This window comes from Molothrus ater, chromosome 13, assembly GCF_012460135.2.
Source record: "Molothrus ater isolate BHLD 08-10-18 breed brown headed cowbird chromosome 13, BPBGC_Mater_1.1, whole genome shotgun sequence".
NCBI lineage: Eukaryota > Metazoa > Chordata > Aves > Passeriformes > Icteridae > Molothrus > Molothrus ater.
This window is the reverse complement of record NC_050490.2, coordinates 14,544,758-14,688,027: the sequence shown is the minus strand read 5'-3', so window position 1 is coordinate 14,688,027 and position 143,270 is coordinate 14,544,758. Positions and strand designations below refer to the sequence as shown.

Sequence of the window (143,270 nt, the reverse complement as noted above, 5' to 3'; positions counted from 1 at the left end):
GTAAATCCAGGCTGGTTCATTACCACCACGTTTTTAGAGTCAACACATGAGGTTTAATTTATTAGTGCCCATAAAAGCTCTTGCATTCCAGGGTGGGAGCTCTCTGCAGCACAGACCTTGCTGCTGCCAGAGCACGCCTTCGCTTCTTGGTGCTCACCAGACCACAGCACGGCTCTTCAGGGCTAGCACCAAATCAGGATATTCCACCAGGGTGTAGTTCACTTTTCCTTCCTTTCACATGGCTTCTAGGCCTCATAAAACACACCTCAGGGAAGCCCCTCTCCCCTCCATGCAACCACAGCGACAAGACTTGGCACTGGGCAGATCCAGCCCAAATTGCGGCACCTCTGCTGCGAGCGGGAACAAGAGCAGTCCCCAGTGCTGAGGGGCTCCTGCTCATCCCAGGGCTGCTGGAGATCACTGGGAATGGGATGGAAGCTGCTGATAATTCACAGTGCTGGGCCATCAGATGGGAACTCCTTTCTGTTTTGCTGCTCACCCAGCCTAGATCCCATCCCAGCCCAGCCAGGAGCCCAGGGACACCAAAAGGAGCCTGGCCAGAGAGAAGCTGAGAGACACCAGACAGGCACTCCCTGCCTGCTCTGCTAAGGTGGAGCTGTTCAGGAATACTTTCAGGTTTGGCTAATCCCCTTTCAGAAATAACATTTCAAGCTCTGTTTCTGAAGGTCCTCGAGGCAAGACAGCTCCAGCCCTCAACCTCTGGCTACAGAGTGAAACTTAACCACGCTCAATTTACCTCCCCACCCGAGGGCATGTCAGTCTTAGACTGCCTTCTGGAGTTTCAGGTTTGTGGCTCAGCAGCACAAAGGACAGGAAAATGGATGATCTTGCATCTTGGCTGAAAGACCCAAGGTCAGAGGGGGTTTCCCACTCTACATCAGGAAGAGGGATTGTAGATGGTGTTATGGGAAAGGGTAATTCCATTTGTTTGCAGCACCAGAGATGCTGGGAATTTGCTTTCCAGTACATCCCACCAGTCACTGTCACCACATGGGGAGATACAGGGGACCAGAGCAGGGTAAAGATGCATGAGGATCACATGGAGATGAAAGGAATCAGATGCAGCCTTGTGCTCTTCAACTGGATGCCAGTTACAGGTCTTCTGCTCCTGAACACACCCAACTCTGCCCCAGCAAACACATTTCCACTAGATGCAGTGCCCTGAAAGCCATGTCTGGAGGCTCAAACAACCCAAAGCATCCCAGGATTTGCACAACTCACCCCCAGCCAGGCTCACCACAGGCCACAGCAGAGGGGTGAAAAGGCTCCACATATGGCTCTCATTGCTCTTCCTTTTATCCTGGTCATGCCCAGCAGGCAGAGGGATGGAGGAGGTGGGGAGAAGGAAGAGGGTGGGAGAGGGTTAAACCTGAGGGAGGCAGGGAACAGCTTGGCCATGGGGTTTTAGCACAGCCAGGAAGAAAACTGGGGGACTATTAGGGGACTGGGGTGACTTTCAGCTCCAGGTCAGTAGTTCAAATCTGGCCCACAGCAGGGACAGCAAAGGTATGATGTGAAATTAATTGCTGCTCTCACATCCAATTCCTCGTACATGTGTGTCCACTTGCACCAGCTAAAGGCCACTGGAGCACAAGGGCAGAGAAGGGAGGGGTGGGAAGCTCCTGCCTCATTCCCAGATGGAAACCCCCCTTTGGTGAAGGTCAGGGTGACCAAACAGGGCTTGTCTGCTCTCTGCACGCCCAGAGCTGTTGTTCTCACACCACACGTGCTTGTGCAGAGAAATAACTTTGAGATTTCTCAGATTCACATTTATCAAGTCAATAATTCAGAGTCATGAGCATGCCTATCGTGATGCTGCTATCTTTCTTTTCTGAGGAAAACTGCCTGAGATAGCAGGATGGAGTTAGACATGGAGATTTATAGGGCAGGGACAGACTTTTTGCTCCAATTTTTCACTGCCATTAGCACAAAATTCCCTCCCTCATGAGCACAGGACTAAGAACCCATCACTGCTCTGAAGCATGGCCAGGCAGCACCACTGTGCTCCCAGTGAGAACCAGTGCCCACCTTCAAAGAAAGCAAATTAAAACTTCTGAGGGAGAGCCACTCACTAAGATGTTTAAAACAGAAAGTGAAATATCAAAATACTTGAAAAACAAAAATCACATTCATGGAAAAAATGACTCAGCTGTTTTGACAGAGCAGGAAACTATCGGACACAAATGAAAACAAATTGTCCATGTTTGGCAAACCAGCAGTTCACAGCAATTGTGTTCTAGATGGTTCCTCCATCTCCATCTACCACTTGGGACTAGGAGAAAACACACCAAAACCTGCCTTGGCTGTTTCTGGAGTGTCTTTAGGGTTGCCAGAACCAGCTGTACATTAAAAAAAAAATTAAAAAAATTACATTTTTGTTTTCAATGGCTGAGCAATGACTTCAAGCATTCCCAGCATTTGTTTTCCACCTTTAGACTGGACAGCTCAGAGCTCTGCCCACCTCCCACACCAGGGCAGGGCTGCCCTCAGCCCCCAGGACAGCGTCACCCGCAGCTAAAGCCCCCTATGACACACTCCTCATGCCATCCAGAGCCCTCACCATCGCTAATTCCTCTGTCCAAAATGACAGCAGAGGTCTCAGCTGGGAAATGTTCCCTGTCCCTGGAGTTCCAGCTGTTCCTCTCCTGGCTGCTGCCTCTCCCAATTAGGGGCAAATCTGCCTCCTGTCAGCAGCAGCTCATTCTGCCCCTGCAGCCCACCCCGTACCGCTCCCATTTAAAAATAAAAGATTGCCTTTTCTGAGCTGCTCATGGCTGCCTGCACTGACAATAACTCTGTGGAAATTGGTCATTGCCACCGCTGATGGCCATTAGCATGCTGACCTGCTTTGACTTCGCCATCAGCTTTGAATATCAAATCCGTGATTAACGACTTCCAGTAATGACCCTGCCAGGAGCATCCCTGTGTTCCTCCAAGAAGGTACCCTCTGAACTAGATCGTTACAGGAGCTTGTCATTTGTCAGCAATTTAAAAGCTGATAAGTCAGCAGCAGGCACTGGGGGATGAGGCTATGCTGCTTTCCTTAATGTCTGTTGTGCTTTTCCTTTTTCACCAGCAGAGACAGATAAAATTCATATGGTTATGGCCAGCGTTGTTTGCTTAACAGCACCTGAGAGAATAAAATGAGGAGAATCACTCCTTGCTTGCTCCCTTCTGACCCTCTCTGCAAAAGCCTCTAATACTGATCATCTAAGGCTGGGATTCAAAAGAGCCACCTCAAGCCCAAAATTTGTTGTGCAGGTATAGCTCAAAGACACAATAAGAACAAATTAGTGTCATGCATTATTTCAACAAAAATGCATTTTTCCAGCTCCAAAAATATTGGCAGGATAATTCTGAGAGCTTAGGTGTCTATGTTGTGTTAAATATGTTAAATAGCATCCAGCTCCTCTGTGCCTGCTTCCCCCAGCACACAAGGGTAAAACCAGTGCAAGTCCTGCACTTGGCAAAGATGATGCAGCTCAGGTGCCCCACTGACCAGTGCAATGCACAAAGCCAGAACTAATGAGTACAAAACACAGCCTCAGACACAGACACACACCTTTGGTCTGCCCAGGTACCTTGGCTGATCACAGGAAAACAAAACTTTCACAAAACCTGGGCCAGAAAACCCTATCCAAGGGTTTTAAAACATCCACTCATCCCTTTGAAACTTTTACAGGGCTTTCTAAAGAGCTCCCTGGAGCTGCATCAAGCCCAAGCACTGCAAAGAGCAGGTGAGCCATGCTTGGAAGCTGCCTTCACATCTGCAAGTGCTTTATGGTCCTAGAGAGGAAGAAAGATGAAGAGGGGATCTTCTAATGAGGTTATTACCAGTGTCTGGCACTGCAGCAAGGCTGTGCAATGCCTGCTGCACTCCTTCCTCCTGCAGGAAAGGAAAACCCTTTGTGGGAAGGATTTAAAGGGCTCTGACTGAGACACCAAAGGTTCCACCTCTCAGAAGAGAGCCAGGGCTATGGAGCAGTTTGGCAGGCAAAGGAAAAGTTTCAGGTATTCTCAGCAAACCAGCAGCAAAATAAACAGCAGAGAGTGCTTGTGTGATTACAGGCTGAATTTACCTGGCACAGTGGAGCTAATTTAGGTTTGTTGGACTGCACTTGGTGCAGGGCCTCTCCATGCCTCAGTTTCCTTCTCATTTACAAAGGGTTAACTCTGACTCCAAGACAGCCAGAAGTTCCTATTTCCTCCTATTCCCATCTATTCCAAGGGTAATAAGCAGGTCCCAGGAGGAAGGAAACCATCAGGCAAAAGCCATCACTCACATCAGCATTGCCAGCAGACACACAACAAAAAGCTGCTCTCCCTGACCCCTTTTCCCCACACAACACTGACACAGAATCTGATGCAGCAGCGAGTACAGAGCCATCCCAAGCTCCAAGAGGCACCCTCACCTAGCACAGGGATGAGCCAGATCCTCCTGCAGGCCCCCAGAGTCCCACCTTCCATCAGAGCAGCCCCTCAGTCCCTGCACACAGCTCTGCATCTCACAGCTGCCACAGCAAGGGGGGACCAGAGCCACAGAACCATCTCCTGACAGCCTGAGCTTCCACACACTCCTCTCCCAGCCCCACTCCCTTGTTGGGAAAGTGTGGGAATCCACAAAATCAGAGGGTTTTGGGGAAGCTGCAAAAGGCAGGCCTCAGATACAGCAGAACTGTGATTAGAGCTAAGCAGCAGCCATGAGATTGGTCAGCAGAAAAATTATTTAAAAAGTAGAAAAGCAAAGACAAATAGAACAATGGTCTGTGTATTAATGCTTGTCTAGAATAACTCCCTAAGCTACAGAAAGGTTTATCTAGCAAGATATTAGGAGGTTTGAACCTTCATAATGGAGCTCTGTGCATTGTGTTTTAAGGCTTACAAGCAGGTATTGTATTTGAAATAAGCAAGCATTGTTTAACCAAAGGTACCTGTGCTTACAGTGGTTGGATAGAACTACTGTCAATGTGCTTTTGCTTTGTGTGATTGGTCAAAAAACTTATAAAGTGAGTTGTAACATTAAGTTCTTAGTCTGCTGCCTGAGATGTGAGCTGGTGGCATCTTCCCATTGTCATAACCATGTAATGAGACTGATGCTGGAAAATCAAACAGCTCAAGGCACGTCCCACAGCAGCCCCGTCCCGTTTGTGATTTGTGCATAGACCCCCAGCCGGTGATAGGAAAGAATCAGAGCAGAAGAAGAAAGATGCAGCTCTGGTTTTTCCTTACAAGTAGCTGAACAAGCAGACACCCATCAGGATGCCCTGCCAAGGCTCCCTTCTCTTACCTGCTTTTGGGAAACCTTCTTCTGGGTATCTTTGCTTGTTTCACTGCAACCTCAACCCACAACACAGCTCTCTTGGTTCTGTTTTTCAATTCTTCCACTTGCCTAATAGCGCAATTCCAAATCACGACCAAAAAACCCAAAACAAACAACACCAAGAAAACAACAACAGAAAAAAAGGAAATCAATAACCAAAGCCTTCCCCCTTTCCAACAGCAGCTATTTCCTTTTCCAGCCTCCCTTTAGTAAGTTCGGTGAGGAGCCAGCTTCCTCCAAGGCTCCCATCAGAGCTTCTTATCAATTAGGGTAATTGGCACCCAGCTGAGCCTATCTCCCAGCTGGGACCCATTAACACTCAATCAAGCCCAGCCCAGGCCCTGCTCTCCTCTCTGTCAGCGCCCAGCTCTGTGCACAAAGCCCTCTCGAGGCACTGGGGCTTTGCATCCATCCGTCCATCCATCCATCCATCCCTCTGGAAGGGCAGGATGATGGTAATGAGTGTGATGAGCAGGCAGTGCTCTCGGGGAGCTCTGCTCGTGGCTGCTCTCAGCACCAGGGCCATGCAATTAGCCTTGCCCCCCGTGTCACAGGCAGGACAGCACCAGCTTTGTGAGGGGAAGGTGGAGATCTGGGAATTGTGGGGTGCCCCAGGCAGGGCTGCCTTGCTCTTGGTGGCATTAGGTGGGGGATTAGTCCCTGGTGCCCTCTGCTAAGCTCTAGGTCCAGTATCTCGTGCTTGTCAGAACAGCAGCTCTAATTTCCATGGCCCTGAGTACACCTAAGTCACCTTTTCAAGGGCTTTTTTCCTTTTATCTAATCACAAGGGTCAGAAAGCAAATAGCGGCTACCCGACAGGAAACAAAAGAGCTCCATAATCTTCTTTAACTTGTGCTTTCTTTAAAGTCTGGATTTACTTTGCTTGGCTGTTTGGAACTGATGTCCTGGGACACTTTCAAGTGGTTGTAGGAGGCAGAGGGCTGGCCCAGGTGTTTTCTGTGTCCTCTCCTCTACCACTTCCATAGAGTCCCCCAAGGCTACAGCCACTCTTAAACCTTGTAGCCATGAAAACCAGAGAAACCAGCTTTCTTCTCCCCTCTCCTTGCCATGAACCCTCTCCCCACCTGAAGCTGTCAGCATTGTGCTGACCCCCCCCCAGCTACTCCCCGAACACCCTTTGAATCTCCTCTCAAACCCACAGGCTCACACGGTTTGATCTGCTGTAGGAATGTGCTTTTTGTTGAAGGAGTGACAAAACCATCTTTTGCCTTTCAAGAATTATTTTTAGTGATTTGTGTGCTCTTTCTACAATAGATTGACTTGTGGAAGAACGTAGAATACTTGCACTGTGTTTGATACTTTAGGTTTTTAAAAACTCTTGTGGTTTGTTAGAAACGCAAGCTAGTCTATTGTCTGGTTTAACTTCTTAAAGAATGCCTAGAGATGCAAATGCTTGTAAAAAATGTTTAATTACATCTATCTGCATCCACCTGCCTCTTCCAGAGCCTTGTCTTGAGCAAACCCAAGCTGCCAGGCAGCAGCACATGTTCCTCCCTTGCTCTCCTCTGTGATTTATTCCCGTGTCACACATCTCCAAGCAGCACACCAAGGTCTGGTCTACTTTGAGTACATATAGTCAAAATATCCATGTGTGTACAAAAGCAGGGGGGACAGGGAAAGGGAAATTTGTCACATGGCCTTGCAGCTCAGAGCCAGCCAGAAAGCATTTCTGCTCCCTTGTTTCTGAAAATAACCGGCGCACATTTGACTTCAAAGCAATAAACAGTACAGACATTTCCCAGCCATATTTTTATCACTCTAGGAGAACGCAGCAGGAGACTGGGTTAGTGAACCAGTTTTTCTCTCAGCTGCTCATGTTCTGGATGAATTGAAGCAGTACTTGCAGAAAAATTATCTGTTCCCAGGCAAAAATTGCTTTTCTTTACCCCTTCTCTGCTTTCCAGGAGGCTCAGGGAATTCACATCAAGCAATAGTCCCATCTCCCTGCTGCTCTCCAGCCCACAGGAGAGGGAGGGACTGGCACTGCTCTGGGAGATGGGCTCTCTGCCTGGTGTGTGGATACCATCTGTCTGGAGTGTCTGAAGTAATTTACTTCCCATTTTGAGGTGTTTGAGCTAATGATACTAATTTATGTCCAGCATATTAGACTCCTAGGGATTCTTGTTGGGACTGACCTTCTGATCACTCTGCTATTTAAGCCTGACTGTATTCTGCTCATGTTTTGAGACCAGCCCTGTGATGCCTGAAGCCCTTAATGACTGTACTGCTGCTCTTGTGAGCAATCTCCTGACTGGTCAGTCACACACAACCCTCCTGTGTGCATCATGCCTGGCATTCCTGGGAGTGCTGTGAAGGGGATGTGGGTATGCTCAGGGTGTCCCAGACCTCCCCAGCACACACAGCAGTCAATCCTTACATCAGGGAGTTCATTCACAGGGAACAGACTCCCCCCTGTAAGAGCTCTCTGAGGAATTCTGCACCAAACCGTGGGTCAGGGAGTGCTAACTCAGCCAAGGAGAAATGCACAACAGATCTGGGACCTCATCTGGGCTGTGTGGGCTCCATTATTTCCATCCCATACAGATAATAACAAGAAAAGATGACTAAAGGTATGGCCACACTGGCCTGGAAGTTAGAATCTCTGGAGATCTATGGCCATCCTCAACACTCATTCTTTCAGCAGCCTCAGGAAAGATATTTAACCAAGCCTCTCTGGTTTCCCTCCTGCAGCACAGCTCATCTATCACACAAAAAAATTGTGGCAGCTAGGTTGTCCCTCGGATGACTGTAAGCAATGCACCCCACTTTGCTCCCTCTGAGTTGCCCTCCATCAGCCTGGGAGCCTGAATCTCCCCACAGGGCACATAAACCACGATTTATGGCAAGGCAGCAGCGTTTTCTAAGAGTTGTGCCCTAAAATTGAGCCAAATAGTCATCTGTCCCATCCATAAAAACACAGGTTCTACATAAGGTTTCCTTTTAAATGAGTATGGACCAGGGAGGAGCAAGTCTACACTTTTGGATGAAAGTAAAAAAATTATTTCTATTCTTCTCATTAGATAATTTTGGTATTTTAAAAAATAAATCATAGCCTCATCTATTGCTGAACTGCAGCGATCTTAAGGAAGAACTTGGCCAAAAAGGCAGGCAAAAATATCTCACCCAGGGGAGGAACATCTCTTCCCAAGGGAAGGAACAGGTGAAGGGGCCATCCAGCACCACATCAAAGCAGAGCTCCCCGCTTTGTAGTGCCATGAATGAGACCCATTTTGTGCTCCTCACAAGTGGGTCCCGTGTGCAAGAGGCTCACACTGATTCTCCAGCCCACTTTTAAGGCTGCGGCAAAACCAATCAACTTGATGTCATCCACGGCTTTTGAGAGGCTGAGCGAGGATCTCCGGAGGGAACAATACAACCTGGAAAGCCCTCTTCCTTTCAGCCTGCCCTGCACTTCCCCTCTCGCCTTGTTCTCCCTCTCCTCTTTATTAAACCGCTTTTGTGGGGCTTTCACCCATTCTCTCCAATAGTGAAAAAGTCCAAGCGAGCGAATCTCCTCCTCCTTTTTTTTTTTCCTTTTTTTTTTTTCTTTTTTTCCCCTCCCTTTTCTCTTATCCTTTTTCTAAGTGGGCTTTCAGAGCCCTGGGGTCCCTGCCTCGCTGCTTTGTTGGCATTGTGCTGGCCGGGGCTGTGCAGGTGCAGGGGTTTTGTCCGGCTGTTAAACACGGGATAATTAGCAGGAGGGAGGGGAAGGGGCATTGCAGCGGTGCCATTCATTACACTGAGACATTCAGGTTCTGCAGGATCCGGGATCTGCCCCATCCTGGCTGATTTCTGCCCCTGCTGTAAAACGGGAGAGGTTTTGGGAGGCAGCATCGCACCCGGTGTGGTTCCATCGCCTCCTCTGCTTGTGTTTGCCACAATCGGGGAACACATCTCTGGTGGGAAGGATAAATTGCCATCAGCTCTCCCACACCCTGGGAATGGTGAAATGACATATTGGCTCAGGAAAGTCCTGTAAAAGAAACCCTGGCATCGAGGGTTAATGAGTGAGGGTCTGTCCTGACTCTCTGATTGCAGTTTTTCTTTGCAAGCTCTCGTGAAAATAAATCTATAATGCACACCATATGCAGTTGACATGGCATTCGGTATGGATATTTATTTGAAAGACAAGAGTCTTCACTTGGTTTCATTTGTCACTATAAAGAGAAAGAAGAGGCATAAAACAAGCAAAAACGGGAAAACTTTGACCCAAGCCCAGGAGAGGTTTAGCAGCAATTCCAGAAAGCAGCAGATATAGATTTCATCCCAGGTATTGCTGTGTGCTTGCTGCGAGGTGTTTGGCACCAGCTGCCTCCAGAGCAGCCCTGGAACACTCATGGAGCAAACCCCAGCGATGGCCCGAGCCCAGGAGAGGGGCACAAACCCCCGGGAGCTGCTGGAAACAAAAAGGGAGCTTGTTGGGAGTTGAGGACTCTACATCCCCTCGGGTCCTCCGACCTCATTTCCAGGGTGTGAGCTCCTCCTTATCCACACCTCCCATCTGTAAGCCCAGCCAGGTCAGAGCAAATCCCGTGTTGATTTAGCAGCATTTTACATTTACTTTGGACTCACATTGTGCTGGTGTGAATAACTGCATAAGTGTCAGGCAATCAGGGGAGCAAAGATGTGCAAGTAAAGCAAAATAAACCGTACAAAAATCTGGAAAGGAACAGTTCCAAGAAGTCACTCAAATATTTTTGATCTGAAGAAATTAAGCATCTACATTAGGTCTGTGTCTATGTGACAGCTGCAGATATTTCTCCCGCAGCCCAGGTCAAAATTTAAAATCTCATCTTTTATTTCCCCCATCAAGCAAAGGATAGTTCAGCAGAGTCCATGTTTGTGGAACTTTTCCACAAAGGGTTTCAGGCAACATAAAATGTTCCTGGCACCATTTTCAGCCGTGTGTCCCAGAGACACTTAACTCTGTACTTAATTCAGGTTTAATAGGCTGCGATTATATTAAATAAATACCAGCTGAACTGATTATTTAATACCCGGTTATAGCTGTTTTAACAGCCATGCAATTGACTGTTACATCTCAATAAACGTATGTTTTTCATCGATCGCCTAGTATTTTATTTCACATCCCATAATTTTCCTGTATAACTCTATGACTTTGAAAGCATCGCCGGGAGTTGCCCCCAGCTCTCCACGCTGGTCCCGTTGGCAGCAGGAGTGAGACCAAGAGCTGCTGCATTTCCAGGGCCTCACTGCAGCTTCGGTGACTCCTTCCCAGCTCCTCCCTGCGTGTTCAGGTGATGTAAAATCCCTCCTTGCATCCCTCCCAGCCTTGTCCAGCTGCTCCAGGCCGGTAACACAGCTGCATCCCTCCACCCCTGCGCTGGCCTCCCCGCAGGAAGTCAGAGATCATTCTGCTCTCAACAGGCTGTAAAGAGTTTAAACCTTCAAGAGCCTCTAGAAACGTATAATCCGGATTTCATCCTTTAAAATTCATAGTTCCTCGCCCACTGATGCTTCCCAACTGATATCTGTGCTCTCCCCTCCTTGCCTGCAGCTCTTCCCAAGGTGTTTACTCAGCTGAGTGGCGTCTCCATCCCGTTGCTGTCAGGCTTTTGGAATGATCATAAGATACATAAATAAGAAATTGTTTCTAAAAACTGCATCTCTTTGCAGCCCAGGGAGGGGAGTAACAAGCACATTTTATAAAAGCACATTTGCTGAGGTCTTACAACTGCACCACAAAATACACACAGGTTGTGTGCAGGGCTGGTTTACCCCAAGTAATCCCTGCACTTCTCCAAAGACGGTGTCAAAATAAAAATTATATATGTGCACATTTAATTACCTGCTGGTGTTGCTATAAACGAAATGGGTTTTTTAAGGGATACATTTCACAAAGGCTTTTAGCCGAGCATCCACAGAAACTGCAGGCAAAGCCATTTCCATGTATTATAGCAGTGGAATTTCCATGTTCCAACAGAAATTTCAGGGGGACACAGCAAATAGCAGGTTGTTTGTCTGATTTGTGTGTGTCACTGTAAGGTCAGCGAGCCTGAAAATACAAATGTGATTCAAAAAGTGTCAAGGAAAAGAATAAAAAGATGTTTAGCACTGCCTGCTCTTTCAGCATAAAAAAGACAAACCCCTCTACATTCCTGGCTGTCACAAGCTGCACTTTCCTATTCAGATCCCAGCCCACCAAAGCCAGTAGTTATAAATGCTCAAGAGCCAATAAACACTCCTCAGGATTTAGCCCTGGAGAAGCACATGATAAGGAATAGACAATTCTTTGTTATTACCATACGTAGCCCCCTCCTTAAAATGCCCTGACACGATTTCTCAGGCAATAAATCAGCTTTCTTCTGCTGATGTGCTAAAGCCCATCTACATACCATAAAAGCTTCTTTTTGCCCTCCACATTCAATATCCCTACGATGGCTTTAATCAAAAGCAAGAGCACGTGCATGAGAAGAGAAAATGCAGATCTTGCATTTCTGAGAAATAATTTTTTTTGCAACTTAATACTCCTCTGAGCAAGTGGAAAAGTCCCATCCTCACCCAGCCAACATGATCTTTATTTGCTTTATATTTTCCTGACACAGTCACAGCTCTGCACCGTTCCATCATATGGTAGAGGTATTAATTCACTATTTCCTGCATTATACAATCCCCACTTCCTTTCCAGTTTTCTCACTATAACGATGCTATAATAAAAAACAGAGGTAATAATGAAGTTGGAAAATAGTGTAATTTCTAGCTGGCTGGAATGGAGCAGAGCTCTGGAAGCTGCCTTGCTACTAACTTATTACATGAGGTTTTGAACAGGGTCTGAATGACTACACGTGAACTGCCTGGAGAATCTGCCAACACAGCATTACTGGATCTGCAGAGCAGCACCAAGGACTGACTCACTGATGGACAGAGCCAGGTAGACCAAAGATTCAGCAGCTGGGGGTTGTGTTCAATTCTGACAGCAAAATTCCCCCAAATGGGGCAGATTTTGGGGTGGGTTATAGCTGCTGTGTGCTCCAACACAGTGAGGAGTCCCAGGGGCGGGGACTGCCTCTGCTCCCAAATTCCTCCTGCTGCACCACCTGGGTACTGCCACATCCCTGGCATGAGCTGTGCTCCTCCTGATTGCACTGGAATAAACAGGATCTGAATCAGGACATTAAAATGAGGTTTTTAATGAGCAATTTGGAGATAACATTTCCTTTCAGCACACCCAGAGACACACCTTTCCCCGTAAGCTCTGCCCCTCATCTGATTTTCAACACTTCATTCATGCATCCATGACAATTCCTTATGCAGTTGCCTTTTCCCAAAAGAAGTCCTCATGATATAAAGATGCTGATCTTCTGGCTGCCTGCAGCTTCCAGAGCTCCTAACAGCAGGGGAAAATGGCATTTCACAAGCTGGATGCTCCTGGGAAATGCAGAAATACCAAGGAGACAGCTTGGATGCTTTTCTCAACCAAGCAGAAGAAATACCCTCGTGCTCCCACTGCACAGCCACAGGAGCAAATGTGAGGAAGGAAATGCCATCTCCAGAAATCGTGGCAATGACAGCTTCTTGTAATCAGCTGAATCAGGAATGGAGAATTGGCAGGTATCAATGGAGAGCAGGCCATGGAGAAGGCTGTCCTCAGTGCCAAGGATGCAGTTTTCAAGGTCTCTGCTCCGTGGGCCCCTCAAGCTGCACCTCTGGGGTCACTCCCATCTTCCATCATCCCCTTCCAAATGCCTCATTTTATGCCTCACCTTCCACCATGGGAGAGCAGAGTCAATCAGGACAGGCCTGGCCTTACCCTTCCCTAGCAGAACAGTGGGTTTGCAGAGGAAAATTTACCTCTTCAGCTCTGCAGAGAACAGGACAGAAACACAAAATGTGGGATCTCTTTTATGGACACCAGCTGGAGCCTCCCTCCAACACAAGGGTTACCCCTTCACTACCCATGAGGAAAGGCTGGGCAGAGATGAAGAGGGGCCAGGGGCTCTTGCCAAGCTCTGTGAGCTCACACTGAGCAGCCAGACCTGGATCTCATGCAGAGACACAAAATCCTCGTGTGGAAGAAAGCATGAGAGCAAAACTGCTGCTCTCATCTGCCTGCCATGAAACAGGAGCCTGCAGCCCAGCCCTGCCCTGCTCCTGCAATTACAGAGAGCTTTGGGGGCAATAAACAGCACCCAGCTGGTTGCAGCACAGCCCAGAGCACTTGGGTTTCCGTGTCTGGAGTCTCTGCAAGCTTTGCAAGCAGGGATTTAATGGGAAAACACATTTGCACAGGTGAAGTTGAGCTGCAGCTGGGAGGAAGTGGTGGATGGCTGATGGACAGAGTGGGATGGATCCAGGGACACTGAATCTCTCACTGATCAAAATGCTGCTAACCCTGACTGCTAGCGCAGCTGGAACTGAGCTCCTGGGGAGCAGGAGGGCTACAGTGCAAAGAAAAGTGGCATCCTGCACCCCCTCCCCACAATAAAGGGGTGCTGAGTGTCCTGCACGGTCAGAACTCAGCACATCCCTCCAGGAGTCTCGGAGACCTTGGCATGCTGCCCAGAGCACCTGGGGATTTGATTTTGACCCCAGTTGCAAGTTGCCAACTTTGTATGAGGACCTGAAAGTCACACAGGTTTGAATAGTGTAATACCAAAATGATCACAGGGTGAAAATGTAGATTTTAGGATTTTTGGTATGGGGGTTATGGGGACAAGATGGAGGAATTTGGGCATGTCCAGCCTTTCTCCTTCTTCTTGTTCTCCATTTTCTGCAGTGATGGTGGCACTTTGGGATTGGTTTAGAGTAGAAGTGCACTGTCTGACATAGGTGATAGGTACTGGGAATTAAATGTAAATATGTTCTATGTAGTTTGTAGTATAAAAGGACAACACCGCCTCAGGGGCGGTCAGAGTGCCTGTGGCTGCCCTGCTGAGCAGACCTCAGCTGAGCAGAAAGAAAATTTTATAGATAAGAATTAATAAACAACCTCAAGACCGAAAAGTGAAGAGTCCAGACTCGTTCTTCAGCCGCGCAGGCCGAAGCAGAGACAGCCTGCACATCTTGGGGCAGCAAATATCAACAGCAACCCGAGACTGCACCCCTCACCTGGCTGCCAACACTCTCCACAGGACTGTGCACCTGCAGAGACAGTTCCCCACAGCAGGAGCAGGTCCCAGAGTGCATCAGCTACTCCATGCACTGAACAGAAATGCACACCATCCATCTTCCCTCGGAGGGGGATTTCATGCCACCACTTCTGCTTTTTGATCCAGTGGCTGTCACCTGAAGCAGCCAGTGCTGCCAAACACAGCCACAAAGAGAGAGACACCTGCTTGATGCAGCACTATTCAAAATATGCCCAAACACATGATGGATACAGTGTCTGAGTGTTTTGACCTTCAAACCTCTCCCTCAGCTTTTCCACAGTCTGCAGTCAGATGTGATGGTTGTTTCATTAATTTGGGGTGTGTGGGCAGAGATAGGTGTCTGTTGACTGATGGTATCAGGCTGCATAATTTGCTTTTAATTTATATCTGTCCTCCCCAAGTGTCTAGTGGGGAGAATAAAATAGATCTGAGGATAAAAACAATGGCTTTGGGGCGGGAGGGATGCACAGAACACACAGTCCTCCTCTCCCCACACACACCAGCCTCTGCTGAACACCTGAACAGACATTAACAGCTCCTGTGGGCTTCAAACTATCATGTGAGCTAGAAAATTATGCCTAAGTGGGTAGAGCCCAACTAGAACTGGTTTTGGAGCAGATGTCAGAACACAATAATCTGGGATTGCACTAAGCTGCAAGCCCATGCTAAAGAGATGCTCAGGTAAGCCCAGAGCCAAAGAGGTAGAGAGAGAGCAGTGTAGCCAAGCAAGAGAGGTCAGAGACAAGCTCAGCCACACCACCTGTGAACTCCTTGGCTTTTGGGAGGCAATGCCAGCCCCTGAGCAATGTCCTGGCCTGGGACAGTGGCTTGGCTGGGAGTAGGGACACGTGGGGAAGCAGAAACTGGCCATGGGGCAAAAGGAGCAGGAACAGGACCCAGCACAGGGCACCTTGGAAAGGTGGGAGCAGCTGCTGGGATTGCCCAGCATCCATGCCAGCCACAGGGACTGGCAGGATTGGTCTGGAACTCATTCTCCAGACAATCTTTTTGAGACTTTGATTAAGACAACAATCTCTTCGTTTGTTGTTTCATTTACAGCCCCTTCTACTCTGCAAACACGAGAGCAGCTTGTGTTTGCAGGGACTGGCAGAACGTGTTAATTAATCCTGAGATGCTGAGAATTCTCTCAGCCTTTGTAGTCACACCTGACCTCTGCATCTGCAGAAAAGCATTTTAATGCACTTTTCACCAGATTCCATTGCAGTCATACTCAGCCATGCTGGCTGTGGCTTGGCCCTCTGGAAGCAGGCAGATGCCATCTCTGCCCTCCTAACCTACCCACACCCATCAGCAGCTCACTTTTCTCCACATGGGGAGGAGGATACAGGCACTGCCTGCCACCTTCACTGGGTGGCCACCTGTTTGCACTGGCATATGGGTAATGCTAAATGCAAGCACAAGGGCAAAGGATCCCTGTTGGTCCCTGCCAGCATCCCTGCCTGCTCACAGGAAAAGTATCCATGTCTTTTGCAGCCCAAGACACTTTTATATGACAGTGGTGATTGGCTGACTCTTTACTTTCTCTATAAAACATGTACCCAGATTTAAATTGTCCCTGTGCACAAAGCAGCACTGGTGCATTTAACCCCCCTGGATTCCCCTCTTTGACATTCGAGGTTTCCCTGGACTCAGGACTCAGTTTATGACAGGCAAGAGCCCTTAATCATTCACACACTGAATTAACTTGTCTGAATCCAGTGAAGATGAGGAGCCAGTATGTAAAAATGCTCCATGGAAGCCAAATGTTCATCCAGTTTGATTTGTTTTTAATGCCTCAGCTCACATCAAGTCTCAGCTGGGATCTGACTGCTTATTTCCACTGACTGGGGTAAACCCAAATATCTCAAAGAGTCAGGGAGAAACATTCAACATCATTTTAATAAGAGCGCTGGTCACTCCCAGCTCCATTGCTCACACTGGAAGGAAGGAACTCTTTTTCTTATCTCCCACTGTTTGCAACCTGGTCCTGCAAGAAAAGCATAGCCAGCAAGGAAAAAATATCCATCCCAGCATCTGAACCTCTCCATGCCTTTGATAACTGACTTGACTCACTGCCTCATTACAAAACACAGCAAGACTGTGAGCAAAACTGAAGGGGAGCCTGAGATCAGCAGAGAATTTGAGCTCCAAAAAGTAACAGCTGCTTAGAAAGAAAGCAATTTGGAAGTAAAATAAAATAATTTAGCAGTCAAACCACATAAAGAAAGAAACAGTAAGATCCAGAGTGGGATCAGAACCTTTTGAATGTCCATCAGAATTTGAATCCTGATCCAGCAGGTGAATGAGCCATCCAAGGACGAGGCTCTGTGAGAGGGTGAGCAGTCCCAGGAGCCAGGACAATGCTCAGACAGAGAACAAAGCTGTAATTTCAGCAGAGCTAGACAGAAAGTCACATTTGATCATATAAAAATGATCTCTTTTGCACTTGGTGAGTGTTGGATCCCAGCAGAGGGTGAAGGGCCTCCAGGCTTTCAGGTTTGCTCCCTACACAAGTGAGTCTCAGGAGAGCTGGGATGGGGTGAGCCAAGCTCTGTCCCAAATTCACTTGATAGCCAGCATTTGGTTATTCAAAGCTGGCAACTGTGGGAAGCCCTTAGAGACTTCTCCCTGGGCTATCTGCTCTAGTTACCTAGAAACCCAGGCTGAGTTTTACAGGCAGAAAATATGTTGGGAGGCATGTTTGCCTCATCTGCTCTAAAAAAGAGCTCTTTTCCCCTTTTCCCTACCCAGCAATTTCATTAGTTGAGAACTATTTATGGGCTTTAACTACCCCTGGATTTCCCAGCCTTAAGAACACCCCATCCCCTTCCACTTCCAGCATTGTGGCCTCACCCAGAAGCAATCTGAGCAAGCTTCCATGGCATCCACAGGACTCTGTGTGAATAACAAACCCTTTATGAGGCTAATACCCCTGCCTGCTGTGCTGAGACCTCAGAGAGAACTCGTGAGACTGCTGGGGAGGGGTGGGTGGCAGTGGTTAGGGCTGAGGGCCGCCAGCCCATGGTTGAACCAGCGAGTTTTCCAGTTGATTATCCTCTCCCTTTGTCCAGGGCGGAGCTGAGATTTCCTTGCGGGCTGTTTGCTGACCATCAGAGAGCAAAGAGCCCGCAGCCAGCGCTGGTTCTCCCCGCGCACCGAGCCATGGGCTGCGCCTCGCAGGAGCGATTTCCCAAAGGCAGAGCATCGCTTTAACAAAGCACAAGGCGGGCTCGGCGGCTGGGAGGGAAGCCGGAGCATTAGCCTTTCACCTCTGGAGGCCGTGGCTCACACCCTGGCTCAGGTTACCAAAGGAAGCGGCCCCGATGCGCTGCTCCCTCCGCAGCGGATGCGCTGCACGCCGCGCTCAGCATCCCGCATCCCTGCAGAGCATCCCCATCCTGGGGCTCCATTCCCGGGAAACCCGGCCAGGCTGGCAGGTCCACGGCTACAAACTGCCACTGCAAAGCCAGCAGCACCCAAGGATGTGAAGGTGAAGGCAGGCTGGGAAATAGTTCCCCATTTATTTTCCTTGGTTTTGCTGATCTTTCTTCTCCAGTCCAACTGGACCAGCTAAAAAATTGCTGACCTTTTCTCTCTTTGGCATTCTAAAACTTTCTGTGGGTAAAAATACAGAAAAAAAAATAGTTTAACTACAAACGAGCGAGGATCACCACTTTTCTGTGTGGAACTCTGCTTTACATGAGCTGAGCTGCTGGGGGATTCATTTCTTTAATTACATTAGAAAGAAGCAAAAAGAATTGATTCTGGAAAAAAAACCCCAAACCCTGAACTCAAAAAATCATCTCAAGCTCCTCAGACTGTTCCTGGAGATAAGGCTGAGCTTGGCACTCAGAAATGTACTTTCAGAGAGGAAATTTTTTTGCTATTCTTCCTTATATTTAACCATAGCCACCAGCTGTGAATTTTTGCAGCAGCCTTCTGGGAACAGTATCAAGGACAAAAATACAGCTTTGGAGATGGAGGTAGAGCAGTTTAATGAACGTTTAAGAAGTGACTACCAACAAGAGAGATGGGGTTTTAGTTTTATCTGAGATGGGGTCTGACATAAGTTTAAATTATTTGCATCTAGGAAGTGCTCTGGTTTGGTTCAGGAAGAAGTGAAGTTGAGGTGTTCTTCCAAACCAGCTATCTCCTGGCAAAGAGGACATTTTACAGGGACAGTAGACTTCTCAGCACTTCTACATTTCCTGCTTCCTGCCTTCAAGAAAAGTGGGATTGCTGAGGTTTGATTCATGGTGAGGTAAACATCCAGATGCTTTCAACACCAGGTTGGATGGGACATTAACCTGGCTGGTCCAGTGGGAGGTATCCCTGCCCATGTCAGGACACTGGAAATAGGGGAATTTTAAGGTCCCTTCCAACTGAAACCATGCTGTGATTCTCTGTGCAAGTGCCAGTGAAGGATGGGGCAGGAGGACAGCTGGAAGTGAGCTGCAAATTGAGTTACCAGAGAGTTCACCCATTTTCAAGGCCAGACTCATTGACCATGCCCAAGATCAGTCCCCACACTTGTGTTCCAGGAGAAGACAATTAATCTCAGGTAGATCAAGCATACCAGAGGCTCATCCCTCCACCAGCACAAACCTCCAGGGGCTTAGTGACCACTGCCTTGATGTCCTGGGCCAGCTCAGACCTTACACAGCCCACTGTGGGTGCTCCCAGCAGACCTGCACGCTGGATACAGACAGCCTAGAGCCAACCAGTGTGAGCACAGATCTGAATTTGGAGCTCTGGGCTTTTGAACCCACCCATGTGTCCATGCAGGCACCCCACAGGGGCTCAGTGAGTTTTCCCTGCTCACAGGAAGCAGGGACCACCATGGCTGTCCAGCAGACACGACCCACTGGTGCTATTTTAACTTTAAGTATTTCTTTTCCCTTCAGGGAAGGAAAAAAAACAAATACAAGACCTTTTGCACCTGGTGAGGAAGGGCTGTTTGTTTAGAGAGCCAAATGAAGTCATCGCTGAGACACGATGCCCTCACACCCCCTTCAATACTCACTTGCCAGAAACCATAATGGAGTGAAATGACCCATCACCATCCACAGCTGTCTGATACAGCCAGGAATGTTTCTGCCTCCTCCTCAGTCTCCTCCAGCCACACAAAAGCCAAACTTATCATTGCCACTAAGCACAAACAAAAAAGTCATCTCCCTAGAATGAAAAGGAGGTGGAAATTACTGCACAACCAATTTTTCCTGCAGATTGCCCTGTGAACCTTCTAATGAAGGCAGCAGCACCCGAACCTGCCCTGCTCTGGGGTCTGGCCAAAGCATTACACTAACCCCCAGCCCAAGCAAAATTACCCTAAAGAAGCTCCACTCTCCTCAAGACAAATGGAAAACGAAGCATTTTTAATTTGCATTTTCAAACAAAGGCTGCTAATATCCAGACCATTAACTTGGCTGTGAGGCTTTCACAGCAAAACTTGTTACCCGGTGTGTGCTTTGTTGTCACTAAGGTGTATTAAACACTATTAATTGTGCTGCCTTGCTATTATGCTGTTTGGAGACTTGCCACAAGCCCTCATCCGCCCAACCTGTATTATGCTGTGAACCTTGGAGGCATTTTAAACATCTCCTGCAAAATTCATGAATGTGAAAAGGAGCCTGTCGATGCTTCCAACATCTTGAGGGGCTGGGGAGCCTTCCTGAAACACAGCTCACTTCAGGGCTCGTCCTTAGCAGCCACTACATCTCAATCCCAGCAGCCCAGCCCCATCTCAAGCCCTGATTGTTACCAAGGTCCATATGCACCTTCCTTCTAATGAATCTAGGCTTAGGGACATCTCATGCATTATTTACCAAGGGGTGCTTATTATGATTGCAGTGATTTAAGGCAGTTTGTTAGAGGCACAGCTCTGAGTGATTGCGATCAATAGAAGAAACAAGAAGGAGCCAATCTGCATAGAACAACAGCCCCGTCCTCAGGGGCTGTGCCTCCCTGTTAACCCTTCCCAACCTGGCACCAAAGACAGACACAAAGAGTTGCTTCCCTCTCTCTTGCACTCCGTTCAGGGGTTCTGCAGCTCCTCCAGCTGTTTTTTAGGCAGGATCCCACGTGCTGGCACAACATTCCATTGGTATTTGAGGTGCACCGTGGATGTGGCTGTACTCCACTCATTAGCAGAGATCATGCCCCCTCCTTGAGGCTCCACATACAAAACCTCAATCTCTTTTCCCAGACACCAATTCAGAAAGAGTGGCTTTTGCTGCCTGCTGGGGAGATCCCAGGTTCAAGCCCTGAGGATGGCTAAGGCAGCAGGTATGAAGCAATTACTGCAGACAGGTAGCTGGACACTGATGCTGCCTGCCTGAAAGGTGGTGGGGGGAGCTTCCTCAGCCAGAATGTAGAGTAGTTTTGTGACTTTCCAAGTTTACAGACTGAGAGGTCAAAACTCTTTGCACCTGATACCTCCTAATGTACAGAATTATGGTTCAGCCTTTGCTCTGTGCACCCTGGGAGATGGAGCAGATCTCTGGGCCAGCCAGGATGCCCCAGTGATGTTGCTGCAATGTCCCAGCACAGCAGCATGAGGTCCCAAATGCCAGAAGCTCCTTCCCTGTAGCACAGGGAACAGGTAACTGTGACCTCTGGGCAGGGCTGGAGTGTGGTTTAAGGCCAACCAATAAACACTGCTGTATGTTCACCCAAAGCTGCTCACATGAGGTGACTCTGGAGGTGTCCTTCCCCAATGAGGACAGGACTGGACCCAGCTCCCTTTGCTTCTCCATCGGAGCTTTGGATCGGACCTGGCACAGGGGAAATATATTCATTACTTCCAAGGGGAAGCAAACAGGATGTCTGGACAAAGCACCAAATAAAAGGCTAATGACACAAATGGATATTTAATACAATGACTTCCTCTGATTATCCTATAAGGAAACACTTCAAATGCTGTCCATTTTCTACATCCTGCATCATTGCAACGTGCTTCAGAGGCTGGGAGGGAGTTTTCCACACCACACACTGGTCAGGTGCCCTTACCTGCCTGCTGCAGACAGTTTGGTACATCATGTACAGCCTGCACAAGCAGCTCAGGGCCCTGGGGTGCTCTGCCAAGCAGCAGGATGGGAGCATTTTCCCCCCTCACCATCAGTGCTTGGCATCCCCAGCACAGTGAGCAGGGTGACAAGGCACTGCTTTGGTGGCTGATCACCTCACAAAGACATTCTCAGTGATGCAGAGGAGACCAGAGTTACCTCTCCCCCTGCTCTCCATCCCTGGGATAGCCAGCAGAGCACCAGGAGCTGGGGATAACGCTGCCCTGCCTGGGTTCAGCCCCCAGCCTGGCTCTCCAAAGGTCTGTGCCACAGCCTGAGCCATCCCCAGGGCACCTCTGTGCTGGGGAGTCACTGAACAAACAGAGTTTATCCCAAATCCCTGCTTAGATTAAACCAAGGCAGGATTTCATTAGCACAGCACTTGTTCTGCTGCTGCTGAAATCTCTGGAGAACAGACAATTGAAGCCTTTTGCTTCATAGCAACTGGAAGGAAGAGACAAGAACAAAGTAGTTCAGTTAAAAAAAAAATTGTTTCCAGAGTCACCATGACCTGATGATTACTTTGGGTTAAACTAAATCCAACCCAATTGGCCAAGAGGCCAGAGACATCAATATGTAGGATTAAGCTTAGATTTCTTTTTGCTGGCGAAAGAAGCCTGAAAAACTTCTCTGTAGAAATTACCTTTCATTTCTCTGTAATTTTTGATGTGAAAAATTCAAGTGAGAGTTGAGCTTTATATGGTTACTAAATAGCAAAATAATGACACCATTAGGAACACAAAGCTGAATGCAGAAAGTTCCTTTCTAGTTTAAACTCATAGGTTTTGTTAACAGTTATTTCATTCCAGTGTCTGGCCAGCACTTTGTTTAAAAGAGGTCTTTGTTAATATTTTGATTAAGTTAATAAACATTATTAGGCAAACTTGCCTCTACACAGCTAAGGAAGACCTAGCAAAACCAGAAGAGAACATTTGACAGTCCTAGAAATTCTAAGATAAGGAAATACACAGGAAAAAAAAAAGGAAATTCCCTCAACATCAGTAGTCTTTAACCATCCCAGCAAAATTAAATACATAAATTAAATGAAGTCTAATTAAACAGCAAATTTTATTACAGGCTATTTTCAAGGCACTGTTCTTCCAATAAAGGAAATCTATCGTCTGGGGAGGAAGAGGAATACTTTCTAATGTCTTTTGAAGTCTGACTTTCTTCCAGCAATTTATACACTGTTTGCTGGGATAATTCCACTGGGAAAAAAATGAAAAGGAAAAACCAAACAAAACTAAAACCCCTTTTTCATTTCTCAGCAACATCCTTGGGATGTAACTTGCTTTCCTGATGCAATGAAGAGACTTGTGACCAATACAGCCATTGCTGGTAGTAATCAGACTCTGGTATCTTTGTACATGGTGTGAATTATAGTTATTTCTGTACCAGTGATGCAATAGCAGCTTTCTACCCATCTGAGTTGTTCCTAAGCTCAAGGGAAAGAGGTTCATTCAATCCCATCTTTGCTGTACAGCTGCTTTGGGAAAGAAGCAAGTTAATGTTCCATCCCAGGCCAAGAAAAATAATTTTTAAGGATGAGATAAGACAGAATTTGATCCTGTATTTACAGCCCCCATTGCAACAAAGGCCAAGCCAGCAGACCTGTGGGAAAGCCTCTCAGTCTCACAGAGCATCAGTGGCACCGAGAAATGTTTGCCCCAGAGCAATGCTCCTCCCAAACACCTTTCTGGAGCAGCACAAGGGATTAACCAGCCTCATTATTTGATAGCTCAAAGCTCCCTATTGATTCCCAACTGCTGCTGACACTAAGGAATCACAATTAGCTGTGGTCAGTTTTCCTGCTGGGACAAAGCTGCAGGCAGAGCTGTGCTCCCATCACCCGCTCACACAGCCCGACACCAACAGAGAAACCAAGATGCAAAATCAGGAAAACACCTTCAATCAGATTCGAGGCCCCCTCTTTTTCTCCCACAGGAGCCCTGGGCTCCATCACCCCCTCCAGCCTGGGAACAAACCCTGCTGGCTCCCAAAGGAGCTGTTTCCCCAGGCAGCAGCTGATGCTCAGCGCGGACTCAGGCACCTCCAGCTGCTGGCGGCTGGCTCGGCACAGGAGGGGAAGTGTCACTGGGGCTCAGCAGCAAGATGGGACCTGCCCTTCTCCAGCTGCATCCGTTGTGCTCTTGGGGCCGGGCCAGGCTCGAGACAGAGGATCTGACGGGGTGGAAAAGGAAATTCTGTGCATTCCTCATCCAGAGCCTACATGCCAAGTGAAATGCAGCCACGGAGCGCTCGCCTGAGGGTTGTGAGAGCTGCACATTGCAGTGGTTTAAAGCACTGCTGTTGAGCTGGGTCCAGAGGAACCAGGCTGCTTGGGGTATGAAATCATTAGCCTTCCAGTTGTGCTGCTGCAACAGGTGAAATATCAAGAGGAATGTAAATCCCGGGATACACCCTTCAAATATTGAATTCTGGCTTAGGAAAAACACCTGCCCCAAAATGTTCTGAGCATGTGATTTTAATTTTCTATGACCTTTTTACGTCTCTCCTTAGCCAGGCACAAAAATATCCTCCTCAGAAAAATTTCTGCCTGGAAATGATGGTCCTTTTTCCCCAAGTCCTTTTAAAGGGAAGAAAATGACTTGTCTTCCAGAAATATGCTGCTATGAACAAGCAGTGCATGAACTGCCTGTTTGGGGTAAGGAAAAAAAAATTCTTGTTCTGCATGGGGAATTCTCTCAATGCTCATCCAAGCCCATCCCAGCTATATTCTGAGCAACCTGATCTCATGGAAGGTGGCCCTGCCCATGGAGGTGGGATTGGAACTGGATGGTCTTTAAGGTGCCTTCCAACTCAAATCATTCTGTGATTCTATCCTAACAAACATAACTGTAATGAAATTAAAACACAACAGCAGGAAAATCTAACATAAATGCAGTGTGACCTTGCTAATTAACAGTTGAAAATATCAGCCTTTGTTGCCTTCTGCCTCCTACCAGTGCATTATCAACTTTCTAAATGGAAATGTCCCAGGAGCAGAGCCATGGCATGGTGATAAATGCCCTTTAGTGCCCCATCTGCCTTCAGAGGGTTTTGGGAGGGACTGTACTCCATCCCCACAAGAACACCAGCTCCTTTTCATTCCCTAAAGCACTGAGTGGTTTGCTGGGTTGTTCCAGATCCAGTCACATCCCCTCAAGGACTGTTCACCCCAGGAAATTTTGGTCCCATGGTGTAGCTGGGGATCTGTAGGGATGAAGAACATAAAAACCACACAAAGTATGTTCCTTTCATAAGAAATGTTGGAGAAGGGTCTGTTCAATATTCATGTCCAGGAGTGCCTGTTCAAGTATCCCATGGACTCAATGATCCTTGTGGGTCCTTTCCAGCTCAGAACATTCTAATATTCTATGTGCACTCAGACCTTTAAAACTTCCAGCATGGGGGAGCTGGAGCCAGCAACACTCATGCCTTGGGGAGAGAAGACTCTTCCCTCCTAAAACATAACCTGTGCCTTCCCACCCCAGCCTGGCAGCCAAAATATCAGCCAGTACCACTTCAGCACCTCACTCACTCCATCCATGGCTGCTGACTTTGATGGGCCAGCAGCTCAGGTCCAGGATGGCTTGGACAGAGCTCGCAGTCAGGTTTGGGTCCAGACATTTCTGGCAAATGTACCTTTGATTCAACAACTACACTGGGTTTGGAGACCTGGCTTTGAAAACACACCAGCTCAGCTGAAATCCCTAGGGAACAGAATGGAGAAGGGTGCCAACAGCCAAAGGGAAACAAATTGCTCAAAGACTCTTCCAGGAAGCTGGATCATGCTCTATTGGCATTGGCCACACAATGTTTTCTTCACTACAAAAACAATGTTCCTGCCACTGCTACCACTTATTTCACTCCAGCACTAGGAAAACACTCCTGTCTTTGTAAATCTGTTTCCTGAAAGGGTCCATAAGCCTCCCACTTGTACCATTCAGTGTGGGACTCATTCCAGGTGTGTGGCCCAGGTGCACTCAGTGGTCACCTCTGGTGGTGGCTGTGTCACATCTGCTTGGAGGAAGGTGCAACCCTCTTTGGACACCTCTCCATTACTGTGAGCCAGGAAGGAGGATGACCTTCAGCATGGAGAAGCCAAGAAAAGCAAAATGTGAGACATCATTATTAGGGAATTCTCCAGAGCTCTTAATACCACACCCACAAAACTTGAAGTGCCTAGAAATATAGATGTATACTTCCACACTTCTTCTGGTGTACTAGAGGTATAAATTACCCCCAAGCAGCTGATCTAAAAGCACTTCTGCTTCCACATGAGGAATAGTTTCAGGCTGAGATGACTCTGACTCAAGCAGGTCAAGCTGGGGGCATTGGCCCCACAAGAGAAATGGGTCACAGATCAAACATGCAGGAGGTTTGTGGTGGGGATGTCACTGACACTTTGTCCATCAAAGGGCTCAGTTAACAGCTGTACCTGAGGCCAGCAGCAATGTACCAAGGCTGCCTAAATGGCTTTTGGTGTTTAAACTTGCTCACATGGATGCTTCTTTCAGCTGGATTTGTTACTCTCAACATCCTTCCTAAACCATGCCATCAGTGCTCTCTACAAACTGAAGAAAGTCTCCTCTCAGGGCTGATTTCTGCCAAAACTGTTTAAACTCAAATTCTCATTCCTCTAGCCAAAATGGCCAATGAAAAACTTTGGGATCAATATCAGCAGCAACTTGTATTTCTTGGGTAGGGCAGAAACCTCCCAAGGCAGGATAAGCTACATGCCTGTAGGTGCAGCAGATGGAGCTTGTGCTGAGCTTGCACAGGGCTTGCTCTCTCGTTGAAGGACAAGTGACACAAGATCCGCAGCTTTTCTTCCACATTTCTTCACAGGAAACAGTTGGGCTCCAGGAACAGCCTTGCAGCACATGTGCTGGGGGTAAACAACTGCACTGCTTCTAAAACAGTGCAAACAGGGCTACAGTAACAGGGCCAAAATCCTTGCCCTAAAAGGGTTTTTCCAGCCCTGTGTCCTGCGGTCCTGTTCCTTTGACCTTGCCTTTCTAACATTAACACATACCACACATTTTTCAAAAAGCAACCAGCAAAATGAGATATTTCACTGCATCTGATCCTCCCAGGGAGAGATGAGAACAAAACCTCCTAATGCACGTTAATCCCATCACCAGAGCACTGCTGAAAGATGGCTGATACTTGGGACAGGAGCACTGGCAAGGGATAGGAAAGCCCAGATCAAGGCTCCCACATCCCACCCCAGCAGTGGCTGCCCATCAGTGGCTGGGGAAAATATTCTCAAATATAATTTTTTTCCAGCATAAATAAGTCTGCAGCAAGGCTCACAAAGCAGGCAGCACCATGGCTCAGGCTCTGCAATCTGCCTGTGTAAGGTGTTGCATCAGGCAAGGGGTGGCCTGGCAGTTTTTGGGTGATGGGAAGCAAACCTCACTGGTTTTTTTTTGGGTGATGGGAAGCAAAACCCTCACTGCTGTGCATGTTTTGGGTCAAATCCCCTCCTCAGCAAGAACCCTTGTGTGTCCATCTCAGAAAAACCCAGAACAAGACAATTTGCATCCATGGGACTCTCAGCCACTGGTCTGGGGGAGAAGAAAGCCTCTGGCAAATCCATTGAAATACAAAAAGAGCCTGGATGAAGGGTGAGACCTTCAACAGGAGGAAGGGAGAGTCAAGCAGCAATTTCCATCCTGGGGCTGGGGCAGGTGGCAGCAGCAGCAGCCAGGCTGAGCACAGACTTGTTCTCATTTTTGTCCTTTGACCTTCTCCCCTCAGCAGCTGAGCCTTGTTTACTGGCATTTCAGCAGCCCATCTCCTGTTTCCATTAACCCTCGGAGAGGTGGGAGGCACAGAAAGGAACGGGTTTGCACGCTGGGTGGTTGGTGCTCGGTGTGAAGGGCAGTGAGCTGCTCTCAGGACACACCACAGGCACAGATTTATCCATGGGGGAAGCACAGGGACAGCAGCCTGGCATGGGCTTGCTGCTTTGCCTGGTCCACAGCACGCTGGGAGAGGCACAGCAGTTATGAGGACTCTGGAGCCACCAGCTTTGCCTCTGATGCTGCACATCTGGGGGGCTTCACTCTTCTGACAATTAGACAGACAGTGTCAAAACCAGCCCTGCTTTGCCCTCAGGCTGTGTTTATTCAGCACAGACATGAGACATTTCCAGCATTCCTCCATCGAGCCTGACCTTGTAAGAGAATAAAATCTGAAGGATCTGTCCCCCGCAAATGACACCGTGGAGACTTCAATGCTCCTGAGCAGCCATGCCCCATGGGTTAAATCCAAGAGTTTAACAGAAAAACAAAGGGAAAATATTGCTCTGCTGACACTGAGAGCCACTGAATGCAACTGATCTGAGCCACTTCTGGCCAAACAGACCAGAGATTAAAGATAGAGGGAGGAAGGTACATCACTCACTCTCCCTCTTGATAACACTGCAGTTACTACAGCATGGCTGGTACCTGGGTTATAGATCAGGATTTTTTTGTGGGGACAGTCCTGAGCCATCCTGGCTCTGAGCCAGGCCAGTTAATGCCCAATTAATTAATGCTTCAGGAGCACACGTCCAGGAAAAGCCCTCCCAGGTATTCACATTTTCAGTGCATAGTGAGAAATAAGCTCCGCTTCCCTGAAAAATGATTGAGGTTTAGTTTTGGAGTATTTATGTTTATGGATTTTTGCTTATCTCTTCTCTTTTCCCTTTATGGAATCTAGTAGTAGCAACAAAGAAGAAATTTCATCTGTGCACCACTGCCAACTGCAGGGCATCAGCCCTTGGTTTGGAGAAACCCCACAACCATTCTCCAAGATAAATCTGATTTTAATCACAAGCTGTTATGCAGTTATTCAGGATGGACAGACAGACAGACAGACTGAACCTCCTTCCACTCCTAAAGTGTTTCAGCCAGGCCACAGTCAGCCAGCCTGGCTTAGCTGTAGGTTTATTTGCCATACAGGGATGGTGAAGGGCACAGATTTATCATTATTCCTGCAAGCACAGGCTCCCCACCCTGTCCCTGGGAATTAACAAATGGCACAAAGAACAAATTGAGGATTACAAGGACCCCTCAGTCCCTGCAATGTCCTGCTCTGCTGCTGGCCCCGGGGACTGAACGCTCCCCTTCCCTTTGTCTGATTCACACTTGGGCAGGTGGCAGCCCCTGGCTGGACTAGACACCCTGCAAGCATCAGGGTGCTGATGAATATCCATCTAATTAGAATTAGGGATTCTCCAGACCAGCCCTTGGACTGAAGAAATTAGCTAGTTTATTCCAATAAAGATGCTAATTCGGGGGGCTTTGTGAAGGGCGAGAAATTCCCATTGTCATTCAGAAGCAATTTGTAGCGGATTTGAAGCCTTTGAAAAGGTGACGTGCTGGTGGCTGGGTTTGTATAATACCCATCCCTGAAACTCACAGCTGAGCATTCTTCCCCTCCATATGCTCCAGTGCTGCCCAATTTGTATTCCCCCTTGTGTTCCCCCGGTGAGGAGGCGCTGGAGCAGAGCAGGGAGTGAGAGGGGGTCACCGGCAGCGGCAGAGGGGAGGGTGGCTGGTCCCAGGGAGGGGGGACATCAGCCCTGCACGGTGGGGCACAAGGGTTTGGGTAACCTCAAACTTGGCTAATCTCCCCACAGTGCATAGCCTGATACAGGGAGAAAGGTCTAAGGTGCCTTCAGACATTTGTATTAATTATTTAATGCTTCTTCGGAGTCTTCACGCCATTTTGGTGGTATTGAGACTCTCCACATTGCTCCTTTGCTTTTTGGAGCTCAGACCTTCATTAGTCTTTCTTTCTAGTGATTGATGTTGAAGTTAACACTATGTCTCCAGAACAATCCCAAAATCCTTGGCTGAACTTTTCAATTTAATTTAATTTTACCTCACCACTCACTCTCCAGATGCGGCCTTCCGAACTGGAGACTCTTCTGGTGGTGTCCTGCATGAGTCACCTGATGGAACTGAATTATCTGGGGAGGCCTAAGCTCTCCAAATTGCTTGGCAGGTGACTTCTTCCTCACCTTGTAGCCAGACTTGCCTCTAACGCACCAGTGTCTGCAGCAAAACTAATCAGCATTTTAGGAACAAAGCACTTTTGCAAACTGCAACCTAAACTCACATAAAACCCTAATGCCTCCCTAAGCTCCTCTTGGTGGAGGCATACATCATTCTCTAGGAGACATAATGATGTCAAAATGTTTCTCTAACAGCTGCCTGGAAACGGAGGTAGAGCTCTGCAGCACAGCAAAGGACTATTTTTGTGGAGAGGGCATCCTCTTGCCACTGACCTTCCATCCTCTGCTCTTTCCATCTTGTGACATCGAGTCAAGGAATGACAGCAGAAGCCATGAGCAGCTGGGGCTGCTCTCCAGAAGCCCAGATGCACTTGACTCCTGTCCATCTCCCTGTCTCTGTAGCTTTATCCATGCACAGCCTGGCACTGAATCTCACATTTGCTGTGGATTGCATTGCTCTATTAAGTCCATTAAGTGCCAGGGGTTGCTCTACTGTAAATGTCACTCCAAGGCTCTCAGTCAGGTATTTCAACTTGTGCCTAAATTTAAACACAGGATGGCCATGCTGAACCCAGGAGACTACTCCCATGCCTGCTGCAAATTCTTTAAGGTCAGACAGTTCAGAGGCACAGGTGAGGGAGGAGGAATCTTTCCACCTGCTTAGGATCCTGCCTTTGCCCATAGGCCATGGCCCTGCTTAGGACAGGACAACACTGACCAGGTCAGAGCCCGTAAATGCTTAATTTCAGCCACAGTGAAGAGCTTCACATCTCTGAGAATGAGCCCATCAGCAGCTGCAGCTGAACCAGTACCAGTTTTGATGCTTGAAGCAAGCATCAGTTTAAAAGTAATAGGTAGAAGAATATTAATAAATAGCTGCCTAGGCAAAAAGGAGGTTTGGTCCCCAGCCAGGGCAGCTGATGCATCTGTGGGACGTTGTTGGCTGTGCAGCCTGGCTTGCCATGAGTCCCTTGTGTGACCAGAGCACAGATGAGGATCATACAGAGTAGGAGAGCAGTCTTGGCTGAGCTCAACTTTGTACTCTGAAATAAGCTAAATTCAGCTCTGAAACCCCCTGAGTAGGGATTACAGAATCTGTTTGTGATCACAAAGCGCTACATAATTGTAACTGAACACTTCTTTTCTTATCTTATTTGCAGTGTTAATATGAACTTTAATTAAAAGGAGGGGGAAAAAATGTTTCTCAGATATTTTGGCCAGCACTGAAGCAATGCTCTACATTATCTACCCAGAAATAATAGCTTCACTAGCACAATAAATTTTTTAACCTCTTGAAAAACAGAGCAAAGATAGAATTTTATTTTTGGTTTCCAACTAGCTTCATTTTCCATGTGGGGCTCAGAACTGGGGAATTTTCTCTGGTGCTGGATGAGAATGGGGCCATGGTACCTTCCTCCCAAATGCAACAGGGAAAAGAGACAGAAACTAATATCACCAAAATGTCCCAAACAGGTCAGTCAGGCTCAAGCCACAGAAAAGTGTAAAGATCAGGACAGAGACCCAGCAGCACATGGTCACAACACTTCCACACTGAAGCTTCCACAGGGAAGAGGGGAAAGGAAAGGTTACATTGCTCCAGGCAGCAACAGCATGGCCTTGCAGTCCATCCCTCACTCCAGTCTGGTGACATCCACACCCTTCCCATGGTGAAGAAACCCCACCAGACACCCCACAAAACACAGGTGTGACCTGTGAGTGTAGGTGTTGGTAGCTTTGTGCACTGGAAGGATGAACACATCCCCGTGCTCCCCAGCTCCTCCTCTCCTCAGTGGCTCCAGCTTTAGCTCTGCAGTTCAGGCTCTTTGGGCCTCCATTTTAGTGCAGCCCACGATGCACTGAATGCAGGAGAGGGGCTGGAAGGAAGAATGCCCTCCCTTGGGGACACAGGTTTCCCAGTGCCACCATCAGCCCTACCAACACAGCTGGGTTGTCACCTCCTGAATGGCGCCATTGTTCCTGCCTCCAAAATAAAACAGACACAGGAGGCGTTTCCACCCAAAGAAAACCAGTTTCCACTGGTGACTCCTTCTCCCCTTGCTCGAGAATCCTCCCTCCCTTCCAGGGCCCCCGCAGCTTTCCTTTGTGCCTCTTCCAGGATGAAAAGAGGTAGTCATTGATTGTATTAATAATTCAGGGCCTGATCTCACAGACGGGTGTTCACAGCCCGTGAGGTGGCAATCTTTCATCTTGAGATCAGGATCAGCCAGATCTTTTAGAGGTCAAGGAAGATAGCTGCAGCATGGAAAATGCCTTCAAAATAATAGGTTTAGGCAATCCTCATGCATGGATGGAAATGGCAGATGAAAAGCTCATATGTCTCACACTCTCAGTTGCACCTGCATGTCAGCCTGGTGATGCCCAAAAAGTATTGAAGATGATTTCCATCAGTGTCAGTGAGCTGTGATCTCTGCCACATATCCCATGGCAGGGGGGCTGGAAGTGGATGATCTTTAAGGTCTCCTCCAGCCCAAACCATTCTATATTCTACGGCATAGCCCACCCCATCAATATTCCCCAGGTCACCTGAGTCCTCCTGCTTCTCAGGACAGCCACCTGCCTCCTGATAATGGGTCTCATGCTCCTCTTCTCCCATGGCCAAGCTCCTCCTTTAACTGCCTGTTCACTTGCGTTGTCTTAATCATTCCTGGAAGGACAAACTCTACTGGTGCTGTTTGCTTTGTTTGGTTTGCGGCCAGGAAGGTCCCTATTCATGCTCACAGGCTCTAAACTGGGGATTCACCAGACAAGCAAAGAAATGGGAAATCTGAATATGCTGGATCTAATTTTAACCTGGGGACCAAGTTTACATCAGTACTCTCGGAGTTTCCCTGCAAGGACAATGAAGGCCTTCTCTTGCCCCAGGACCCGCAGTCATCCCCACCCCTGCCCTGCCAGCTGGGTGCTGCTGTCCCCACAGGGGCTGAGCTCCCCAGAAGGTGCCCATGCAGGGCCGTTGCTGCTCTCACACCTCGCAGGGAGTTTATGGAGGAAATGGCAAGGTCAAAGACATGCACCTTGCACCTGGAACTGGAGGTGCCAACTCCTGTTGCGATGCCAAAGATTAACAGGGCGCGCCGATAAGAGCCAAGGGGAAGCGGCCAGCGGAGACTTCTGAGAGTTCCCACGAATGCAGCTGTGCCTTGGTGGAGCCTCCCCACTCTGGGGCTCCTGGCTCCCAACAGGAACCGGGCTCAGCACCAATTTGCTGCCGCCGCAATGCTCTGCTGCTGTTACCAAGGCACCTCAGCGCCCCGTGCATTAGCATTCTTCTGTCTTGTGCTTTGTCTTCTGAGGGAAGCCCTTCCCCAGCACAGCCAAAGCTGCTGTGGTGGCGGTGGCAGTGCCCCCCCAGCCAGCAGGGGCACAGTCCTTGAGAGCTGGGATTAGTAACGCTCCAGTGTACAGCATTTTACAGCCTGGGACCCGCGCCCGACCCACTGTGCACACCTGCAGGAAGGCCTGGCCTTGCCATCACTTCTCCCCCCTCCTCTTTGTCTGCTGCATTCACTTGGGCTCCTCTGAACAAGCAGTTTACCTTCTCCCAGGCAGGGTCTGTGCCTGGTTTCCTGTCTGTGCAGCATCCCAAGCCTGACAGAAGCTGCTCTGTCTCTGCTGTGGTGTCCAGACACCAGAGTATCCAGAACTGAGGACTGATTTGCAAATAATTATTACGGAAGGAAGCCGTTCCTTCTATAACTGATAACTTATCTGGTATACATCAGGCTTTCCCCAGTCTTCTCTCTGTTCCTGCTTTAATAACTCACCCCAAACACGTTGTTCCTTTGTCAGGACTATACACTCACTGTGCCCACATTTAAGAGAAAGCCCTCTTTGATGGCAAGGTTTCTGTAGCAGGGCTGTTTAGATTTGTTGTGATTAAATCACATCCATTTTCTAATTTGTACCTTACACACACTCAAATCCCTCCTTAAGCCTGAGCTGTACAGGCACATTTTGTCTTCACTGCTGACTTAATCAAGCAGTGGAGAGCTGCTGTGTGCTCTCTGCAGTCGCTGTCTCTTGCACACAGAGGAGAAAGGGGAGAAAGAAACACTTTGCAAAGAGCTGCTATTATCCACGGGCTACGGCGACAGCATATTTAGTGTTTGTGGCTCTGGGGCTGCAGTAATTAATTGTGTGTCTGACACTTGGGTTGGCACAGCCCGGCACCCAGAGCTTTCCCATCGCCCTGGTACCCGTGCCTGCCAAAACCAGCCCCCACAGGCCTCTCACCAGGAGTGCTGGGGACACTTGAGGGCGAGCTGCCACACTGCCCAGCTCTCGGCAATGCTGGGTGCTGGGGCAGCTGGGGTGGGCAGCTACACCGAGGGGCTCTGAGAGCAGCCTGGGGTCTCCATCCCTTCCCCACCACACAGTCCTGCTGAGGGTCCTCCTCCCGCCCCAGTCCCAATCTTTGTCACCATCCCCCATCAATGTAAAGATGCTCTCAGCACCTACACACACCCCAGGGGCTGGACAGGGGGGTGCCCCCGAAACCCCACTTCCCCTTCATCTCCTCCTGCTGCAGGTGGAGCATCCCCGCCGCTCCGGGAAAACCCTGAAATCCTCCTCCATGTCCCCCAGCCCTGTCTGCCTGCACACAGAGAGGGGGTGCTGGGGGTCGGGGCTGTTGCAGCGGAGACCCCCAGCCCCCCCCTTCCGCGGGGCTGCGCCTCCCTCCCTCCGTCCCTCGCTCCCTCCCTCCGCCGCTCCTTGCGAACGACGCTGCTCAGCGTGCGCGGAGGGAAGGAGGGAGGAGGGAGAAGGGAAGGAGGGAGGAGGGAGGGGACCTCCCTATCTGGCTCTATCTCCTCGGCTGCCTCTCACATGCTCCGGGAGGGCGATGCGGCTCCCCGCGTCCCGCTGAGCGAGGCCGCCTGCACCCCGCCGGGGCTGCCCGCAGGGCGGGGGGCTGCCCGCGCCCCTCGGCCTCCACCCCCCCGCCACCCCCGCTTCGACCCGTGGGGCCTTTTACTATTTTATTTCCTTTGGGTTTTATTTTATTTCGGTTTTTATTTTTGTTTTATTTACCCCTCTTGGAAAAAAGAATATATTAAAAAAAAATAATAATAAAGCCGCCGCTGCCTGCACCGACCCCCGCGGGGCTGGAGAGGCTGATGCGGCCGCCAAGGTAAGCGGGGAGGGGGCTGGGGACCCCCCGGCCGCATGTCCCCCGGTTCCCTGCATGGCCCTTCCTCCTCCGGACCTGTTGAGGCTCCCGGTCCCCTCCTGGCTCCCCCTTTCCCGGCCGTTTTTATAAAGAACCTGGATTCTTCCCGCTTCCCCCTGCCCGGCGCTGCCTGCCCGGCTCGGCGCTAGCTGGCATGCATGAGGTTATTCATTTATCCTCCCTTCTGATGCTTGCCACTAAAGCTGCTCCCTGCTGCGCTAAGTCAGTCGAGTAATTCCTTGCAGACCACTGATGAGAGCTGTAAACATCCTCCCCAATATTTCCCCCTTTCCCTCGGATTGCCCATCCCGGGGCTGATCGCGGTTATCGAGACCGGAGCGGGGACACAAAGCTCTCCCCTGGTTCCGAAGTGCTTGGGGGGTTTAGGAGCCCCGAGGGGAGGAGGGCGGGAGGGGACAGCTGGACAGATGTGGGACACGGCTGGGACGGGCACATCTGTGCGCAGGGAGAGGATGGGCAGCTGGAGTGCGGCAGGGCAGCGGGAGCGACTTCGTTCCTGATGTCCTGAGCCCGTAAATAGCCCAAAAATCTCTTCCAGGAGACGGGGGGGGACAGAATAAAGCCCCCAGACAGGACAGTTCAAACGCACCAGCCAGAGCAGCCCCTGTCCGAGCTTCCACTCTGGGACATGCACGTTGCCCTTCCTAAAAATTGCATATATTTATGGAAACCGGGCTGCGTTTGCAAGACAGGTGCTTTTTGTTGTGGTGGTGGTTGTGAGGCAGGAGATGAAAGTTTGGTGTTGTTTTGATGTGATTCTTGATTGCTGCCTGTTGGAGTAATTGCATCGCAATTGCTCAGAGGTAGAATCAATTTCCCCAAATTGAGATTTTAATGGGAGCTCGCAAGCTGCTGTTATGTCATGTGGTTTAAGGCGGCGTTGGATTGCATTTATTTTATAAACTGGATACTTTTGCAGGCGGCGCAGGGATAACAGCACCACCCAGTGGGGCCGCAGCCCTGGCCCAGCCCAATCCCAGTCCAGCCCAGTACCAGCCCAGTTTATCCCAGTCCCAGCTCAGCTCCAACCCTGCCTTAGTCCCAGCTCAAACCTCAGCCCCAGTCCCAGCTTTAATCCCAGCCCAACCCTAACCCAGCCCAGCCCAGCCCGAGCCAGGCACGCCCGGGAGGACTCCTGGTGCCAACTCCAAGATGCTCCCCCTTCACAAAAACTCCCATTTTCCTCTGCCAAAATACCCACAGAAGTGCTGGATTAAAGTTGTTTGGGTTTGGGGGTTTTCCCCCCATAAGAAGGAATGTCTGTTTCTCAGATATTCAGGACAAAGTTTTAAATCAGCTGAGGTCACTGTCGCTCAGTGTCTCACAACTGAGAAGGCAGGAAAGGCATCCTGTGTTGGGCTGTATTTCTGGCCACTGCTGCTGCAAATTGACAGAAGGAGACCTGGCAAGGCTGATTGGGTTTCACAGAGCTTTTTCCAGAGGATCCTTCAAACAGCCCTTGCTCAAAGGGCTGCTGCAGATGTAGGCTTGCAAACACTCGATGCCATCTCCCACCTTTAAATAGGATCGAGGAGATGTCCTTAGCTGACCTGTCAGTCAGAGGAGGAGAATTAGTGAGCTATGTTTGCACTTTCTGGATATGTCAGGAGCTTTTAAAAGCAGCAGAGAAAAACTGTCCCATCACACAGATGAGCTTCTGTCTCTGCTGATAAGCACCCAGTTCTCTGCAATTCTTCTGGTGTCCCTGTCCATGGCAGGGGAATCAGAACTGGATGTTCTTTAAGGCCCCTTCCAACTCCAACCATTCTGTGATTCTATGATTCTGATCATTTTTTGGCAGTTCAGACTTATCCATCTTTTCTGCTGAGCTGACATTTGGCCATTTGAACTCGCTCTAGGCAACCTCCCAGCCCATCTTCTATTTTTGCTTAGAGGGGAGCCCAGATGTGAAGAAGATACACTACAGAGATGTTGCTTGATATCTACCCCAAAGAGGAGACTGGGCCAGGCAGACCAGCTCCCTGCAGAGAATGAAATATACAGATGGTGAATTCCAGCCAGCCCTCCAAACGCTGCCTGCCGAACAAGGGATGGTTACATGTTCCCATGTGGAGGAATTAGGCCTCGCCCCCCCAGGGCTTTGCAGGCTAGGGAAAGGGAGAGACACAAATGAGTGTTAACAAGTCCAAAAAAAAAAAAAAGAAGTCAATGTGATGAACTCTATTTGCCTTAAAATAACCCTGCTTGTTTTGTTTTCTGTCATGGGTAAGACTGGAAGTTTTCCACCAGCCCATCTTCCCTTCCCCTTTTGCAGCCTGGCTGTTTTTCAGCATTTAGAGGTGATTTTTATGGGGCTCCAAGCTGTGGGCTTGGAGCAGGCAATTTGAGGGGAGAAGGTTACCCACTGTGACTTCAGTGGGGGTTGCTGATAAATAGTTAATCTGCAGATGTAAGGATGCAGGTCAACAAAAGAGTTCTTACATTTCATTTACTGGTGGCACAAAGCTGTATTTTTTTTCCACCTTTCACAACTGGCCTCTTTTTACACAGCCAGGTTGGTGAGGCTGATGTTCACAGGGGCAGCTGTGGGAAGGAGGGTTTAGATAAACCAACAAACCCCTCTCTGCACTTTGCTACGCAGGAGTGGGTCACTCTTCAAAGCCCAGCTCTGTGCCATCCTCTCTGCCTGCCCCATCCAGCTGATGCCAAAGTTCAGTGCAGGGCAGTAAGGAGATCTCAGGGGGACATTTTCCTGCTCTACCTGCAAGGAAACATTGGTAGGGAAAGGGGTTTAGATGCGGATTTGGCAGCTTGGAATGATGAGTAAAAGGAAGGTCTTTAAATTTAATTGCAGATATCAGAGGTGGCTGTGACTGCATAAGATGTTGGGGTATTTTTGGCTCTTCTTATTCAGAGGGTTTTTTTTCTTTAGTAAGGGAATTGTTCAGGGCACAAATGTTTGCTTGTATTTTCACAAACATTTTGGGATCAGTTGTCAAACCTCTCCAGGCAACAACTTGGGGGTTTCCATTCCAAAATTCCTTTCTTCTTCCTTTAAGAAGCAGCTTGCTTTTTGCTGCTCACCCCAAACACACACATATCCCTGCATAACATTTCAGGATTAGCTTCCTGCAGGAGTGATTATGGCTTATCCCAGACAAGCCATGAATTGAACACCGTGTCCTGAGGCAGAGCAGGAGTGTGGAGATAGTGGTGTGAAAAGTGGCCACACAGAAAGTTCACGGGAGAGTCAGGAGCAGACCAGGAGCCCCGACATCCACTCCTCTAACTACTAGTTGCAGCCCTCAGAAATACCCATGTTTACTATTTTAGCCATATAATTACAGGTAGTGAATGATTCCATTAGGAAGGCTGTAAGGGCAGCCCTCATCTGCAAACCTCTGGCTTCAAATCAGCCACGTTCACTCAGCCCCACTGAAGCCCACAGCCACGCAGGGCAGAGAAAAGGAAAGTTCAGCCCAGCTGAGTGTCCCATGAGAACTGTGACTCCTCCAGCACCCTGCAAATACCTCGGAGAAGGCTGTGATTTGCATGTGACACCAAACACAGCAACAAGGTGCAGATGACCACGGAGGTGCCTGTGCCCCAGAGCTGAGCCGCTGCAGTGGTTGCATGTCAGCGGTGGGTGGTTTCCCACATTCTGTTTGCAAGGAGCATCAGGCTCAACCCTGCCTGAACAGGGAGTCCTGCATGGGCTTTGAGAAGGAAAGAAGTTGGGGGAAACGCAGTAGCTCCACATTTCCAAGCCTAGGTATGCCCATAAAGCAGGGCACAGCTCCGAATTTCACGCAGCCTCTGATTCAGTAGGCGATTTAAAGTCCAAAGCTTTCATTCAGCTGAACAGAAAGGTGAAGTTTATTTCAAAAATGTGTAAGGGGGAGCAGGATTTCAGAAACACACCTTATTTGGGGCCTTTTCCTCCCCGAAGTTACGGTTTGGACACATCTGTTGTTTTCTCCAGCGAAATCCGCTGCTTTGATCAGTGCCAAGAACAGCAATCCCATTTGCAATGCATGATGCAACGGAGCAAAATCAAGGAGAAATTTTTACAAACTGGAGCCAGGGGCATCCGACCGTTGCTTTATGGCAGCACAGTTTTCCCTACAGCAAAGGCAGAATTTCCATCAAGGGTCTTATTTTAACTGTAATGCCTCAGACTGGATTCCAGGCTATCGTTGCAATGTGTCAGCCTGCCCCAAAACGGCGATACCAAAGTGGTGCTTTAGGTCAAACCATCAAAGCAGCCTCGCAGCAGCTATTTAACAGCTGGCTTTTAAAAGTTCGTAATTCAGATGGAGTTTTTTAGTTAAACAGATCGTGTTAGATGTCATCAGCCAGGATAACAGCAGAAATTATGTGTTTTTTATTTTGAAATAAAAGCAAAAGTCGCATTGCAAGAGGAGAGGGTGGGAGAAAGAGGAAAGGATTTGAGGTCTGGAGCCCCATCCCCTGGATCTCCCCCCCCTTCCCTGGGCTCTCCCCGGCTCACAGCCCCTCTCTCTCCTCCCCCTAGGCCCCTTCCAGCTCCAGCTGCCTACACATCCCATCAGCAGGCATTTCTTCTTGGGTGGTAGGAGCAGCTGGCAGGGTTTGGACATATTTGCCCCTGTTTGACATCCCCCACAAAGAGGTGCTTCGAGTCGGCGTTCCTCCCACACTGCCTCTGCTACAGGTCTGGATCCGGCCTGCCAGCTTTCATCTCCTGCCCAGCTCTGCCCACTCTGGCAGCTCCTCTGCACACAGAGCTCCCTCTGACTTTAGTGGACACCATCTGAGCGCAGCTCTAGGACCAGCAGGACCAAGGCAGATATTCCATTAGGCAGGCAGGGTCACAGGATTTTTGGATCCCATCTGGGTCCCAGATGGAAAAGCTGCAGTGTTTTAATTCCTTTTGCAGCCTGGATAAAGCCCCAGAGGAGCTCCTCCTTCTTTGGAGGCATGGGGGCTCAGTCCCCTCATAGAGAAATAGATAGGTGTTAAAAGATATCTTTGCTTCTTGGATATTTATTCCCATCTCCTCTTCCTTCTTCTATGGAATATTTGTTGAACTGGATCACAGATTCAATCCATGACAGGGAGGAGATCACAAACTCTTATCAGAGATTTTAAGCCACAGTCACTCAAAAAAGCATCCTTAAGGATGTTTATGAGCTAGAAGAGGAGGTTTCCAAGAATAATTAAAAGAAATGTCAAGGAGTATCCCAGTCTATACCAACCTGCAGGAGGAAAGAAGCATGGTCTTACAGAGTTGGGAGAAGGGTGGTGTAAAACAACCAGCATCCTCTTATTCTTTGCATAAGAACCTCAAAAGAAAGGAGATGAAACATCCGGATGGCAAGGGGACACGCCATCAAAGGAGAGCTAATGGTCCAAAACAGGGAAGTCATTAAAGCCTACACCCCTGGGCACCCTCATTCAGAAGTGGTCTTACTTCACTGTGGCTGAAACATCCCTCAAAGGAAATTTTTAAGAGATCCAAGCTAAGTGGATGCTTTCCTCCCAGCCTAGCCCTCTCATGGGTGGCACAGACCCCTGGGATGGTGGGGATGCAGATCCAGTCTGCTCACCTCCACACGCTGTGGCATTGCCGGAGGGAGAAAAGAGCAGGATCTTGAAACCCAGCAGGCAAACTCCTGTGTGCTCCAAGCTGCTGTTCCATCTGATGGTCTGTGAGCAGGCAGGGCTCTCCCAGGGCTGGTGCCTGCCTGTGACTGCCCAGAGGGTCTCTAAGGGAGGCTCAAGAGTGAGACCCTACCAACATAATTGGTGAGACTTTCCCCCAGTGAACATCCAGGTCTGTAAGTGCAGAGGAGGCAGTGGTGGTGGCCCTGAGTGAGTTTAGGTATTGTTATTCATCTCCATCAGTCCTTGGTGGGCTGGCAGCTGGATTTGGGCACCTGACAGCCGTGCCCCTATGTAAGGAGTGCCAGTCTAATGATAAGGATCTATGAGAGTTGCTGTTTCTGAGTCACCTGGGGTTACTTCACCGCTGCCAGTGCAGGTGCGGGTGAATGACCTGGAACTGTTGTGAAACTCTCACCTACCATGGTGCCAGGGCTGGGAAGACATGGAGGAGCTCCATGTGCTGGGGGAACACCATCCCCTAGCAGGCTGGAGACCTCAGTGTCGCTGTCACAACCCCTACCCCACACCAGCTGCCTAAAGCCTCCCTGCCTCAGTTTCCCTCCTGCGCTGTACGACAGCCCCTTTACCCCAAACTGCTTAATTTTTTGGACCCAGGATCCCAGGGCCAGGTTACCTTGTTCTTTGAATCAAAGCGCTCTTGGAAGGCCCATGGGAGAGGGGCAGGGAAGGCAGAATGGGCGTTGAGACCCGATGGGGTGGGAAGAAGCCCCTCTCCCGAAGTGCCACCGAGCTGCGATGCCGGCACACATCAAGAGCCCCTCCCGTTACCCATCCTGCGTGAACCAGTGCCACCCCCTTCCCTGGGGGCACACACACAGCAGAGCTTGGTGGCCCCATCGCCATCTCCAGCCCCCTCTCCGGGCTCTCCCCGGCTCTTTCTCCCCGCTCCTCCCAGCCGGGCTCCCATGGCCGCGGCCGCTCCCGCCCCTTCCCGCAGCATGGCCGGGGAGGCGGGCGCGCTCGGAGGAGGAGGCGCAGCGGAGGATGCAGGCATTGGGAGCCAGCGGGATGATTGATGGCTGGGGCTGGGTTGGAATGGGAGGGGACGGAGAGGAGGAGGAGGAGGAGAAGAAGGAGAAAGAGAAAAAGTCTGTGTAATCTTTCAGTGCAGAGCCCGGAGCTGGGGCCGCCCGTGCCTGCCGCGCTCCGCGGAGCCATGCGGGGCTTTTGATTTCATTTTTTTCCCCAAGTTCTTTCGACTGATTTATTTTTCCCTTTTTTTCTCCCCTCTTCCTCTCTCCCCTTCTCCTTTTTTTTTTTTCTTTTTTTTTTTTTCCTTTTTAAACTCTTCTTCCAGGGAGAGGATAGTGGTTAAAGCTCGAGCTGGATGGATGGGTATGGGGAGAGGGGCAGGATCCACAGCCCTGGGACTTTTCCAAATCCTCCCTGTCTTTCTCTGCATCTTCCCTTCAGGTAAGGAACAGCCTCTTTATTTTGCAGACTTTTTCCTTGTGTTTCTGGCAGCCCTTGGATCGCCGCCCCCGTTCCCCTGTCCCTGGGCCTCTTTCCCTCTCCCTCTCCTCGCAGCAGTTTGCCACATGTTTAAAATAAGCAAGTGGGGCTCGGTTTTGGTGCGTGCACCCCCAATTCCCCGTTCCCCAAGCAGTTGCGGTGGGTGTTTCTCCTTGACCTCATCTTCTTTGTCTCCCCGCTCCTCATCCCACAAGGAAGGAGATGGTGGAAATCAAAGCGGCGAAGGCAGCCGGGAGGAGGGAGGTGTTCCTGACAGCGCCAGGTTACCTTCTTCTGCCCTTCCCGGCTGCCGCGGAGAGAAGGGGGGACACTGGTGGGGTGACCCACGTATGAACCCCTCCATCGGAAATTTCTGCCGTCAGAGCTGTGTGCCCCACGCTGCGAGCCCCCGCGGAGGGCAGAGCCGGGGAGCGGTCTCGGAGGGGCTCGGGGGGTGTTCGCGGTGGGATTTGGGATCGATGGGGGCCCGGGGGTCGCGCGGCCCCGGCGGGGGAGCGCGGCCGCGGGGCGCACCTGGGCGGGCGGGCGGGCGGGGGATGCGCGGGCGCTCCGGGCGGCCGCCCCTGCTCCCTCATCGCCGCACGGCTCTGGGGGCTCGGCAGCCTCGTTTGCTTGGAAAACTTGTCCTGGCTGGGCCGGGAGCTGTTGTGCTGTCCGAGGGCGGGATGGCAACCAAATGGTCCCGCGAGCATCGGCACCCCCGGGCCGGCCGCTCGCACCCGCCGCGGGGCTCGGCCCCCCCGCCGCCCCCGGCCCCGATGTTTGTATTGTGTCAGAAAAGGGGAGAATTTCAGAATTACAGCTGAAAACGCCATCTGTTTCCAATGAATCCCCCATAGTTTTTCACAATGTTTTTGGCAGATCTCTGCCTGCAAATTCCTTCAAGCCCTGAGTGCTTGTTTTTGTTGGGGGAGGGGAAACCCAGTCCACAGAGGCGGATTTGTTCCTTCCAAAACTCTCCAGTTTCTTTACCTCTTTTTTTTTTTTTTTTTTTTTACTTGCAAAGGGGGAAAAATTGAGAGAAAGCAGGAGGGCGAAAGAAAAACTCTAAGGCTTAAATCTCCGTATCTCCCTTTTTATTTTTGTAAAACTTTCATTTGTAAAAAAAAAAATCTAATTTGTTAATTTTAAAATCTCCTCTGCCTTTCTTTTGCATAACCGTAGGTGAAGTAGTCTTGCACACACATGTAGGAAATAAATAAATAACTGCTTTACGCCCTTCCTCCCATCTTTGCCCTCTTCGCCCTCTTCCAGGAAGACCTTTTCAGCGCTGCCCTTAGCACTGAGGTGTCTCTCTGGACCCCACTCTTCCCATGAAACTTCCCAGCAGGCTGGAAGCTGAACCCCCTGTTTTTTGGGTTTTTTTTTTTTTTTTTCTGGAAACTCTGGAGCTGCTCCCGTATGTGTTGCTTAACGCCCTTTTTGGAGCGGTTGAGTTGCAAAGCGTCGAGGCTGTGAGATTTACGGTGCAAGAAAGAACTTGATAGGAGATCTGGCTGGCTGCTTTGTTTGATTCTCCCTTCAGCAGTCAAATAAGGTGCAAAGAACTGGCAGAACGAGGCGATCCAGAGCCCGCGGGAGCGGGGCGCAGGCGGAGACGGGGCTCCCCGTGCCGTGGGCTGCGAGCAGGCTGGGGGCTTTTAAAAAAGCTTTGTGGGTGGGAAGGTGGGGAAAAAGGGGGATTTATTCCCTGCCATATCCTTTTTGCCCCTTTTTTCCCTATGCTTCCTGGGAATTTGTGGGTTCCCAGCAGGTTCCCAGCACCAAGGAGGCTGGGGGCTTGTTTTGAAAGCTTTGTGGGTGGGAAGGTAGGGAAAAAGGGGATTTATTCCCTGCCATATCCTTTTTGCCTATGCTTCCTGGGAATTTGTGGGTTCCCAGCAGGTTTGCAGCACCAAGGAGGCTTCGCAGCCCTCCTGGGAGCCCCAGGTGAGCAGGGCCGCTGGAGGCTGCCCAAGCGGGTGCTCGGCGTGTCAGATCAGTGCCTCGCCGTGTCCTGCCCTATTTATTTATTTGCTTAACCCCCCCTACGCTCGCAGCCCGGGCTGGATTCCCACTTGTGCTGCTCTCACACTGGTGGCTTCGCCCTGCTGCCTCCTGGGCAGCCCCCAGCATCCAGTGCCCTTGGGCTGGGTGCTCTGGCCGTAGGTCAGGGTGACCGCGAGGCAGCTGGGGAAGGATCTCTGGGCAGAGCACGCCACTGGCTCACAGTTTCCTTGGCAGAAATTCTCCTTGGAGCTTGTGCCAAGTCCCAGTGCTGGATGCTCATGGGTGCTCTCCCAGCTGAGACCCTGATCTCCTGGGTGAACCAAACCTGTGCCTCCCAGTACAGGCTGTGCTTAGTTTTCTTGCAAATCCTTTTGTACTTCCAGAATCTGGCCCTGGGTGTTTTTTGCTCCAGGTGTGGCAGGCTCAGGTTTGCTTTGGCTTTCCCTGTTTGTTTCCAGCTTGGCTGTTTTGTCTGTAATACACTTCTGCCTCCATAAAAATTTGGAGTTTTCTGTTCTTGGTCCATCCAGGCAGCACAGTGGATTCCAGATAAGGATCCAACCTTATTGGAGGTGTATCAGGGTAGGCAATAAATGGCTTTTGTCTCAGCGGCAAGAAGGTGATGGCAGCATTAAGCCAAAATTGAGATGGTTTAGAGGCTAAAATAGCCCCCACAGTGCTGTGAACATCCTGGGGAAGGTGGAGGCAGGGGAGGAACGCGCCTGTGCGGGATGTTGTCAGGGCAGAGAAGAAGGGAGGGATTCAAACGTAAACCTGGAAATATTTTGGCTTCCCTGTTTTGTTGCAAGCTTGGAGCTGGTCTCGTACTTGGAACGGGGAGTTCTCTGCCATTGCCAGCGAGGCACGTTGTGGGGCTGGAAGGATTTGCCTTGTTTTTGTTGTAGATGGGGTGGATATGTAGCTTTTTTCCACAGAAAATCGTGGAATTCCTGGCCCTTGGTTACTGGGCACAAGGCAATGTTAAGAGTGACTTTGGGTTTATCATGGGAACAGTGGAGGCTTCTTTCTCTGTGGCCTGGACAGCTGTGCTGAGTCGGATGTGCACATGAAAGTGCTCATAGGGCTGGGCAACCATAAAAACTTCCTGACCTGGGGGCTCTTCTTGGGCTCTGTCCTGACCTGCTGTCCCTGGAGAGCCAGGCTGTGGCCCCAGTGACAATGAGTTTTGTGGTCTCTCTTCTGGCTCCCTGATGGGCACATCCCATAAAGCATCCGTAGGCTCTGGCGTGGCAGTGTGTGGCCCAAGCAAGCCCCTCCCCAGCCCGTCAGTCCTTCAGGGGATCCCACAGCCAAGCCCTACTGCTCCCAAGGGATGAGTGTTGGTGAGACAGTGAAAGAGGTCAAAGATGAGGGCTTTTGATCCATCTGGATAAGTTTGATTGGTCTGATTTGCTTTTCCTGTTGGAGCAGACACCAGACTTGGAGTAAGGGGGAGTGTAGGAAGCCAGGACCAAAAGAGCCTCAGGGTCCCAGGTGGTTGGAAGAGGGCTGGGGTGAGCTCAGGGCTGCTGGAATCCAGGAGTGATGTGTGCTGGGGTGATGGAGAAAGGGTTTTGGGGAAAATGGGGGTTGCATGGAGGTGCAGCTGTGGTGGGCAGGTGAGGAGTGCCCTGACCTGTGTCTGGCTGTCCTTGCAAATCCCATCCTGATGCCACAGTTCAGGAGTGAGCTGTTCAGGCAAGGTCCTGCCTGACCGTGCACAGCATCCAGAGTGCACTTGTTAGAGGAGAGCTCCTAAATGCCTTTAAAAAGCTCTGTAGCCTGCACTTGGCAGCTACTGGGATGAAAAGAAGAGGATATTTATTCCCTTGTCTGTGAGCTCTCAAAATAACAGTGCGTTCGATTGTAGCCTCAAGATTGCTTTGCACTCAAGTGCAGCCCGGCTGAGTAAATCACTGCTCCACCAGCTGAAATTCCTGCAGCAAGGGGGAGAATTGAATTATAGCCAACTGCAAAACCAGATGCCATCCCCTTGATGAAGTCATCAGGCTCTCACTGCAGAGAACAAGCTGGCTCCGACACACACACAGCCCTGGTAGGCGCAGACTGAGCCGCTCTGTCTGATGGCCTGGCTGTGGTGTGTGGGGTGGCCAGGGTCTCATGTCCCCACAGCTGCACGGACAGCAGGTCCTTCAGAAGGGTGTCGAGTCCCACTTTGTACTACATGAGCATCCAGAAGTGCTTGGCCATTCAGTTCCCAGCAAGCAGAGCTGTCCCTGACGTGCAGGTTTTATGGGTCAGGCAGAGAGCAAGCTTCACTTGAGGCCAAAGAATTTTCTCCTCCCTTGGTTTCCTCTCCTTCCTGGACAGCTGTTGACTTTGGTCCCCAAAGCCTTAGTAATGATCTATGGCATTTTGGGTTTTGGACAAGCTACCTTTTTCTCCTGCTGCGTGACACACTCCAGCTGGCCCTTTCTGAGGTGACAAGGGCATATGGCAGGACATGACTCCAAACTTTGCCAGCCCACAGTGATGAGAAAGCATTACTGTGCTGGTATACAAGTGGGGGGAGCAGTGGGACTGGGGGGGTGGATTCCAGTTAGAAAGTTACTTTTTCTTCTTAAATTTAAAACCTGAGTCCAGGAGAGGCAGCATTTAAAAATAAATAAACCACTGAAGGTCTGTGGCCGTGAAAGATGAACAGACTCTGTGGCTTCCATGGGGTATGAGCGATGGGGAGGTAATCTGGTGCTGGGTAGGAGCCCAGCCTGCAGCAATGGATCCACAGGGTCCCCTGCATCCCCAGGTGGGGCTCCAGCATCAGTCAGGTGTCTTGATGGGCTTGTGGGGCTGCCACCTTCCAGCCGGGCAGCTGCCACCCCACGCCCTGCACAAGCCAATGCCTCCGATTGTGATGCCGCAATTTTTTGGCAGACATCTAATTGTATAAATTTGCCTCATCCAGATTTATGTGCTCCGGGCTTTTCTCCATCTCCTCGTTTTGTATCTCATTTACCTCTGCGTTTGAAGGGTTGAAATTTCACAAGAGCACAGCGGGGATGATTATTCCTAGAGGGAATCCACACCTGTGAGCAGAAAGCGTTTCCCTGCCAGCCCTGCCGCGGCCCGGGCGAGGGGGAGGAGGGCGAGGGACCCGCTGCCACACCTGGGGGGCCCCCGGGCACTGGTGGGTGGCAGCGCTGCCTTCAAAGGCAGCCTGGGAAAGCAGCTTTGGCGTGGGGAGAGAGATGTCTGCTGGAAACCTGAAACACTCGGCGGTGAGGGTGGCTGGCAGAGGTGACCTTATCCAGGGACCGCTGCTCCAGAGGGATGGGGACATGAATGGTGGTGGCTGAGGAGCAAGGTGAGGGTGATGCTTCATGCAGGGCATTGGGAGTGCAAATTCACCTCTCTTCCCACGGTGCTCATCTTGGGTGAAAGCCTTAACATCCTTCAGTGTCCTCATCTCTAAACTGGACCATTTGCCTGAGGACATTTACCAGCCCTTGGGAACTTTTGGTGAAAGTGTTTGGGTGCACTCCCAACGGGGAAAGCAGGTGTGCAGCCCCAGTACGGCTTCCTAGCCTACAGCACACTGTGCTGCTGAGAGCCAGCTTTGTTAGTGCCCTTCTGCAGAGGAAGAGCCAGAGATCACTGCCTTATCGCTTCCCTCCCTGCTCATCCTCCATCCGCCAGCTCGTGGAGGAGTAAAACCTGCATCTCCTGAACCACCCACTGGCACCACTTCCTCTGAGCAGGCAAAGCTCAACAGCTGAGGCAAAGGCAGCACTAAGTCCCAAATCCCAGGAGGAAGATTCAAGAACAAAGTCTGTGACTCTGTTGCTGTGTTATCTGTTGCGCTGGTTCCCCCTCTCAGCCCATCCTGCCGGCTGAACTCCCCAAGGTTTGCTGGTAGTTCTCAGAGCAGCACGGCCCTGGCTGGCAGCTCCATGGGTGGTGCCCTCTCCCATGGTGTCTGCTCACCCTTCTCCCTGCACATGGATGCTGAGGTGAGCCTGGAGGAGCAGCGCTGGCTGGGGGCTGGGGAGAGCTGCCTTGGCTGGCGCGGAGCATGCCGGGTCAGCCGTAAGCTGAGTCTGGAGCCAAAAGAGCTGACTAAGTGACAGCAGTGATCAAGAGCTCGCTCCTTCGGCGGCGTGCAGCAGTTTGTGCTGGAGCTGGTGAAGACACTGACTCTGCTGGTTTCCTGCCTGTACTTGCCCCGTGTCTCTGTGATGCCTGCAGAGGAGAGATGGGGGGCTGTGAACTCGGGGCTGAGGACAGAAAGGAGGTGGCCATGGCAGGTCCTCCGGATGATTTAGTGATTGACATGGGCTGAAACGAGAAAAATCCTTCTGTGTCCCTCTTCTGACTTCAAGGAACTGGTTTCTCCTTCCCCCAGCATCCTCTTGAGCAAGACTGGGTTAAAGGAAGCTGCATGGTTTGAGGTGTGCTCTGGAGTACATCTAAAATCACTCTATTGTACACAAAGTAGGGCCTTTGCCTGGATTTAATGCATTTGCTGCTTTTGCCAGTGGAAATGAGCACATAACCCCGGCCCCAGCGTGGAAGGTGGCCCCTTCGCCCCAACCTCCCCATGCACACCCTTGCAAAATATGAGCCCCAGCTCTTTAAGAGAGTCAGGTTTATTTTTCTCCTTCAGTCCCCTCCTCCTGGTCCTCCCCCCACTTCAGTGCAACTGAAACCTGATCTAATCCCTTTGCACATGGGTAATTTATTGGTCTATTGGGCTTTTCTTGATGGCAAATTGCATTGTCTTTCTTCCTGGGTTGAGGCTTTGGAGCAGTTTGCTGCATTCCTGCAGCTCTTTTCTCAGGGCTGATCTTTCACACCCCCTCTGAGCACAGTCAAATCAGTTTTATTGGGCCTCTTTGTTATGCAAACAAGGCAATAATAACCAGGCTATTATTCTGCAAGATTGTGCTTGATTAACAGTTCAAAGGAGGTCGCTGGAAGAGCCCGGCGCTGCCTTCCCGCACAAATCCTTTCACCGAGGCTGGGTCAGGTGGCCCTTGGGTCTCGCTCGCCCCACGGTGCCCCGTGGGGTGCGGGAGAGCTGTCCCTGCCCGTGACATCCCATCCATCAGGGCTGCACCGAATCGCTCCTTTCTCTCCCTGGTGTGACAAGGCGCTGGCTGATCCGTGTCATAAAATAGAATCACACAATGATTTGGGTTGGAAGGGGCCTTTAAAGGTCACCCCGTCCAACCCCCCTTCCATGGGCAAGGACTTCTTGAACGTCTCTGAGGATGGGGCACCCACCGCCTCTCTGGGCAAGCTGTGCCAGTGTCTCAGCACCCTAATTGTAAAAAAATTCCTTCTTTGTATCTAATCTCACGACTCTCATGGGCATCAAGATGTGGGTCCAGCATTGCCATGAGGAATGGCTCATGGGGACACCCCTTGGGACAGGAGCAGCATGAGGGGCTGGATACAAAGCACAGTGTTCATTCCCTCAGTTTTTGCTTGGGACTCCTGATACCTTGCTGGAAGCAATCTCTTGTGCCGTGTTTTTAAGGAGCAATGTGATTTTTTTTAAATTTTTCTTTAACACTTTTGGGGTCGTTTTCATGCTGGTGGTGACTGCTGTCTGCCTGTGAGCAGAGCAGCCCACATCTCCTTGAAGCTGGCAGATGTTGCTGGTATTTAGCACCTTGGAGAATCGTGCCTTTCCTATTGAGGTGTCAGCATAAATATGTTTATTTAGATTACTTAAATAAATATGTGTTTAGGAGCCTAAGTCTGGGTGCTCAGATCTGAGGCCAAAGGTAATTACGTTTTACTGTGTTCTCCAAAAAGGCCCTTTACTGCATGTGTGAGGCTTGCACATCTACACTTCAATCCATGTATTTGGAAAAACGCGGGATGATGTATTTGCATCACATGTGGGTGATGAAATACTTTCCAGCCCGTTAGGAACCAAGAGGATATTAAAAAACATTGCTTAGCAGTGAACGCTTTAAAATTAACAGGTCTGGTGAATGTGCATTCAGGAGTTTTAAAAGAATTGGCTTTTGCTTACAGAAATTAATTTCCAGTAATTCTCTTTGTTACAGGAATTACAGGAGAACAGATGAAATGTTGGTTTTGTGCTAGTTTTCTGTAAGAGCCTGATTTGGGTAAATGAAACCCAGGTTACTTGACACCCGCTGAAGGGAGAATAGGGGGGGGGCACTGATAATTAAATGCTGTTAAAGTTAGATGTGTGCATATGTTTGAACACTTAATTTGACATCAGGTAATGCAATGTACTGATGATGAGGGCATCTGGTACCCCAGAGCCCTGAGTGTGTGTTTGGTGGTCCATGGGATGTTGTTGAATGGAGGACCTGGGCTTTCCAAACCAGGAGCTCAGGAAAAGGTCACCATTCATTCATTGCCTGCTCAATGGGATGTCCTGGTTAAAGGGCTGACCTCGGGAGAGTTGTGAGTGTGTCTTTGTCCTCGTGTCCTGTCAGGGTGGTAGGTTGTGCAGGAAACAAGGCTGCTGGAGGGAGATCTGATGGTGGGGCTGGGCAAACACCTTCCAGCGAGAACTTAAAAGTGCAAACCATTTAGCTTATCTGGAGGATTGACAAGGGACTTGCTTGCAGTGTGTAAATATCTTTGTGGGAAACACACTCGTCACTAACGGACGTTTTACTGCTTTGGAGAAAATCGCTGGTTCTTTTTATGTCCTTACAATGAAGTCAGATAAAATCCACTTAGAACCAAGACCCGTGTTTTGTAAAGGTGATAAACTCCTGAAACAGCCTGCCCAGGAACAGGGTGGCTTTTCAGTGGGCACAGACCTTACGGGAAATGTATGTCCCTGAACAGATGGGGGATATGGGAGGGGGCTGTCCTGGTCCCGGTGGTTTTCTGATTTTTTTTTTCCCCCCTGGCTTTAGCTTTCTGAAACCGTTGGTTTCAAGATAACAAAGGAAATTTTGTTCGTTGGTTTGAGTGGCACCTTTCAAGGCCTTGAAAGAAGATCATGGGGAGGGTTGGGAGGTGGCTTGGAGGGGTTAAAGTCACCTGTGTGTGAGATGAAGGCTGCTCTGCCATGGACGAGAAATCACCCAGACCTGGGGATGTCTCATAGATCCCAGGAGATCCTTGCTAGGTTCCTGCTTGAGAGGGATTTGTTTCCATGCTAAGTCATCTGTGGTTGAAAAACAGAACCATTGTGAGTCGATGGAAAATAGATTATGCGAAATTGAATAAACATCGTTTCTTGGCCAGGGTACAAATGAGCCTGCACCACTGTGCCAAAGCTGCTGCCAGAGGGGACGAGGCAAGGCTGCTTGGGAGGGGTGAGGGTCGTGTTTGCTTTTCTCCACAGCCTTTGTCAGCTGTGGTCCCTCCCCAGCAGCATGAGGGGTTTGCCGTGAGGGTGGCTGGGGAGGTGTCCGTGGGAAGGCCAGGCACACACAGGCCCCTCTCGCACAGGGCCGGGGCACCTGGATTGGGAGATCTGGCCTTATATGGGGCCCTGAGCGAAACAGCCAGAAGGGGCTCGGTGCCAAAAGTGCAGCGATAACATCGCAGAGCAGAACGCTCCCCCTTCAGGCACAGGGAGGAAAGAGATGGGCTTCCCTGCCCTCCCTTCAGCTGGGATTTTTTTAATTCAGGACCTTATAAAGTCATGTGTGACCCCGGGCAGGGCAGCAGTGGGGGATGCTCAGCAGCAGGGTGTGCCCAGCACTGTATGTTGGGGGGCTGTTCAGCAGGGCACTCTCTGTCCCTACGCAGCCTGCATCTCCGAATCCAAGTGAGTGAACCAAATCCTTAAAGAACAAGAGGCAGTGGGTTTGTTCCTACTGAAAAAATCCTCTCCACACAGCAGCTGAAGGGCTGGAGCAGGCAAAGTGCTCTGCAAGCTGCTCCCTGGATGGGATACTTTGTGTAGTGCATCCTGGTGCCTCGCTGAGCTGTGGGGTGTGTGATGCTTTGTGTAGTACATCCTGGTGCTTTGCTGAGCTGTGGGGTGTGTGATGCTTTGTGTAGTGCATCCTGGTGCCTTGCTGAGCTGTGGGGTGTGTGGCTCCTGCGTGTCCAGGGATGTGTCCTCCAGCTTGTCCTGGGGCTGCAGTGACAGCACCTTCTGCCACACGGAACCCCAAGGCATCCTCAAGCTGCACATTAACATAACAACTAGGAGAGCAATGACTTTAATTGCCTGATGCCACAAGGGTTTGGGATAACCAGCAGTGGTGGCACTGGTCACACTCCTGCCATGCTGTTTTGACTCGGACCTTCCATTATGACAGTCCTGGAAAACCACACTCCTGGGATGAACAAGAGAGGGGTGTGAAATAATAAATATCTTTAAATTTGACCCCTATATGCAGAAATATGAGCCCTTGTCCCAGGTCGGAACCTTGTTGTAGAGTCATCTCTGGTCAATGATGAGTTAAAGGCTTTCCACAGAGCTTCTTGCAGGTTTAAGTGGGATGCTGCCAAGACCAAACAGCTCCCGGGTTCTCAGTGCTGTTTGCTAGCATCTGAGTTTATTAAACATGAATTTTAAAACTGTGAGGAACCTGTCACCGTTTCCTATTTGCACTTCAGTCTTCTTCAAAACAGAGAGGAGACTGGCTTGTTTCTCACAGCTGAACTGCTCAGTGTTCTATAGTCTTAAGTCTCCCTTTCTGATTTTCCAGCACCAACTCTGTTTAGGTTTCCAGCACTGTGATGTTTAAAACTCAAACATACTGTTTTCCCTGAAACAATACTGGCTTTTGTAACTTTCTTTCTAAACAAATCTGAGATACTTTTGGCACGGATGCCCTGCCAAGCTCCTTCTAAACAAGCCCCAAGACAGGAATATATGGGTACGCCTGCAAAAGGCACCATGAAAGCATCTGGAAATGGTGGGGCTTGTCTTCTCCTCCTCCTGCTGCATTTTCTGCCTGAACCCATCCTGTTTCCAAGCGCTCCAAGGGGGTCGATTAAGAGGAGAGGAAGGAAAATGCCATGAATTTTAAGTAGTATGAGCCTGGGTTCACCCAGCAAGACTCCAAATTGGCAGGGGCAGAGCAGCGTCTCCGACATTCAGCAATGGCCGTGTGCTTTTCGCACAGCTGCTTTCAAGTCTGCTCCAGGGAAGCCACACTGCCCCAGGGAGCAGACGTTGTGTGTGGGGGGAAGAAGCAGGATCTGAATTTTCTTTGCCTTCCTCTGCCTTGCCAGGAAGCACCAGGGCTGCGGCTGAGCCCGGCAAAGGCCCTGCAGCCTCTGGCTTTGCCTCCGCCTGGGCAGCACACGGCGGGTGGGAAGGGAAGGGAAGGCAAGGCGGGGGCTCGCTGGCATCCCTGCACCTGCTGTGCCGGTTTTTCTCCTCCACCTCTTGTTCTCTCTCAGCGGGCCGTGGTGGGGAACGGGCTCCCAGGGCTGGGCAGAGCCGCACAGATGTCAAGGAAGAGGTGGTTTGGTTCCTGTTTCTTTACAGAGGCACAGGGACAAGCGCTGCAGCGTCACTGCTGTGGCGCTGGTGATGGTGGATGGCTTCTGGCTGTGCTGCAGGGTGGGTGCTGGCACTGCGCTAACCTGGGCAACAGGGCTTGTGATGCTGCTGTTTTCCCAAGCCCGTGAAGGAGGAAAAGGGAGAGAGCTTTGTGCTGGTAGAGATCAGTCTGGACACAGTGCCCAGTAACTCATGCAGCACAGAGCTTAGAATGTCAAACCCTAAAAGGGCATTAGAAACCCCATTGCATTAATGATCCTCCCTCATCACTGCTTATGAATATATCCCATTCTTCCACACCACGGTTTCCCCCCATGATCATTCATCTAAAGGCTGCATGTTCTTTCCCTTTTTGGCTTCAATTGGGGCAGATCCTGTTGGTTTCTTTGGCTTTGATGCATGAGAGTTGGGTCATGTGAGAGGGTCACGTCTGGTGAGCAAGGCCCCGTCATGCGGCCGGGCCGGTGTCATGAGTTTGGGCAGCGGGAGGAGGACGCGGCCTCAGGACGGGCTGGAGTTGGGCAAGCCAGCACTGACCCCCTTGTGTTCTCCTGCCCTCCCACAGTGACATCTCCATGCAAGATCCTCAAGTGCAACTCTGAGTTCTGGGCGGCCACGTCGGGCTCGCACCACCTGGGCGCGGAGGAGGCGCCCGAGTTCTGCACGGCGCTGCGGGCCTACGCGCACTGCACGCGCCGCACCGCCCGCACCTGCAGGGGAGACCTGGCCTACCACTCGGCCGTGCATGGCATAGACGATCTCATGGTGCAGCACAACTGCTCCAAGGATGGCCCCACGTCCCAGCCCCGCCTCCGGACATTGCCCCCCGGGGACAGCCAGGAGCGCTCCGACAGCCCTGAGATCTGCCACTACGAGAAGAGCTTCCACAAGCACTCGGCCACCCCCAACTACACCCACTGCGGGCTCTTTGGGGACCCCCACCTCAGGACTTTCACGGACACTTTCCAGACATGCAAGGTGCAGGGGGCTTGGCCGCTCATAGACAATAACTACCTGAACGTGCAGGTCACCAACACGCCAGTGCTGCCCGGCTCCTCGGCCACCGCCACCAGCAAGGTGAGCCTTGTCCCCCTGGGCAGAAAGGCTTCAGAGCAGCCTTTCTTTCCTCTGTGTCTTCCTCCATTTCCACATCTCCTTGGGGAGGGTAAGACAGAGCATAAGCTCCTCTGAATTTGAATGTCTGTCCCTCAATATCCATCCTTTTTTTGTCTCCAGCCTTCAATGAAATGTGGTTCTTGTTGAGCACATCCAGCCCCATCACAGCGAGCAGGCTGAGGTGCTGCACCTCATTGGGCCTTCATGGCCAAGCCAGGTATTGCAAATTAAGAAGACTCCCACCTCAGGATTGCTGTGAACAGCCAGGTCAGGAATGATGCTGGCACCTCTTGGGGACCCCCAAGGCCTAAACAAACCCAGAACTGCCCTCCAGTTCTGGGAGGCTCCAGCTTGCAGGAAAAGCCTGGAGAGAGCTGAGCTCCTCACACTGCCTTCTCCTCTACCCAAGCTTGTAATTGTGTGGTTTGCAGCCAAGTGAAGACATATTGTGGGGAACAGTCTGTTCTGGAGGTTCTTTGACAGACTAAATAAACATCCACAAGGTACAAGGCAAACACAGAGAGCCCAAGAGAAAATGTGCTGCTGTGATACAGCAGGACCTGTGTGTCACAGGCTCAGCTTCAGGAGGGACCTGGAGCTGAGGAACTGGTGTGCTGCCCCTGGTGCACAAGCTCTGAAGCTAACAGGGCACTTTTTGTGCTAAAGAAAAAGGGAGGCTCAGCAGGAGGCTCAGCAGGAGGCATGCTCTTGCTTTTGGGAAATGTCCTGTCCCACCATGTCTGGGAGTTCTGCTTCTCCCTGTGTGTGGGGAGAGGAGAGAGAGAAGCACATGTAGGACAGGGGCTGCTTCTCTGCTCTGGATGTCACCCCTTTATCCTGAGCTGGAACTGGCAGTGAGGTTCTGACCTGTCCCAGATAAACCCCCTAAAAGATATTCAATGATACTCTGATGTCCTTATCTGCTAAAACACATCAAAACCTGATGAAGGTTGCAAGGAAGTCTGGCTTGAGGAAGGTGGTGAGGAAGGTCCTTAAGGATCCCAGGACCTGCTGGGATCGCAGGATCACCATCTTAATTGAGCCTTTTCTCTTCTTATCTGTCTCAGAGGCTTGTGGTGAGGAGGGATTAGTCATGAGATCTGCAGTGTGAGCTGTGGGAAGCGCTGCTGTGGGCACTGCGCTGCTGGAAACGATGGGAGCACTCAGTCCTTGGGGCTCTGTGTGTTCTCTGCTCTCTTCTCCAGCCCACCCCACTCTGGCCAGGTCTCAGTCTCCCCCTTCACAGGGCCCAATGTGGCTGGAGGTCCCCTTTGCCACTTCTCCCTCATGGGCAGAAAGGTGCGAGAGCAACTCTGCAAGAGCTGGGAGAGGAAATGTAGTTTGTACTGTTTGTACATGCAAATTTTACTCATTTTCCTCCCCAGGTCTTCCCTCCAAAAGCCAGGCCAGCAAGGGAAGAGCAAGCACAGTGAGGTCCTTCCTCTGGAAGGGGCCTGTGTTTGAGCCCAGCCAGGGGTGAGGAGGCATGTTGGGCTATGTTTGTGTCATAGAATCACAGAATCATTAAGGCTGGGAAAAACCTCTTAAGATCAAGTCCAACCATTAACCCAGCAGTGCCAAGGCCACCACAAAGTCACCCCTTGAAGGGCCACCCCACTGGAGCAGGCTGAGCACGTGTGCCTGTGGGGTTGAGATGGAGCAGGATGTGTTTGAGGGCCCATGGGAGAAATCCTGTTGGTCTGCAATTGGTTAGGGAAACAAATTGGTCCAGCCCTTGGGATGTAAATGTCATGGGAGTCAGAAGAGAAGCTCCACCGCCTCCACGGGAGTCAGGGCTCATCCCTGCTGCCATCTGCCAGCCCTGGAGGCGAGGCAGTGCTGCGTGCACGGGCATGCTGCCACAGGCCTGTGAGCAGGGATACTCCACCCAGCTCCAGCTGCAAGGAAGCTCCTCTGCTGGGCCTGGAGATAACAGGCAGATCCAGGTGGTGCATTCAGTCAAGCCTCTGGGTCTTGTATCCCTACACAATGTTCTCACCCTTTGGCTGGTGCAGGATCCCCATGTCTGGGGGGGCTGAAAGTCAGGGCCACTTCTTAGGATGAAGGACTGTGAGAATGAAGGTCATGCTCCTGTCTGGAGTGAGCATCCAGCCCTTCCACCTCCCACCCTACTGCTGGGTGCTCTCAGGTGGTCATCACTGGCTGTAACCATGCTCCTTTCCTCCCCCACAGCTCACCATCATTTTCAAGAGCTTCCAGGAGTGTGTGGATCAGAAAGTGTACCAGGCAGAGATGGACGAGCTCCCTGCCGCCTTCGTCGACGGCTCCAAGAACGGAGGGGACAAGCACGGAGCCAACAGCCTGAAGATCACGGAGAAGGTGTCGGGCCAGCACATCGAGATCCAGGCCAAGTACATCGGCACCACCATCGTGGTGAGGCAGGTGGGCCGCTACCTCACCTTCGCTGTGCGCATGCCGGAGGAGGTGGTCAACGCCGTGGAGGACAGGGACAGCCAGGGCCTCTACCTGTGCCTCCGTGGCTGCCCAGCCAACCAGCAGATTGACTTCCAGGCCGTCCGCTCGGCCCAGGCCACGGAGGGCCGTGCCCGGAGGAAGGGGCCCAGCCTGCCCGCCCCGCCCGAGGCCTTCACCTACGAGACGGCCACGGCCAAGTGCAGGGAGAAGCTGCCCGTGGAGGACCTCTACTTCCAGTCCTGTGTCTTTGACCTCCTCACCACGGGGGATGTCAACTTCATGCTGGCTGCTTACTATGCCTTTGAGGACGTGAAGATGCTTCACTCCAACAAAGACAAGCTGCACCTCTATGAAAGGACACGGGTGCTGAGCCCGGGCAACACGGCGCCCACGGGAACGCATCCCACCCTCTGGGTAGCACTGCTGTGTTTGTGTTGGTTGTGCTTGTTATAGAGGTTTGCTCCTTCACACCTTGGAGAGAAGGGAAAGGGGAGCAGGAGGCAACCAGAGATGAGATGCAGGTCTTGGAAAACAAGAGGTTGGACATCAGAGCCACGTGGGTTGTCCTCAACTCGGTCTCTCTCTTGGTGCAAGTCCTCCACCTTCCCAGCTCCTGCCTGGGAGGAATGTGCTGCCAGTGGGACCAGACAGGAGTTTTTGCTGGACTGTACCTTGTGTGGACCTTGCTCACTTCCCCCTCCTCCTGCTGCCATTTGAGGGGGTGCTGGGGAGCCCTTGTAGCTACTCTGCTTGTAGCACTCCCCTGGTCCCAGCCGTGCACGTGGTGACTGTGACACTGGCGTGTGTGAACATGGCTTTGTCTTCAGAGAGCAGAGCCCACGAGGAGGGCACAGAGCAGTGAGACAGGACCAGCACAGCAGGGCAGGATGTCCTGCTCACCAGGGCTGGGCTCTGCTTTTCCTGCTCTGCCCCACAGCCCTGCTGTTGCATAGGGTGGTGCAAGGGGCCGAAATGGTGGGCAATGATCCCACACTTGCTTGGCTGCTGGCACCTTCTGGGTGGAAGGAGGACAGGTTCCTCAAGCCTTGGCCTGCATTTTTTTGTGGTTCAAAGGCGTCCCCTATTTTAGCCAGTTCACCTGGCTGATTCACTCAGTAGTTTGACTCCTGTCTCCCTTGTCTCTGCCTGGACCCACCGTGGACTCTTGATGGCAATGGGAGAAACCTGGCCAGTATTCAAGGGGTTTCTGCTACTTCTGCCCAGCATTGGATGAGTTCCTCACACCGTTCACTCCCTGGTCCCCTGAAACTGGCAGCAGGGTGGCTGCTCAGTGGGAGACCCAACTGCACCTCCCTCCAGCCCCTCCCTGCCTGGCCCAGCCCTGGGATGGAGCAGGAGCATGGTGCTCTTTTATTTTTGCTGCTAGGTCTCTGCTCTGCTCCCCATCCTGGGGCCACGACTTGCAACCCCATTGCAGACCAGTTGCACCTTAAGCCCTTTAGGGCTTGAATCAGAAATGGGGCAATGTCAGAATTCAGCCAGGAGATGGGATGCAGCAGAGGACCCCCCCCAGCTGCCTCCAGCTGTCTGTTCCCTGCCTTGAAACCATCCGTAATCTCCTTCCCCCTCCATGTAGTGCTGCCCATCTCCTCCACTCCGTGCTCCTCTGTGGTTCACCCCATGGCTCACTGAACAAACATCAAGACCACCTTTGGTCTGCGCCTTCACGACTTCCTGGTGGGTTTCCCCCACCTTTCCTCAGGGGGAAGTTCCCAGAAACGAGCCCCAAAACACGTGTCACACTTGGGGGCACCTCCTGCTCTCAAAAGGGAGGTCTCTGGGCGTGATGAGACAAGCTTAGCACCAAAAGAGGTGGGAACAGGCTTGGTTTGGCAGTCTGAACTGGTGCCAAGAGGCAGCCTGGTGTAAATACTGAACATGACTATTCATTGTGTCCTTACAGCTCTAGAGCTCCATTTGTAAAGCAGCAGAGAAATGCAAACTTGTGTCAATTGATGTAATTTATATTGTCTCTTTAATATATAGAGCCCTGGCATTGATCTCGTGTGACTGTACAGATGAAAAGATGTAATTGGTTTTTAAATGTTTAAGGAAAGAAAAGAAACAAAAAGATGTGTTTACTACTTTGCTCCTTGCTTTGTTTGCTAATGCCCCAGATACTCTGTTTAGGGAGATTTTGAAATAAGGATATCACAGTTTGGAGGTGCTGAGGGAGCAGCCACTGGACCACAGCACTGGACAGTTTCATTTCCCAATGCACTAATGCTCAGCCAGGCTGATTTGGACTTTCTGTTCCCTTTGTTCTAGAGAAGACAAATTTTTATCTTCCCTAGGAGTTGAAACACACTTTTTAAAAGCTAAAATCTGTCTCTGGGCAAAGAAGAGGTTTATCCCACAGCTAAATGCAGCTGTGCACAGCCTCCCTCTGAGCACACAGTGCTGCTTGAAAGCTGCCTGAGCTGGCCCAGCCAAAGCATGCCAACAGGTCAATAATTCCCTTAAGAGCTCCCCTTCCCATAAAACAATCACCCCACAGCATGGCACGCTGTGGTTTAGGGACAGTTTCCATCCAAGGAAAGTCTGCTTATGGCTTGGCTCATTCCCTCTGTCCAGGTGGGTGCTCCAGTGGTGGCTGATGGTGTGAGGTGGTTGTTGGGGTATCCCTGTTTTAGAAGCAAACAGTGAAGCACTTTATTTTGGTTGTGTTTGACCCAGTTCTGGTTAAAGGTGAAGTGTGGCCAAGAAGGACCCGATACTTGGAAACAAACAAAACAAAACAAAAAAACATAGGCAAAGGGGGGGGCATGCTGAAAATGCCCCCCCAGCTCCTCCCTGTGCTGAGACCCACGGGAGTGTCACCGCCTGTAAATACTGTAAATTATTTATTGAGAGGAACACAAGTAAAGTTTGAGGTTTTTTTGACAATAAATGAGTGGGTCTCGCTTTGTTCCCCGTGTGTTGCCTGGTGCTGTTCCCCACTCAGGATGAAGTGTTGCCCCATTTCTGCACTCACTCCAAAGCAGCTTTCTTCCACCTGAAGGACCCTCTGACAGCTCATTTCTGTCCTGAATCCTACTGAGAATTTCACTCTGGAGTTCAATTTATGAGAAAATTAAAAAGGGGATGGGGGTGAAAATGTAGATAATAAACCATTAGAGCCTTGCCTCTCTGGGAAGGGGGGTGTGCAGCAATGGGGTCCAGGTGGGTGCCACCACCCTTCCCTTGCTCACCACAGCACATTGGGGTGTACATCCCAGTAATGGTAATTCCTCCCTTTGTTGGGCAGCTCTCCTGTCCCAGCTGGGTTTGTTGCTGCCCTCTAATGAGGAAAAACAAAATTGCATTTTTTTTTTCTGTTAAATTTTCCGGTTTTGAAGAGAAGGGACTCAATGTCCCAGCAGCTGGGGACAGGGAGATGCTTGAGGGCAGGTGGGACACCCACAGCAGCTCAAAACACACATTATTTGGGTGAAACCATGCAGTGATGCCCAGCACCAGAGATGTGATTGACATCTGGCCTTCCCCTGGTCAAAGCCCAGAGAACTGGCAGTGTTTGGAAAGATCCAAATCCACTGCCTCTGCCACCCCTTGCATGGGAGAAATGACTAAATCTGAATATTCATCTACAAAGTGCCCAGAGTGCAGGGGCCAGGGGTCTCCCTCACTGTCTGTTCTGCCAGGAGGTCACCAATGGTGCCCTGCTGTCCAGCCTGGGACAGTGAGCTGGCAGCCCCTGCAGGTTCCAGTGGCACAAAGTGCTGATGTGAGGGAATGGTGACCCCTGATGCACACGGATGCCCTGTCCCCATTAACCACACAAGGCAGTAAATCATCCCCAGGAGGTAAGTGGGGATGTGCAGGGACATTGGTGGTGGCAGTGGTGGCCTTGTGGCACCTGGGAGAGGTTCAGATTGCTCTCCAGACCATGTTCAGGGCTGCTGAGGGGGCAGCCCCTGAGGGACTCAGGGTCCCATCCCATCCTCTGTGAAGGGCAGCAGCTCAAGTGCCACCACCTGAGGCCTGGGGTGGGTTTCCAGCCCCACTTTGGCTGTGCCTGCCCATCCCCTGGCCTTTGGCCACTGTCTTGGGCTCTGAGTGCTTGGGGTGAGGCAGGACCAGCTGTGCAGGAGCAGCCACAACTGCAGAGTGATGTTGCTCACCAGAAATGAGCTTTTTGCTAGGAACCGGCTCCCTCTAGAGGGTCTGCCCCTCTGTAAAGCACAGCCCTGTCCCCTCACTGGGGTGGGTGCAAGGCAGGGCTGGGAGAGACACCTGGCATCAGGGTGCTCACGTCCTTACCTGCCTGCTTAAATCAAAATAAAAACATTTAAACTTTTAAAAAGTTTAAATGTTTAAAAGTTTAAAAGCCTCAGGTAGATTCCCCCAGGCACGTAACAGGCAGCCCAGCTCCCTGAGCCCCTGTGCCTCCCTGCAGCTGAGCCCCATGGCCAACAGCCAGTCACTCTTTCCATTAGGAAATCCATTTTTCAGGAGCATATAACTCAGCTGTGAAATTTCACTCTTGGCTGAAACTTGGCTCAGCAGCAGAGAGACTGGGAAGGGCTGGACCCAGTGGCCACAGGTGTGAAAAGTGCTTTTTACAATGAGCTTTTATAACTTGGGAGAAATGGCTCCAGTCCCTGCTCTGTGTGGGCCTCAGTGTGAGCAGTGGAGGGTAAAGACCAAACCAAAGCAGGCACTGGATGCCATCACATCCCACCTGGGGAGAGGCACATCCTGCCCAGGAGGGGCTGGGAACAGACAGGGGAACTCACTGATGGCAGCAGGAGCAACACTTCTCCCAGAGAAAGGGGAATTCTCCCCAGAAAATGTAAAAAAGAAAATGTACACATCCTCAGAGATCCATAAAATGTGGAGGTGGGATAAACACATAATCATCAGTATCATCCCAGTGAAATCCTGGTGGGTCTGGGTTAGAGAATGTACAGCTCCTTCTGATCAGGTGGAAATTCCCATCTGAAGAAGCTTCCAAGTCTCTATCACCACAGACTGTGAAACTATGGAAAAACAGCCAAGCAGAACATGCTTATTCCTGCACAGTGAAAATATCCATGGTGGCTTGGCTGTGGCTGGCAGGAAAGGGCCCTGTGATCCTAAACCAGCCCCCAGACCTGCCACAGGACCCCCCAGAGACATCACACTGGGGCCCTTCTAAAATCTCAGTAACACTTTTTAATATACAAGAATCAAAAGTACAGCAGTTTTACAATGTAGGAAAATTTCATACATACTATATAAACAACATATTTACATCAGAAATCACTAGGACAGTGGCATTTCTTTCACAAATATAAATTAATATTAATTACTGGTTTTAGTCAACAGGTTTAAAAGTCCGTATTTTTACAGTAAGAGTCCTTCTCTCCCCAGAGGGGAGGCAGAGGTGGGGAAGAAATGGGTGAAAGCAGAAAAATATTTTTGTGTGGATCACAAACCATTCACACAAGGACTTCAGCACTCGGTTCCGTGTCCATTTTGGCTGGGACCACGTCGCCTGTCCCCACAGCAAGTTTTGGTCTGCAGGATTTCCACCATGTGAACTCATAACTTTACACCATTTCCAAAGAGGTCAGGTTGAAAAACTCTTTTTTTTTTTTTTTTTTTTTTAATTGAACCCCAGCAAGTTACTGCTATTTTCTGCAAAGAGGCCGGAGGGAATCCCACAGGTGGTTAGGAAGGAAGAGCTGTACCAATGCTGTCACAAACACCACAGAGAAGTTTATGGCTGTGGATGTGTCCCCTCTGATCCCACTCCTGTCCCCGTGACTGTGTTTGGTAATGGTCCCTATGCTGAGGGGACATTAAATGCATAAGTGTGTGTGTGTGTGTGTGCTCAGGGAAGACTTTCTCCCAAATCTCCTTCTCCAGCTTCACTAAAGCCAAAGCCAGCAAACATTCACCCATCATGAGTGGACATGATGTGACTTCAACATCAGGCTAAAGTGACAGTGGGGACAGCTCTCCAGTGGATATGGGTAAAGCTTTTGCTGTTGCACAAGAAGGAAATCCCAACCAACCTCATGCCTGGGATGAGCAGAAACCCCCGTATCTCGACACAGAAAATGCCTCTTGCTGGGACTCTCCTGCACCAGCCCTCACATTGGTTGCCAGTATTGCCTTTGCTACACGAGTATGGCACAGACTTCCCACCGTGACAGCACCGTGACAAGAACAGCAATTCTTTTTGCCCCTCTGAGGCTGCCTCCATTTTCACATTAAAAGCTAATACCTCTGAAAAGAAAGGACCTCTTTGTTGAATACCACAGCCTGCAATCACAGCTTAGTGGGAAACACCACGGAAAGGTGCTCTCTCCACACCTCCCACCCCTCCGAGGGGGACTGTGGAAGACTCGCCTTCACCTCACCCTGCACAGGTAAACACAAGTGTAACACTTTATCAGGGCAGCAAGTGCCCCTAAGGAAACAAAACTGCCCTGAATTCGGTGGAAATCTTGCAACATAAAAACAAAAGGGGAACAAGACACTTCCAGTGTGTCCCCTTGGAGCAGCGAGATGGGGAGGAGTGATGGCAGCAGATTTCCAGGGACACACACTGCATGGAGGAGTTTTAGTGTCATTTTGCATGCACCTTCCAAGGCACTGCCTGGAGTCAGGAAGCCAGCCCTGAACACCCATCTGCCCTCAGTCCTTTGGGGAAGGGACATCACAGCTTATTAGAGTCAAATACTGGCATCTTAATAGGAGGCCCAGCTTCTGTGCCCTGCCAAACAGGAGTCTGGAACAGCCTGGTCTTTAATACTGAGCTCTGGGTGGTGATGCAGCCCCAGACACCATGCTCAAGGAAGCCTTTGTGGTCTCCAGGGAACTCCAACCTGAAAAATAATCACCCAAGGTGCTTCTGGCCAGCAGGATGTGCACAACCAACCCCTCAACACACCAGTGTCCATGCTGGATGCTGGTTTGCATCAAATACTGTGGTTTGAATACTTGGAGTGTTTGCCCTGAAGTTCACTGAGCTGGGCTGCATATTCCTCTTTTTCCTCTGCCATGCTAGGCTCTAAGACATTTGCTCCAAGGATCTTTACAGATCAGTCCTGAATTCCTCATTCTGTCCCTGCTCACTGAGGTGCTAAGTCCTCAGGTTCATTTCCAATTTAGACAAACAAAAGGTCTGTAATTGCAGGTACTTTTAGCAATTCAGAGTCACTGCTGACTGCTGGAAAGGTGGCAGGAAGGTGACCATGCCCTGAACAGTGATCACTCCACTATATTCCTATTTCACTTTGCTCTACCATCCCTTACCTTTCACTTACAGTAAAGGTTTGTGATCACTGCTTTGTGAAGCACAGAGAGAAATGATTTGCCCAAAGACCAGAGACTTTAGTGGCAGGAAGATTAGGAGTTCCAGTATCCCCAGAGCCATCTTTTGATCTTGCACCTCCCAGCCAGCATCTGTTAGTTCCTGGACCACTCAAGCTGCCCATGACAGAAGAGAGAGTTTTCTTATGAACTCCTGAGCCCCGTCCACTGGGAAATACTGTTCTCACCTCAATTTCTTTCCTGATGGTTAGAAGTGAACTAAGCCTTTTGTTGGCCTTTTTTTCCCAGCTCCTACTTACTCCCAGAGTCAGATTTGCCAGTTCCAGCTCTGGAGATGGGAGGAAGATCCCCCCACCTCTTCTGTTGCAGGGGACACAACAGCAATCAAAGCAGAGCCAGTTTCTTGAAATGGATAAAGACATGAAAATGATAACACGGCCAGGAAAGTGATGAATTGTCACCAGCATGGCTCCAGCTCCTTTGGAGTCATTCTGCAGGGACATCAAGTCCCTCTTTCAACCAAGTTTGGCTGCTGAGGGACTATCCTGTCCCTCCTTGAACATATCCTCCCTTTGCCCCATGCTGGTGACACACAAATCCCAGCCCAACCAGTTTATCCCGACCCTAAAGCAGCATCTGTCACATAACATCAAGTCAGAGCAGGCACACAGCCTTCTGCACCATCCTAAGCAGCATCAATCTGCCTTCTCCTTCTGAGGAAACACTGGCTGGGGAAAAACTCCCTTGGGTCCATTGGACTGAGGAAAACAAAAAACAAAACAACAAACGAGGCAGCAAGGCTGGTTCCATGACAGAACAGTTCAATGGTAAAAAAAGGGAAAGGAAATGGGAATCTAAACCAGAATCAAGAACTAGGGAAAATCTTCCTTCACCCACTCCCCCAAATTCCTCCTTGACCCAGCCAGATGATAGCAGCATGTTCAGAGTTTCTGGTTGCTGGCTTGGAGAAAGCAGCCACCGTCGCACCCATCTCAGTATCTCGGGCGTGCCCTTCGCCCTCTCCGTCGCTTTACGCTTTCCGAATGTTCCAGTTATAATCTGGATTGTTTTTCTGTTCCAATGACCTATCCAGAGGTGACCTGTGATCGAGAGGTGATTTGGAATCGTGGGGGGATTTCTGAGAGGGGGGCGAGCGAGGGTCCGACACCGGAGGGTGAGATGGAGGGAGGGGCTGTTTGTAATCGCCCAGTTTGTCTGTGTGGAAGGACCGGTAGTGGTCCGAGGGTCCTTGGCCGTGGTAGCCCATGGGAGGCCTGTGGTCAGACATCCGCCTGAAATCCTGCTGGTGGTAGTTCTGAGGCCTGAAGTCCTCGGACCGCCGGCGTTTGGAATCGTGGTGGTGCCTGTGCAGAGAAAAATGGACAGAGATCAGCACCCCAAGCCCATTGAGGTGAGGGCAATGTCTTAGGCTGGAAATGGGTGTGTGCATTCTATTCCTATCTGTGGTCTTAGTTACCTTCTTAGTTTTTCTTTATCTCTTCCACAACCAATCCTCCCTCTGGGAAATACCTTCTGTTAATGGCCAATGAGTGTCACTGTATGACTGATAAAATTACATCATCCCATTGGGAGAAGCTCTGGCCAGGGGGAGGAGCCATGCATTCCTACCTGGATATAATCAGAGATTTGGAACACCACAGGCAGCCTTTTTCCCTCTGGATTCCCAGAGGGAGCAGCCATTTCCCACTGGATTCCCAGAGGAAGACCAGGCTCATCTATACTACCACTGGAGGTACTACTACCCTCCTTCAGAGAAGACTACACCCTTCTACAGCATCACTGCTCCAACAGAACCACACCTGGCACTGCAGAAGGGCTGTAGCCACCATTTCACAGGACTGCTGCCAACACCCTGACCCAGAGGGTGTCGGGTCATATTCTGACCCTGTCAGTGTTGCTTTGTATTACTACATTGTTTATTTTACTTTTTTCATTTTCTCCCCTAACAAAAAACTGTTATTCCTGCTCCCGTATCTTTGCCTTCATCTCAAAATTACACCAGTTCGGAGGGAGGGTGTTTACATTTTCCATTTCAGGGGAGGCTCTGCCTTCCTTAGCAGACCCCTGCGCGTCCAGACCCAGTCAGGCCATCGCTCACCTGTCGTAGTAGTCGCGGTGGCCGCGGTGGTCGCGGTCGCTGTTGTACTGCTCGTACGGCCTCTTGCGGGACAGGTTGTTTGGTCGGTAGTTGCCGGAGCTGCGGTGGGGGTCCCCGCGCGACCGCCGCTCCCCGTAGTGGTGGTCCTTGTACCAGTGCGGCTCGTACTGGTGGTGCCGCTCCCCGCCCCACATCTGGTTGCTGTTGCCGCCGTAGTTGAACTTTCGATCCCTCTGCCAGTCTCCTCGGTCTGCCGCGAGCAAAGAGCACCTCTGAGTCTCTGTCATGATTTGGTTTTACTGCCCTGAATTCTCCAAGAAATAATAGCTATTGACACTCCTTTAACTTTCTCCTCCCTAAACAACGTGGGTCCATTTTATTCTTTGAATTTCTTTATCGCTATTTCTTTATCATCCTCACAAATCTCACTCACATTCTTTTCCTCACCACATCACCACGTTTTCTAGCCCAGCAGTAAGTACAGTGGCAGTGCGTGTTCTCTCCCATCCCCTTTAAACCTGAGCAGTGTTTTGCGGAGATAAAAAAAACTCCACAACTTTTGTGAAAGTTGTAAAGCCGGTACGTTTATTACAGTCCTGGGCACATGTGGGAATCATTCCCCTAAAATGACATGTGTACCTCTGGGAACTTCAGGTCTCTTTTTATACCCCTCTCAAATACATATGCATACAATCTCACAATAGGTTCATACATATTCATTTTTACGAATTTTTTGTGACATTTGCCGCTAGCTCTTCTTTATCAGAAAGAATTCCTAGATCAGGTTGAGCTGCTCTCACAGCAGTCTCTGTCTCTCTCTATCACCTTCTGTCTCCCCCCACCCTTATCTCTGTCCTTCACTGAAGCAGTTTCTCTGAGCCCAGGCTTTTGCAGTCAGACTACACAGCAAGCTACATACTTAAAGATGTACATTCTACCTAAATCAAAATGGATTTCTACCCTGGAAGATTTCCACTCTGCCTCAGCAGCCACACCCAGAAGGATGTGTGTCCAGGAGCATTAGGTCAGAAGGGAAGGTTTCTCCAGGCCTCCCAGTGCTCACCTGTGTTGCTGAAATGTCTCTTGTTTGGGTGGCCATAGTTGTCCCGGGGGTGGCCGTGCATCTGCTGCTGGGTGTGGGAAGGGGGCATGTGGATCTTCTGGGAGTGAGGATTGTGAGGCACGTGGGACTGGGACATCACGGAATCACGGCTGGAGCCGGAAGGCTCTGGGCGGAACGGCTTCTTCATGCTGGACATGTCCTCCTTCTTCTTCTGCTCCTGCAAGGTGGAACAGAGGGATACAGCTCAGCTGCTCTCTCACCAGAAGAGCAGGACTGTGAGCAATGGCCTTGTCTGCCAGGCTCTGGATTCTCCTGCCTCTTTGAGTTGAGCCAACTCTGTGCTCAAGAACGGCACAAACGTGGTAGAGGACAGGCACAGTTTGGCAGCTCTGCTTCTACACCTGATCTCTGCAGGGCAGCACGCCCAGGCTTTTCACTCCACAGGGCAACTGAACATCACATGCCACACCAAACAATGCTTTTGCTTGGTCAGGACACCGGGACAAAGTGACCAGAAATGCCACATGAAAAAGAAGGCAAATGCAATCAGACTGTTTAGATGTTGAGCAAATCACAGTGCCAACAACAAAGAACACCCACAGTAAGAGGCAGAAAGAATTGGTACTTCCAGTGCAGCAACTTTTAAGGACAGAAATCAAAGGGAAAGCACTTCAGGTCTCACCTCCTCTTCCTGTGATCTTTTCTTATGAGCCATCTTGTAGAGTTTGTGTAGTTTTCTGGCATCAAATTCTGTGAATTTTGACACAAATATCCATAGGTTCCTAGAAGGACATGAACGTTTTCTGTTAAGTGCTACAAGCAGCAGTTTAACTGCCAATGACTTCCAAACCAACATCAAATTCCTTCTACCCTTTCTGGAAAACAGTCTCAGCTCAGAACAGGATGATCAGGAGGGCTGGAACCACATTCTTCAAAGTAAAATAAAGAGGTTTGGAGTGGTTTGTGTGATTTAGCTTTGAAATCAATTTTAATGAAACCAGGACAACTTGAAGAGAAAACATTTGCCTGGGACTGGTGATGGAAGACCATCCCTGGAAGTGTTCAAGGTTCAGGCTGAATGGAGCTCTGAGCAACCTGGTCTAGTGACCTGTGTCCCCGCCCATGGCAGGGGGTTTGAACTGGGTGATTTTTAAGGTCCCTCCCAACACAATCCATTCCATGATTCTGTGATTCTGAGTGGACCAGAAAACACAAGATTTCGCAGGTTAAGTAAGAGGCCAATGGCACATCCATCCACAAAAAAAACCAGCAGCCTCTGACTACCATTTCAAAATATCCTAGACCAGCTAAGGAAAACAAAATGATCCCTCACCTTCTCCACAGCTTGATGTGGTCCTGGTCAGTGTAGGCTTTAAGGCACTCAGAGATGCGATCACCGATTTTCAGGAGGCAGTTGCGTGTGTGCTCCAGCTGTTCTTGGACTGTCAGTCCCTTATCAGGCTTATCAAGTTGCTTCAGTGCTTTTTTGACTGGTCTCATCCTTTCCTTGCACTTGAAAGAACAACAGAGAGGAGAAAGTGATTAATTTGGTGGAGGGCTCTACATCATTGCCCCGTTAATCGAAAAGAAGCTCGTTTAGCTTTGTCTGGCCATTAGGCAAGGAGAAATCAGCTATAAAATAGCAAATTGTTAGACAAGCTGCAGACAATCATCAGTAAAAGACAAGATTTTCCCCACCTCCACTGCCCCTGCCTTTTAGGAGGGAACAATTTGCTTTGCAAGCAGTAACCACACATGGTCTGCGCCTGCACAGATCCCGTGGCAGGCAGGGAAGTGTATCCAAGCCTCCACACACTGAACCAGCCACTCCAGCTGAAAGACTGCTGAATTCAATCCTGTCCAATCCCATCTTTGGTCACTTTAATGCTTGCTTTTACCAAAACTAGCAGACACGAAACGAAAGCACCGTGTTTTTCGGCCTGGGCACATCAACACCATGCAGAGATAAGGAATCAGACAGGGTTTTTGACTGCTTGCCTGGATCTTTTGTGCATCACAGAAGCAAAGTTAAAGACAAAAAACCCCACAGGACCTGCAGCAAATACAGAATTCTCTCAAATTGCATTGAGAGAACTGCTTTTAAGAAGTGATATTTCGGCCAAGGAGAATCTGCCATGACAACTTTGACTAAAAGGCAATTTTTACAATGAGCCTTGTGGGCATGTTTGCTGGGAGAGCATTTACACAGCTCTGCGCCTCCAACAAGGTCACCCTCAAAACTCCCCTGCATTTCCTTGCCTGAAAGAGCTTCAGTGGCTCCTTGGCTTCTACAAGAGAGGGAATGTAAGGCTACAGGGTGTTCTGTAACTTCGCTGGGCTCTCAGCACTGCCCTCCCATTTCCCAAGGAAAATACTCACTATGCTGAATGTTTCTTGGTCCAGATCATCATCCTCATCTTCTCCAATGGGGATTGGCTCACTCCCTGCAGTGATGTGGACAGGACCCTGTGATCTCTTCCCTTTACTTCCAGATTTGGCCTCGCCACCTTTAGGCTTTACAAGGACAAATTACACACATCACGCGATGAGCCAGGATGGAGGATCCCCAGTGACCCAGCTAACAACCTCCACACTGTTGTTACTGGCACTTGCTAAACCTGGGCACTGTTCCTACAACTTTCCTCCCAAAATCTCCAACTGTTGAGCTGCAATGGCTCTGTTTAGCTTTATGTCATCCATGAGGGAGCAGGGAGAAGTCAGAGCCAAGAGTTTGGACATGAATACGATATTCACACTCATGGGGAGAAACCAATGTTGAAGACTTGGAAGAGAGGTTAAAATAAAGAGTATCTCTCCCCTGCAAAGGACAGAGCTCAGGGTAGTCTCATATCTACAAGCATCTGCAATTTTATGTGATATCACTAGTTCTCAAATCATGGCCTGATCATGTACATTTTTAACTATATTACTTACTTGCAGTCAAAGCCACACCAAGAATCTCTGGAAAGCAAACTTTCCCCTACATAGGCAACAAAACTTCTTAGTTTGCACTTATGACCTCAGTGTCAAAACACACTGGGCATGTAGTACATACCTGTTCCTTGGACAGGTACTTCAGGTCATTATTATGGAAGCTTTTATCCCCCTTCCAATTTGCACCAAGCCTCAGGGCAGTTGTACCCAAAATTCAAGAGACATTTGAGTCTCCAGCATACCAGTGATGTTGAAATACTCATTCTGTTGATTCCTGAACAGTGACAATGACAACTTACAGTCTTGATGGTGTGGACACTTGGGTCATTTGGGTGAGTTTAAATTAAAGGGGAATACAGACAAGGACCTGCCAACCCTGTGATAAATCACAGCTGGACAGAACTTTGATCTGAGTGCTCCAGGCTCTTTCCTTAGCATCAGCTCTGTGGCCATACCCATGTCACAGGGACAGCTGTACTTTAAAGGCAGCCTGACAAAAATCTCTTCTGTTTTGGTCACATTCCATGAAGCTTTAGGACGTATTGCCTTTTCTACTTTTTATGGCCATTCAGAAGGGCTGAAAAAGGGATACCCCCTCACCCCATGGTGCTACACTGATGTCTCTTCACACAGGGCCTTTAATTAATCCAAAGTCTCACAGTTTGTCCTGCTCAGGGTCTTCCCTATCATGCTGCTCCTGTAAGCACCACATACCTTCTCTTTCTTGTCTTTTGTCTTCTTTTTCTCTTTATCGCTTTCCTTTTCTTTCTTAGACGATGTCTGTTTTTCCTTGTTCTCTTTGTTCTCTTTCTTCTTCTGTTTCTTTTTCACTGGGCTCTTGTCCAAGCCATCCTCCTAGAATATCAGTCAGAGCACAAAGTTGGAGTCCCTCACCTCATGTACATTTTCTTCCATAAAACATCCTTAAAACACAGGCAACTTTTGAGGTCCACCCAGATTTACCCTCACACCTCTTTAAGCAGACATCGAGCCCTGCTCAAGCAGCTGCCATCCCCCCAAAGGTGACAAAAGGGTATGAAAACCAGAGCAGCCCCACTCTGTGACAAGCTGGCAAGCTGCAGAGCAGCCCTGCTCTCCTGTGCCAGCTGCACTCCAGAACGATCAGCCCCTGAGGTAGATACTGATCGGCACACGAACAAAAAGCCTCAGACTGCAAGCCAAACCACTCAAAGTCTGAACATTTTCTAAGCAACAGCATGACCTTGGTAAACTCCAGCTTCACCACGGGCTGACGTGCCCAAAAGGAGAGGGAAACAATTCTTCTTTCTCTCCTTTATAAGGGCAACAGGCTTTGTCCTGAGACAACCTTTCCCCTGAGTCAATGTGTGGATGTTTGTGGCCATTCTGGGATGCCCCAAATCCCTTAAAGCACTGAGCTAAAAGAATAGGTGGGATAGGTCCTTCTTTCACACCAATAGCTGTATGGGTGGTTTTGTGAGTTTGCCAATCCTGTGGGAACTCAATCTTAGTGCCTCTGACTCTGGGGGCTTTGCTGGGAATATTTCCCAAGGTGAGGTGGGGCAGTAACAGCAGAGCCCAAGGAAACCTGGAAAAGCCCCTTCTCACCAAGGCTGACCCACCTTGACTTCACCCTCTTCTGACTGGTTGTCTGAGTGCCGAGGAGAGGAGAGCTCATTCCCATGCTCATCTTTGACTTTGGGAGCCTTGTTCTCTTTCTTCACTCGTGGTTTCCTCTTCTTTAGCTTGCCCTGGTAAAAACAGAACAAGTCAGGGAAAGCAAATAGCTACAGCTACTTCCTGAGGACCATTCCCATCTCCTGAACATTGTGCAAACAGCTGCAGGTCCTGCAGGCTGGCAGGAAGCCTGATGAGCCCAAATCCTTCAGTAAGAGCAGTAATAACCTGCCCCTTATTAATTATCATGTAAATGAGAATTATCACAATGTAATCAGACAATAAGTCCATATTCCTTCATAGAAATGATATCTGCTGACCTGGGAACATAGGGTGTCTCCTGCCATCAGCCAACCACTCCCCCTGAAACCCTCATAATCAAGCAGCCATCTCACCTCTTCCCCATCTTTCATGTTTTCTTTCTTGTCCAGATCTTTTTTCAGCAGTTTCAGTAGATAATCAACTCGGGTCTGGAGCTGTTTTCCCTGAGGTTTCTTATCTGTCTCAACTGGTAGGATCTTTGATAAAGCAGAAAAAGAAAAAAAAATATATATATATACCTGTAGGCACAAAGCTTGACAAAAGATTTACACATTAGCAGCAGCCCTTCCAGGCCCAGCAAAGGGCAGAAGATGCTGCACCTTCTGGGGGAACAAGAAGGCTCAAGCCTTCCTTTCCCCTGTCCCTGTTTGGCCAAAGGCAAAGCTCCTAGCAAGCAAGCATCCCTCCCCTTGGAATCCTGCACAAGTTAAAGGATCCCAAGGCTTGCTCAGCCTTGCAAGCTTGCTAAGTTCTCTTGAAGGAAAAAAACCCTTTACAAGCTATATTTGGGACTTTGAGTTGCAAAACTGAGTCCACTCGCCTTGACACCTCAGATTTGTTTGTGGCAGCTTGGTCACAGCAGCCCAGTCACTCTGGTAACCTGAGACATTGCTACAGCAGGGGCACAGATGCACAATTTTTAGTGGAAAACAAGGCTGAAAGGTGACACTTTGTGGAGGAAATAGCTCAGCTTGCCAGCTAGGTTTGCTTCATACTTCACTGGAAAATGGGTGGCGTGTTTCAGGCAGCTGTTTCCATTGCAAAATGCCTTCCTGAGCTCCACACATGGAGGGCTCTCAGGCAGAGCCTGATCATTGCTAAAAGCACCAGCAGGGATGTCAGGGGAATGCTGCAGGCTGGCAGCAAAGCTGATGTGGAGACTCCCAGTGCTCCTCAGCGCTGTGCTGCAGTTTCCACACTCTTTCCACCACACTGACACAACGGATGGTGGATTATTTTTAACCCAGATCATTTCAACATGGTGCCTGTAAACTGTTCTTGTGGGGATGACTGAGGAACAGAGGAACTAGATGGAGGCTTTCCAGCTGGCTGTGCTGCCATTCCCAGTCGTGTAACCATACCCTCGAAGCTAACACGGACCAGCCTTCACATAAGCAGTGTCAAATCTGTGAAAAATTATTTCCACTCAGAAATTCACACTCAGCTTCTTGTGAGATGCTCAAGGAAACATCAAGTCACACAGCCTCTTCCACCCTGTGCATGGAACCACACATGTCAGCACCGCCACTTTCTGCCTGCATCAGTTCAGTGTGGTTCACCTGGTACTGCCCACCAAACGACACAACTCTGCTTTCCATCCAGCATGAAACATTCCATGAAGGCCACTGCTCTCCTCATTATCATTGATCATGGTTTTTGGAGTAGTTACAAACACAAACATCTGTTTCTGGAATACACGAGGCGTGTTTGCTACGAGCACTGCAATGGACCCAATGGAAGCAGCAAGCAAAGCCACCTACCTTATCAGACAACTTCAGCTCCGGGTCTGTTTTAATCAGCTCCCAGTTTCCATACCCATGCTCGTAAATTCCCACTAACAAGCGAGAATCCTCCTCCACTCCCCAGTCTACATCAAAATGAGCAGCTTTGACACGGCACGTCAGGCGGTACCTAAAGACATTTCAAACATGAGCTGCTTTTAATGCTGTGGAGGACAAAGCAAATCCACACATCCAGGCTATTCTCTTCCCACTACAAAATCCAAATTCCCTGAGCCTCTTTCTGCATTGCCTACTTAGCCAAACTCACTTCTTCCTTTCCTCTGGGTCCGAGGGAATGGACTTGTGCAGCATTTCAAACTCCTCTTCGTGCTGGATGATGGATTTCACATTGACTTGGACACCAGAAATCTTGATGGTAGGACCTCGTCTCTTTCCAGGTCCTTTCCCTGCTCAGCAATAAAACACAGCATTAATTAAGGGAACTCTTGCAGAAGGAAGTGTCTCTGTAAAATGGCTTCACAGACAGTGATCAAGACCTTGCCTGCAACCTCTTATTTAAATATAAGGCCCAAAATATAAGTTTTCTTCCACTAACTCGCTTAGATCTGCAATTTAAACACCTCCCAGTACCATTTTCTTAAAAATACTTCTAAGTACACTGTAGCTGTTGATTCTGCAGTCTTGGTCAGCTGCAACAGGCAGAGACCCAGCAGGAAATCTATCCCTGACTCTGTATGTCCAAACAAACAGCAAAGAGCAGCCAGACAGAGAGTGGGTGGTGATTCCAGCTCTGGGAATTGCTGTGGACCCAGCTTTACTGTGGAGTACACAGCACCAGTTTGATTTCCAGTTAAAATAAGATCTGCTTTGCTTTGTGGCCCAGCATTCAATGAACTGGTCACTGCAGCCTCTCCTCACAAAAACTCATGTCCAGCAGAAGCTGACAGACCCAAGAGGCACTTCCAGGCTGAACAGAAAGCTCAGGGGCTCCTCTCTGAGGGTGAGAGCTGCCTAGCAGAGATGGGGTGGTTTAAGTGTGTTCTTGTTCATTGCTTCACAATGTGGCCTCCCTGTCCAGCACTGGAATGGTTTCCTCACAAGCTCCATGGAACACTCCCAAAACCACCCTAACAGCAGCACCCTAACAACCCCCTTGCCTACCTTCTGCTGGATTTTCCTTCAGCTGCTCCTCATATTCCTGCATTGCTGACACACAGCTGTTGTGGATGAGCTCCCCTAAACGCTTCAGGTCAGCCACAGACTTGTCCACCAGCTCAGCATCCCGGGCAATGCACTCCAGCCTGGGGAACAGGGACAGTTTTGTGTGTGATACAGCAGCTCTTCTCTCAATCATTTCCTATTCCATTGTTTCACAGCTCAGTGCTGTACACATGTGAATGTATAAAACATGCACAAGTTGAGTTCGTGCAGGAAACAACCCAGGTTTTGTCTTTTTTTTTTTTGTCTAACAGCTGCAGTGCAGATGGAGAAAAACTGATCCAATCCTCTGGATTTTTTAGTACCAAAGCAAAGGTGAGAACTGTCTCTCCTGGGGACAACAGGGACCCTCTGTGACTGTCCAGTACTCCCTCAGGCTTTTCCAGTTCCACATTAACTCCATTTGATGGTCCAAAGCTGCCATCTGCTGTCCCTTTTGCCTGCCCTGAAGTCAGTAACATCAAGACTCACATGCAAGCCTTGCATTTCATACCAGGAGAGCAGAACCAGCTAAAAAGGCACTGAAGTTCTCCTATAATACATTCAGGGAACTCTGCCTCAGCCCTGAGACCTTTCCAGAGCCAGGGCCCTGCAGATCCATGTTTAAGGATGATGCCTCTCTTTGTTTCCCTTCAGGAGGGACAGAGCATGGAAAGATGCTCCAAATCCAGTCCTGAGGCTAACGTGCATAGAGAAGCTTGGCAAGTGTTTTGGGTAGCATTTGTTGTTCTGACAGCTGCTCCCTCTCCTCTCTGGGCAGAGTGGGAATGCCCCAAGGGCAGGACTGTGCCAGCAGGACCCTGCTGTGTCACAGCCTGGCACCACCACTGCTCCAGCTGGTTTTCAGCCAGCATTCATCAGTGCCCATCAACAGAGGCACCAGGGAGTGCGCAGCAGAGCTTGGGGTCTGTGGCAGGACAGCAAGGCTTGTGCTGTCAGTGCAGGTTGTGTCAAACACCCAGAGCAATGTGTGCCTGGAGTGCTCAGGAGTACAATGTGCCTCCATGGCTCCCCTCTGGAGCAGGGCCAGGCTGGGACTCACCTTTCAAGAGGCAATCCAAACTTCTTGTAAGCCTTGATAAACCTAAGGAGGGAAAAAAAAAATTAAAAAAACTAAACTAGCTGCCATAAAAAGTAGGTCCAACATCAGAAATATGCTTGAATATATTAATTACAGCCTGTCACATTATCACCCTTGCATTCCCCACTGATCAGCTCAGCATCCCTCAGCACTGGGAAGCCTCATCCATTGGCCCCCACAAAGAGTTTTGTGACCTTGGCTGAAGAAGAACACAACATTGTCATGAATGTTGAGTGTTTGACAGATGAGGGGTAAAAAAAAAAAAGAGAGTGGTTACTATAGGGCAAAAAACAAAATAGAAGAAAGCATTGGCTCACACCATGTTGGTAATTATTAACTTCATTTTTCCAGGAAGAAAAGAGGCATTAAATCAATGTCATTAGTAATTTTAAAGCTTGGGCTGTAAATGTAGCAACCCATCACAGAAGATCATCACAGAAGAGCCAAATGTGGTTCAATCCATCATAGAGGTTTGCAGATGAGGTTTGCTATTTATTTTCATGTCTTATTTTTATTGTGAAAATCCCTGCTGTGGCTAACACATCTTTAGAGCAAGAGTTGCTGCAATCAAACATTGCCTTGAGCTGGGAGTAGACACAATGGCAACAACTACAGGTTATTTTTAAAATTAATTAATTTTCTGCCTTCTTATTTTCATTTTGTATTCTTTCAGCCCCTTTCTGCTACATCACAATAACCTAAATGGCTGTTATATTGCATATTATAACATGTCCTCCTGCTCCATGGTTTCAAGATGGTTATGGGGCAGCTATCAGAGCCCAAAAACTCTGTTATCTCCTGCTTTAAAATACACCAGCTCAGAGATAGAGAGTTAAGGAAAACTCATAACTCCCTCTCTTCCATCTTTGGCTGAACATCTGGGTAGAGCTGTAAGACAAAGATCTCTGGGAAAGACTCAAGAATTAGAAGATAGGAGAAGAAAACAATGCTCTGAAATGCAGTCTCCAGCTGACATCAGAGACTGACACATTCAGATTAACAGGACCAGTGCTTCTCATGAGGTCATTTTGCCAGAGCCTGCCTTTCACTGAGAGCTTAAATCAGCAGGATGACTGCCAGAAAAATGTCAGGAAGGCCAGAGCCCTTGGCTTCTCCAGCTCTGCAGCTCATGGCACCTAAGACCTCACATGTTATACAGCATTAGCTCCATCCACTTGGCCCACTAAGGGCAGTTACAGCGTGGATTAATTTTAGGAAGGCACCAGCTTCACTGTAGCCTGACTAAAGACAATCCAGTCCATTCTACACTGACCTGAATGTTAAGGTGATCAACTGGGATCAAGCTGAGCTATATAAAGGTGCAGAAGCTGTGCCAGTGAACCAGCTCTGCCTAACCACTGACGTGCTTACAGGTGAACACATCCTGGATTAATCTGGGATTTTCCCCACCTGCATGGGATTTCTATATTTGTCTTCTGAACTGTCCCCTGTGCCCAGCACTGACCTCCTGATTTCAGCATCAGTAAATCCTTCCACAGTGTCTTTTCTGACGCTCCGAGGGCGTCCCCGGCGCTTGGGTCTCTTCTCGTCGTCGGTGTCGTCAGTCTCGCTTTCTGACCCAGACGATCTCTGAAGCCTTCTCTTGGTCTCTGCATCTGATTCACTGTCATTTGTCTGAGCCTGCAGGTACCAGAGAAACAGCAGGACACTTAACAACTGCTCATTTAATCTGCTGACAACCTTTTCTGTCCTCAGTGCACTGGCACTATTTAATGGACTGTAAACCACCTGAGCATCCGTTCCTGAAGATGCAGGAGCCCATGTGGCCAGTCCAGAGAGGCTGCACACCCTTGCAGTTCCCAGCTGGCTCAGGCTGTGGTGGTCATCCTCCTTTTACAGCCACCAGTTTCACAATTTGATCTACTTTTTTTTTTTTTTTTGCATTTTGATCTACTAAGAGATGTGAAAATATTGATTTCCATGGGTTTGTGCCACAGTCCCTCAGACTATTTTGAAAACCAGGACACCTCAGAAATTAATCTGGATTCATCCAACATGAATTATCCTTCTCTGTGTTTTTAACATCAATGTTTTTCCCCAGCTCACGCCATAGAACAGTTCTAACCCCTTAAAGTCCCATGTCCCAGCAGAGCATCCTTGCACAGTCAGCTTTTTTTTGGACTGGGGTAGATCCCATTACATAAAGAAGAACTTGGGAAGACACATCTCTTTTGGTCCTCAGGATCCAGACTTAGGCAAGAGCCACTCAGGAAGCTAGAGAGCCCAAGGAAAAGAGCCAGAAAATGGCAAAATCTGCAGCAAAATCCAATACAATTGGGTACTTTGCTCTGTGGTCACTACAGATTATTTTGATTTTGTCTGCTAAGGTGAGATAAGTTACACCAAGTCCAGTCTGGGCCCTCAGGCTGCATCCCAAACCATTGGTGCAATGCACAGTGCCAACAAGAGATCACTGTGCTACCTCTGTGCTTTATTCCAACCAACTTTAGAGGAGGGAAAGATGCTCAGATGGCAGGGAGGCTTCCCCTGAGCATCTCTTTGGCAGCTCTCTCCTCCAGCCTCTCATCCCCTCAAGATGGGCTGTACCTTTTTCGTTGAGCTCCGGATTCGAGGCAGCATGTAGATTTCCTCCAATTCTTTCTGCCTTTCTTCCTCCTCCACCTTTTTCCTCTGCTCTTCTGGAATGATATCATCCCAGTCCTTCTGGGACCGCTCATCCAGCTCTGTCTCTTCCTCCTCCATGGTTGCAAAGTTGGCGACCTTTTAAAAGCAAAGGAGAAGTTTTAGCAATTCCCTCTCCTGGCAGGAACACCCCAGAGCTGTCTGCTAAGCCTCAACTCCTTCTCCACAGGAATTCTGCCAACACATCCATAACTACTCCATAATTGATCCCTATGCCACTACATTCCTGGCTCCTTGCCCTTCTTTGGACTAACAGCTTTTGAGGAAGTACATGCAGTTTAAGGAGTACTGCTGAGTATTTGTAAATTATTGGGTTTGTTTCCAAATTTGGTAAATTCTGCATTTTATTCACAGCCTTCAAAACCACTTTCCTGAAATTAAATTAATACCTACCTCAGGGGGGGTTGGAACTGGATGATCTCTAAGTTCCCTTCCAACCCAAACCATTCTGTGATTCTGAGATCTCTGCGAGGTGTTCCTGCCTGTTCCTGACCTCAGGGTGTGGGGAGCCACATTCCCACATCCCAGCACAGAGCCTGGGGGTGTCCATACCTTGAACTGTGAGAGCAGCTCGTCGGTGGCACTGGTGGACACCTCATTCTCCCGCGTTTCAGCCAGACGCAGAATCTCGTCAATGTCCATCTCCTGCCAGTCAGGGAGAAGGAGGGATAAAGCAGAGGGTGCCAGGCACAGCAGGATGTAAGAGGCTTTGAGAACAGGCTGGTGTGCTGATATGAGCTAAATAAAGTGCAAATATCTGCAGGGTGTCATCCCAGAGGGCAGGGATGAACTGTCTCAAGTGGGACAGTGAAGTACAAATAAGGTGACAACAGAAGGAAAGGACTATCAAGGCTGGAAAATTTGTGGGGAAAATTTCCAGGCAGTGAGATGTATGAACTGTAGACTGTCTCCCTGGGGAGAAGCTCTGCTGCTTGGGCCATTTAGAGAACTGGTCAAAACACTCCATGCTAAACTGTCAAGCAATGCTGCACTCAGGCAGGAGAGAGCGACCTGTTCACTGCACTGTGCTGACTCCTGCCTCGCTCAGAACCACCAAAAAAGGTGCTGAGCAAGTGCTCAGAAGAGGCAGGGAGAGGAGCCTTCAGCAGGCTGTGCTGTCACTAGCTAATGATCCCCAGAAGGCAAGGGACTCCCTGGGTGACCATTACCATTTAATCCCCAACAACAAGGCTCTCCTCATCCCTGATCCCACAATCCCAGACTCTGCTTCCAGCTTCTCCAGACTCCCACATGTCCTATTCACCAACTTGCTCCCGTGCACAAGTCAAGAACAAAGCAGGAGCAACCACACAGAGTCCTTCTTGCAGACCTGGAGAGCACTACAAACTGCTATGTGATTTCAATTTCAAACTACCTGAGGCTCTGACTCTTCCCCTTCCAGTTCCTTGAAAAGATCTTCAGCTCCAAACTTCAAAATAGCTGTCAGCTCCTCTTTGTTGAAAGGATTTGAGCTGCAAGAGGAGAAGAAGGAAAAGATGTTTTGAGCTGTTCAGTCAGAACTGCTACAGCACAAAACCATACCAAAGTTTTTCCCAATTGAAGCAAGGAGTAAGTTTTCTACCCAGCACCATAAAAAGCTTTGTTATTATTCTCTTTCCTGCTCCAGCACAAAGACTGCAATGGGAACCACCTCCATCTGCTGGGGGAAATGAAGAGAATCTGAGGTCACTGCCAAAATGCAGCTGCTCCACAGCCAGGTTCCCTCAAACCAGGATGATCTCTGGGTGAGAGAAAGAAGCAAAAACAAGTCGTGCCCTAAAACTAATTTTAAATTTCTGTTCATCTTTATCCTATGTATCCAAATAAATGGCTGCAGAAGCCAAATCAGTGGAAGCTGCCATGATTCATTAGCCTTCTGCCCTGTACCCTATCAAATAAATACTGGGAAATGCCAGCAGGGGAGGCTGGTTATGCCACGTGTTCCAGACATTTCTGCCTCCTGACACAGCCACGTACTTGGATCTCCCAGAGTTGTTGTCCAGAACAGTCCTGCCAGTGGTGTCCATACGCTGGATAACCAAATGATCCAGCACCATTTTCTTCTTGGCTCTCTCAATGATCTCCTCCTCCACTGTCCCCTTGGTGACCAGGCGGTAAATGTTCACCTGAGAGGCAAAAAGAGACCACAGCTATTTCCTGCACAGGCTCTGCTGATACAGCAATGCATCCCTCAGCTGTTTTCACTGGGCTGCTGACATTGTCTCTTCATGTACAGATGTGCTTTTTCACAAGAAAAAGCAAACACATTCTCTCTGTATCCAGTTAAAATAAGGATAATTAACACAGATCCTGTGGTGTGCCTAAGCACAGAGCAAAAATCTTCTGAAACAATCGCTCTAAATTCAAACTAGCACCAAACTAGCTTTTCACATATCTAATAACCCCTGGAAAAGGTGGATGTTCTACTTTTTAAGTTTTTCAGGGCAAGAAAGAACAGAGTCTACTAGGACTAGGCTGAGAAGTGCAATGCCATGGGCTGGGTTCTGGGTATGCCCAAAACCAAGAGAAAGACTTGGCACCTGGCAAATCTGGGCTGCTTTTTGTCTCCTACTTTTTAAATGAGATTCCCTTGGGCAGCACTCTCTGGAGCAAGGACTGGGACAAAAAGCCCATGTTTTCAGAAGCTTTGGTGAGGTGAGAGGATGTTTAGGTGCACACACTGAGGCCACAGTGAAATAACCCAGGCAGCTCTCCTGACCTGCTTCTTTTGTCCAATCCGATGGGCTCGGGCCTGAGCCTGAAGATCATTTTGGGGGTTCCAGTCCGAGTCAAAGATAACAACAGTATCAGCAGAGGCCAAATTAATTCCCAACCCTCCAGCTCTTGTTGACAACAAGAAACAGAAGTCCTGGGAAGGAAAAAATAAAAACATCCGTGAGTTAACCAGCTTGTAACTGTGGGCATAAAATAGCAGTGGTGACTCAAAAGCTGTAAAAGGGAAGGCTCTGTTGCACTCATGCTTCTTAAAGCAGAAAAAGGATTCCCTTCCCATATTTCCTTCCCTTTCCTGTTCATGCAGGCTGAGCAGCACCAGTCTTTAGGCCCAGACCCAGGGTGAGGCAGTGCTAGCCCAGTTGAAGGGATGAATCAATATGGGAGAGCAACACAAGCAGCTCAAGGCAGGGGTGCCTTGTTGTCACTTCTGAAGGTCAGACCCCATTGCTCACCAGGCTCCTCCAAAGGCAGCAGGCAAACTTGATTTTTGCTGCCTGAATCCTGTTAGGAGTGAGATCAGCAATGAACAGACTGTGCCATCTTAGAGCCAAGATGCCTGAGCCCCCATAGATGTCCTCAAGACAGGGAAAAGGGCAGGTTCTATGGGCTTTCTTTCTCTTTCCCCCTCACACTTCCTTTTGTTAACTTTCCCACAACCATGATCTCTCACAATCCCTGTGTGAGCCAAGAATTCCGCTCCAGCCCAGGCTCCTGGAGTGAGGAAAGGTATTTCTCACAGCTGGGCTGACTGACACAAGTGTCTTGCACCAGTCACTGTGAGTCAGCAAGCCCAGATGAGAGGTTTCAGATGCCCTCTCCTATTACACTGGAGACTTTCACCTCCAGCACTGGACTCCAGTGCCTGCCAACACCTAAAATCCTTCTTTTGCCTCTGTCATTTCATATTCAAAACCAGCTTCAGACTGGAATCACTCAGCAACTATCTCATTCTCCAGACCAACAGGGAGAGAATTACTAAATTTTGGCTCTTCCCAGCCTCTTCAGAACTTTCTGGAAACGTGACTTGCCGCCCTGCTTCTTGGATGTGAGAGATTTCAAGCAATATGGCTGGCTGCAAAACCTGCCATATCCATGTCTTTAAAAGTACCCGGGCTCCTGTGAAAAGAACTGTTCTGAACTAACCCCCTGGTGTCAGTGACAAGCTGTGGCTCAGCCACAAACCCTCTGCCCAGCCTGTGGTACCTCGGAGCCGTCGGCGTTGAAGTGATCCAGCGCCTGCTTTCGGATCTCCCCCTTGATCGAGCCGTCCAAGCGCTGCAAAAATCAACAAAAGTGATCAAAGAAAGAAGGTAAAGGAGCCCTGAGGCACTGCTGCACCCGAGTGCTGCCAGCCCTGCAGCCCCCTGTGCTGCCTGCAGTGTTTAATTGTTAAAAATAGCCACCAATTAAAAATAACTGTGCTGTGTCACAAGGGCTGGGGGATGCTCGGGGAGCAGGCACAGGGCGGGTGACACCGCGGCTCCCGTTACAGGCTGCCAGCCAGGCTCTCTGTGCTCACTGTCCTCGGGGTTTAGCACATGACACAGCCAAAACAGGGCCTGTCAGAGGAGTTTTGCAGAGATGGGGCCACACTGAAAGGAAGGGACATCCCAGTTCCTTCCAGTAAGTGCCACTTGTAATCCCAGCCACCAGCCTCTGGGGAACTCAGTGACTCCCACTGCTCAAGCTCCCTCCACTTTTGCCCACACTTTCAAGGGTATCCCACTGTTTTCCATGCTGATGTTTCTCACCTGAAAAGGGTAGTGTTTGATAGTCAGGTACTCTGCCAAGATGTCCAGCATCCTCACCATCTGGGAGAAGATCAGCACTCTGTTGCCTCTCTCCCGCAGCCTGGTCAGCAGCTTGTCCAAGAGAATCAGCTTTCCACTGCTCCTGATCAAAGACTGAGGAAATAACCATCATTTCCAATCTTACTCTTATGTACATCACACAGAGACCTGCACAGACCTGCTCCTTTTGGGGTCATTCATCTCTTGTACATCTCTAATCTAATCATCTGGATTTACACAGCAGAGCCCACACTCACAATGAATCACACAAGTCAGATCCTACACTGCCCACAGCTCCTGCTCTAGAAGGCCATAAAATGTTGCCTCCGGTAGAAGTGGAGGGCTGGGGGTTCAAATGGCTTAGCTATGAGAACTATTTTTGAAGAAGAAGTCACAGAAGATAAAGCTTCACCAGATATTATTTTGTTGGGAGGACAAAAGAATGAAATTTAGGGAGAAAAGGTGGTGACCAAGGACACCACTCACCTGCAGGGTCTCAAGGCCATTCTCTCTCTCATTTTCCTCAGGAGGTTTGATAAGGTAGCAATGGTTACAGCACTTTTTCAATTCCATCACAATATTCAGGAAACCAGATGTGCTTCCCCTTGTTCCCTTTGAAAGAGCTTTGTAGTTTCTTGTCAAAATCCACCTGCAGGCAGGAAAATGAATGTCAGGATCATTACTCAGTGCAGAGCAGAGCCTTGGAGGAACAAAACCTTCAGGAACAGCTCATTCAGGCATCAGTCTACTTCCCTGCCTCCATTTCTTCTCACTTCTCTTACAGGATGCTCTTTCCTCTCTAAAAACCCTGACCTGACCTGACCTTCCTATTGATATTATCACTGTTTAATACTGAACAGCATCTCAACTTTGTGCATATTGTCACTCCCCCAGGAAAGACAGAACCTCTGTCTTGCAAAACTGGCCAGTTGAACTGTATCACTCTACACAAACATCTTCCAGAAGGAAAGATATCAACTCCCCTACCTCATATTCCTGCTGGGAAGCTCCCAGTACTACAGGGGATGGTGTCTCACTGCACTCTGAAGGCCACAGTGATGCACAGAATACTGGAACAGCTTGCCAAGGCCTACAGAGAGTTGTGCCCATTTCCACTGGCACTGCCAGCAGCTCATGCAGTGACTCACTTGTAGTACTGCTTCTGCAGAGCAGACATTTCCACCCGGAGGATCTGCTCCACTTTGGCTGGCAGAGATTTCTCCACATCCTTCTTCACTCTGCGCAGCAGGAACGGCTCCAGCACTTTGTGAAGGCTCTGGTAGCCATTCTCTCTTCCTTTCCCGTGATCCTCCTCAAAATCCTCCCAGAACTCAAACCTGGCAACAGAAAGGAGGAGGAGGGAGGTGTCAGAATGCCTCTTGTCTTATGGCACCAAACAGCAGCTGTTGGATACACCCCTGCTGCACCACAAGACAGGAGAGCAGCGGTTTAATGGAAACACGGTGGAAGATAACAGATTCACTCTGCTCTGGTTAACTGAACAGATTGCTGGCAAAGCTAGATCATCTCTGGGCTTAGACACCTTCCTAACATCTTATATTTGAGCTCCACACTGACTCCCAGGACCCAAAATCCCAAGTTTCCCACTATTTTACTCTGCTGGCATTTACCTGGCAGCAGTTCCTGAACTTTCCACGGTGCCTCCCCCAGGCACGGCTTTGACAACTGGACTGATTTACCCTGCTCTGAAGGCTCTTTTGGGATTGTTGCTTCCTCTGACAGCTCCTTTGAAATGTGGAGATCTGCTCTCCTCCACCTGGGAGACCTCAAGCCTCTCTTTCACTCTTTCTGTGATCCAACAAAAAGAATTTGGGGGACAGCTCTTCTTGCAGTCAAACGTATTTTCAGTGAGCTTTGGGGTGTGCCTGCCTTAGCCTTAGAGATGCCCATAGCTCATTTTATTTTAAAGGAAACAAAACATTTGTTACACTGTGAACACACAATCAGCCAGACAGCACCCCCAGAGCTGCCATGAAATGGTTGGCAGAGGGGCCTGAACCACAGCGTACTGGAAATGTCAGAAATGGCTGAAATGATTGCTTCAAACAAGTTTAGCTTTTTAGAGATGCCTGGAAGACAGCAGACAGATTTGAAAGGCATGTATCAGGTTTCCCCCTTCAGTTTGCTGCCAGAAATGCTACTCATGTTAGTTATTTAACCTTTGATTTCCCCACTAATGTCTGTTCTCCTATCATTGCTGTCACACCACTGAGTTTAATTCAGGGATTTCTGCCATTCTGCACTCCCTTGAGCCTACTTAACAGACAAGAATGGAACAGAGACATTTCTTGGAAGGCCTGAAAGGAGACTCACTTCTCTGGCATGATGAAGTGCAGCAGGGACCAGAGCTCCTTGAGTGAGTTCTGAAGTGGGGTGCCAGTGATCAGCAGCCTGTGGTTGGACTTGAAATCAATCAAGGTTTTGTACAGCAAGGAGTCGTCGTTTTTCAACCGATGGGCTTCGTCCACGCCCAGAAAGGCCCAGTTAATGCTTCCCAAAACAGTCTGGAGGGAGAGAAGGAAAAAACACAGGAGATGCTGGGTCAGACAGGCCCCAGCACCTTGCACATGTGTCTCTCTCCAAGCGCTGCAGTGTGGGCTGCCCAAGGTGTCCCTGCGGCTGCACCCTCACAGGATTTTCTTGCTAATTTGGGGACCAGGGTGCCTTCCCAGAAAGGAAAAGGTGAAAATCAGCCATGCTGTTCAACACTCTGCTGTATCTGAATAGTCCTGCAGCAGGCACACCTATCCTAATCCTCCTCTGCTTTACCCAGAAAGCACAGTCCTTCCTCAGCTCTTTATTCTCCCCTTTCTCCATGCCCTTGGGGCCCTGGGTAGCACTGGTCCCACTGGAGCAAGAACAGGAGAGCAGATGAACAAGCCTAAAAAGTTCAGGTAATCCAAGAGTTTTGATTTAAATTATTTTTCTTTTTTTTTTTAAGCTTTTAGTTTTTTGTAGGACTCAGTGATACACTGACAGGGCTGATGAATATTTCCTGAGCAGATTTCTTGTAGATGTAAAAATGTAAATACTGTTAACACTGTGGCCAGTGGTTCAGTCTAATGTTTTGTCCTCTTAACAAGCCTAAATTAAACCAGGTAAAAATTCAGGTACTGCTGGATCCTGCCAGATGTCTTACATGTAAAAAAAAATAGCACAACTGTGCAGTACAAGAGTGAAGACACTGTAAAATGTGTCCCGCATTCCCACATTTGCTTGCATTACTGGGAAGGAAAAGCAAATAGTGGCTGTAGTTGTCCATCGCCACATAGGGAAGAGGCGAAACCCACTAGCTGAGAACTGGCTTGTTCCTTTGGAAATGACAAAAAGTCTAAACAAAAGCATTCTTGGAGTAATGACTCACCTTATCCTTCAGGAGGATCTCATATGTTGTGATAAGTGCATTGAATTTCAATCTTTTAGACTGAGAATGGATCCACTCATATTCACGTATCTGTGAGGGGAGACAAAAGTTAACTTGAATACATGTTATCAAAATGAAAGAGTTAACAGTTGTTATTTTAGTGTAGCTGTAAGCCAGAGAATCCAACCAAGTCCAAACCCTTGCTGTTCTAAGGGTGACATTTGATGAGGTCAAGATGCCCAAGGAACAATTTGGTTTAGCGCACACATGGTTCAACTTGCACAGGTAACAAAATAAGGTTAACTTGCTGTTGTGACATTAATGAACACATCACCTCACTGCAGACACCACTGGAGTCCCCACACTTGTGTGTTCCATTGTCTGAATAATCCCAAATACTGAAGACAAGCATTTTACACTGCTGGACTTCTCACTGCATATTTCACTCCAGATCAGCTCTGAGAGAAGCCAGTGCTCCTGCACTCACTCCAAGAGGCAAAATAAAGCAGAAAATTCCCTGTAGGAGGGAGTTACACCCAGACACTCAGCCACACCAGCTCCAGCTGTCTGCAGTGCTGCCAGCACTATCCACCAGCCTCTCCAGCTGACTGTGTGTCACACACATCACACACGAGCTGCTGCTGTGCACCCAGAGCTTCTCCCTGAGCCCTCACCCTTTGCTCTCTGATTACACACCATGTTCCTGCTCATGAGGTCTCCAATGTAAACCACCACGTTTATCTCAGGTGCCCACACTTCAAACTCCCTCTGCCAGGAGGTGAGGGTGGACAGGGGCACGACCACCAGGAAAGGGCCATACAGCTGGTGCTGATGGAACAGGTATGACAGGAATGATATTGTCTGAATGGTCTTTCCCAGTCCCATTTCATCAGCCAGGATCACGCTGTTGTTCCTGAGAAAAGAGGAGAACAAACAAAAATGCTGTCTGATTGCATGTTTCTGCCACTACTTGTAGCCCCACATTTTTCTTCACAGAGAAAAGCAAGGCACGATTCTATATTTCTGGGATTCATTCTCTCTCAACCTCAGAGAAAGAAAACACAATTCTTATCACTTGCTGTGCCTGTGTTTGTGCAAAAGTAGAATGCAACATGGAGATTGTTTGCCCAAAGTGGTGGTGTTTTGTTTCCTTGGCCTATCAGGGCCAAGTGTGTGTGTGTGTGTGTATGTGTGTGTGTGTGTGTGTCGGGACTGTGGGCTGAGAGTCATGACATTCAGAGCAGTGTGTGCAGAGTTGAGTTTGGCAGATTCAGTTTAGATGTAATGTTATATGGTATAGAATAATATAGTATAATAAAGTAATTAATTAGCCTTCTGATAAGGTGGAGTCAGATGCAATCATTTCTCTCTCCCCTAGTCGGGTCTCACAGCAACCCACGACAAGGACAGAGAGGGGCAGTGCAAAAACAGCTATTTGAACACTTCTAAGTGGATCCCAGGGATAGCCAGACTGACCATGGCACAATAACATGCAAAAATGAACTATGATGACTCCAAACTGGAGGAAAACAGGTAGAGGGGAATCAGTGGCCTAATTTTAAAAGGACATCTCTCAAAGACTTCAATGAACATATAAGCACACTGAGCCAGAAACCATTTTTTCCCATTAAGTCAATGGAAATCTAGGGCTTATATGTACCAGGCTCAGCCAAATCCATCATGTGAACAGTCCCAGACAGGGAAAATGCTTTTTGTTTTCACACAAGGTTTCTTAAGTTCATGCTTTAGGTAGCTCCTGCTTGCAGTGTCTGCAATGCAGCTGGGCATGATAACGTTTGAAATCCTCCAAGCTGCAGAAGGAGGGCCGGTAAAGACCTCACTTGAAAGGGAGGTGTGCCAGGTCCTTCAGGGACAAAAAAGGCACAGAATGAACATGCCAGGCTGTGTACATACTTGCACCAGGAGTGAGCCAGCCAGTTGAGGCCCTCCAGCTGGTAATCGCGCAGCTCCAGGTTCTCCCCGCCGATGTACGAGGGCTGCTTCTTCAAGGCAACAAACCTCGGCCTCTGCTTCAGCACCTGAAATAAAAACTGCCTTAAGTCCACTGAAGAGAAAGACAGACCTCTCAGTGGCTGAAAGGCTGAAAATTCAGCAATGATATTGATGAATTCAGCAAAGAGTGTGTATCTATTCACTGGTTTGAGTGAAGAGAACTTCACCTCCATCCACATTTTCCTAGCCAGTGCTTGTGTCTGCATTTCTTGTGATTTGCCTGCTGCCCTCTGGTTTATGATCAGGGCTCTGAGTCCCCCAGGAGTGTAGTAAGCTGCACAAAATACACAGGAGTCGGAACAAGCTCCACTTCCTTCTTTGTCCTCTTTTGGTTTTTCTCCCATTATTTCTGTCCCTCTCCTTCCCTGTATCAGCATCTTGCAGGCTTCCTCTTTTCCCAGGTGTGCTGTTTTTTCATCCAACTGATATTAAAACTGCTGCAGCTCCTTCTGAGGAGGAAGCACTTTTCAAGGATTAATTAAGCCTCCCACTCCCCAGGGGGACATAACATTCTCACTGTGCACAGAGTAAATGAAACTCAAAGGGCTTCACATCTCGGCTTGAAGTGCTATACAAGAACAGCAAACAACCCTTCAAATGCAGGTGGGAGGATGGGAAAAATGTTCCCTGACATTTATTCTGACAAAACTTCATGTTCCCACTGCCTGCATCTTCCCCCAGCCTGGAGGAACCCAGCAAAGGAGGGAAAGCCAGCAAACCTTGCAGTCACGGGTGGGAATGGTCTTGGAGTTGTTCCTGCTGTTGAAGCTGTCGATGCAGTGCTGGAATTTCTTGCTGATCAGAGCCTCATCTTCCCAGCTGCACTCAGCATAGGGCAGCCCCATCCACTTGCACAGGTATTCGGGGTCATTCGAGGATGTTTTGCGACTGCTTGCTGTAAAATATGCAAAAAAGCCCAAACCTCAGCACCTGTAGCTGAGCAGCTGAACCACAAGCATGGCTCACAGGCTGAACTGCCCAGGCAGCCACAAAACAGGTCTTGGCTCATAGCAAAAGTGTAGAGAGACCAAAAAAAAATGTGCCTTTACCTGGGAAATCTGAATGTCCCGTGGCAGACTTGCTGGTCTTCACAGCTGTGTTTGGAGAGAGAAGGGAAGGGAGGGTTGGAATGCTGGCAGCCAGCAGAGGGAGCAGGGCAGGCCACCACTGCCTCACGCCCACGTTTTTACAGGAATTGTATTGGAAATAGCTTACACAGCTCTCCATGCTAATTCCCAAAGCAACTGGGCGTTGGCACCTCTGACTGACATGACTGTGATATTACCAGAGTGCTCAGTCAGTTCTGGTTTTATTTTTATCAAATAATCATGAAAATCTCACCCCTGAGCTGCCTTGCAGCCTAACCACATCCTCAACCACACCACAGAAAGGGGACCTCACAAAAGCCAGGCCCATGCTGCTGCTTTGGAAAGAAACATCTTGCATCCAAAGGGCTGGAGACAAAGAAATTCAGCAGCAACAATTTCAGCAACCTGCTGGAAACTAGTGTGTCATCCCATACTCCAGACAAGGAAAGTCCCTGATTTTTATCGCTTGTTTACAAGCACAAATACAAATCTGTAAAACTGGATTTCTACTGTCCAAATTCCTAAATTTCACACAATGAAATACAGTAAACACCATGGGGTTTTCTTCAGGGATACTCGAGGACAGGGAAGAAGAGAGAGCTGCACACTCATTCTGCTGTCACATGGAATAAAGTTCCCATTCCTAGTTCACCCCTTTACCAAAGTCTTGGCTCCACTTACCTATTACCCTCTCCACTATTTGATATTGTTTGTTTAGCTCTGAAGCCAGCTCTTGTTGGCAGTTGAAATATTCTACGTCTTCAGGTGATACCTTGCCCAGCCTAGATGCAAAATAATTCAAAACAAAACAAAAAACCACTATAATGCTTCTGTCACAGTGCTCATGGATGTTGCATATAGAAAATCTACTTTCCTATATGGTTCTGTCATTCAGACAAGTCACAGGGGCAAATTACTGTTATATGACATGTTTCTTAAATTTCCTAAAATTGTAAATTATTGCTGAGAAGCAAATGTCATAGATGTTCAGATTGTCTCCCTGTTAAATGCTGCCTTATTCTGATGCAAGAAATCAATCTCAACACAGGAATCAAATAGAGATGGAAGCTGCTACTCCAGCTTTAGCACTTTGGAAAGACACTGTAGCTCCCCTCACAGTTCCTGGGGAAGCTGGATATAAACTGATGCAAAAACGTGCACACAGAGAAGCCCATAATTAACAAGGGTTAATAAGGCTGCAAGCCCTCACAGCACCTCCTGGGCCAGGTAAGTCTGTGCACCCTTCATTGGTTGTCAGCCTTCCAAATTCTTAAGGCTAGGAAGTGGCAATAGTGTGGATTTCATGCCTTGTCCTCTCCATTTTCCAGCCATCCACACCACAAATATCATTTCTGTGGGGGGGATGTTCCTCAGCAGGCAAAGAGAGACCAGAGTGCACATGAAACACACTTTGTAAGAAGAAATCAAACATTTTCAGTCACGACTCCTCAAACCTCAGGCTAAACACAAAGTGCCCAAGGCCAAATCACCGCTTGAAGTGAAGCCTACCATTGCTTGATCTCCTCCTCTTTTTTCTTGAAGTTCTCCAGCTTTTTCAGGCCCTTCACTTTCTGCTGCTGCAAGGACTCCTCGCTCTCCCACGTGCTGTGGATGTATGACCAGCCCTTCCACTTGATCAGGTACTGAACCTCCCCCTCGTCCTTCTCGGGGTCGAAGTCGGCGCTGGGGTTGCCGTTGGCCTCGGTCACGTACACGGTGGTGGAAGCTCCAATGGCTGCAAGAGACACCAGCCTGCATTTGGTACCCTCCTGAGCCACCCCTGGGCATCAGCTGCAGCACAGAAAGTTACTCTTCTAATACACCTTTTGTGGGAGCACAAAGAACACTCAAAAGGGTCTGCAAGCCTATAAGGCAGGCACACAGTTCTCCATGCAACAGAATCTTTTTAAATCTGTCATAAGTAGCTTTTCTTTAAGTATAATTCAAAGGCCTCTTGAAAGTGTTCACAACCATTCAGTTTTAAAAAAAGCATTTTTGTAAGGCTTTGAGAAGAAAACATTGGATTTATTCTCATTATGGCTTTGTCAATGGGGCTATGAAAACTGACTCTCCTAGATCTGTTTTATATTTCAAAGCAGAGAAAAGCAGGAATTGCAGAACAATGGTTGCATCTTTAAAATGTGTGCAGGCTAAATGAAAGCTGCTGAGCACATAAACTATAGAGATTTTAGGATTTTAAATATTACAAAAGCTATTATATATTACAAGATGCAACTAAGAGGCATAGACGAAAAGAGGAAAAGCACTGAAACAACCCTTGGCCCCACTTTCAAGTTGCAAAAGCATTGCACCAGTTCAAGAGAAATAAAGGCTTCTTCCAGAGCCACGCACCTCCCTTTTTTCCAAGCCTGATGTCCAAGACTTTCTCAATAGTTTCACTGTTGTCTTGTTGTTCATCAGCTCCTTCCCCAGTCATCTCTATCAGGTCATCAGAATCCGTCTCAAAATCATCATCCTCTTTGTAGCTGAGTAAGATCAAAACCAAACTGATATAAAACCCTTGACTCTTCCCAGCCCACCAACACAGAGAATGGCTCAGACTGGAGCAGCTTCTCCAGCATTTATGCTGTAGTTCAGTGCACGTTCAGCACACAGGTCTTAAATATTCAGTATTTTTACCCAAGATGCTCAGATAGCTACACTTTACCAGACTAGTCCTCTATCTTGCGCACATAGTTTTTCTGACCATGGCCAACATCAAGTGATTCATAAAGTGGAACAATCCCTGCAGCAGGAGCAAGGCCATAACAGAGAAGGTCTCCACTACTGAGGGAAAGATTATTCTGTGGAGGTTGCAGAGCATTGAAAGGCTGCATGGGTGCCTACCCTAGGAACTGCACTTCTCATCTTTGGTGCATATTTAACCACCACAAAATATAACTTGGATGGCTCTTTGCAAGTCCCTTATTAGGACTGCCTGAAAGGTGAGAAGGTACACTGGGCAATGGATAAAGCTTTACTCCACCCTGGCTCAGCACACTGTCCCCAGTCACCCTCAGACAATTGGTCCAGTCCAGCACAGCTGTTCCCTTTTGCTCATTTTCATCTAGTATTTGCAATTATCAATCTCATCTGAGAGTCCTTTAGAAATATAATGCAAACCTCCTCATGTTTCTCTTAGGAGGGACTGGTAAACATTCCCTCCTTCACAGATGGCAAAATGAGACAAACGCTGGATGTGCCCAGCAGGAACCTGCCAAAAGAGCCACACCTCAGCCACAGGTCCCTGCAGGACCACACAGGAGTCAGGGCCCCCTTCCCCAGCCAGCTCTCACCCCAAACCAACCCCACACTTCTCCACACCTGACATTTTTGGCTGCTCTTCGCCGAGTTTGTCTCTTGGGGGTCTCATCGTCTTCGTCATCATCATCATCTTCAGATGAGTCTGGTTTCTTCCTCTTCCCACGCTGGATTTTGTGGGGCTTTTTAACACCAGTTTTGGCCACTGTTCTAAAATAAGAGTTAATAAAGCCATAATACAGCATGGTTTATGCAAATATCCACTTTAATAAGTCTTTAAGGAAGCACAGATCTCAAATATTAGACTCCTAAGGGATTTAATCTGCTCTAACTATCATGGAAACCACTCTAGTGCTCACTGGAGCATGAGATGGGGAGATGAGGGAATAACTAAGCCCTAGGTTTACTAAGTCACAAACAAAGGTAGTAACACTACATGAAAAATTCATTAGTGACAAATAGGGATTTCCTCTCCACACAGCACAGGCAGAAAAAGAGAATGAACCAACCATTCCTTACCTCCTCTGGACAGGTCTTCTTGCTTTAATTTTCTTCGGTTCAGGCTCACTCTCTCCACTGGTGCCTTGCTCCCCTCCATCTTCATCCTCTTCTCCAGCAGACACCTCTCTTTTCCATTTAATTCTGTGGTCAGAAATGTAGGTCATGAAGGGCAACAATATTTCTGCACAAACACTTGGCTGAACAAACCATCAGGTCCATAATTGCAGGAAAAAAGTTCAACATTCTATCCTTGGCTGTTCAGTGCAATGCAGGGGGGATGTTGTGCTGTGATTCTCTGCTTTTAGGAGGGGGACCTCAGTCACCTGAGGCTTTGCTCACACAGTGGCAGGAATGCCTTGAGTGAGAGCAGCTCTTACCACGTGTGCTGGTGGCAGAGTTGTACTGCTCAAACCTGGGTGGGCAAGGGCTTTGATTGATGATTTTTTTTTTTCCTCTACTTCTGCATTTTGGAGATGGGCTGGAAGGATCTGAAGAAATGTGCAGAGTTACAAGAGCTTCTTGGAGCCCAGAAAATGGAACAAGACTCCTGCCATGGAAATTCTCCTGCCAATTCAAGTTTCCAAGTGTGAAGCCAAGCCCCATTGTACATGAGTGGAAGGAAGCACATTCTCTGGGGACAACTAGGAACAAAGCTGCAGCCCCAAAATGCCTTTTGGAGGAGCCTCTCCTCTCTCCAAGAGGACATGGAGGGCCCACAAGGACGGATCACTACCCTTGTCCAGGAGAGGTCCATACTACCACAGGCCTCCCTGTGCTTTATCACCTTCCCTCCTGCACTGATGAAGAGTTAAAAGACTCTTTAACTCTTCACAAATGAAGAGTTAAAAGACAAGATGCAGGAGAAAGCAAGCAGGATGATGTGGCTCTGTTCAGATTTTCTCCATCAGGCAGCTCATAGCTCCCTACCCCACTTTAGTGTATGGAAAAACTAGGAGGTACTTATTAGATGGGAAAAGGTAATAGAATATGACTGTAAGCGAACTCAAGTTATGGTGCTTAGACATCCAAAGCATTCTTTATGGAAGTTCTTTTGTTTTAACAGCGGGTTATAAAAGATAAAAGAAGATAATAATTTGGTATTTTATTCTCAGATAATCAAAAAGGTGGGAGGAGAAGGGATTAAACTGTTTTAAGTGTCTCTGAAGGAGAATCAGTAATCTGATGGAAAAGTGAAGACTGACAACAGAAAGTGAACCTGACTCATTCAGATTCCATCACATGCACAGCAGGAACGTACAAAAACAAGGGTTGGAAAATTGCATCCACCTATAGATTATATTCACACTTCAATTTTAGTAATCCAAAGTATTACTAAAATATTTATTTTACAAGATCACCATGTTGACAACTCCCATCAAACACTCCAATGCACTGCTGTTCTGAGAAATAAACCAAAGCATCACCACTCAAAACCCTTTCCTTAGAAACTTACTTTCTTTTCAACTGCTTCTGGCGTCTTCTTTTTGGGCTCTCATTTTCAGACTCGCTACTTGCCTTTAATTGAAAAGAAAGAAAATCAAGTTGTAGGCTTCACTGTGGACTGGCTCCTCAAGGATGCAAGTGAAACACGTGCTGGTGGGTCCCTTCCCTGCAGCCTGAAGGACACTGGTGCAGAGCAGCTGCCTCCCAGCACAGCCACCTCAGCTGCTCAGTCCCGCTGCTCTGCTCTCAGTGTGAAGAAGGAAACCCTGCAGGAAGTCTGGAGAGCTCTACAACATCACCTATCTTGAAGTGCCTGAGCTCAGGAGCCATCCACCCCTCAGTACCAGCCCTAGTGCCCAGCATCCACCATGGCAGCAGCAGCCAGGCAGACCTGCAGTGTGTGCAACACCCCAGGCATTGCAAACCCACGGGTGAATTTATCCCAACAATTGCACTGTGACCTCTGCCTTCCTTGCACATACTTCCTACAAGGAATGAAATAAAAATATTGTTGTAAAAAGGCAATAATCTCATCAAAAGTATCCTTGTCTACCCAAAACTGTTGGGTTTTTTCACCCACAGCAAGTCACCAAGGACCTTACTGGGTCAGAGCTGTGTCCTGCTGCTTTCCTTCCTCCCAGTTCTACAGTCTCCACCAGTGAAGTCTCTTTGGCTAAATATATCTAGAGGTATTCTAACTGCTTGCTGTTCTAGTCTAAAAGTGGGTGTCACGAATTCCCACAGACCAAGATAGCTAAAATAATCTCTTTTTGCTGGTTGCACACAGCCCCATTTTCATAAAAACTAGTCAACCATGAAAACAGATCACCACACAGATAACGTGACTTCTCCTTAGCCTCCCCCAGAAAACACAAATAGGCAGGGACAAAACTGAAGAAACCAATGTGAGATTTCTAAAGAAGTATCAAAATGATAGAAGTAGCTTCCAAGATTGCTTGCTGCACACACTTACTGGAAATCTTCCACTTCTAACTGCTTTTTGCCACAGTATTCACCTTTGGCTCGAGGCACTGTCTGTCCATCACTATGGGTAGCAGAGTTTGCATGCCCTGCCACCCCCACTGCCCTCCTGGACAGAGCTCACACAGCTGTGCACACAAGGACCTTGTGGAATGGTGTGAGCTGTAACATGCATCCTTCATTCCCATTCTCCAGCTTTCCTTCCACCCACAGAAATTTCTGCCTCATTTGCATCAGTGTATTCACTAAAATACTGGATGCCATCCATGTCTGACCATGAGCTTTCCTGGATGTGGTGTCAGAGTTGCATGTGGCACAATAACAGCTTTTGCACCATATCTTACTACAAACACGTGTTCATCCACCTGTTTCAGGGCCCTGCATGAAATCCCTGTCTTATTTACCAACCATGAAGCAAGTGCCTGGCAAACACCATGGAGAGCCCTACCTACCCTTGCAACACAAGCCAAGCACTCCACAGGTTTCAGTTTTGACACACAAAATTTAGAAGTCCTCAGTTTTCCTTTTTTAATCTCTTATCCACTCTCTGAAGCTTTTCCACTCCAATCATTGGGCATGATTTTAACAGCTGCCCCTCAGTGCTCGTTTACTTTTGCTGTCTTTTGGCAAGCCTCAGGTAAAGAGAGGTGGATTTCTCTTCTGCTCTGTGTCAGAGATCACATTGGGAGAAAACCAAATACAACCTTTAGCTCTTTGAAATTAACTCCACTTCTGTGCCAAAATCCCATTTTCCAAGTTTCTAGTGTCCATTTTCCCAATGCCTGTACTCTCCCCCTGCTCTGTCACTTGTCTCCACAAAGCTGATGATTATCTCTAAATGACTTGACTTTTCCTCCCCTCTTCCACCTTGAAAAACATAACTTGTGACTGCAGCTCAGCCACCTTCTCTTACATATTTCAAAGGCAGCATTGTCTGTTTTGGATGTATGTCAAGCCCAGCCCTATCTCCTCTGACACAGCCAGTCCCCAGCTTGAGTCATCTGCCTGCCTTGTGCTCCCACATCCTCCCCATCCCAGAATGGAGTGCTGGGAAGTGCCATGCTGCAGCTCCTCAGCCTCTCCTCATGTCTCCTGGTGGTAAATTCCTTGTTTAAGGAAGCACAGAGGACAGCCAGAGAGCCAGGCTATGCCAGGTGCAGAGCGTGCACCTGAGGCCCTGTCTGCCCACCACCACCACCAGAACACACTGGTTGGGAAATCACATGCAACTTGCATTTTTGTAATGCCACCTCCCCGAATGACACAAGCTAGACTGGCAAAGTCCATCCCCAGTCCCAGTGGGGTTTTTGTCAGCCCAGCACGAGATGCTGGGGTCACACTGCTCACACCAGAGCCCAAGTGCCAGTGCTGCCCTGCTGGGTGCTGCCGCTGTGGCCATGGGGAAAGACAAACCTTATCAAAATGTGCCCAACTTATTCCTGCACCACTGCTTTGAGCTGGACTAGGATCTGGCCTCTTACAATTTCCTCATCTCCAGCTGAAGGGATCAGCCTTCCCTCTCCATGTCTCACTGACTCCTCCTATCAATTCCTTCCCTCTCCCAGCACATAAAGTGCACACACTTTTACCAGATAAATTGCACTGTCTTTTGCTGTGGAGCAACACTGAACAAACATAATGATGTTTGCATGTAGCACCAAGCAGAGCAACACAGCAATTCAAAGTTCTGCTCCTATAGATTATCCAGGAGTGTCCTTGCCACTAGCCCAGGCTGGGAGAAATGGAGATTCCAGGCCAGTGGAGAGGAGGTCCAGGTGAGCCTCTGGAGCTCACACTAGGAAAGATAATGACTTGCTTAAACAGAGCCAAAAGTATTTCAGACTAAAGTCAAAGTGAGGATTTGCTCATTTCAGGCTTAACAGAGGCCAAACTCCAGTGCTCCAGAAAAGCTGGAGAATCTCAGCTAACCAGGTTAGTTTTATGCCTGCTGAGCTTCTCTTTCCCAGTGAGACCAGTAGAGTTTAAATTTTCAGCAAATACATGAGGCAAAGCATTGACCAAAATGCAAATGAGCACTTTTTTTTTTCCAATAAGAAAACCAGCTGTATTTTTAGGACACACTGGTGCGTGACTTCTGGCCTCTCTCTGACAGAAAAAAATACGCTGACATTTGTCACCAATTTCAATCTGAAACTATTCTTTTAATAGTAAAAAGATTGTGTCTGGTTGGGCACATTGATTTCTCAACTGCCCCATAATCACAGAACCATGGAATGATAAAAAGGTTTGAGTTGGAAGGGACCTTAAAGGTCTTTCAGTTCCAACCCTCCACCATGGGCAGGGACACCTTCCACTAGGCCAGGTTGCTCAGTGCCCCATCTCAACCTGGCCTTGGACACTTCCAGGGATGGGGCAGCCACCACAGCTTCTCTGGGCACCTTGTGCCAGGGTCTCACCACCCTCACAGGGCAGAATTTCCTTTATATATCTAACCTAAATCTCCCCCATTTCAATTTAAATACTCTGAAAGGCACCTGGTTCTGCACACCTCACATCCCCTGGCTGCAACCTGAAGCTGATTTATGAACTGCAAAGAAAATGCCTGGGGAAGTAGTGTTTTTACTAAGAAACTCACACCTTCTCTTGTTCCTGGAGACAGCTCTGGGCCTCTGAGCAGATCTGTGCTCCTATGCAAAGCTGCACTTTCGCTTCCCCAATGGCTCAGCCTGGATATTGATCACGAGTTATCCTGATCACACCTCAGACACCTACACAATGAACCCAGAAATCCTCAGAAGGTAACCATGTCTAACACACAAATAACCCTACCCAGAGTGCTGCTCTCAGAGGACACAGTGATTGAGCAGGGCCCCAAAACCCGAATCACCTCCACCTCTGTGCAGGTGAGTCACGGGGCAGTGCAGGGAGAGGGGATGGCTCATCCACCCTTGCTCTGGTCTCTGAGCCTGCCACACTGCCTGCATGATGCTCTTTGCTAATCTGCAGAGAAGTATTAGGGAAGAAGGCAATTACAAGCCCCCAGACACTGTGCTGGAAGTCCCAAGCAGCAAGCAAGAGGTGCAGGTCACTGGAGACAGGATTAACCCTGTGAAGGCAAAATGCATCTTCAGATGTTTGATGCTGCCTTGATGCTGTTTGATGCTTTTGATGCTTTTTGAAGATCTTCAGATGCTGCCTTGGGGTTCTGCCCCCTCCAGCAGCAGCAAGGAGTGCTCAGCACCACACAGGCTTGAGCTATGCTATCTCCTCTTTCTTGGTGGCTTCCAAAAGCAAGACTTTCCATCTCCTCCTGCTCTCTGCGAGGCCCCAGCACTGTGCTCCTGACAGGTCACACCCTCCAACAGACTCTGCTGCAGATGGGAACTGCCCTCTGGGGACACTGCAGTCAGTGTTGCTTTGGGGAGAGAGGGGTGAGGGCAGGCTCCAGTTTTTTAAATTTCAGCTGTTTCACAGAAGTTGCAGTGATGAGGGTCATTTGAAGGACCTTTGGGGTGGTTTTGTTTTTTTGTTTTTTACAATATTTTGTGGTATAGCAAAGTTTTTGCATCTCAGATTTTTGATTTTTTTTTTTTAATTTTTACCTTAAGTAGTAGGAAATAAATATATTGAAAAAGAAAACAACATTTGCAAAACCACATAATATTGTAAAACAAAAAAAGAAGGGACTTACCTGTGCCCCTAAGAGGGGGTGAGTGGAGCTCTGGGGTGGGTGTGAGGTTGCTGGCACAGTGCATGCCAGGGCATCGCACAGAGGGGCCCAGCCTCTGCCAACTTGAAAAGGAAAACAAAAGCTACGTCAGTGGTGCACCCCGAGCCCCTTCCTGAGCTCTGCTCTGCGGGACAGCCAGCACAGGAGTCTGGGGGACAGCTGGTGGCACTGGGGTGCCAAGGCTCAGCAATAACGCACCAGAGCAAGGAGCTGGAGACCTGTGTGTCACCCCTAGAGCATCTGAACACACATCTTGGCGGTGAAGCACAAACAGCCTGAGTCAGACAGCACCACTGGGCCCCTGCTCTGCTCAAAATCTGCTGCTTATCTTCAGATTTCCAGCCCCAAGCTCTCCACAGATGCCTCTCTCTGGTTCTCCTTCCCCTATGCTATAGCTACTCGACCTTCCTGAGGACCTGCAGATGAAATGCTCCATGCAGAAAACCTGTCAGACGCAAATGAAGGCAGAACCTGATTTCTACATCTTCAGGAAAAAACCCAACAGTGTTCTGAAACAGGAACAATTAGAAGGTTTGGTTGCCAGGCTCTGACCACTGTCACCTTCAACTGAAGCATAAAAGACTCCCCAGTGTTCAACCAAAGAAAAGTGATGGGTCATAAAGCTGCACACACACAAATGCATTTATTAGTGGGATCCATTCCAGGATGGGCAATACTGACTGTTTTGTGCTATGAGGTGTTTCTGGGAACTTTCCTTTATTCCTGGTTGGATTTGTGTTGCATTCTGGTCTTGTTCTGTTTTTTTAATTACACAGACTCCTCTCCAGATGTTCCTACATCAGAGCAGGACTTGCATTATGCCCCATTGCAGCAATCAGATCAGTGCATGCAGAACTCAGCCCAGGCAGTGTCCGGCTCACTCCAGAGGTCTCAGGCCAAGGATCCAGCTGCAGGACTGGGACCTCAACTGTGAGATCCAACATCCATGCACCAAACTGGGACTCAGTGTTTACAAGGCAATGCAGTTGAGACCTCCCTTTCCTCTTTGGGTTTGGTTGTTTTTTTATGTTCAGTAATCCCTCATCCTTTTTTTTTTCCTTACCTCATCTTTTATATTAAATCGTGACGGTTCTTGTCTGCTTCGGTTTGACCTCCTAACCCCATAAACATCAGGATATTCTTCCCACATCTGCAAAATAAACAGACCATCAGAAGGCCTGCTTCACCCCAATTATTTTTGACATTTTAGAGAAGTTTGATGGTGGCTTAAAAAAAAATCAACCAAAAACCATTAGGGAATTAGCAACCAGCAGATGGACAGTTTAAAAAACTGGCTGGAAAGATTATTATTATTATTATTATTATTATTATTATTATTATTATTATTATTATTATTATTATTATTATTATTATTATTATTATTAGATATTTGACACCTTTCTAAAGCAGCATGTGTTTATCTCAGTGTTATCTTTACAGTGGTCCATCTTTCCACTGAGGCACAAATCACTCTCAAGCTCGCTCAAGCTGAAGGACAGAGTGTTGAGGTAACCAGCCCTCTGCAGCACTGGTGCCAAAGGAATGCAGGCAACACCTTGGATGTGGAATGAACAGACCTACCAACTCAACAGGGCAATTCTCTGTCACTAACAGCTTCCAGCACAATTCCTTTCCTGGTGGAAAGCCCCACCAGCTGCCTGGAGACATGGCCAGCTGCAGCTTCAAAGGTGAATTCTGTGGCCCAGTCTGGATGGCAAATAGAGCAAGATACCCTGTCATTTGGCAAGGCAAGGCAGTGGCCACTGGATCCTCTCCTGAATGCTCTGATGGGAATGTGGTTTGGCAGTGCAGGACACATGGAAGTGCAGAGGTGACTGCTGGCAATGGTTGTGCTCTTTGCTGTAAAATGAGGCCCTCACCAGTTCAATACACTGTGTATAAGAGCATGCAATTGTTCTTGTGGATGGGCAGGAGAAGGGGACACAAAAATGGATGCCCTGAGGGGGATGAATGCAGAGCTGTGTTGGTGACACAGGACACAAGCGTTACAGGGCAGACACAAACCACCACCATGCCCCTCAAATTCCTACACCAGCAATTCCTCTCTCCCTCAGCAGAGCTCTTAGTTCTCTACATTGATTCATTTCCTTCTGATTCTCTGTCTCTCCACTCCTCAAATACCTCTGCAAGCCACTGGCAGGAAAAGGAAATCAAACTACGCTGCCAGGTGCAGCAGTGATGGGATTGAGAGTGTGATGGATACAAGGCTGCAGCCCAGCAATTTTTGTGCCTCTGTTAAAGGAGTAATGGGATAAGGGACAGACTGTGACAGTGTGTATCTGTTGGGCATGCAAGTACTGAGGTACATTCTCAAGAAAGAATAAATCCTCAAATTTAATGCCCCCTCCCCAAACCATTTGAAGAACTTGTCTTTTCATCTATTAAATGGCATGGGTTTTCAATGTGGGAGCAACTTCCATGACAAATCTTAATAGCACCTAACACAGATTAACCTCGCCTGTCATGGGTGTATCTAGACAAATACCAAATAAACAATAATATAATAATTAATTGCATTGGTTATTCAAGGGGAAGTTGTATCAACATGCCTAGGTTAGACCTAGCTAAGGAAGACACCCATTAACAGAGAAATTAAGGAAGGGAGAGGCTTTCTTATTAAAGGGTGTCCTGACCTTTTCATGTTTCACCTGTGCTAATTATCACCCTGGGTATGGATGCACTTCTTCACAGGATAATGTTAAAATTTATTGTTGGGGACATGCTCTTAGAATCCTTCAGAGGGAGAGAAGACTTCCTTTGGTGCCCACTTATCAACAATAAACCACAGATTTTAATATGGTGTTACCACAACTGTCTTATAAACTCATCCTCCTTGCCAGTCCAAACACTGGAGGATTTAACCACTACCTAAGCCAGCAGCCTGGAGCTTTGTGGAGGGAGAAGGTGGTAACAAAATCCTTCACTTCTTCCTGGCATGTCCATGGGGAGCAGAGGCTGGAAGCACTGTCCTTCCTCCTTATCCTTTACACTCCCAGCACCTTTCTCCATAAAACTCACTCTCAGGAGCAAGCTGTGCCCAGTGCAACCCACGGCTAAGAACAACAGGATGGGTACACACCACAAACAAACAAACAAAGCTGACCTAACCAGAATTTTCTCCTTCCAAGCGAACTCAGTTCACTGAGTTCCTGTCTCCAAATGGTATTTGGGCTCCTCTTTCTCACCACACACTGCCCTGTTTTAGTCAGGTGCCTCCATCCCTCAGGTAAAGCAGGTACCTGAGGTGCAGCTTCTGCCCTGGGGTGCAGAGGGATACCATGAGCAGTAACATCTACAATCCCTTTTCCTGCTGGACAGCAAGTGTAGGGAAAACTTGACTATCTGAGGAATATTGCTAGGGAGGAGCTGGGAAGGTACAGGGGGAAAAAACCCACAACAAAGAAGCACTGTTCTGTTCTGGACTTAATAAATAATGGAAGTTCTTTTTTGTTTGTTTTTCCTATGCTTTTTTGAGAGGAAGAGTGATGTAAAAAAAAACAAAGTGGTTCAAACTTTAAACCCTAGACAAACTTCAAACCTTCTTACTGAGTACTTATCACATGGAAAGGCTTTACTGCTTCTGAGGAGAGACAGGATAGAGTGGAAAGACAGAGGGAGAGGATGAAATGACAGGATCATGTACTGATGACAGGCACCTGCCTCTCATTCACACCAGTCAGCCCTGCCACCATCTACTAGGTGACCCAGGGGTTGTTCCAGAAACACAGCAGCTCCTGCTCTCAAGGGTGACAGCAGCAGGGCTCCAGCACACAGCCCAAACAGCCCCTGGGGACACTGGAGGTCAGAGGCTGTTTGGTCCATGCGCAAAGTGGCCAGGATGTTGGGCACAGCTTCACTGAGGTCCTGCTGCCTGACCTTCCGTGGTGGGGACAGGAGTAACGTGTCCGTGCAGAGCAGCAGGGGTAATACCTTTTTAACATCTGCTATCCTTTCCTTCTTAGAGGCTGGTTTTTCTTTGGTTTCAGGAGGGGTCTGCTGGGATTTGGAACCCGTTGATTCACTTTCAGATTCAGACTGACTCTCAGAGGACTCGGAGCTGCTGTTTGACTCGCTGCCCTGCTCACTTTCAGACTGGCTTGCAGAGTCAGAGCCAGAGGCTTCTTCGGATGCCGAGTGACTAATGGTAGAGAAAGAAGAGGTTACATTTTAACTGCACTGACACAGCTGTGAAATACGAAGGGAGCAAACCTGAGACACATCCTGAGCCACAACAACAGGTTTGGAAAAGCCTGAATGCAAGTGTGGACCCTGTGTGTACACCCCACACCGGCATTCTGCAGCAGAGGCAATTCCTTCCCAGGACTGGCAGTGAACACAAGTGAGAGTGCAGCCCCAAAAATCCCTGTCCAGGATCTCCTGCTCATCACCAGAACAAAAGCAGTGGTGGTAGGTGAGGAGAAGCATCAGCAGTACCAGCAGCACAGGTTCTCCTGATAGATCTGGGTATCTTGGAGTGAGGCAGAGAAAGCACAGCGGGGGCTGCAGCATCCACAGACCATCCTCCAATATTAACGATGAGCAGTTGCTCCAGCACGGCTCTCCACTCCATCCTAGTGAGGCCAGTGGTTCCAAATAAACCAGATATTCGCTTTCTGGAAGAGGCCAGTATCAAAAACACTATGCCCATAAGACCATGAATGATGCTAAATATAATGCTTTTTGCAAAAATAATTAATTCAGCAACAGGGGAGAAGAAAGAAGCTTATATGGGCTTGTGGTTGGGGCAGCTCCTCTTTAAAGGATTACACCAGTGCTGTGCAGACTGCATTTCTCAAGCCAATAATGGGAGAGCAGAATATTAAGTAGGTGTATTTCCCCCATTTTTTGTTTTTTTTTTTTTTTTAAATATCTTTATATAAAAATGGGTTAACACCCAGTGTATCCCCTTAAATGAAAGCTCCTCAACAAAACAATGAGAGGCCAAACTATTTTAGCTGGCCAAAATATTCAAATACCTTTTCCCAATCATTCCCAACATATATATTTTTTATTTTAAGAGCCAAAAAAACCAAACTGAAATCTCAGGACACCTTACCATAGGTGTGCTGCAAGGCAGCATTAAAACCCCACTGCCACAAACAAAAACACAATGATGATGCCACAAACTTTTGGAATAAGGAGCACCCCTTTCCCAGTCAGCTTTCCACTGGCAGCCAGATGTGTTTGTGATATTTAAAGATTTGCTTAGGCACAACATTAATGAAAGAAGAGTCAGGAAAACTTTGCAGAGGGATTAAACAGGTTTTTTATTTTTTTTTCTACTTTTGTACAAAAGTAACAAAGCACATGAAAGGCTTTGCTCAGATTTCATGATTCAAGGGAGAAACAATACAAAGAAAAATTAAAAAAAAAAAAAAAAAAAAAAAAAAAAAAAAAAAAAAACCAAGCCAAAGAAAGCATGTGCACGTGTACATTTCCATCCGACTCCGCAGGGGTCGTTGCCGTCTGGGGATGCCCGGAGGCAGCCGCGGCCCGCCCCGCTCCCGGCCGGACAAACCCCGGGATCCGCGGCTGTGGGCCGCGAGGCGGGCAGGGGGCAGCACCCGCGCGCCCTCAGGCGCCGCCGCCGCCATTTCGTGATCGCCCCTCCGCCGCCATCTTGCGACCGCGGGGCTGAGCCCGATCCCTGGGATGGGTCCCTGGAATGGAACCCTGGGATGGGTCCCTGGCACTGCCCCGGGGAAGGGGAACCGTGGGGAGCGCGGCCCTCCGAGCCTGAGGGGGCACAAAAGGAGCCCCTTCCGCAAGCAGCAAGGGCAGCCATCACCCGTGGCTGCTGTTTCACTGTCCCAGCCTGGGTTTGAGGGAACAGGGTTATCACATTTGTGTCCTACAAGCAGGCTGGAAATTCAGGTTGAACCACGGCCATCCCAGGCTGCCCAGGCCCTGTCTGTGGATGGAGGTTATCCATGAGAACCAAAAGCACAGTGTCCCAGTACACCCCTTGTTGTGTGGGCTTTACAACAGTCTCCCTCTTTGTCCACCACAGCTCTCCATTGCCACAGCCATGACCTGTGGTGGTGCCACACACATAACCCATGGTGGTGCCACACACATGATCCATGGTGGTGCCACACTGCTCCTGGCAATGGCACTCCAGCAGCTCTGGGGACAGATGGTGTCCATGGGCAGGCCTCAGCAGACAACATCCCACCGGGCCTCCACAAAGGAAGGGGATCCGGGGGCATCCAAACCTCTGCTGTCACAATATAAGTGGCAACATCAGGCTCTGCTTGAGGCATGGTGGTGTCCCATGTCCCACAGGGACACATGGAAGATGAAGACAGTTTTTCCTTCAGTCAGATTTCTGAGCAATAGCTGGAATAGGAATTTTAACAGCCCAGGCAAGACTGAGGCCAGACAGCTCTGACAGTATTTGTTTAGAGGCAGAACAGTAATTACTGTCCTCCTCCTGCTCTGGAGCTCTTTGTTCCTCAAAGCCTTAAGCTTTATTTCAAGGACACAGGGACACAGGCTCTCTGCACATTAAGAGCCATAATTCATGTGCTTTATCCACAACATTGTCTGAACACTAATTCTTTTTTTCAGGCTGTGAACTGTGTCATCTGAAAAGAGGGAGACTTCTCTGGTGGCATACGCATCTATATGTGCAGATATTTGCCTGCACACCTGCTTCCCCTACTAAGGAAAGAAACACAGATGAGAAGTGATTATGTCCTTTTGAAGGCTGTAGCAATTTTTATTTTAATTAAGGAACAACCTGTTATTGAGGCGAAATATGTGTTTATCTTCTTTTCTATGTTGAGCAGATAAAAAAAAAATAACTGAAAGGTCTGTTTTCATAAAAGAATCCTTTCTAACTGTCACTGGTACAATCAGGAAGCATTTCTACCTGCCAACAGAATATAATGTATTAGCAACATTAGATATCAAATCAGGCCTAACACTGTATATACCTAGAGACCTAAGTCCTCTTTTCAGAAGTTATTTCTGGAATTTGTCCTGGTTTAATACCCCTGAGTTAGCATCCAAACAAGACCTACTTCCAATTAAACTAAAAGTAAGAAATAAGCTATAATTATTTATCACAAAAATCACAATTCAGCCAGACCACCCTCCTCCAAAAACACCCATGACCATGAAAAGAAAGCAACAGATGGACCATTGGCAATTTCTTTGAAGAAACTCCTAAAAAAAAGGTTGAGATCTGCAAAGACTCAGCCAAATACATTCTCTGGTTTCTAAGAAATACTTTAGGCTTTAAGTCTGGTTTAATTAAGAGCCTGCTCCTGACTTGAAGGGGAGCAAAACTAAATCATTCCTTACCAAGAAGAACATGATCCTTCTAAGAAATAAGTAGCTGAAAGGCAGCGATAAGACCCTTTACAGTGAGGCATCTGAGTTTAAAAGGCAATTACCACATGCCCGAAGCCTCCAGACTTTGCATTTAATATTTCACATATGACTTCCTTTTATAGGGGATCATCTTTGCAAGCAGCAAATCATTTTGTAAGTTCTCAGTAAGAACTAACAGTAGATCTGCCTCCAGAAGGTGTGAAACAGCTGAAAAAATGACCCCAATATGCATTTGTGAAACCAAGAACAGACTGGGGAATGGCTCTAACTGGGACCATTCTGCCCCAGCATTTAAAATGTGGCTTTTGAGGGACAGAACTTGAATTCAGACAGCGGAATAAAGGAGGATTAATAACCCAACACCCTCCCACAAGCAAAGCTCCTCCCAGCTTTAAGAACTGTTGTGAATGTTTTGAATCTAAACAAGTTTGAATCCCAACAGCAACATTCCACTGGGCTTCGCAATCTCTGCAGGGATTCGGCACCAGCAAACCACCCTGTGAAGGCTGGAGAAGGACCTTGGCAGATTATCCCATGGCTGGATAACATCAGGAGCTGGATGACAGCAGGAACTGTTATATTGAACTCCTGTGCATTGCTGGCCACAGTGTCACCAGTGCTGTGGGTAAGTGACACCCAGGTGCACACCAGCAGCTCACTGGCACCAGAATGCCCCGCACAGGTGGCTGGGACACAGCCCCTCCCTGCTCCCATCCCTGCTCACCATGTTCCCAGCACTGGCTGGACCTGCTGGGCTTCCTGATACCACACCTGGGCAGCCCAGAGAAACAGCAGGTCACTGCCAGCTTAAGCCCAGGCAGGACCAAGCCTGAACAGGAACAGTGGAAATAAACTGCACTTGGCAGGGCAGGCGAGTTGCAGAGTGGACAATGCAACAATAGCTTGGACTCAATGATCTCAGGGGTCTTTTCCAATCTCAATGATCCTGAGAAGGGGGTGAGCAGCCCAGGGTTGGAGGAGCTGCTGGGTCAGCCCGAGGGTGTCTGGCAGAGCCAACTCTACCTGAGAGGGGCTCCTGAGCCTGCACAGCTCTTCAGCTCAGGCTGCCAGCTGCCACTCCCATCCACCAGCAGAACCAACCTGAGATTTACTCCAAAGCACAGAGCAGCAAGGCCTGTGCAGGCCACCAACTTAAAACTATTTAAACAGATCTGTCTTCCTAAAGTGACCTGTACAAACTGTGGGACACACAAGCACTGTGACAAACCACAGAAAGGGCAAACACATCGACTGAGATGAGGACTGGCTGCTGTTAAACATTTCCTTTGAATATCTGATCTACAAATGTGATGTTCCCCATTATGAACAGAAACTATTTACAAGAACATGTAGTGACAGGACACATGGGAATGGCTTCAAACTGAAAGGAAGCAGGTTTAGATTAAATATTAGGAAAAAATTCCTTACTGTGAGCTTGCTGAGGCACTGGAGCAGGTTGCCCAGACAGGTTGTGAATGCCCCATTCCCTGGAAGCATTTGAGGCAGGTCGGATGGAGCTCTGAGCAGCCTGGTCTAGGGGAAGGTGTCATTGCCTATGGCAGGGAGGTTGGAATGAGATGATCTTTGAGGTCCCTTCCAACCCAAACCATTCTCTGTTTCTATATAAACATATATATGAAATGGCTACATATATTGCAAATACAAACAAGCACCATCAATGTTGATATGTGCACTCAAGTCACAGGGTAGCTGTAAAAAGGCACTAAACTAAATTTAACCTTTAGGCTAAACAAGCCAGGGAGAAGAACACAAGATGGGTTCTAGTTACAGATCACTAGATAAAGAGAAGATAATACGAGTAGCACAGAGGACTGAGCAAATACCACAGTAATCATAGACAAGGCCATAGAGACACTGCACATGGAGTGTGCAGGAGAGCCAAGCAAAGGACAGATTGTGACACTGAATATAAATAAATGCATTCCTAGCTTTTTCAGTTCCCTTGATTTTATTCTGAAAGTCTAAAAAGCGATTGGTGCTTGCTTGTCTCCCAAGGCAAAGATTTTCTGAGTGAGAAGCCTTGAAGAAGGGTCATTTGGTGAAAGAGCTTTTCCCAGTTTATTTCATGCAGGGAAAAGTAGAAATGGGGGGAAGGGAAGGAAGAAAAATACTCCTGCTCCTCTACTCTCCATACCTATGCATGGTACTTTTACACATTGCTCTTCGAGCAAGAACTTAAACTAGAATATTCTAAACACAACTAGGCTCCTCATACTGTTTAGGAGTGAGTCTCAAACAACTCTAAATACTCAAAATATGATTTGTCCAAATCTGGGCCAGCTTTAAAGGGGCACAACAAACTGTATAGGGCTGGCCCTTCCAGATTACCAACAAGTTCTTCAAAGCAGCATAAAAATATTTCCCTAACCTCATTTTATGATCAGCAACTTTTTTTTACTCCCCTTAAACAGGCATGTGAGAAGCTCTCATGGAGAATCCACCTGTGTCTGCAAACTTCCAGCCTGTTCTGGCCACTGCTACTTATCTCAGCACAGGACTCCCAAATGCCAAAGGCAGAGCTAAATATATCCCTCACTGCTCTGCTGCAGCTCAGCAAAGCACGTTGGGCTATCCTGAATGATACAGACCTTCCCAAAGCTGGTGGGGGTTTTTCCTCCACTAGGAAGACGCTGTGTTGTGTTTGCATAAGCAAGCAAAAAGAGCAATTCATTCATGATGGGGAGAGCTGGCCCTCTAGCCCTCTGATCTTTAAGCCAGAGGCTGAAAATGCTTGGGATGTTGAGTGGGGACAGAGAAAAAAAGAAAAAAAAAAAAAAAACAGCAGAAGGACAAAAGGAGTCAAAACCTGTCTGGTTGATTAAGGAGCACCATTGATTATCTCCAAGGCAGCATCCTTCCCTTTCCCTGCACAGCAAGGGGAGAACAATTGCAGTTCTCAGGGTTTGAAAGGGCCCATCTCTCCCTCGCCGGGAGGCAGCCAAGCATTTCCGAAGCATTTCCGGGCTCCACATCCCACAGCAGCGGGCGGAGCCCGGCTGCTCCTGGCAGCTCCCAGCTCCTCCTCAGCCCCAGCCAAGGAGAGGAGCAGGAGCCGGGGGTGCGTCCCTTCCTCCGACAGCGGGCAGGGCTGTCCCTGTGCCGCCGCCCTTCCCGTTCCAGCCCCGCTGCGCCATGTCCCCCATGGACAGCCAGCCTGAGGCTCAGTGGCAGCACAAAGGGGACTCTCCACGCTGGTGCAGCCCATTGGCAAAGGACACACGGATGCGTGAGAGGGCAGGAGTTTGCACACACAATTAGTACTGAAAAAGTGGGTGCTTTTTCTCCCTTAACATTTGTAAACTTCCTTTAAAACGTCTCAGATTAAAGACATGGAGTGTATATGGAAATTTAGGACCACGATGGTGCAGAAATTCCTTTATGGTTCCAAGTGAGGTGCAGTTCAAAATAAGGGAGCCTGATGTGGCCTGAGGGGGTTATTCCAAGTGACTCTTAAAATCTGTTTTTAACCAAGAGATGTAAGCCTAAAGTTTTACAGACAGCACATGGCATTCAAATCTCAACCGGTGACAACTCTGCAGTGAAGTATAGAGATTCCTACCCATCAGAGAGATGCAAACGACTCCTATAATTAACGTATTAGCAATTCTATTAAGTCATCTATACCTAACAATAACACTTGCAAGAAACATAACTAATTGCAACACAGCTTTTTCCTAAGGTCGGGTGTTCTGGAGTCAGGGGATTCTTGACATTGCAACACCCTTGTTCATAGCCGGGGTAAAGGTTGGTGAGCAATGAAGTGTTAAGCATCCCACCCCATCCCGTCTGTGGAGCCTGGCAGACACACTGAACTGAGCCCTGCCAAGATCAAACGCCATGCCAGCACTTCCAGCACAGTACCAGAAAGGAATCTGAGATCACTGTTAAAAACTTTTTAATTTTTAACCCCTATCAGTCAAGGTAAGAAAAGCACATGTAGTACAGAGTAGGTTATCTCAGCCCACAGGTAAATATAAAGGAAGGTGAAGATTGAAAATTGTAATTTAGCAGCAGTGCTACACAAGCTGTAATGTAAAATGAGCTGCTGCACATTTGGAAAGAATCAGCCACATTTGGCTCATTATATCCAAAAGATACTCCCTGCTCTAAAAAAATGAGGCACTAACAGTGTGACAGGCTTACAAAAGCTTAACTGCGAGTCACTAGGGGTAAACTTTTTCTCTGGGCTTTTTTTCTTTCATTTCAAGTCTCCTCTACAGGATGTGAAAGTGAGCTTTACATACACACCAGCACCTACTGAAAGAGCATCTTCACATGGCATTTTAGCACATGTCTATTAATAAAAGCACACCAGAAAGATTGATGTAAGACACCATGTCAGTAGAACAGCACATCCTTTGCTGGAAGGCTGCTTCTATCTAATTATGGTAACCCAGGCCTTCCCCTCCCCCAGTGCTGTGCTATTTGTATTTATTTTCCTTGAAGGAGAGGAGAGATAAAGCAGAACAGAAGCTTTCTCCAGTCATTATCAGCTCCTTCCTGAGCTGGATTTCAGCTAGGGGCAAGGAGAGATTTAGAAGCCTTTTCCATCTCCAGAACTTAGCAGCCTAATTTAACATTGCAATTCCTGCTGGGATCGTGGTGTGCAACCTGAAACAAGATGGAGAAGATAACACACACCTCCAGGTTATGTATCAGGAGATGCAATGACAATGTAAGCTGCCAAACTCACCCAAAGCAGGTTTACTTGGGCTGTCTCGAGTTCAAAAGCAGGCAGTCCATGGCATCACAGAAGCTTGTTCAGTCCCTAGACTCCTGTTTGCTGTCTCAGGTACTTCACCTGCTCCTCAACACCAGCACTGATAAACCTGAATTAAGAGGTGTCCCAGTATAAAAACTCCTCAGAGACAAGTTTGGCAGCTCAGTAACCTGCTAGTGCCATGAGCAACTTTCTGAGGGGTGAAACACACAAACAAAGACAGGAATTGGTTTATCCCTATACGGAGTTAGGGAGATTGAAATGAAGGATCGGGGCCTTCCTGGCCCTCCTTCCGAGCCCCGTCGAAGCTGCCAGTGGAAGTGTTTGTTTGAACACAGAAATGTGGTTATGGCAGCCCCAGCGCTGCTCCCGAGGCACAGCCGGGATCTGCGTTCTTGGAAACGGCACCACCGAGCCGCAGCTGGCTCCAGCGCTGGAGGAAGTGGGGGAAGGTGCAGATAAGGGCAACTGTGGCCCTCAGAGTGCAGCAGGTGAAACATCAACCCGACAGAAAGGGGAACAGGCTCCAGGCTGCCATCTGAACCACCTTGCCTTGGCTGGAGGCACTCCCGGAGTTGGGAACATGCCTGCACACACGTGCACCCAGCCATGGCAACGCCCCAGCCCCAGCACAGGCTGTGCCACACAAACTGGGTTACACAATTACCCAGGTGAGCTCTTTATTCCCATTTTCCAATTTTTATTCAGCAAAAGCATGCATTTTAGAGAATCTATGCAATTTGATTAATTAGCTTAAGATATTTAACTAAAAAAAAAAAAATACAATCCAGAAGACAATGAACTACAGCTAAATGTAGCTTCTTGCAGTTGGTGAGCTCTTTTTATAGCACTGTATATACTGTATCCATCTCTGGCAGCAATCACAAAACAGGGAACAGAGGAGTTGAAAGCCTCAGGATTGTGCATGCGTAATTAGATGAGACACTTCCTTCACGAGGGTAATGTGAAACAGAAGTAACAAAGCAAAACAAGAACAATCTCCTTTGTGCTGCACACAGATTACATCATGATTCATATGAATTCCTTGCACATTACTCCTTTTGTGTCCCGCACTGAACAAGCATTTTTCCTTTTCAAAAAAGGCTCTGGACAGTTTCACAAAGGGTTAAAGCTTAAAAAGGGAGAGAGAGAAAAAAATCCTTGTTGAAGAATGCGGCGGTGCAAATGAAACTGAAAGCCTCGGCACATGCACATGGCCACAACAGATAAAAAATAACTCGGATAAAAACTTGAAACCCACAGTTTGAAGCATTTTAACAAATGTGTTCAATTTTTCTACTCAGCTGAAAGAAAATCAGTTGCAAAATACACACTGAAAGCAAACAGTGAATTTTGGTAATTTAAGGATACTGAAAGCTGTACATTTCTATAAAAAGAAAAAAAAAAGACAAAAAAAAAAGACAAAAAAAAAAAAGACAGATGTTCCGGGAATACTATGGCGTTCTACAATTCCTTTTGAAGTTTAAAAAAAAAAAAGAAAAAAAAGAAAATAAAAAATCCGCAGCAAAAAATAGCCCTGCTTCTTTTCAAGTGACTGCTGAAAATAGCTGGCAGTATTAAAATGAAAGCCCGTTAAAATGCCAGCAGAGCGAGCCCACGCCCGGCAGAGCAGCGGAAGCGGGGGGAGGCCGCGGCAGCCGCCGCTCCCGGCCCGCTCCGCTCCCGGGGGCCCGCGCGGCGCGCGCAGCCAATGGCGGCGCGGCCGGCGCAGGGCGGCCTTTGAACCCCGCGGCCGCTTCCCGCGGCGCCCGAGCGGTGCGGCACAAAGAACAGCCATTTTGTGGCAGCGCCGGCCAACGCCGCCCGCCCCGGCCCCGCCGCTGCCCCAGCCACAACGGGCTGCCCCCCCTGCTCCCGGCGCCACGCACCGGGGGCAGTTTGTGCCTAACGCGATCGTTTCCCTGCTCTCCCCCCCCCCCCCCCCCCCGGCCAAAATGCTGGTTCGTGTGCTCCGACATCTCCATAAAATGGCTGCCACGTCAGGCGAGGGTGTTGTGCTGCGCAAAGCCCTGCGCTGGGAGGTGGCTGCTGAGCAAAAACAGCCATTTCAGACCTCGGAGCTCCAGCCCTGCACAGAAAATGGCCTTGGAACTAGACCACTGCAACCTACTTTTCCCCCCAAAAAATACGTTTTAATGCTAGAGAAGCCCAGAGCTGGACACAGACACAAGGGCCGGCCCAGCCTTGCAGGGTCTGCAGCTCAAACCGTTCCCACGCAGGGTATTTCTGAGGTGGGAGAACAACTGCAACAGATACAGGCCAAGGGAAAGGAAAACTACGTATCCCACGCCTGTTACTTGCTATCCCTGCAAAACTCACTCCTGCGCTTCAGGGGGGGGCCCCAGCCTGCCTGTGGCCTCTGCACTTCCCACGAGGGCAGACCATGGATGATGTACCTTCACACTACCTGCCTTTCAGACATGCAGCACAGAAGATGCTAGAAAATACAGCAGATTGTGTTCAATTACTTGTGCAAATCTCAGGCACACAGGTGGGGGTCAGCAGGAACTGCAGCAGACCCAGAGCAACTTTTACCTTGGGCAAAGTTGCATGAAATCACTCAGCTCCAAGTTGGATTTACTGTCCAAGCTCAAAGGACAAGGTTGCTGGGCACCTGGAGAGGCAGGAGTACAAGCCTCAGCTTACAAACTGTAAAGAGTTAACACCACCTCTCTCTCCAAGAATAAATCATCTGCTTTGGGACAATTCTCAGGCATTTCTGTTTATTCCACACAGGCCTTTGTATTCCCTTAGAACTGGAAAAGAAGGAGTCAATTCCTCAGTTAGGGCACTACAGTGGTGTGCAAGAACTGTATTTTCTTCCACTCTAACACCCTTCTCCAGCCCAGGTGAATGGCACTGGCCATATCCACCTCCTCCACCACCCAGGGTTCCCACCAGGACCGTGCAGCTTCCATGTTCAGGTACTTCCATGGATACCAAGCTGGTCTCAGCAGCATGAGAAGTGCAGACACCGGTGCATTTCAGGGTTACAATACAGCAAAGTGGTGGCTTTACTTCCTAGAAATCATTTCCCCTACTTCAGGTCAACCTCAGGAAGTAAAGCCCATTTTATGACATTGAGCTGACTCACACCTCACAAATAAGCTCAACAGGGTTCACTTGCAAATATCCTGTGCTCAATTGTTCCCACACTTCAGGTGTGCTGGTGTCACACACAGCAGGTTAATTCAGAGAAAAAAAAGATGTGAAGGGGGAGAAGGGTAACCTCACACAACAGGTGTTAAATGTAAATGATCAATTATGATAAATAACCTTTCAATGAAAACCCCAAAAGCACACGAGACGTTATGCAAATCTCATACCCCTAAGGACAAAACCCCCTATGGGACTCCTGCTACATGGCTCAGATTTTAGCTCCTATTCCTTTCCAACACTGGTAAAATACTTTCAATTTCCTCAACAAATTATGTCAATTGCTGCTCCTGTTGATAATATCAACTTCAAAAAAGCATAAAAATGTATATAATCTGAAAAATAATTTTTATAAATGGTGACTTTTTACATAATATTTTGTGTGCAGCATTTACAGTAAAGAAAGCACAGTATGAAAATCTGATGTGTTTTTAAACTGCATTATTAGAAAAGCTCTGTTTAAGTGCTTCAACAATCCCTGAGGCTAATTTAGTTATTAATAATTTCAAATTAACAATCTTACCCACATTTATTTTAGAATTCAAAATTTGACTGCATTTTAAATACACCCAGAACACCATCCAAGTTTATATTAGAAGGTTACAATAATTTGATAATATATATAGCCACACTATTTCAAGTTCGTGTGCTTAAGGAAGGTTGAATACTGGACATCAAGAATACTATTCAAACACCTGAACATCACATAGAGCACATGTGATACAACAGACAGTTCAGAGTTCTTTTTTATTAATGTCGGTTAAAAATGCAGCAAGACAACACCAGAGAAAAAGAAACAGACCAAGATTCAACTGAAATTAACAAAATGCAAAACTCAGTGATATTTACAAACCAAACCCAAAAATGCATATAGTTCAACTTCCAATTTTTGGAAGAGCCGACCTTTTAAATATAAAATGAGCTATTTGGTAATTGTGCTTCTGCATTCCCAGCAAACAAACATTTTCAGTATTTCATACTTTTCCCACATCAAGGTTAAGTTTCTAAAAATCTGTAAATAATCTCATTACTTGACAAAAGTAAATAAAAATACTCTGAGCAAAAATACGTTAAACAAAACAAGCAAATTATTTGGTGCCTCTTGTTAACAGTCGCAGTGTATATTTTATGATACAAAATGCCATCATCAGCAGGACAAAGTCTGGTTAAATTGTATAAAAATATTCTAAAATACCTCCACAGAATCAAAGTTCAACAAGCTCAAATAAAATTTGAAGTAAGAGGTATCCGACAAACAGGCTCTTTCCAGTTTATATTTTAAAATAAGCTTTTTTTCATTCATGTAACTTTTTCTTGTGCCTATTTACTATAATTTACTACTACACCAGGCTTCTGTATGGCCCTCAGTTAAAGTTTAGACTTCTGAGATTCTTCAAAGAAAAATTTGCCTTGTATGTAAAATGGTGCAATGCAGCAATGGCTAAACCGACAAGGTCATTTTTCACAGCACAAAAAACCTAAAAACTGAAATTCAAAAGCTGGAAAAACATCATACAGGGGCAAGGGCTGCCCTGAATAAAGGTACAGTACCTTTTGCCTAGGACATGGGCCCTTAAGTCACAACACAAGTTTCAGAAATTGCTACCAAAAAAAATTAGGGTGTGGCATGCTAACAATCTCAAGGTCATTCCTTAAAAAGGAAGCAAAATCAGTAAAATGTTTTCTATTAAGCACTGACAGTAACCCAAGGCTGTCAAAGTAAACAGGGTATTCACAGGTTTTACAAAAAAAAAAAAAAAAAGAAAGTTGATAGGTCATACCTCGATGCATTGCTGTGGACTGAACCCTCCTCTCCTTGGCTTTTGTCCTTATTTCTCATCATCTTTTTATTCTTAAATATTAAAAGGGGGTCAGGGGTGTCTGTTTGCTTTGAAGTCCTGTGCCCAGGTATTTACTGTCAAAAGTTGAAAGAAAGGTAAGGTCCCAGTTCGTTTCACTGGCTTTCATTATCAGGAACAAAGTCCTGACGCTGCAATGATATTGTTATAACAATACACAGCACTGATCAACACGGCAAACCGGAGATTTAAAACAAATAATCATTTTTACAAGAAAAATCCGAGAATAAACACAGGAGAGGAGCATCCTGCAAACTTTCCCAAAGTAACACTGGATGCAAATAATCTCTGTATCTTATTGCGTCATCCCAATACAGCACAAATCGGTCGAAAATCAAAGTACTCAAAACGGCAGAAATCTAAAAATTATTATTATTAATTGCTCACCTACCTGATCCATGCACCGCCGCCAGGACCAAGTCGATATTAGTTTCGGGTAGTGGAAAAACATCAGATCCAAAATATTTGTAATTATACCGATAAAATACAAATTTCAGAAAATGAAAAAAAAAATATATCCTAATCCCAAAAATATGCTGCCGATAAAGCAAAAGAAGCGATAATTAGTACAAAAATGTCCGGGGGAAAAAGCTCATTAGGAGAGCGCACAAAAATGGAGGTACGCCATGGCTTCTAAGCTGGAAAAACAACGACCTGGGCTCTCTCCACGGCTTCTTCTTTCCAGCAAGGCACGAAAAGGGAGCCCTCAAAAGCTGCTTTTCTGCCCGAAAAAGGTCCGCTCGGCCCCCGATTAGTGCCTAGGAGAGGCAAGGGGCTGTGGGGGCCCCCTGAGGCTGCCTGAAAGTTAGGGAAAGTTGCGTAAAGTGTTGGGGAAGGCACGGAGCTGAGCGCGCTCTCTCTAAGGCACAGCCGCCATCTAGAGCTCCTTCCCAGCTCTGAGCTCTGCCTTTGATTGACACTCTCTACATTTACCCCACAACTCAGGTGATGTACCATAGACCCACCCCTTCATTTCTACCAAAAAAAGAGAGAGCCTCCACCTAAAGGGTGCCTGCTACCCCACAGCCCTGGCTCCTTCCAACTACCCCAGCTCAAGGGGCACCTTAACCCCATGTGGCTCAGGCACCCTTTGGAAGCCAGAAAGAAATGGAATTTGTGCCTTTTGTTTTAAAGATTTGTTAAATATTTCAGTGCCTGGGCTAAAATTACTTCCTCCCTGGACAGGAAGTGGTGCTGTTACAAGCCATTTTGAAGGCATGGAAGTGGAGCTCACAGCCATGCAGGCAGCAGCAGCCCACCCTGGGGGTCACCCCACCCAAGGGGCAGCTTCCCCCCAGTTTGGTGGCAGAATCCCCAGACAAGAGCTCTTCCCTTTGCCCCCCAGTGCTGGCACTGGCAGGGGGGGACAGGAGCATCACCTGCTCCCAAGCCAAGCCCACAGAGCTGAGATTGCCCTGCAGCTCCACAGCGCCTCCCTAGTGGTTCCCCCAACAACTCAAATCCAGCAGCCACAGCACTTCCATCAGCTACACCAAGGAACTGCGCTCAAGCCAGTCCAACACCATCAAACTGCTCATTTCTAATGCACTTTCTTAACCCATTCATGCTCATTAACAGATTTTAACGCAACAAATTAATTTTAAAGCTGCACAATAGCCAAGCTGCAGAATTGCAAATCAATCAATGGACATCTCCAACACGACATCCTGGAATTGAGAGGATGTATCACCAAGGGAATGGAGTGATCCAAGTATCCCCTGACCACTCGATTCTGACTACCAGTTGTCTTCCACGACCAAAACCAACCCCTTAAAGCACAAGAACATCTTGGATATTCATAAGCATCACAACAAGACAGAGCCATCAGCCACTGGGGACCACTGGAGGACAAAGGGGCAATGGGCTAGTTGGGGGTTCTATGGGAACACCCCATGGCTCAGCCTCCCAACAGCCCAAAACCATTGGCTTCGACCAGTAGAACCAACACCATATCCCCTTTAATTCCTCCAGGGACCTGCCATTTATCTCCTACAACCATCCATCCTCTTTCTCAAGAGGCTTCATTAGGAACTCCCCAATGCCACAAGCCATTAAAAAAATTTCCACTTTACCAATTATTCACAGAAGACTCCTTGCACCTCAACTGCAAGAATTGAAAAACCACAATGCAAGACCATTCCAAACATTTTCTGGTAACACTAAGGAAATCCACTCATTTGAATGAGAAACCCTTTGGGGTGGTCCCAGAATCCAACTCCACCATAAAAACACATGGCAAAACCAAACTGGGGCAAGCATGTACCACCAAAATGACTGGATGGAACAGGTATGAGCAACTCATCATGGCAAAAATGGGTCTTTCCAAAAAAGTCTGAGCAAGGCAAATGTGGTTAAACACAGACAATGAACAGGATTTTGTTTGGGTTTTCAAATACAATTTCAAGGTTCTCTCAGCACCAGGTTTACCATCTTGACCCTCCAGCACAAAACAACTTCGAGTTTCATGTGAAACATACAGAAAAGAAATGCCTACAGGTAAATTATCAGATCCACTGGAAACCTATAAGGAAATCGTGACTTCAAATATTAGAACCATTTTAGAATTAATTTGCAAAGGTTAATATGTCATCTGTAGCCATATCAAAAATAACTCATTTTCTCTCACCAAACACATGGCACAGTATTGTGACACTAAGGCTACATGCAAGAGCAGTGAAGCAGATTGGACACTTGCACAGAACAATTTTAAGACCAAAGAGACTGTTCAGGAAGTCTGTAGTCCAGGAAATCTGTTGAAAAGTTTCTGTACCCACACACAACCCAAGAACATACCTAAAAAAGTTACACAAAACATTCAAGTACTCTTTTATTGTTGTATTTTCTCAGCCTTCAATTGGTATCAATTCCATCTTAAAATAACTTCACAAAGTTCAGCAGCAGTGCCCTGACAATAGGCCAAGTACTGAAAACCCCTCATATTAAGCACCTGAATGAACAAGCCAGCGAATAAAAATTCATTGAAGTCATGGCAAAGTGAACATAATTTGCAAATGAAAACCACATTTGATACCAAGTATAGCACAAAATTTTACCTTGCCTCCAGTACTTAGCTAAAGTATTTCTCAGTTTAATAGCAACCAAAAATGTAACCCACTTCAATATCAACTCAATAAAAAATATTCAGCCAGAAAGGACAAACACAAAGTGTGAAATAAACCAAAACCTTTTATTTAAAGTCACTTTATAAATTACATTTTCTCAAAAGCAGTAGCAACAGATCTTTTACCAAATTAATTTGCCTGTCATGCAAAAACAACCCAAAAGGAAAATTTTGCCACCCAGTTCTCAAACAGATCCATCATTGGATAGTCACTGATTAATTCAAATGCAAAGTCCATTTTGATAGGATGATCACAACCCAGATCTTCTCTGGTTTAATAACATGAGAGTCCACGTTTTAACATCCTTTTCTTGGACAGACATCCCAGCACTCATGCATTAGTCCATTTCCTCAACCTCTCACTCCCCAGTGGAACTGCCATCTTGGTGTCTCATTCGTAGACTCCTTTTGACACTCTTCATCTGAATGGATTCTTTATGAAAAATTAGAAGAAAAATGCTGTTGGAATACACATCATTGCTTTAAACTAAGACATTCAACTACTGTACCTTGAAGATAATTTAAACATGTAACTGATGCTTCATTCCATGTTACATAGACCACAATATCTACTTTTATCAGAAACAGTGTCAAATAATCAATTTGAGAATTAAAAGAAAATTTAACCAAAACTATAAAAAAGTGGGAGAAAATATTACAAGTCCAAGAACCCTTTCAGGATCTATGAGTTCCATTTGAAATTTTTAAACCACTAGAGAAATCTGTGGTGGGAAATCAAAGAAATTTGCTCCTGCAACCATTTTCATTGCACTGGCCCATCTCCTGAAACTGACACTGCTTAGTAGAACACCAAGGTTCTTGTAACAAACCTCAATTTTTAAATAAGTACTACTCAAGCTCCTTTCTTCAAAAACAAAGATCCATCAAAACCAACGAAAACTGGTTTCTTATAGACAGATGGTGACTGGACACAAGACATTCCACCATCTTAACCCAGTTTTCCAGCTCATGAAAGATGTACAGTGCAACAGCACACACACAAGCAAATGGAACGACTGGTTTGGTTACTGGTGGGAAAGGACACACCAGAAATCAGACAAAAATGGTCACAAGTCACACTAGCTACCTTCAGCAAGGCTCCTGAGCCATATTCCAACTGTACTCATCATGGAACTGCAACCAAGCTCACAGGTGAGTGACAAACCAAACTGAACAAACAGCATCCACATGGATGAATACAAACCCAATGTTCCCATCTTCCTATCTTCTTCCAAGAAACATAACTTCAATTTACTTCAAGTAAAACCTTACTCCTCCTCACATGCAAAACTTAGGCACAGGAAATTACTAAGTGTTAGGAACATCATTTTGAAACCAATGCTGACTGTAGGCTGACATGCAAAAAGGGTTTGAAAATGCCTTCATGATTTTGAGTATCTGCACTCCAACATCCATTTATTTTTTTGAATATGTATAGGTTTAACCTCATTTTAGCCTGAAAGCCAACCTCACCACCACTCTGCTCCCTGATAATCCTGGGCAGATTCTGACAAGGGATGCAGAAATTACCCACAGCCCAGCAAAAAAACAGTGGGGCCATCTAGTGGTCTCTGCCTCAGCATCCCAGCTTCCCCAGTCTCACCTCAAAATAACCAGTTACAGCAAGGCAAAGAGCACTGGAAGCAGTGCAACAAGCCCCAGTCTGACTTTCACAAGTGCCCATATGTCCTGTTTTATGCTCTTCTATAGACTTCCTTGTTTTAAATAGAACAGGAAAGTCGTGCACATAGAAGTGGAATATGGCATCTAGTAATTTCACTTTGCACTGTGAAACATGCATAGCTGCAGGAGTATTCAACCCCAGGACACTCATGCTTTCAGAAACAAAACTTTCAAGTGTAAAGAAATGCTCTGTTTCAAACATTCAACTCATCCTCAGTTAAAACAATGTATTAAGTAAAGGTGTTTTTCCCTCACACTAAGCTGGTTTTGGGGTTGCTTTGGGTTTGGTTTGGTTTTTTTCTTCCAGTTCTCACCAAATTAATTTCAAATCTATTTAGGCATTTGTAATGTTTTTTCATGGTAATGCCTTGACTGAAGTATCAAAACAGGAAAAAAACCCTCACAAAGTTGTCCATTATTGACACTATCAAACACTCTGAAGTACTAACATATGTACAATGGAAATCCCATAAATAATAAGATCATTAAAATTATTTTTAGTTATTTTTAATAAGCTTAATATATAGAAATCCAATTACTGACATCAACTTTCCCCACCTCTAAAAAAGGTAATTTAGTTATGTATTAGTCACCCTTTAAAAGGCTCTTTTCAGTTGGGTTAGCCTGCCAAAAGCAATTTCAGGGCAAATTTCCCTGCTCGGTTCACCTACGTTGGGTTGGACCAAGAACTTCATAAGTAACCCCATGACCTTCATCTTAAATGCTTCTCTAAACCTTGTAAAATAATTAGCAGTAAACAGAACTGATGAGGTATTATAACTAAGAACACATTCTTGTTCTCCAAGTTATTACACATCAAAAAGATGCCACAGGAATGGCCAAAATATTAATAGCAGCCTCTACACTTGTGAAATTTACATTTGCTTTAAAAGATTTCACAGTGTTTGTTTACTTATGAATTAAGGCATATTTTACTAAGAAATTTCAATAATGTTACAAAAATACACTCCTCCATGAAGACATATGCAGTGATCCTACACTTGAGGTAGATACTGAAAAACCCATTTTTTTCCTAGATGACATGAGTCTACCATACCTTCTGTAAAATGAATTAGGCATCTGCCCATTTTTCAAGCTTCTGTTATCTACTAGCTGCTGGTTTGGTTTCCAAGCACTGTTATTTTGGTCATGATCAATCAGGGACCTGGGTAGTCCTGTAATCCTGACAAAGTTTCCTTCAAAACCACTGGTAACATGTTGGCACTCCATGCCATCCATTCCCAACCTGCCTAAAGGTTCAAGGCAACAATTACAAAACACCTGTGTTTACAAAGTTTTTCTCTTCAGCTTTTTTTGCCATTATTTGTTGCTGTATTAAAAGATCACAGCAACAATAGACATTGCTTATGGCCAAACCCAGGGCTTCAGCCATTTCAGGTCCACTGTGACCCTGCATTCCTTAAAGGATGAGACTGGAGCCCAACATGTACAATTCTCATGCATTAGACACCAACACATTTACAAACTATTCCAGAATGAAATCTGATGTTTAGACTCTTAACCGAGGTAACCTACTTGGGAAAGGGAATTCACTCCAACAGAGGGAGCTGAATGGACAAAATGAGGTTCTGAGCAAACAAAACCTCAAGTTTCTACACTTCAAAAGTTCATTAAAGCAAGGTTTTACTCTCAACAACACCCCTGGTAACTTTTACACAGGAGGAAAGGAGTGTCCTCTATTGGCAGCTAAGTCCATTATTTTATTCTGTACCATCTTTAGCAGGAACTAAGTGCTCTGGACAGCCCTAAATCTGCTTTTACCACCATCAGATGTTCCTTAAGCAGAGCAGTAAAAGCACAACTCATGTAGGTTTGGGTATTTTTAGGTAAGAAAGGCTATTTGCCAGGTTTGTCAGTATCAAGGTTAATTCCAGATAACACATGGCTTTATTCACAAATGCCCTCTTTTGTATTATTTTTAAATAATAAATTTTATTGCATTAAGCAAAGTATGCCAACTTTATTAGAGCCCCTGCTGTTTTTGAGTATTTTCTCTCTTGTCTTAAAAAAGAGTGTTAAAAATAAAAATCAGTGCTTCAACTAAACACCATGTTAACCAGAGAATCCAACACCAGACCTTTTACATTGCAATACTTTCAACAACTGCTTTTTGAAACAACTTCTTTTGTAGACAACTATTTCAACAAAATCATTAAAGGGTTTCACATTCACCTCTTCCTTCAGGTAAGGATTGTAAACCAGAAAAGGATGGAATAATTACTCAGTGTGTAACTGAAAAGCCAAGTTCTATGAAAAGAGCCAGATCTGACAATAGCTAATTTAAAACCCAATGAAAAAAAACAAAAATGCACACAGAAAGATGTAGCAATCACACAAAGATTAATATTAAAATGGAACATGAGTCACATGTTTAGAGATTCTAGCAGGTGACTGGGGCTAGGAGGCATCAGTGGATAGCATAGGAAGAGTTTTGAGGAATAGCTGGAGAAGAAACATATCAAGAAATATACTGCTCAACACACACCTGCAGTGGGAAAAGCAGCTTAAGATTTCTGAAAGAACAAAGTAATAAAACTTACAGACAACAGTAGTAGAAGAAATTAAATACTTAGCAAAACTGAGTTTGTGTACACACATTAAAACTTAATTTCAAGTCCATGATCTCTTTTGCTACATCTTTTTCTACTTCTTTTGCTTCAGGACTGAAAACTCAAATGGTAAAATTGGTCCAAAATCAAATGGGCCCAGAAGCAGCAGGAGGCCAGACTAAGACAGCTTGGCAAGGCTTGCAGCACCATCTCCCACAAATTCCTTTTCCTTTTCGGAAGGGCTCTGTGTTAGTCTCCACACCATGGAGTGGAGAGAAGCACAGGACTCTGGAGTACAAAACCAGCTTCTCTCCAGCACCTGAGGCAGGGCAGAAGGCAGTGGCTGCTGGAGGGCTCTGCTAACAACCACAGCCATGGGACAGCTAAAATTCACTGCCATCCAGCCACTAAAATGAGTGGATTTGCATCTTGGAACATTTTCCCAAGCTATTTGAAGCCTAAGGAAGGCCTTGCTCAATCAGGTAGCATGTCAGACTAAAAGAAACTGGCTCTTAAAGAATAGCATATATTCCAGAGCACAGTGCTACAGGAATAGAGCTTCACATAAAAAAGTTAACCCATGTACACAAAATGCAATGGATGCCCTAATTAAATATGCAGAGTCAAGAAGTCTGAATTTTAAGCAGCGAGAAAGACAAAAGACTTGAGTCTTTCCACAAGCAACTCCCAAGAAAGTCACGAAATTTGCCAGAGACAACAAAAGGTCAAGACCAAATCCCTTTAAGGAAATGGAAAAAAATTCTGTCCCTCTATTCATCCAGTATAGAACTGAATTAATTTACCTACTCAAGCCTGCCAACTTTATGTTTTGACTATATGAGGAATGATTTCAAGTCTATCAGCTAGCAGTTTAATTAAAAAAAAATACAGGAAACTGTACTGGCATTTATTATTTTGTGCAAAGCCAAAGTTTTATGAAGGAAGAACAGAAACAGAACAATTGTAGAACAGGAGACAGTTACTGTCTGCTCAAAGGCTCCCACTGATCCTGACAGAAGCATAAGGACAACACAAGATGCTTGTACAGCAAGTTCTTCCTGCTATACTTTCCACACCATTTGTTATCCAAATTGTGTGTAGTACCTCTCTAGAGACAGACATCTGCATACCAAAAACCCTTCTGAACAAGCACAACTATGATATCAAAGTTCTCAGTGAAATCTGGAGTCAAATCACGGAAGCCCCCAGAACTACAATCGGCTCTGAAAGCTGTTCTGCAGCCAGCCAGGGAGAGAGCACTATCCAAGTACTGCTCACTTCCCCAGGGCCCAGCAGGAATGATCCAGGCTCCTTTTCAGCTTTTCTGAAACACACATGCACACATGGCCACACACTAATGACTTTTAGAATGTGTTCAGCCAAAGCCTTCAGCCATTTAAACATTATAGCCATGTGTGGTTGCTGGGTTTTTTTTAAAGCTAAAAAGTAAATGTTATTAGGAATAACAACTTACCAGTGCTTCAACCAACAGCAGCTATTTTGCTTAGAGTGAGTAAATCAATTCCTCAACACATCTGTAGGGAAAATGGAATATTAAAACACTTGAATTAAAATAAATTTAAAAATAAAAGAGATCTAGACCTTAAGGACTACAAGACCAAGCATTAGCCTTTATTACAAAAGCCCTCATTAAAAAACAAACAAAAACCCCCCCCACAAACACAAAAAACCCAACCATTTCCAGCTCACAGCATGTGCTACAGATTTTTTTTATAAAAAAAATTAAAGTATCACTAAGGAACCTGTTATTAAAGAACCTGGAAACAACCCAAGAAATTCAGACCCAATCCACAAATTCATTGAGAAAAAACAACAAAAAAGATATTATTTGAAGTTTTTCAAAAAGATCAATCAGGCATCAAGTGTAAGTATGCTCAAGCAAACAGACTTGCCCTTCACAATAGAAAATAAAATGCTCTTTTTACTGAGAGGAGGTATCTGCTGGATGCAGGGCAATTATGTAACATTTATGTAGAACAAATTATCTACGCTACCTTAAAGTTACTCATGTATGGGCAAGGTCCAAATGTGGAAATCTGACTCTGAAAATGCCAACTGGCAATCTGTATCAATAAATTCTTAATCATAGTTACCTTAAGCAAAGGTAGAAAGACCTAGAACTCTGAAACAACTCATGAACCTCCTTTTCAGGGTGAATTTCAACTCCATGAAACAAGGCGTTCAAGTTTATCCTCCTGACACATAAAAGAAAACCACTTCCCTTGTAATCTCTCAGAATCTACTTATATTGAAATATAGCCTCAAATACATAAAAATTAATGAACCTATTCCAGTGACAGCATACTGTGCAATCCTCTAAATTCTTCTCTTCCATTTCTGACAGCTACTCAGAGGTGTAGAAAGAAACATGGGATGAGAAGGATTGTAATTTCTTTGTTGATGTAATTTACTTGAAACTCTTATTATAGAAAAAGGCTTTAAAAAGGGAAACAACCAAAAAAATAGCAGTAGGCTGGCAGAAACACATAGAATATCCTAAAGCACGTGAAATTCAGAGGTTTAAAAATGCATTAATGATATTTTAAAATGTATTTGAATGTGCACAAGCAGCTGCTACTAAATGGAAGCACAGAACTTCTGTGAAGTGCCCATCCACCATTTTAGAAGAAACACAACATGGCTGCTGGACCCTGATCAGCCATGAGGCATCCACCAGTCATCCAAGGCATGAAAAATGAACCAGGAAAGCAAGTGTTACTTGGGCCCTTTGAATCATTTCACTCAAAAAAGGCCACTCAGAAACTACAGTCTATATGAAGGCAGGTGAAGTTAATGACTGGAGGACTCTCAGTTTACAGCTCTCAGCCATTTTTATTAATTCTTGGCACAGCTACACAGCCATCATCGCTTCCAAGTTGGCTCTTGTTTTCTTTAGTTCTAGAGCAGGCACACAGCTATGGTAGTTTGACAGAAACTTTAATGAGGGTAATATTTAACATGGCTGTCACCACAAAGCACCTTCCCCTAATGACAGTGTTATGAAGACTCCACCAGAGTTTTGTTCTTCTGACCTCAGCACACTTGTGCAAAAGGAATCTTTGGTGTGTCAGAGTGGTAGCATGTAGTAGTAGTGACACTTCTCTTCTTGGAAATGAGTGGAGAAACCAAACAATGAGTTTTGTAAAAACAGCATGAGGATGTTGATAATATATTACATTTCATTCACATTAGTTATTTTTCACTATTATAGAATATACCCCTTGTATTTTGAGTCTCAAATTTTTACATCTGAAACACATTCACTCTTCAACTACAGAATAAATCACCAAAGCTACAGGTTTATGCCACGAGCCAGAAACCAGAGCTTGGAAATACAAGTCTTGGCTCAAAGAAATTAACTTTTCATGTTAACAGCTATATTTCCTGTATCTAATATCAAATTCTTTTAATCAGACTGCCTGCTATAATTGTTGTAGCCTGGATAATTAAAAAAATCCATCCCCTATTTAAAAATAAACGTGAATTTACTTTTTCTAGGTTACCTAACAGCTGTGGCTTATTTTTGTATTAAAATTACAGACACTCGAAGTACAGTACAGCCTATCACAGAGAACATGCCCGGCATCACAGGTATATGGCTTCCTCCCCCAAAGACTGGCACTAACCATCACACAGTGCATCTCCTTTTTCAGCAAGAGGTGAGGTCAGACATCCAAAAGCTATGACCTGCTATCACATTTTCTAGTTTCTCTTGTATTATTTAATTAACAAAGTATTTTGGCAAAGACGATGTGTATCACCGCAGCAATGTTCTTCCACGTACGCTGTCAGTGCTACCAGAATCTATTCTATGAGAATATTTAACAGGGGTTTGTATCCCCACAGAGGAACAGCTTCCTCTACCAAGAAGGCTTGGACTCAAGCTGAGAAATTCACCTTGACCGCCCCTCAATCCTCACGAGCACGCTGTAGCGTAGCCATGAACTTGGAACTCCCCTCAAGTCCCAGTAGTGTGCATCTAACACACTGAGGTCTACTTTTCCTAGAGGGGAGTCCACTGTTAGCTGAAAACAAGTTGTTCTTGCAAGAAAAGGCAGCTCTGAAGAGCTCACAAAAGTTAAAGCTGTTTTTATTGTAATGTCTATTCAGCACTATCAGCATTAGGACAATACTGGAAAGATGCAAGACCATTAAGATCAAAGTACTGAATTTCATCATTACCATAAACACCAAGGTCAGGCAAGATCTGCTCTTGAGCACCGTGATTTTCTAATTTTTACTTTGCTACTTTTTTTTTGTTAAGAGCAGGTGAGATAGAAATTGCAGATTCAGACATTTCAGGATTTAATACCAGGAATGTAAGTCAAGTCTGACAGGTTCAATCCCATCAGCGTTATCAGACTTTTGTGTGACCCAGGCTGGGCTTGCCTTTATCGTAACAGACTGTGCAGTATCTGTGATTTTTGACCCTCTAAACTGAAAACTTACGTGGGATTTCAGATATGCCCGGTTGTTCTTAAGGTATGAGATAATTTCTAACACAAACTTCTAGTTCTCACACTTCCCATCACACAGTCACACGATGTAGTTGCAGGAACATTCTGACATATCACCTTGCTCGTTAGCTGTGTTTGCTGCAGGACATCCATGATGGTGGCACATGTCCAATATCTATAAATATAATTTGAACTCTACCTTGAACATCAGCAGTGACTCACTGCAGATAAAGCTTTATTACAACCTGAAGAGGCATTTTTGTAAAGCTTATGGAAAACTGTGTACAATCTCTTTTCTGTGAGCAGACTGAAGGCTCATCCAAGCCAAAAAAAAAACCCGGCTGCACTCAGGTGGGGGCTCACAATTGTATTTTTTGGTTATGATGATTCATTATGTAACTTGAAAAAGCAAATCATCAAAAGTATTTTTGGGAATCCTGATACATGTGTCCTCATGAAGACGCCTTACGCTTTGAGGTCCTGAGTATGCACAGAAGTACACGAGCACGGGAAGCTGTGAAAAGGAACCAGTTAAGTAGACAGGCAAACAGGATCCCCCACTTTTAATTACAGAGTGGTAAAAGCCTGACTCAAAGGTTACTCTGATCCTAAATGCAGAATTTGAAGTGTAAAAAGAAAAATTAACATTAAAAAGATGCTTTGTTTACACTGCAAGGAGAGCAAGATACCTCGGAACAAGTGGGTACCACTTTAGGCTTTTAGAATAAAATTTACACCAAAACCAGAATTTTAAAGTTTATTGTATAAGCAATTTCTGCAAAAGGAAAAGTTTATGAGCATCCCTTGCTAATAAACCAATACCTTAAACTAAGGAAAAGTATTCCTGAAGTTTGATTAGACAATATCCTTAGGAGATGACAATCCTTTGGCTTCACCACATGTCAACATGGTCATAGCAGACTGTTAAAAAGTTGTACTTGTGAGTGAACATAAAATCTTCAATGATGCAGAGACATTAGCATTGCTGTAGTACGTACATACTAACAATTTCCAAATGCACAAAGCTCAAAAGAAAATAAATTCAACAAGGTAAAACACTTAAACTTAAACATTTAATGTTTATTTTGAAAAAAAAAAAAAACTGTTTCCAGGATGATTAAATAAACAAAAACCACAAAACAAACAAAACCCCACAACAGTGTAACATACCTGGCATGCACAGTACAGAATTTTGCTCAAGGTCTTTTGCCCAACCAGTCATCAGAATCTTTGGAAGAACCATATCCAGTAATAGCCCTTAAAGATAAAAAACAACAAAACCAGGTTTGTCTGAAAACAAGGTACACACAAGCTCTTCAAGTCCTAACATTCTGACTGACAAACTTTCTGAAAACACGTAAAGGAAATGTCTTTGAATAAACGAAAGAATATTGGTTTTGTACTGTTGGTAAAACTTTCGTTTTTAAGCATTAGTCCTCCAAAACACAAAACAGGCCCCCAAAAATCTCCTTCTCTATGAATTCCTGAAATCTTGGGTTACTACCTTCAAATAGAAATTCTACAATTTCCCCAAACATTACTGCTACAAACTCATTAAGTAAAATAGGACCTACAGAACTTCAGTTTATATGCAAATACTGTCCCTTTCCACCAAATACAATACATATATATAGTACCCATATATTATAAAAATAAACAGTCCACTTATTAAATAGCCTTAGTAAACTGAAATTTATACCCAAGCAGCACATAAGCGTGACATTATATGAAGACAATCTACCTGTAACTGCAAAGGAAAGCTTTTCAGAAGTCAAGTCAATTTATAAAATGTGTCCCCTCCCTATAAAAATGAGATTTCTTTCTTCTTTCCACATCTGCACAGTAGCAAAAAGGCAAATTCCAGTTTCAAAAAAATAACAAGGAAATGAACATACTAACACAAGGTATAACCATTCTTACCTAAGAAAAATAAGGCATGAACGAATCCTCTGGAAGCTTATCAGGAAATAAGGTTCTGTTCACGAAATCCTACCTGAAAAAACAAAGTATGGAAATTTTCAGTTATTTTGCTTTAGAAAGGCAGCATTAGTCATATGTCTGAAATCTATCAATCTTTAGATAATTATTAAGTTGAGAAAAACTTATGATCACAGTAACTGCCTTTTGAACTGAACTCTGAAAAATAAAAGTATGAGTGGCTGTGCATTCCTGGCTGAAGAAAAACCCACTGGAGATGAGTGACTGACATACAACATGCACGATCTGTGTTTTTCATGAAGAACTGCAGTCAGCTCTTCTGTCTCCCATTACTTTAATTTTGAAAAACTTAAAAGTTAAAATTCCAATTTAAGATTTTTTTTACTGAGTAATTTATCACACAATATCCCTCAGCCCTTTTACTTTTTTTTTTCCGCATTAAAATCTTTAGCAGTAGACTATACAAAATTAAATAAAACCTTTGCTGATAGCAAGGTTATTTTAAAATGGCTTCTGTCATCAGCTTCTCTGAATTTTAAGTCCTTAGTTATTTCATCTCCCCAAAAATCCATCTTTTTTGCCCTTTAGAATACAGTTTTAAAGCCTTCAGCTTCTTTAACCTTTAATCAGATCTCAAGCTATGTTCTTTTAACACAAGGAACACCATATTTGCACAACCTCTAGCCAACTTTTCTTGCCTTTTGTGAAAAGCCATATCATTTTATTTTGCAGCAATTATATCTATCACCAGCATTACTTCATACTCTAGAAGTGTAGAATCATTCTGTAAATATACAATTTTAAAAACCATTTTTATGCTGGATTAAAAGATATATAAATTCAAACCTACACCTTAAATATAAAAAACCCGCCGCAGAAGTATTAAATAAAACACGTTATGAATTGCAAGTAATTTATTTTCTGGACAATTACCTGCTAATTTATTTTATTAAAATAAACCAGTCAAAAGTGTTTAAAAATTATCCTGTAATATACTTAAGACAAATCCAGAAGACACCCACCTAAAGCTAGAACTTTCTTTAGGGCAAAGTGTGTATGCCAGAACCTGTTCTACACTGCAGAACTGTTGCTGGGGTTATAAAACCACCATAATCCAAATCTAAAATAAAGACACCAAACAGTTTGCATAAAGGTGACAGAAGTCCAGTGCTTGCTAAAACTTGTATTTCTATTTCCAAAAAAAGGGCTAACTTCAATTGTTGCAATGACAGATTCTTATTTGCAGAAGAAGTGCCGAAAAATGTAGATTTACCTCCAACTGCAGTATTTAAAATCTGCACAGGAGTTTTATAACCTTGCACAAGCGTACACCATTAAAATCCAACAAATATGGCTATACACAACCTCCAATTAAAACTAAAGTTTTTAGTATTTACCTCTTGCTCTTCTACAGGGACTTTTTATATATTTAAAATTACAATTTTACCCTTAAATTGATAATTGCTGAAAGCAAGCCAACCCAAAACAAACGTCAGCCATTACATTTAAACTTGCATTTTTAGAAAGTCTTGCAATAGGTCTTGTACAACTTCTAAATTATCAGAACACCGAAAGGATGATTAAAATGTTTTGTAAAGAGAAGTAACAGTGAGATCTCGGAAAAACCTATAAACTGAATAATAAAAACAAACGTGATACCGATTAAATGTTTTTTAAAAGCTTTTCATGTCAGACGCAAACTCATCCGTTTCCTTATCGTGTAATTCGTATTTAAGTAACTCTTTTCTTTTTGTAGTGTCGCCTAAATCACAACTGTAGTATTTTGCCAACTTTAAACGGTAGACTTGGCATGACCGAGCTTTGTTTTTCTCAAGCTTTTAAGTTTCTACACTGCCGTTTTAATTGCAAAATCAAATTTGCACGTAATTCCTAGGAGTTTTCTTTTAAACTTCTGCACCTGAATTGCTGTTTCTCCAGTGAAAGCAATTTCCCTCTATTGTTTCATAAAGTACCAATCGGTCTCATCTGCAGCCCGTTTCTCTTACTGGTTTACAAAGAGTTAAAAGCCAACACCCCACAGAAAAACCACTCCAAGTTTTATTTTTAAGAGAAAAGGACATGGCGTCTTTGTTCTTAGAAACTACAAAAACATATCCCCATCCGAGCAGCGACGGGCAAGAAACGCTCTTTACATAGACACGGGGCTAAACATTTCAGTGATGCTGTCGTACAGCCTTCACCTCTCCCCCCTCCCTGCACTGCTGCATTGGAGTTCCAAGCTGGTTTGCAGATACCCCCCCTTGAACGCGGCGCTGGGGGGAACCGGTCTGCAGCCCCCCCTGTGCTCGGTGCTGCACAGGGGAGCCAAAACCCGCCACGGCTCCCCCCGGGGCTGCATCGGGGACAGGGCGTGCGGAGCCTCCCGGGTGCTGCAGGAGAGCGAAGGGAGCGCCCGCAGCCGCCGAGGGTCACCGGGGCTCCCCGTGTCCCGCCGCTGCCCCTCAGCCCAGCCCGGTCTCGGGCACGGACGGGGGTCCCCGAGGGTACCCGCAGGTCCCCTCAGTGAGCGGCGGGGGGGGAAGGAGGGGGCAGGGGAAGGCAGCGCCCCCTCCCCCTCCCGGCTCCAAGGACATTTTGTTTTTCCTCCCAAGGACAAAGGACAATGAGGAGCCCAGAGACTCCGGCACTTACCCGGCGAAGAGCAGCCCGCTGACAGGCACCCGGGGCCCCGAGGACGGGGCGCTGCTCCCGGCTCTCCCTGCCCGCGGCCAAGGGCGGCCCCGCGCCCGCCCGGCGAGGGAGCGGCGCGGGCAGCGCTCGGCAGCCCGGCGCCATTGCTGCCCGACCGTCGGCAGCCCCGCTCGGCAGCCCGGCTCGCCGCCCTCCGAAGCCCCGGAGCCCACAGAGCGCCGGGCCCGATTTGGCGCCCGGGAGCGGCACCGAGAGCGCCCGCCGGGCGTCTCCGGCGCGAGCGGCGGGGACAGCGCCGGGAGACGGGCGGGAGCTGCGGCTGCTTCCCGGCCATCTTGTGCCGTGTGTGTGAGGGAGCCTCCGCCGTCTCCTCTCAACTCCTTGCTCCCCTCCCCCCGCACAACATGGCCGCCCGGTCGCTCCTCACTGCGGCGGGGAAGGGGCGGCACCGCGCGCGCGCCCCGCCTCTCCCCGCCCTCGGCTGCGCGCGCGCCGCGCGCCGCTCCCCATTGGCCTCCCCCCGCCCGGGCCCCGCGCGCTCCGGCGCCGCGGCCTCCCATTGGTCCGCGCTCCCCGCCTCGGCCGCCCCCCATTGGCTCCCGCCGCCTCCTCGCGCGCCGGCCGCAGCAGCCGCCCCTCAGGGGGAGGCGGGAGCGGGAGCAGGAGCGGCCGCCGCCCCCTCCCAGCCCCACCTGGCCGGGCCGTCCCACCTGAACTGCCCAGCACAGCCCTGACCCCGCCGGGCCCGAGCGCTGCCAGACCCCGCTGCAGAGATCTCCCCATGCCACTGCCTGCCTGCACTGACACACAGCGGGGTTCAGCCCCCTGAGCTGGCTGCTGGCGCCCCGCATCTCACGGCCCCGTTTGCCGCCATTCCACAAACACCACCTCTGTTATCAGCCTTTGACATGAGCCAGGGACAGCTCATCCGCCGGAGTCCCCAGGGAGAAGGGGGGCCACGAATCCCTCTATTCCTATGGGATACACCCCGATGTTGTGCACCCTCAGCTCCAGAGCCGGGCTGGGGCACAGAGCCAGCACAAGCCAGTCACCTGCCCGTCTGCCACATCAATCCACCGTTAATGCTGCTCAGAAACAGACACACAAATAAAACTAGGTATCCTGCTATTTTCAGCCAACACCATAGAAACTCTGGTGTGCCAGCCTCACCAGGACACTGTCTCCTGTTTTGACTAGAGCCATGGAAACCACTTCAGATATCAGCAAGATGGAAAGACATCCCTCACATTCCTGGTCACTGCCATGAATCCTGTGCCAGCCCCAGTTATGGTGCCCCTCTGCAAGAAGCACACACAGCAAGCATGACAGAACTGATATTTATATCGGTTTTACTAATATAAAGTTTCACTTCAGCAGTCACTTTGAATATTATGCACACCTTTCACCTCTTTCAGTTGTCCAGTGACTCCATTAAAAGCAGAAAGAAATTGTCTACATCTTCCTTTTTCATATTAATGAACCTGGGTTATTATGACAGAATTAAACTAACAATACTTCAAATGATTATGGAAGGCCTCAGGATCCAGTCTGGCACTAGAGATCACACAGTTGGACTTTGGCAGCTCTCTCCTGAGCTGAGTCCTGGAAAAACCACAAGGAAGTGGCCAGCTGACAAGAATGATTTTGAGCCAAGAGTTGTATTTCCTTTCAAAATACAGAGCAAAGATGACCTTGTGTATAAGATAGCAGAGGATATCTACTACTTGTAGACAGTGGGATAAGGTGTTACCATCTTCAGAGAAGGGATGGTGGTGACCCACATAAAGGTACCACAGCATGGGAACCTCCAGTCAAGGAATCAGTGGTGGTACTAAAGAGCCAACACAGCTTCTCACTGAAAAGGGGCAAAATGCCTTCTTTTTCCCCTCTCACAAGAAGAATTATTGAAGTTCTAGTCTACGGAGACTATGGATAGCGGAAAGCCTGCTCTGCAACTTCTTTCCCATTTAGATTCCTGCAAAGGCCAATCCTCTTGCTCTCAGCGGAACTGCTCAGATATAACTGTATCTAAAGGTGCCTGCATGGACAGAACTCAGACGTTGTCCTCCTTGGAAAACCACCAGCAGTGAAAAAAGGGGGAAGGATGAGGCAGGATCCAGATGAAAGCAGGGTGTAGCAACAGCACTTCTCCTTATGTCAGCATTTTCAGCCAATCCTGCATGGTAAAACTTCACAGCAAAGACCAAGATTAGAAATTCCATTGTTTCTTTCTCTTGTTTCTTCCCAAAACACAAGAACGTTTCTAGCAGAATATATGTGTGATCACTTGCAATAACCAGATGAAAGGGAGAAAAGAGATCAGAGATTCTAGACATAACAGTGCCTCGTAAGAGTAGTGTGATTCCAGCCAGGAGAGTTGAGATTGTGCCTGAACAAGACCTAACCTGTGTGCTCAGACTGTTATCTGATTTTCTCTAGCTGTACCAGACTGTCTAGTCTAGTAGACTGTTCCTCTTAAAAAAAAAAATAACCCTATGTACATTTATAGATAAATGTTTCTGGAAGTCTGTTACTCTACTGCTGCTATGTGTGACCAAAAAATTACTCAAAGTCTAATATCTTCATTAAATATGTGCAGCACTGCTCTTTTCCTTCCTGGGCACCAAGATGTGAAGCAGCTCTGAAAATCCTTCCATGAGTATCCATGACCTCCTCTCCTCCTTGGCCCTGAGTAGTTGCATGGAGGTGAACACAAGTACAGTCACTCTGCAGAGCCATGCTGTTGCTGTTCCTTACCAGGAACAGACTGTTTGCATTCTTCTTCCTAATGAAACAGTGGAACAAAATTCTCATTCCTACTGCCTCTGCAGTTACCCCGTTTTTTCCTCCTAAATTCAGCATTTCTACACTGCAATTTCCTCTATAAAGTTCATTCCTTCTTTTTCAGATAACACATTTTCTTCCTTTGTGTATCATTAGACCAAACACTTCAGCCATATTTTATGAACCACATGTCTGAAAATAACGACAAGTTAATGTTTCCATTACTAATTTGGGAACTATTTCCTGAGATTGCGTCTATGGCTGGAATTCTAGATGGAGGCACAGAACCTGACTTTCTGCTACTCTATTTTCTTCTAGAACCTTTCTTCCTTCCCCCAGCCCCATGTTATTATCCCTTAGGGACAACATACAAAGGCACACTGTGATCCCACAGGGCAGTGTCCCTTCCCCACCTGTCCCAAACTGCCCTCTGTAACAGAGGACACCAAAAGGTTGGTGAAGCAGTTTATTCTTTGTTATGGCCCATAGATCTTTGGAGACACAAATATAACGGAAAGACAAATATTGGACAAAATGGTTGGAAAGGCAAATACTGGACAAAATGGTCAAGTATTATATCTGCCTTTTGAAGTAGAAAACAGGAGTCTGAACAAGAAGAAAAGTCACCAAACTTTTCTTCAACCAAAACTCTCACTTTTCAGAAGAAATCAATGCCAATTTCCTAGGCGCTAGGCCAAACAGAATAGTTTAGATTGCTCGGACAGAGAATATGCAAACAGGATATGGAATGCCCTTTGAGCACAGCGAGCTGTTTGTGGGAGGCATTTGACTTCCTGTGAACTGGGTGTTTATTGAAGTTATCACTTTGTCCTGAATCAGGCAGGGGCTCTATTTTCAGATTTTGTATGTAACCTGGAACATGTTGGTCAAACAAACATTATGCATTTTTTTTCTCCCCCCTTCTGTTTCCTTCCTCAGTAATTGACCATTAAAATCACAGTAACTGCTCAAGTAGGTACAAATACACCTTCTAAGCATGGAACCACATTCCCCGTGTGACTGGTGAAGATGATTACGGTATATTGATCCCAGCTAAAGCTTTTTGCTATTGTCACAAGACAAGCAATAAACCCACTAGCAGCAAGGATAAAACTCAGTTCTAGCAATGAACTCGTGCTGCTCATTCTGCTCCGAGTCTGGGACTGGAGCTGAAATCCAGACTTTTGCTCCAGCCGGTAATGAATAATTGCAAACACATCGACGCACATAAAGAGAACTTTTACATATGCCCTTTTTGTTCCTAGGCTTTAACACCAAAAACTGAGATTATGTTAATATGGGGGGTTTGCTGGCACTTCTATGGGGCTCCTCTTCAGAACGATGAACCTTGTGAGCAGCAAAAAAAAGATTTATTACTATGAATAATTAGAAACAAATTCTTATCAGTGTTATAAACATATGGTAAAGAAAAAATCTTTCGATCTAAGCCAAACCCCAGTGTTTTTTCAATTTCTTCAAAATGAAGCCATTTTAACCAAGATTCAGCTTTCTCTATTCCTGCTTTCAAAGAAAAGTAAGTTATTAATAAAAAGTAGAAAGATTAAATGGAAGTCATTAATGGGTCCAACATATTTTTTGGGACTTAATGGTCTCTTCTAAGCAAATTTTTAGCTTGTTGGTCACAATGTATCAAAGAGTCAGGACCGTTACTGTACACATGATCTTGTGGCCTGAGCTCAAAGTTTAGATCTAAGAGCTCCTTAACAACCGACACACCTCACTGTTTCAGTTTTGCATGTGTTCCTGTATACAATAAAGCAAATTGCAGACCAGCAACTATTGTCTAGTGAGAGGATTAATTATTATGCTTTATATAAATTCCACTAGGGAATATACACACATTTTTGTTGGGAAATCAAATCCACTTTTCTTAAGGAGGTTTGAGACTTGAAATTCTTCGTTTTTATTATAGATCATCTTCAAACTAACCCTTGTCGCCATCTTAAATGGATGTGAGAAATAGAGACCATCTCAGTCAAGGTAGTTATGCTGTATTTGGTCAATGTCTAACACACAGCTATTGCCTTAAATGGCAGCCTTAGATGTATAAGAAAGTCAGAAAGAAGCAGTAGTCCTTATTCTGGTGAAATATTAAGAGAGTTTAAAACTCTAGGCAGTTTCAAACTTAAATAATACGGGTGATAGGATAATAATATGTTTAATTGCTTCTTAAAGCAAACCACTGGAGCTTGGAACAACAAATCTGTTTCTTTCACCCCCTTTTTAGCCCCTACTTCTTGTATGGAAGGTTCTGTTTCTTCAAGGTTGCCTTTTAGGTAACAAACCTATTCTGCTTGGCTTGGAAAACTTTTATAAGAGGACTGGGACATGGTAGAAAAATACTGACCATTTTACTTGTCTCCACTTAGACACTGGCATTTATAAAAGTGTTAACAAGGTATTACATGTCTCCTTACATGAAAAAAATTATTGCTTACTGCTGACATCACCTTTGAAAGCAAGTAAGAAACTAAAGTGCACCTTCCCAGGGACTGTAATGCCAGAGGCACAGCACACCAAGGCAGGTGCTGTGACCTGGCTTACACACTTGAACTGATCAAGTTCCCTGCCTGCAAACTTGCAGGACTGGAACCATACAAGGATTAGACGTGGTGATAGGGTTTAAAATCACTTTAAAAGGTAGAAGCTGCAAGCAGTATTCTTTATCTCACTATTCTGGCTGGAAACAGAGTCTGCAGAGTCACGAGAGTGTTTTGTGGTCATCGTTTTATCAAGAGTTTGTTTAAAAAAAAACCACCAAAAACATCAGCACAATTAAGGAAGACTAATCCCATCTTACATTTCAAAATAGATACCGTTCTCACATTTTCCAATATGTTATGGAATTGTTACATAATAAATCAGAACATTTTATAACTTTTAAGCCAAATCCTCAGAATATCTGACTTTAAATGTCGTTGCAAAATTTTTAGAAGATCTAGACAATGAAATTAATTTTTTTTGTAAGTTCAGATATTTTGAAATTCTAGCATGATTACTTCCTTATGCACATTTAAAGCTCATTTTCCAAAGGCATTTACCTGACCATCCTTGAAACTTATTTCCTGCAAAAGCCAGTAAAGCTTGATTGCTTAAGTGTTTAAGGAATACGATCAGAAAAGGAAAAACAGGATTAGCACAAATATGTGTTTACACAACAAAATCGAGGACAAAATAAAATTCCAACTATAAGCTCTAATTTTTATTTTTACACACTCTCCATTTGAGTTCTAGTGGAGACTTTGGAAAGTTATGATGATGCTTGTAACAACAACTATATTTTCTTGGTACATCTCCTTGGAGTTTTGGAGGCAAAGGGTTTCATACTGGCCTTGCAAACATGAGGAATTTCACTCAGACTGAACAAGATAAATTACAGCTACTCTAGAATGAAAAGAAAAACAGCCCAGGTCTCCAAAACCGCAAGTATAGAACTGGGATTTTTATTTCAAGCAAGTTTCAAGCCTGTTTCTATAATGATCTTCATTCTTGTCTCCCGTGTGCAGGTGGCACCGTAGGGCATTTATTGATTGGTATATAAAAGTTGACAAAATGATGCATTATTCAGTAAATTGCCACATGCAGGGAAAAGAAATGGTACCTTTTTTTCCGCAATCTTACAAGCATATACTTTTTTTATTTCATAGACAGTGTGACAAAGCTCTGAATCACCCTGTTGTAGTGCACCATATATATAAAAGACCACTTATGTAGTAGCTCAAAACAAACTTTTTTGTATTTGTCAATACTTGCTGGATGTGGAATCCAATTTTTGCTGTAGTGAGGCACCGACACACTTGGATTAGAATGTCACCTGAACAGAAACAGCTCCTGTGTCAGGCTGATGTTTCCCATGAGCTTTTCTATTTTCTTCTTACAGTCAATTTATTATAAACTGGCTCCTGCCAGAACTTTACCCAACTCAGAAAGCTCATCAGCCCAGGGACTAGAGCAGCTCTGGGCATGTCAGGCACACAAACTCCAGAATTACCAGCTGTAACTGTTGCGGACAAGAGATTTTCACGCTGAAACAAATACTCCCCTTCCCTCCGACCAACCCAGTTAGGGTGACAATCTTGTCTCAGCTGAAAACCATTCACAGTGCACTTTTTTTTAAATTTTCAACGTTTTATATTAGGTGGTGAGCTGTGACAAAACATAAGCAGCCCTAGAAAACACGGCTGGTACAATCCTGTCACAAAATTAGGTCAATGGCTTTTTGTGCAATTAAAGCAGCAGAGCAAACACAAGACATCTTGTCTGAGACACACACAGTGCTTGATCACCACCTGAAAAATCTGACTGTCACCTTCATTGCCATTTCACCCAGAGGAAGATCCCAACAAGGTTCTATATGCCCAAAACAAGATTTATTTTCTTCAAGATTTAATCATGCATCTAACCAGAATCCATCACTTCTCTCTACAAATGTGTCTTAAGTGTAGAAACATTTACTTTAATGACAAAAGCTGAGAATTTGATATCTTCTTGTTACTCTAAACACATGGAACATAAGTTATGTGCCTGTGCCTTTAACTCAGGGCTGAGTAATTACATTTAGGCCCGTGGAATCACTCCAGTTTTTTCTTGGTGTCTAAACCGAATGTTGTCCTAAGGATTTGGAAGCACATGAAGTGAATTAGGGATGAACATGTACAGCAGTACTTGGAAATGCAACTGAAGTGAACTAATCCAGTCTGTAGAAGGGAAAGAAAACCTGAAGCAGAGGTCTGAATTTCAAGAGTAAGAGCAAGCACATTGTAGCTTTGCACATACAGATACAATTGCAACACCATTATTTTAATTTTTCCCAACACTTCTTTTTCATTCATATTTTTATTAATAATGGCAAAACAAAGAATATAAATTGTGCAAGGTACTTCACCTCTTATTCCTCTCCTTCAGTACGCCTTTAAAAACCTTCCCTAAAACAGACTATTGGCTATGAAGAGACCAAATGTGAGACAGAAGTAGAAACAAACAGGTCAAAATAAAATGTTTTTAATTTAGAAACTATCTCAGATTTTCTTGTAACGAGGCACACATGCTACTGATATTAAATAGTACATTTGAATACTCCAACTTAGGGTGTAAGACAAAGGAAACCATAGAACACTGGGGAAAAAATGTGTGGAGAGCATAAGTTCATATGTGTAGGAGCTAAAGACAAATGCTTGAATAATTTACAATTATAACATGCATGAAAATGAAACACTGACTTTAATAACGAGCTTTTTTCCCCCCCTTAAACTCCAATTATTAAGCTATTGTGCTCCAGGCTAGCATATCAGGTGCTGATAATGAACATTCAGGCACAGGACTTCTCCTGCACAAACGAAAACTGTCCTGCTCAAAAGATTAATAAAGGATTATCTTCTTGTATATACATACACACACACACACTAAACAGAACTAAAATTGTAACCAAAATTGGAATGTTGAAGTCTACTCAAGTCCTGTTAATAATGTGGAATTAGGTTTAGGGGAAAACATAACCTAATTAAGAGGTTCCAAAAGGCACATTAGTTTGTGCTGAAAAAGTGATTTTTATATATGGAAACTATTTTATGCTTTTTGTTATCATTATAAGGCACAGTCTTAGACAAACAAACCAAGGATATACACAAATGTCATGCTAGAGTTCTTCTACATTTATTGCTGGTCATCAGTGCACTGCACCCAGGTTATGTTTGAACTGCAGATGGAATGTAACCTTAGAAAAGTAAAAAAGGGCAATCAAGAAAAATAATAGTCGTGAGATGGCAAAGAGGCTTTTCTGTAATAAAGGAGTCATCGTCTGAAAGAAATCTTTGCAGGTGACAAGCTTGAAAAGGAACCTTTAGACCCAGAGTGAGGAGATCAAAGACCTTGCAAAATTCAGCTGCACATAACATGGAGGAGTCTTAAATATGACTAATACTCCTTGAAAACCTCGCTGGGGTTTGAATACTGTGGCTGGAAGTTTTCAAGTCTTTTGTGAGCAGCTGAAATGACAACGGCTGCGTTCCTGGGAGCCCCACACCCAAGTGTGCTGCACTGCTGCAGCATCCCCAATCCCACACCATATTCCCACAGAGGCTGCAACATTTCTGAGCTACACATTATGGACCGGTCAGCTGGCAACGGGATGGTCATTGATGGGTCACCAAGGAAAGTAAACAGAGACCCTCTGCACTCATTTTGTAGCTCTTCTTTTAGAAGATGCACTGATTTATCTCTATACGTGCAGCCTTCCCCAAAGTGCAGAACCTCTAGAACAGAAATTTGTTGAAACTGAACGTCAGATCAAAAGCTCCAGGCCTTTAACAGCACCATTTCATGAGCTCTGCCTCCTTAAGAAGCCAGGAGAAAAAATACAGCTACATGAAAAATAAATGAGCAGCTTTTCCTGACTCTGAAAGCAGAAAATAATGACATGAAACCAAAATCAAATGCAGCACTATCAGTTGTATTCCCAAATGCCAGCATTAATTCTCCCTCTTCCAGCTCCCAGAGACTTGTTAAACAAATGAGCCTTATAATGCATTTTGCAAGTGAAAGGTCCCGGAGTGGTAAAAAGTCAACTCCCATACCACGAGCCCTTAATGAAAATGCTGCAGCTTATTCCAGGAGTTCTGCACTGAAGGGCATCAGCCTGAGCTCACTCCTGCCACGATTCCTATTTTCTCCTTTGATCAAAAGAGCACTTCTGCAGCACTAGCAATAGTCTGGGCTCTTAGATCAAAACTAGCATCTCAAAACCTGGAAGTCAAGTCAGCTCGTGTAAATCACAAAAGTCCAGTTTCGTGTGTGCACAGACCAGTCAGACTTTTTATTTTTGTAGCAGAAAAAAATCCTCTATTTAAAACATTCCTGATATACCACATTTTCCCTGCACACCTGGGCTGGGTGTACAGCGACGCTGTCATCTTGGTTATCCTCCCCACACAGTTCGTAGCATTTTTGGAACCATGTAAGATTTTTTTGTCTGCTAGAGAGAGACCTGATTTTGCTTGCATACTGTGATACCCTCAGAATTTTCCCCCTTTTCCCTGGTTTTCCTCGCTTGTCGTAACTTTTTTCCTTCAAGTTTAAAAAACAAAAGCCTTTGGACTGAACTAGGATGAATAAGCCTCTTGCTTCAAACCAAGGGGAAAAACCTTAAACCCGAACTGCACGAACGAACACAACATGTCTCCTCTCGCTGCATTAATGCCGCCTCACGAAATGGCGCCTGCCTCTGCAGACAGCTGCCTCAAAACGCCCACGGCTCCTCGGGAAAACAGAAACGCAACTTCTTTTTTGTTTGTTTGTTTGTTTGTTTTTTCCCCGCAAAGCTTTTATTTTTCTCTCTTCACATTCAGCCTCTCGCCCCCCCCCGCAAA

The 143,270-nt window shown here is 47.1% G+C and overlaps 2 protein-coding genes across 2 annotated transcripts; one reads left to right on the top strand and one right to left on the bottom strand.

Moving 5' to 3' along the window:
* Nucleotides 1-34,387: 34,387 nt before the first annotated feature.
* Nucleotides 34,388-59,767, top strand: RGMA (repulsive guidance molecule BMP co-receptor a). Its single transcript, XM_036389798.2, has 4 exons — nt 34,388-34,699; nt 41,685-41,800; nt 53,845-54,356; nt 56,589-59,767. The coding sequence occupies exons 1-4, from the start codon at nt 34,686-34,688 to the stop codon at nt 57,282-57,284; spliced, it is 1,338 nt and encodes a 445-aa protein (XP_036245691.1). The 5' UTR covers nt 34,388-34,685; the 3' UTR covers nt 57,285-59,767.
* Nucleotides 59,768-61,987: 2,220 nt separating this feature from the next.
* On the bottom strand, nt 61,988-133,524 carry CHD2 (chromodomain helicase DNA binding protein 2). Its single transcript, XM_036389532.1, has 43 exons — nt 133,102-133,524; nt 130,432-130,504; nt 129,682-129,768; nt 125,508-125,568; nt 117,051-120,213; nt 116,582-116,715; nt 103,475-103,682; nt 100,587-100,673; nt 94,862-94,923; nt 93,427-93,549; nt 92,971-93,117; nt 91,999-92,132; nt 91,156-91,381; nt 90,328-90,428; nt 89,608-89,652; nt 89,278-89,453; nt 88,460-88,584; nt 87,242-87,458; nt 86,546-86,635; nt 85,495-85,685; nt 84,309-84,497; nt 83,647-83,809; nt 83,122-83,274; nt 82,574-82,645; nt 81,354-81,503; nt 80,612-80,760; nt 80,010-80,106; nt 79,187-79,279; nt 78,539-78,712; nt 77,436-77,611; nt 75,932-75,973; nt 74,833-74,972; nt 73,979-74,117; nt 73,690-73,840; nt 72,283-72,405; nt 71,833-71,961; nt 70,946-71,086; nt 69,677-69,811; nt 68,631-68,809; nt 67,980-68,079; nt 67,298-67,514; nt 66,235-66,484; nt 61,988-65,479 (listed from the first exon to the last, which is right to left on the bottom strand). The coding sequence occupies exons 6-43, from the start codon at nt 116,641-116,643 to the stop codon at nt 65,146-65,148; spliced, it is 5,490 nt and encodes a 1,829-aa protein (XP_036245425.1). The 5' UTR covers nt 116,644-116,715; nt 117,051-120,213; nt 125,508-125,568; nt 129,682-129,768; nt 130,432-130,504; nt 133,102-133,524; the 3' UTR covers nt 61,988-65,145.
* Nucleotides 133,525-143,270: the final 9,746 nt, after the last annotated feature.

What these genes read in the sequence shown, in the direction of transcription:
- RGMA (XM_036389798.2), top strand. An exon ending in TCTCTGCATCTTCCCTTCAG is followed by an intron (nt 41,801 to 53,844) that starts GTAAGGAACAGC and finishes GCCCTCCCACAG; the next exon opens with TGACATCTCCATGCAAGATC. An exon ending in CGGCCACCGCCACCAGCAAG is followed by an intron (nt 54,357 to 56,588) that starts GTGAGCCTTGTC and finishes CCTCCCCCACAG; the next exon opens with CTCACCATCATTTTCAAGAG.
- CHD2 (XM_036389532.1), bottom strand. Translation starts at nt 116,643, where the DNA reads ATGATGAGAAATAAGGACAAAAGCCAAGGAGAGGAGGGTTCAGTCCAC. An exon ending in GATTTAATATAAAAGATGAG is followed by an intron (nt 94,924 to 100,586) that starts GTAAGGAAAAAA and finishes TTTCAATTAAAG; the next exon opens with GCAAGTAGCGAGTCTGAAAA. An exon ending in AGAAGACCTGTCCAGAGGAG is followed by an intron (nt 93,118 to 93,426) that starts GTAAGGAATGGT and finishes CTCTTATTTTAG; the next exon opens with AACAGTGGCCAAAACTGGTG.